This window comes from Erpetoichthys calabaricus, chromosome 18 (assembly GCF_900747795.2).
Source record: "Erpetoichthys calabaricus chromosome 18, fErpCal1.3, whole genome shotgun sequence".
In the NCBI taxonomy this organism is placed as follows: Eukaryota; Metazoa; Chordata; class Cladistia; order Polypteriformes; family Polypteridae; genus Erpetoichthys; species Erpetoichthys calabaricus.
This window is the reverse complement of record NC_041411.2, coordinates 20,895,819-21,017,714: the sequence shown is the minus strand read 5'-3', so window position 1 is coordinate 21,017,714 and position 121,896 is coordinate 20,895,819. Positions and strand designations below refer to the sequence as shown.

The following is a 121,896-nucleotide window of genomic DNA, read 5'->3' as shown; positions in this document are numbered from 1 at the left end:
ATTGTTTTTCCTGCTGCACCATTCTATCAGATGCAGTGCTCCACCAACTTTTTTTTTTTTTTTTTTTAACTAATAAACAGTGTACAGAAACTTTCGTCCAGTTCTAAAATGTAAACTATGTCTTAATTATTCACAAGTCTCCCACACCGAGTGAAAATCTTTGTTATAGTTACACATTAAACTACATTTGTAATAGAGAATAGGCAGCGTGGAGTCATTGCTAAGGCTTTACGTCAAGGTTGCTGGTTCAACTCCCACCTTTGTCTTGCTTAGTGGTCCCGAGCAGGTCACTTAACCTGCCTGTGCACATATAAAAAATATCTGCAAGCAGTTGTAAGATACCTTGAACTTATAAGCTGCTTTGGGTAAAAGGGCTAGCCAAATGTAAAATGCATTTTAAAAATGACATGCCTAGGAATTCAACTTTCATAGAAGTGTCTAAAGAATCATTTAATCTTTATTATTGTAGCATGCAGTGGAGTTGGTATGAGAAATGATTTTAGTCAGAAACTAAACTGGATTTCTAAAAGTCAGCTTAGATTTTAGTCACTTTTATGGTTTTAAATATTTAATTGGAATAGGTTTATATAATAAACAACAAGACTAACCATTGCACAATCTGTATGTTAAAACTACACTTAACAAGATTTTAAAAAAAATAGTACACTCTGTACAAACAAAAAAAAATAGTTTTTCAAATTAATTTCAGTGGACTGCACAAGTCTTGGATACTTGTGCTATTTCATTTTTATTTCTACTAACTCTTTCCTTTATGTAAACTAATATTTAGAAAACCTGCTTCCAGCTTTCTTTTATTTTTGTCACTTTGTATTCAGTCTGACATTCGTTTCTCAGAATTATTAAGCAATAAAAATGTGACATTATATTAAAGATGTAAATTTTTTCACTATACAGTGGAACCTCGGTTTGCGAGCATAATTCGTTCTGGAAACGTGCTCGTAGTCCAAAGCACTCGTATATCAAAGTGAATTCCCCATAAATAATGGAAACTCAGATGATTTGTTCCACAACCCAAAACTATTCATATAAAAATGATTAATACAAAATATAAAGTAAAAATACATAAAACAAATTAACTTGCACTTTACGAGCCCCAGGTTAACAACGACCGCCACCAGTACTGTTAGCCAACAGGGTGCTGGCAGAAATTGGGCTACTGTTGGCCAAAGAAGAAGAGGGGGGAGATGTGGCCGGAGGCAGGAGGAGAGGAGGAAAATAAAGAGAGTGGAACTGAGGGTAGGAACTTTGAATACTGGCAGTATGACTGGTAAGGGGAGAGAGTTAGTCAATATGATGGAGAGAAGGAAAGTTGATATATTGTGCGTGCAAGAGACTAAATGGAAGGGGAGTAAGGCCAGGTGGATCGGAGGTGGATTCAAATTGTTCCATCATGGTGTGGATGGGAGGAGAAATGGGATAGGGGTTAATCTGAAGGAACAGTCTTTTCATCTCCAAAACACTCTTGACATAGGGTCGGGCAGAGTAATGATTATGAAGCTGGAAATTGGAGGGTGTGATGATGAATGTCGTTAGTGCATATGCACTGCAAGTTGGGTGTGCAATGGATGAGAAAGAAGATTTTTTGGAGTGAGTTGGATGAAGCGATGAACAGTGTACCCAAGGTACAGAACGTGGTGATTGGAGCGGATTTCAATGGGCATGTTGGTGAAAGGAACAGTGGAGACAAGGAGGTGATGGGTAGGTATGGTGTGAAGGAGAGGAAAGAAGAAGGTCAGAGGATAGTGGATTTTGCCAAAAGGATGGACATGGCTGTGGTGAATATGCATTTTAAGAAGAGGGAGGAACATAGGGTTACGTACAAAAGTGGAGGAAGATGCAGACAGGTAGATTACATCCTACGCAGAAGAGTTGATCTGAAGGGAGATTGAAGACTGCAAAGTGGTGGCAGGGGAAAGTGTAGTTAAGCAGCATAGGATGGTGGTCTGTATGATGACGTTGGAGATCAAGAAGAGGAAAGAGAGTGAGGGCAGAGCCAAGGATCAAATGGTGGAAGTTGAAAAAGGAAGACTGCAAAGTTGAGTTTAGGGAGGATGTGAGACAGGCACTGGGTGGCAGTGAAGAGTTACCAGACAGTTGGGAAACTACAGCAGATGTAGTAAGGGTGACAGCAAGAAGGGTGCCTGGCATGACACCTGGAAAGAGGAAGAAGGAAAAGGAAACCTGGTGGTGGAATGAGGAAATACAGAAGAGTATATAGTGGAAGAGGATGGCAAAGAAGAAGTGGGATCGTTAGAGAGATGCAGAAAGTAGACAAAAGTACAAGGAGATAAGGCGCAAGGTGAAGAGAGAGGTGTCGAAGGCTAAGGAAAAGGCGTATGATGAGTTGTATAAGAGGTTGGACACTAAGGAGGGAGAAAAGGACCTGTACCAATTGGCTAGACAGAGGGGACCGAGCTGGGAAAGATGTGCAGCAGGTTAGGGTGATAAAGGATAAAGATGGAAACATACTCACAAGCGAGGAGAGTGTGTTGAGCAGATGGAAAGAGTACTTTGAAAGGATGATGAATGAAGAGAACGAGAGAAGAGGTTGGATTATGTGGAGATAGTGATCAGGAAATGCAACGGATTAGCGAGGAGAAAGTAAGGACAGCTATAAAGAGGATGAAAAATGGAAAGGCTGTTGGTCCAGATGACATAGCTGTGGAAGCATGGAGGTGTTTAGGAGAGATGGCAGTGGAGTTTTTAACCTGATTGTTTAATGGAATCTTGGAAAGTGAGAGGATGGCTGAGGAGCGGAGAAGAAGAGTACTGGTGCTGATATTTAAGAATAAGGGGGATGTGCAGGACTGAAGTAACTACAGGGGAATAAAATTGATGAGCCACAGCATGAAGTTATGGGAAAGAGTAGTGGAAGCTAGGTTAAGAAGTGAGGTGATGATTAGTGAGCAGCATTATGGTTTCATGCCAAGAAACAGCACCACAGATTAAGTTTAGAGAAGGCCAGAAGGAGTTGCATGGCGTCGTTGTGGACCTGGAGAAAGCATATGACAGGGTGCCTCGAGAGGAACTGTGGTATTGTATGAGGAAGTCTGGAGTGGCAGAGAAGTATGTAAGAGTTGTACAGGATATGTACGAGGGAAGTGTGACAGTGGTGAGGTCTGCGGCAGGAGCGACGGATGCATTCAACGTATAGGTGGGATTACATCAGGGATCGGCTCTGAGCCCTTTCTTATTTGGAATGGTGATGGACAGGTTGACAGATGAGATTAGACAGGAGTCCCTGTGGACTATGATGTTTGCTGATGACATTGTGATCTGTAGCGATAGTAGGGAGCAGGTTGAGGAGACCCTGGAGAGGTGGAGATATGCTCTAGAGAGGAGAGGAATGAAGGTCAGTAGGAACAAGACAGAACACATTTGTTTGAAGGAGATGGAGGTCAGTGGAATGGTGAGGATGAGAGAGTAGAGCTGGCGAAGGTGGATGAGTTTAAATACTTGGGATCAACAGTACAGAGTAATGGGGATTGTGAAAGAGAGTACAGGCAGGGTGGAGAAGAGTATCAGGAGTAATTTGTGACAGACTGATATCAGCAAGAGTGAAAGGGAAGGTCTACAGGACAGTAGTGACACCAGCTATGTTATATGGGCTGGAGACGGTGGCACTGACCAGAAAGCAGGAGACAGAGCTGGAGGTAGCAGAGTTAAAGATGCTAAGATTTGCACTGGGTGTGACGAGGATAGATAGGATTAGAGATGAATGCATTAGAGGGTCAGCTCAATTTGGGCGATTGGCAGACTGTCAGAGAGGCGAGATTGCATTGGTTTGGACATGTGCAGAAGAGAGATGCTGGGTATATTAGGAGAAGGATGCTAAGGATAGAGCTGCCAGGGAAGAGGAAAAGAGGAAGGCCTAAGTGAAGGTTTATGGATGTGGCGAGAGAGGACATGCAGGTGATGGGTGTAACAGACCAAGATGCAGAGGACAGAAAGATATGGAAGAAGATGATCCGCTGTGGCAACCCCTAATGGGAGCAGCCGAAAGAAGAAGAATTGTTACTTCTGGGTGGTAAGTGGGAAGAGATCAACAAACCAAAATTCGCAGTACTCCATGCAGGATGACATAAAAGCATGAACCACCTTCTTGGCATATTATATGAGAAAAACGACCTGAGTTTGGTGAATTAGAAATCTTACAAGCAGAAGTACGTGTGACTTAGAAAAGAAAGTGGTATCAAACTTGCCCCCTAGACTGGTGATTAAAGTGGAAATCAGCTATCCAACAGTAATATGAGATCAGGGTACCCAAGACATTGGCTACTGATGGACTACTCTTCACATGTATATGTTTTAAAAAAAAAAAATTTAATTTATACTATAGTAAGTAATTAGTCCATAGCATATATAGATTGTAGTCAATTTAATTTATCCCAAAAAAATACATGGGGATTTGCGTTGAAATCCTTTGACGTATATGTTAAGAATGAAATTGAGAAGAGATATGACTTCAACTGAAGTACAAACATGAGTCCCAAAAGGATATCAGATGTGTAAGTGTTCACCAAGAAGAGCCTGGTAAACTTTTAAGGTAATGAGAGATGTAACGCTGCGGATCTCCATTTAGAAATGTGTATACATGTTCATATACAACTTCATATCTTGGAGATGGGTCAATTTTTGTACAAAACAAATTAACCACATTACTTGTATATATAAATACCTCTTAAGATCATAATACAAGCTTTCAAAAATAACTGATTTGATATGGCACCAAATAAGCACCAGTTGCAATCCAGCTTTAGGTTTAATTCATCATAATAATTTAAAAACTTGCAAAATCTCACCTAAACATTTGCTTCTCAGACCCAAAATACACAAATAGTGCCTACCGGATGGTAAGTTAGACTGTGGCCCTATAGTGGCTATGGTAAACAACAGTTATTCAGAAGACTAATTTCAGTCCCCACCACTGTCATTTGTGACCCTTCATGAGTTGTGTAGTCCTCCAGTGTTCAGATTCCAAAATAAGAAGGAAACATTACATTGTGTCTTTAAAGTGCATTGGGATGACACTCACTGTAGAAAAGTGTGGTATAAAGATAATTTGCTTGTGGAAATGTCTTTTAGATCTTGCTCACAGTATGGAAGATGTGGCAAAAGCCAAAAGAATCAATATTTTGTGAAAGCAGAATTGAACGTTTGTTGGTTTTAAATGATGTAAATGCTAGGCATGTGTAGTTTATAAATTAGTCCATTGTGTGTGTATGTGTGTCTGTTGATAAACTGGTGTGTATCGTTTGCTGGTTCCTACATTTGTGCCCAAGACTGCCAGGATACCGTGTAGTTTACAAAGTGGACAGCTGAAAAATATCTGCATGTGTAATAGATACTATATAAAAATAGAGTAGAGAAGGACTTGGTCAGAGTACTTATGACATGTAGTTACACCAGGAACAGGGCAGGAGCCCAGATTAACAGGTTCCTGACATCAGCTACAGTTGAATGTTCTGTATAAGTACAGTATACTGAGGCCAAACGTCCTCTGGTATGTTACTGTATGTGTAGCTACCTGAAACTTAAAGTAACAATAGAATCTAGCTGCAGACCTCCACTGCTCCACTCCATTGAGGAGATTGTTGCTTTGCATTATACATCGACGATGTTCTGTCATATGCCCAGTTGCACTATGGTTAAGATTGGGGTTCTGGTAGGGTTATTGGACTCAAATAATGGCAACTGTCAAGTAAATCATGTGATATAAATGACAATCCAATAGGTTATTTAGCAGTGCTCTTGACTTTTACAGATGTGAAGGTCTGAAACTGAACCCAACCCCAAAGCAATGGGTAGTTAATCTGAGGATGTCCTGGTCCATTTAAAGAATGGAAAAAACAAACAAAAAAAAAACAAAAAAAACAGTTCAGCAGGGCAGGGGACACCTGGATCTACTGGAGGGAACGCTGTAAGAACAGCCTAGGGAGTTTAAACCTGAGCCAGTAAGTGATACTTATGGTTGTCCAGAAGTGGCCCAGGTTTGAAAGCCACCTTCACCCAAGGCAGTTGACAGCAGGCATTCTCTAGGTAGAAGAAGAGAGGCTAAATACCATGAAAGGTGAGTGGAGGTGAGTGTAAATGTTTTTATGTGTGTATGGCACCTTTTTTGGAAGAACACTGGGAACAATACTAGTTAGTAAGGGCCTTTGTGTCTCTGTTTGTGATTTTCCCATTAGTTTTGTTATTTTTTTGAGTTCTCCCTTAATCATTTCTCTTTGTATTTAATGGATAGCTAATAAATCACATTTAATTTTATCCACTGTGTTTTTCTCTTGAGCTATACAATCTCTCAAAAAGGCACCCAAAGGGTTGTATTTATATAAATTAACTATGTGTGAGAGTGTGTGTAATTTGTATTATCTAGGTATAGATCTATAGATGGGAGACCATCTTGAAAAAGCTTGGGTTGCTGCTGGAAGAGGTGTTTTCGAGGCCAGCTGGGGGCGCTTACCCTGGGTTCTGAACATGGATCCCAATGCCTCAGTGCAAAGATGGGGACACAGTGCTGTTAAAATGGCTCAGTCCTTCGGATGAAATGTAAAACCAAGGTCCTGACTCTCTGTAGTCATAAAAGATCCCTGGGCATCCTTCATAAAGAATAGGTTGTATCTAGATGTCTAGGCTAAATTACCCACCGTGGCCTAATCATTCTCACCCCCTAATCATCCCCAGTCTCTGTCTCTCTCTCTTACCACCTAACACTTAATGTGTGGTTGAGAGTACTGGCACAAAAATGGTTGCCACTGTATCATCCAGATGGCAGCTACACATTAGTGCCGGTTGAAGTGGCTCCCCGCTCACTGAAATGCTTTGAGAAGTGAGAAAAGCACTACATAAATGTAAAGAATTATTATGTATTACTATGACCTGGAAGTGGAAGCGTGCTTTATAAGAATGGACTTTTCTTCCAAGTGCTAGTAACCGAGTGCAAGATCACAGAAAAGGGACGTTCTCTGGAGCGGCACAACAGAGAATTTGAGGACTTTGAAATGTTCCTCTAAGCAAATTCCCACACTGGTTATGTTTTAGTAACTTTATCCAGGAGTTCTTTCTTTGGCTCCTTGTTTAGCACTGTTTGATCTTTGCTTCAGACTCTCCTCTCATACTCTGCTTGATCCTTTATCATGGATCAAGTAAACGGCTGTGGCTGGACTGCGGGGAGACACACTTAACTCATTGTGTGCAGTGTTAAGGCAATTTATTACATCTGAGCTTGATAGGAGCTTTCACAATCCCTACAACAACTGGTGTAATCCAGGCATTTTCCTTTTTACTCTTTGTAATTTAGTTTGATAAGACTTCAGTAGTTTTCTTTCACAATGGAAAAAATACACCTGTACAGAAAAGGGACAGAAAATTCTTCTTTAATGGGTGAAACAAGGCAAAGATTATATACATATCTGTCACTTTTTGTTCCTTTCATGTCTATTGAAAGTATCTCATATAGTGCCATGTGCTGTTCAAATTTTTCTTGACATATCTAAGATACAGTATATAGTGCATTTTATCCTTATCAAGACTCTGCCTGATACATTACCTTATTTCTATCACATACTTTTCAAGTCTCAATCATATGGTGCCTTTCAAATCCAGGGCCTATCCCAAGCTGTCAATAAATTATTCAACAATTGTTTGAATACTTGAAAAATAATATTAAAGCAACCATCCATTTCTGACTACATTTTCATCAAAGCAGAGTTATGTGGATTAATGGCAGTATTAGACACAAATGGGATACCACTCTGAACAGGATGCTACTCCACTGCAGGACACATTAAATCAAACCAAACTGCGACAACCTTTATATGAGAAGACCAAGAAAGAACATAGAAGCTCCACACAGACTCTAGAGCTAGAATTGAATCCATGACCCTGAAGCTTTAAGGCAGCTGCAGTGACCACTGTGCCACCCCTGACAAGGCATACAGTGTATATGAATCATTCACAAATCACCTGAGTAGTAAATGAATTTGTAACATTAATCAAACTGTGCAGTGTCAAAAGGGGGACACAAATTGCTCAAAGCAAAGCAGCGGGTCCAGATGGAGTATCGCCACGACTGCTGAAGGTCTGTGCGCTGGAGCTGGGGAGTCCTCTACAGCTCATCTTCAACCTGAGCTTCGAACAGGGGAGAGTCCCGAGGCTTTGGAAAACATCTTGTATCACCCCAGTCCCAAAGGTATCATGTCCTAGTGAGCTGAACGACTTCCGGCCTGTCGCTCTAATGTCACATGTTATGAAGACCATGGAGCGGCTGCTGCTTCACCACCTGAGGCCACAGGTATGCCACGCCCTCGACCCTCTGCAGTTCGCATGCCAGGAGAAGGTGGGAGCGGAGGATGCCATCTATATGCTACACTGATCCCTCTCCCACTTGGACAGAGGCAGTGGTGCTGTAAGAATTATGTTTCTAGACTTCTCTAGCGACTTCAATACCATCCAACCTCTGCTTCTTAGGGACAAGCTGACAGAGATGGGAGTAGATTCATACCTAGTGGCATGGATCGTGGACTATCTTACAAACAGACCTCAGTATGTGCGTCTCGGGAACTGCAGGTCTGACATTGTGGTCAGCAACACAGGAGCGCCGCAGGGGACTGTACCTTCTCCAGTCCTGTTCAGTCTATATACATCAGACTTCCAATACAACTCGGAGTCCTGCCACGTGCAAAAGTTCGCTGACGACACTGCTATCGTGGGCTGCATCAGGAGTGGGCAGGAGGAGGAGTATAGGAACCTCATCAAGGACTTTGTTAAATGGTGCGACTCAAACCACCTACACCTGAACACCAGCAAAACCAAGGAGCTGGTGGTGGATTTTAGGAGGCCCAGGCCCCTCCTGGACCCCGTGATCATCAGAGGTGACTGTGTGCAGAGGGTACAGACCTATAAATACCTGGGAGTGGAGCTGGATGATAAATTGGACTGGACTGCCAATACTGATTCTCTGCGCAAGAGAGGACAGAGCCGGCTATACTTCCTTAGAAGACTGCTGTCCTTCAACATCTGCAATAAGATACTGCAGATGTTCTATCAGACGGTTGTGGCGAGCGCCCTCTTCTACACAGTGGTGTGCTGGAGAGGCAGCATAAAGAAGGACGCCTCATGCCTGGACAAACTGGTGAGGAAGGCAGGCTCTATTGTAGGCATGGAGCTGGACAGTTTGACATCCATGGCACAGCAATGGGCGCTCAGCAGGCTCCTATTAATTATGGAGAATCCACTGCATCCACTAAACAGTGTCATCTCCAGACAGAGGAGCAGCTTCAGCGACAGACTGCTGTCACTGTCCTGCTCCATTGACAGACTGTGGAGATCATTCCTCCCCCATACTATGCGACTCTCCAATTCCACCTTTTGGGGGGGGGGGGGGGGGGGGGGGGGCTGGTAAACGTTAACATTATTCAAAGTTATTGTCTGTTTTTACCTGCATTTTTATTACTCTTTAATTTAATATTGTTTTTTTTTTTTTTGTATCAGTATGCTGCTGCTGGAGTATGTGAATTTCCCCTTGGGATTAATAAAGTATCTATCTATCTATCTATCTATCTATCTATCTATCTATCTATCTATCTATCTATCTATCTATCTATCTATCTATCTATCTATCTAGTTGGTAAAGCTGTGCATGCCCAGTTGCGACAAGAAGGCTCTGCTGACCTCCGTTAAGCAGGTTCAATAACGGATTACATGGAAGAAAGAACAACTTCAGGAAAGCGTGTCCTCGTGGCCGACCGAGGCGCACCTTATTGAGCAATCCTGTATGCATCAGTGGGAGCTGTACAGTACAGTCAAAGTGCTTGGTGCGTGATTGGCCGATTTTTTTTAATTTTTTTTTTTTAATTTTTGAATCAGGAGGACGAAAAAAACTCCGTTTTCTAACGTACCGGTAAATTCAGGACGTCTCTGCTTTCCTAAAACGCGTGTGCCAGTTCATTACATCGAGGCGGAGCACAAGCACAATCTTCACCCTCCACCCCCCGATCAGACAGGACACTCGGAGCCCCCTGCTGCCGGAGCAGTCGCTTTCCTCCTTCTAGGTAGAGGGCGATAAGGCGAACTTGCACCATGGAGACGCCCGAGCACCCGTGAGACAGTGAAAACTACCGAACTTTTGGGATGTTTTTATGCTCCACGCTGAGGGACCATGTTATCCTCATCGGGCTTTTGACTAGCTGTTACTTCCCGTGTGTTTTTCTGTTTCAAGTGATCGAGTTGGGAGGTGCGCGAAGGCGTCGATTAGCGAAATATGGCACTGTCTCAGCGGGGCAAGTGTCTGTTCGGCTGCGGAATACTGGCGATGATGGTGCTGCTGGTGCAGCAAGTGGAGACGGGATGTGCCCATCGGGAGTCACCCAAGTGTTGCCCAGGGCGCAATAACGATTGCTTCGAACTAAACAGAAGGATGACCATCTGCTACTGTGACACTTACTGTCAGAAAACAGGGGATTGCTGTGAGGACTACCCGACGGTGTGCCATATTTCTGGTAAGTAAACTTCTTGGTGGGCGCAAGCAGTGCGGTGGGGGCTTGTTGCGAGTGGATTTTCGTTTGGGTAGAGTGAAACGACGGCCAGTGCACGAAGAACGAGTAAAACACCTATGTTTTACTACTTGATCACCCATATAAGGACGCAAATGTACCAAATACCTTAGAATGACGGAAATGACAATAGTTTTTTGTTGATTTCAAAATAATTGCGTTCTGCAAGAAACTAGCTTACAATTAGAGCACTTGCATTTTAATTACTTTTACAGATAATGCTATCGAGTATTTACGTAATTCTTGAATTTAGTGTACCAATTTATTAAACGCGTATATTTGATATGTTCGTTAATGTAATTTTATTTATGGTACACGTATACAGAAGCGATCCGTTTCCAATAATCATGAAGAACGCACACAAATGACGATGACAGTTTCTCTAATTGAGCCAAAGTGTTTCTTCAGGTCTACATGGACCCTGAGCCTTCTCCCGTTCTCGCGTTTATTTCCCTACATCTTAAAGCATTGCGAATTTCACGGATAATTTTAAATTGCCTCAATGTGGACCCAACGATGGGTTGGTGCTCTGTCCAGGATCTCCTTGCACCCTGGCTCCACCCCCAGCGGGTCTGATTTGGGTTTAATGTGCTTGACAATATGCTTTTATTGTTTGGGCAGTTGCTTAACTACATAACTTGATTTTACCTTTTGGAGTTGCCCAATTGCCTGCCTCCGCAGCCTCGCCATTCTGTATAGCTAGGTTTGTTCTCCTCCCACTGTCTGGGAGTTCGTGTTTAAGATTTAATTTTACTTGCAAAATCTTGTTGTAGACTTTGCTGTAAAACGCAAAGAGATCCACGTTGTTATACGGACCGATGACAGTCCCTTTCATTTCCACACGCCGATATTGTTAATAACGCTATATAAACTAAAGACTAAGTAATGGACTGAACCGAGATTTTAGTGCCTTCGGTAAATTTACAGATGGATGACTTATTGGTGCCCCATGCGACTCTGAAATGCACAAGATAGATACTGTTTAATTTGGGGAAGCATTAATTCAATACATTATTTCAAATATCTCTGCTGTTTGGAGGTACTGTTTTGCGAGTATTGCTGATATGCAATTTTAATGCATCTAGTCAGGAGCTTTTGCAATTCGCTAAAACAAAAAACTTGTCAAAGTCAAAAGAGAATTATACCAGCTTTTCTCATACATGGAGGACGACGGCTGATGCTGCAGGTATTCTCCAGGCTGCAGTAGCCCTGAGTGGCCATCACTTTTTTTGGTAGCCCAACCAAGCTGTACACATCAATGTGCACATGCTGAGGTCTACAAGTTAAGTCCAAATCCTGTTGTCGAGGTTAGCACAAAGTCCACAGTTTGAGTTTGGTGGTCAGCTCTGATGGTACAACAGTGCTAATACTAAGCAGTAGTCTGCAAGCAGGACTCTGGTATTGCTATTTTTAATAACTAGTTGTTCTAGAATGACGAATGCAAGCAGCATACTGTCCACAGTGGACCAATTATGATGATTTGCAAACTATTTCTCATTATATAACGGAGGTGAGTGACACCTATTTATCTGAGACAGTCCATATTTGTTTTCTTTAACACATTGATAATTCTTGTCTTTATGAAACAGGCAAACAAATCCAAGATTTAAGAGAATATCTGGACCCCACCCCCACCTTTTGTAGTATAAGCTCCCCATATTTGTTGACATCTTCCCAAGTATTCAAGGCAGATCTGCATCCACTGGATGGAAGCCATGTTGGCTGTACAGGAAGTCTGTCTGCATGAAATACAAGCTGAGACCAAGTCTGGGCTGTGACAGCAATTTATTTTCGAAGTGCTTGTCAGGACATGAGCAGTAAGCTTGTCCTAAAACCCTTCACTGTGACTTTAGCTCTTCAAGATATTCACACCCTGGATTTAATCACAAGTCCCAGTATGAGCTGAATTCCAGAAAGATATAGGTATTGTGGCATGAAAAGGTGTTAGCCCCGTCTGTTTTACTCTATTATTGTAAACTATGGACAGCTCTATCAGCTGAAGGTGAAGATTAGTTGGATCAAGCAGCAAGACAAAGTCCAAAAACACAAAAAATAAGACCACAGCAGGCTGGCTAAAGAGGAGTAAAGTTTTGGAATGGCCCAGTCAAAGTTCAGACCTGAACCCAACAGCAAGGCCATGACAGGACCAAAAACAAGCACATAACTGCTAGAAAAGTCTTTTAGAATTAAATCAGTTTTCCAAGAAAAGGTGAGCTAAAATTTACCCCTTGTGCCATGGGAAGACAGAGACTGAGTTATGGGAAGTGTCTGGCTTTAGTCATTGTTGCTAAAGACCAGTTAAGTGTAAGGGGGGAATTAAAAGTGCCTAATGGCATTGGATACATTTTCTTAATAATTTAATTTATCTGTTGACCAAAGTGTTATTTGTTCACTTATGTGCCATTTATCTTAAATTATGTTTTTGTTGAAGACCTCACCCTTCATTATTACAAATTTGTAAATGTAAATAATAATAAAAGAAATCTGGATGAAGGAAAATGGTTTTACAGCTGACACCTTTAAGACAAATTATATGATCAGGATTATTATAATCGTTTAAAGTTTGTTTTTTTTAAGTCAGTTGGAAAACAGATAGGTTAATTGATTGGCTTAGGGCCACACAGTGTGGCAATGATGGAAATGAATTGATAGTTAAACCATATTGCCTAGAGTAGAAATCAAGTTTAGAGGATAAAAGGAGGAGGAGGATTTAGTCAAAAGACATGGCAGAACATTTACCAATAGGAAATCCAAAAAGTATATTTAAAGACAGAAACAACAAGAAAAAAAATACTGAGAAGGTGATGAGGTTTCGAGTTAAAGTGTTGACAGTGAGAGATGCACATTCTTTTAACCTGATGGATCAACAACTAATATTCCAGACACTTCTGCACAGTCCCATCCTGAATGACATCTGCAACAAACAAAACAGGGCATCAATTCTGACAGGAACAGAGGTAACTTCAGCTGAACAGGTGGTTAGTGGCAACCATGAGGTGACTTAAGGAGGCATGGTCCTGCCGTAGCCACCCTAGACTCGGGGTCGGCAACCTTTTTAAAGCAAAGAGCCATTTTATACTAAATGTTTGACCCAAGATTTACAATGGGTAGAGAAGGGGGTTTGAGATACAATTTGTTTAATAATATATTGGTATTATATGCATTTAACACAAAAACCAAACTTCAAATACTTATAGAAAATAAAGAAAAATAATTTAATGAGACTTTTGTCACTGCATTTCCACACTGAGTTGTTTCATGTTCAGTGAGTAGTTGTAAGTCTTTAATTGTAAACAAATTCTATCCTTATTTCATTAGCCAGACTTCTTAGCTTGCTTTTGATATCATTCATGTTGGAGAACGTCTGCTCACAATAATAAGTGGACCCAAAAATTGTCAAAATTCCAAACACTATTATTTTGAGTTGACAGTAATAGTCTGGAAGGCTGTTCCACATTTCAAAAATCAGATGGTGCTTTTTTTGACAGTTGGAAAGTTACTTCCATTTGTGATTCATGGCTAAAGTCACCTTTTCTCTTTCCAGGTTCCACTTGTTCAGATGTAAATTTTGAAGACCACAAATCTTTACTTTTCAAGTCTGTTAGTCGTAGGTCAAACTGAACCCTGTCAAACTGTTGTAAACTGCGAAAAAAATATTCAATTGACATTCGTCACAAGTGGTTTTGTCAAGATCAAAAGAGTGGTATTCTCATCACGGAAATCTCTGAAGAGACCAGTAAATGAATCATGCAAATGAATCAAGTCTTCTGAAAACAAAAGTAGTTGTTGTTCAGAACAAATGATGGTTTCCAGTAGTGTATTTGCAGTGTTACTTCTACCTTGTAGGTTCTGATTCAAGTGGTTTAAATGTGTCATCATATGAACAGCAAAGTAACATTTCTGTAACCATTCTTCATCACTTAATTCTGGATATTTGTGTTCCTTTTGACTTAAAGGTTTTAAGATATTTAAGGCATGAAGCGAAACTTTTCATAACTGCTCCTATGGATAATCAACAAACTTTATTGTGCAAATATTGACTGTTTACGTCTTTGAGAAGTGCACAAAACTAACATTAATTAAGTCCTTTTGCCATTATTTGGTTAATTATGTTTAGTAGTAGATCCACCACCTTTACAATTTCGAAGGGAAATGTCTGTGCGATTAATGCTTCTTGATGAATAATACAATGAAACGTAAAACCATTGTGCTCCACATTTTGTTTGAAGAGGGTAGCAAAGCCTTTATTTTTACCTGTCATACTGGGTGCTCCATCTGTAACGACAGATAACAGCTTATTGATGTAAACTTCCCAAACAGTCAAAAATTCAAAAATTGCTGCAGAGATATCTTCACCTTGAGTTTGTCCAGAGGTATCAAAGCCAGTAATTCTTTATCGGAAACATACCATCCTAGTAGGCTAATCTGTGAGATTTCTTTCATGTCACATGACTCGCCACATGCCAAAGCCAATACAGATACTGAGTTTATATCATTAATCTGTTGATCTGTCACATTCTTGCCTATCTTATTGATGCTGTCGTGAACAGTGTTTGCAGATAGTGGAGTGTCTTTACATTTTTTTAATAATATCTTCTTTATTTTTGAAGTCAGAGCAGAGATGTTTGGACAAATTTTAAAAGCTTTTTTTTTTTTTTACATATTCTCCATCTGTGAAAGGTTTTCCATGCTTTGCAGTCTCACCAGAAACAGCAAAACTTGCTGCAGTCACATTACTGGAAGATTGTATCCAGCTGCTGAATATTAACATTGATTATTGCATTTTTTGCTTTAATTTTGTTACTGCTTTTTACCTTTCTTCTCCAAATGAATATTTTTTTGCAAATGCCTCATGCTTTGTTAAAAAGTGACTTTCGAGATTTGATTTGTCTTTGGATAACTTTTCACTGCAAATTACACATGTTGGAAGACCCATAGATTTTTGCTTAAAGCATATTTTTCTTCCCATTTGGCTTTAAATTCACGGTTTTCACCTTCTACTTTTCGCTGTTATTCCTTAGTTGCCATCTTGCGGTTTGGCATCTCAGTTTTAAATCATTTGGACGCTTAACAGCGCAAAGGTGACTAACATTACAACATTGTTCAGTTCTGTAGTGATAGTCTCCCTCCCTAACTAAACATTAAAGCATATATCCAATCTCGGGTACTGAAGACAACTCTGAGGAGCACATCATTTGACCAAAGATGTAATCTCAGGCGGCCAGTGTGCACAACAGACAGCCTGATTCACATATAGCTAAAAATATCTCTCTATTATAAAAGGAAATCCTGGAAAGCAAAGCAAAAGCAAGGCTATGATACGTGATCCTCTCGGAAGACAATTTTAAAGACCCGCGAGACCAAAGAGACTTGCCACAGTGCAAGACATGCCCTACTTACAAGATAAGACCACGGGCAGAAAAAAAAATCAGTAGTGTAAATCCAGTCACGCAGCACACACAGCTCCATGACTCTCAGTGCATATAAAGTGTATAAGGTCAATACGGTAGAAATGAAATGAATAGGGTAGAAATGAAACGTTGACGACTAAACGAAGACGAAAGAAAAGCGTGGAGAAAAGAGACCCAAATGTGGTGGAGAGAAAAAAATGCTAAAAAGAAAAACAATAATCTAGGTGCAAATTTAGAAAATAAGGAAAGTGATAATCAGCCCAGAACAAGTGGAGTTGAAAACAAAGCACGTCCAATAAGGCTCAGAATTAAAAGATTAGAACTTCATAAACGGGAGCAGCGTTATACGTCCTGCAAGAAAGCGATTTAACCACGCCCGGGCCAGAAATAAAGGACAATTATTGTTTTTACAACGTCACATGAGATAAGTCAGTGAGCCATCATTTAAAACAAGTCCACAGACCTCTAACTAAGCAGTTGTTGGATTGCTTTTGGCAGACATGCATAATGTGCTCCCAGCTCTTAAAACAACGACATGCAACAAGCAGAAGAGGCAGCTTGCCAGCAGGTTGAAGCCTTTTTTGTTTTAAGTGACTGATAGGTCCGATTGAGGGGGGTGGAGTACAGCACAGAAGACTGATAGCGGAGTACTGATTGATGCGGTAAGGGGGAGACGAGACCAGGGGGAGGAGGGGTCAGAGAGGGTGCTAGACAGTTGTGTTTGGGGTTATGAAGTCGGCGATTGTTCAAGTAAAACTTTTGTGACACTTTATTACGTCAGTCGCTACAGTATCAAAAAAAAAAAAAGATAGTAAAGATCTCATTAGCGCAAACAAAAGGTGATTAATCATCAGAGCCAGGTGTAATTGAAAAAATACCAGGACAAAGCAAGGTCGTCCCACAACAGTTAAAGAAACGACAAGTTTAATTTCAAAGAATTCACAATTCGGTCAGGTGTATCTTTATGATGAGGGAGAAACAATGCAAATTTTAACAGGCGACAAGTAAGGTGATATATATATTCCACGAATAACAATAGACACCAAAGGAGATCGTGATATGCCATTCGTATTAAAATGTTTACAGTTTACCGTGAGAATAGCTTTTGCTATGACAATTAACAAATCAAAGGAACAACCATTAGAAAACATTGGATTATTTATTAGAGAAACAGAAACAATATTCACTCACGGGCGATTATACGTTGCGTTATCACAATGTATCTCCAAAAACGGATTCAAAATTCAATGCGATCTTGAAGAAAAGGTAATTCCATATATTGTTTTTAATAAACCTTTAAAGTAAAAAGTGCAACTAATGAAACTGAAACAATTCCAAAGAAGAAAAAAAAAGCTTAATTGTCCCTAGTGTGTGCGAGCCCTGCGATTGGCTAGCGCCCTGCCTGGGGTTTGTTTCCTGCCTTGCGTCCTGTGTTGGCTGGGATTGACTCCCACAGACCCCCGTGACCCTGTAGTTAGGATATAGCAGGATAGATGGATGGATGGATTAACCAAACACAGGGGTTGGCGAGCGAAGCGAGCAGGGGGGGAGCCCCCTAGTATCTAAATAAAAAAATAATAATATTAACTCATAAATAAATAATCTTTACGAAAGTACTATTAAGTAATATGTTAAGACATGAAAATGTGAATGCGTCCATCGTTCTGAGAAGAGCTGCAGCCACATGTGGCTCGCGAGCTGCAGGCTGCCATCCCCTGCCCTAGACCATAAGGAAGCCACAATAAGTCAATTCAGACCTTGAGAACACATCTGAACAGGATATGGCCTAGCATCAGGGACAGGATGGACAAGTTGGTGACCATGTATAACATTAAGAATTAAAAGTTTAACACCATGAAAATATAAGCTGTAGTTGTGCGTTTCAGCTATGGGCATAGGACCGCTGCAATCCCTTTCAGCTCTCAAATCAATACTTGCAGTATGCTCAAAAAAAACAACACAAAAAGCAGTGAGATTGACCTCCTCTGACAGAAGCCGAGAGGGAGATGCCAGTCCTGTAGCTTTGGTTGGAAGGAATGAAGAAAGAATCAAGAATAAGAGAAGAAAAAATAACTAAGAGGTTCAATGTTTGTCTCCTACCTCCACCTTGAAGTTAATTTATGGGGACATCCTGGCTTTATTTATTTTCACTTTCCCAGCAATGACTCCCTCTTGCAGAACTGTAGTACTATATAAGGCTTTAAAGACAGTCAAGTGGGCAGATTCTCTCTTGGCCTGATACCAGACTCAAGAAGAAAGACATAAGTGCACAGACCCCAAAGCCCCACCCCCCACACCCCCCAATTCTGGGAAGAGTGCCTGGGATCAGTCTGCAGGTCAAGCCTCAACTCAACTAAACAACTGTCAGTGGGGAGTGTTTTGGATGTAAGACAGGAAAGAGGAGGATGACAAGAGGTGCATTTTAAAATCTATGCCTCTAAAATTCACAGGATGCCACGACAGTACCAGCCACGCAGCTCTTTAAATGAAGCCTGGCAAGCACAAGAGAGGGAAGCCATTTGCTTTGTCAAACAAGTTGTCTCAAGTGACACTTGAAAGGGGTTTGCAGCAAGGGTGTTGCTACGGTAACCTGGCATGATGTAAACAATCTGTTCCCATGTGAGAGTGTGACTGATATGGGGGCCTGAGGAGGGGCACAGGTTGAATTTGTTGCAGTTCCCTCTGGTAACCATTTAATTTCAGAGTCAAACAACTACCCTTCCTTCAACAACTACTAACTTCAACAACAGAATTGTCAAGGTTTGAGTCTACCCTTCGGGTATTGTCCACATTGGTGCTAAAAGTCTGTTCATGCCACCTGTTTTACTTCAGTTCCCATAACTGCTTCAATCCACAAGCTTAGGTCACTTTGATGTTAAGGGCAAGTGGCTAGTAATGATGAGATGACCTCATCAAGAGTTTTCAAATCCACATCCTAGATGATGTTTTGTTATTTGAAAATCAGGCCTATGAATATCTTGGCAATAGTATATTTTCTCACTTGCCAACATAAGTTGTCTTTATCTGCCATCCATCTGTCATTCCAGCAATCAATGAGCACAAGTGGGTGACATGGAGCATAATACGATTTATCCGTCATTCAGCCACACTTATCGGGAATAATTAACTTCTAATACCAGTCCACTTGTGTGAGGATGAGCAGAATTAATTAATTACATTTACATAGCACTTTTCTACCCTACTCAAAGCGCTTTAGATAGACAGTGGTGAGCCACTTCAACCACCACCCTTGTGTTACACCCACCTGGATGATGCTGATGGCAGGCTTACTACACATTAGCTATTAGCTGGTGAAGGAATGAGAGAGAGTTTGCCAATAAGACACAGGGGATGATTAGGGGAGCAAATTGACAAGGATATGGTCGGCAGGATAGCTAGGACATTAGGAAACACCCTATTCTTTTATTAAAAAATGTACAGGAATATTTTATGACCAGAGGAGGACCTCAGATTTACATCTCATCTAAAAAACTGCACCAATTAGCAGTGCCCCCGTCACTGCACTGTAACATTGAGATCCACATACAGACCACACGGTTAAATGTCCCCTGCTGGTCTTGCCAACACTTCCACCAGCATTCCAAGCTTTTTCTAGATGGTCTCCAATTTAATACTGGCTGGACCCAGATATGCTTAGCTTCAGGTGGATTACCTTTTCTGAAGTGCAGGTCATGTGACAATGCACAATACTCCTCCATCTCTCAACTGGAATTCACAGGCTCCAGCTTCCATCCCCTTTATTGCTTGCCCCATCCCCTCCCTCCCTCCCTAAACCGCTTATTGGTTTGAAGCATTGCACGGTGTGGTGCACTGGGGATGCAGCTATGAAGAGTGATGTAGTATGATCAGAAGTTCACAGAGGACTCCCCATCTCCCATTGTCCTTCTATATGCTTGTGACTTCATGAGACCCACTATCCCCCACCTCCGCAAAGCACCAATTTCTTAAATGTTTCAGCTACTAAGACAATGACTCAAGCACCAACTATAATGCTTAACATACATTACTCAATCAACAAATTTGTTGTCAAACAAAAATTTCATCACTGACAAAAGAGGCTTCTTTTCTGCAAAGTTACTGTTTTAGACTTTCCTATCTATGGAATACCACATTTTGTTATGTTACAAATGCTATGTGTTTAACAACATAGCCAGAAAACTGTATGTCTATTTCACTGGTTGCATCAAGACAACAAGCTAGAATGTCCTCTGTACATATTAACTTCGAAGTGACCTAAACTAGGCTATCAATAATAACAGTATGAAGTTCTCTCTTATCTATTTATCCCAAAGTTAAACATTTTGATTAGAACTAAGCAAATACTGTGTGGATAGCATAAATATTAACTTACTAACAATGTTTCTTAAAGTGATTTTCATATCTACCTACCTATCGTACAGTACCCTTCATATCTACCTCACCCTCTCACATAGTTCCATTCTACGCTTATCAATCATCACTTCCCAAGGATGACTCTATGCACATTGACAGCAGTTCCTCTATTTTTGTGTAAACTTTCTACAGTTCATTTTATCCCCTTGTATTACTGACAAGTCAGATGATTCCTGTCAAGGCTGCCGGGAAGAAAGTTTTAGTGGCAACCCTTGGGTCATTCTCCAGAGTTTGCCTGCTAGTTGAAAACTTTTCATAAGTAATTTGTGACAGGATCTTAGAACATAAACTGCTCTCATCCCCCAACCCATTTTCAGTAGGTTTAAACAGAGTTGTGTGTTGTCTGTCAGAGGTGATTAATTGAATTGCATACTTCAGTTTTTTGACATCTCAGTCAAAAATGCCCAAGTTATCTTTCTGTGGCTACACTCTGTTTTCTAGATGTGATGCAGGTGATTCAAGAATCAAGGCTGCACGTATTCACCCTAGTTTTAATCTCCATGCTACTTTAACTGAGGCTTTGTTTTTTCCCCTGACTATGCACTAGTATTCTTGATGGTTTTGGTCAATAATAAGTTAAATAAGGGCAGAATATGGTAAGCCTCAAGTTGCCTGTAATTACAAATCAACTGAGTTTTTGTAAAAATGCTTGTAGACAGTCTTTGTTAGTGAACATGAGAAACGTACTGAATTTTCAATCATTCTTCATTAAAAGGTTCCATTTTAGATACTTCACTCATCTTCCTGCAAGCTCTACATTGATATGTTTGCAAATATCACCCTTTCGTCTATCCAAACAGTCTTTTGGTCCGACAATGTGATATATACTTTTTTTCTAGAGTCAAATGAAAACCAAGCAGCTAATTGCGTTTTTCAGCTACTTGAACATTCCCACCAGCATTTTTCCCACCAGAAGCAATTTTCAGTTCCAGTCACCTGACTGGCACAACTTAAATTATGTGTGGATACAGGCCTGCTTGCTGTGGTTGGGAAGGGAGAATAAGAAGTGACCTGTCAGATGGTCACCAATATACACTACACTACACTTTAACAGTAAGATCAGTCCTAGTGTGAATAACAACAAAAACAACATTTATTTCTATACCACATTTTCATACACAGGATGTAGCTCAAAGTACTTATTGGATGTCCAAAGGAAAAGTTACAAAAAAAAGAAAAACAAATTAGTAAATAAATAAATGACTAAATAAGGGCTTGCATAAAGTAAAGTCCTTATATATAGTATATATTCTAAGACTCTAAAGAGGAGTATGCTGTTCAAATCAAATTTGTACATATATACAGATCATAGTTTTGGGTGTCATGGCAGCTTATTTGTTAGCACTGCTGCCTCAATGTCAGGCTGTGTGTAGAGGTTGCATGTTTTCCAGCTCAAAGTGGTTTTTACACCAGTACCCACCCCAACGTGTCAAAGACATGCAAGTTAGCTTACTTAGTATGTCTAAGTGGCATTAATGTGACATACCCAGGTGTCCAGTTCAATTCTGTCTACCCTGTAATGGAATAAGAAGATCCACAAGATTGTCAAATATATATACAGCTCATATCAAGCATAAAACAATGAACAATGTGCCTAATTCAGCTGCAAGTTGGGTTGCACTAAAGTGAATTAGCAATGTCAGTTAATTAGGGATAGACTAAAGTGGGAAAAGCCTGCAAAGAATGTAAGCAAGTGACAGTAGGAGTTACGAGTCATTAAGTGTCTTCCTTGCTAGAGCAGATTAGTAGCAGGGACAATCCAAAAGGGAATTTGATAGTTTCAAAGACTTGAGTGCTTATTTTCAGAAAGGGCAGGAACAACACTGCTAGTGTGTTTTGAATTTTTTTTTTTTTTTTGCTACACCTTGAACTAAATTAAATGAGACAGTAACCTTCATTCCACATAAAGACACATATAAAAATCAATCTGTCTGATACAGGTTCATAAGGAACCAAACCCAACAGGAACAAGTAGAAGGTGAGAGAGCTTGTCTCAGGGCACAAATACTAACAATAGAAAATGTCTGAAAGAAAGGTAAAAATCTCCAGATGAATCCTACACAAACACTCTGCAAAGGGATCCCTAGGCTCTAAATGTTGGCTGCTTAACCTTCTAGCATGTTTTCTCTCTCAGCCATTAGGACAGACATCAAGGTTCAGATAAACATTGACTACTAAGTCAAACAGAAGAATGGGATGAAAGTGCAGTCAGTAAAATTCATACTAATTGGCTAACAACTTGTATAGCACATCAAGATGTTTTCGAAAACCAAGCAAAATATTCTAAATACTAATATTCTCAAAATCTGAGCAAATTAAGGGACAACAACTGATTGTAGAGAAAAAGGGTGGTGGCTGCTGACTAAAAGAAGAATTTCTTATTAGGATAAAAAAATGTAAAAGTCAAGTGGAGCCTTGTGTATTGGCAAGTGAATCTCATGTTTCATGAAAGAAGTTAAAACTTTTCTGAGGAAGCAGTTTGCCATCTTTGAGTAGTAAAGCTCTTCAGAGAGGATCAATATGTTTAATCCTGGGTGTGCAATAGGAGGAGTCCTTGAAAAGAAATAATATAAATAAACATAAACAGAAGGAGCATCAAGCTAAACAAAAGAATGTGATTGGTGCTATTTTTAATTATGATAATTCATGAAACAATCTGTTGGGTGTTAAGTGTTTGCATTTACAGCCTATGTGGTGCTGTCTTGTTGGAAATGTTGGACAAAAGTGAACAGTCTCAAGTTGGCTCGCACAGTTGATCTATTTTTCATCACCAGTTAAAAACTAGGCACCAGCTTCTCTCATGTTGTGCTATCTTGGAAGCATTGGATCCATTACACTGAGAACCTAGAGATGGCTCCCTCCTTACTCATTTCCTGGTTACAGTATTTACTGAAGCCCACCCCATTTTTCATCTGAAGCACGTAAAACTCATTGAGCAAAATTATTTTTTTAATTTACCCAGGTGAAGGACTCCAAATGAACAGTGCTACTTTGTTGACTTGGCTAAGATGCCAAAGTTACTCAAGCATGTGCATGTTCTGCATGATCCAAGCAAATCACATATATACCAACAAACAAAGCCTTCGTATTACATCAGAGAGAAAGGAGGGGGAGAGGACAGTTTTTCTGTTGATTCACCACCTCTGTAAACTTGACTATGACCTATGAACCCTGCAGGATCAACCAAGTAAGCCATGCATAATAATGTTGATGGTATCTGTCTGGTTTTTCATTCATATCCCTCGGGAATTATCTTGTCAGCAGGAACGTGCAGGAAGGACGCTCAGAACACTGTGCCTTCCTGGTGTGTAAACTATAGTTAGAGGTTGGACCTACTTGTCAAGATGGAAAACACCATACTTAGTTGGAGTCTATGAAGATAATCAACTTCCATGGGTAATGAAAGAGTTGAAACCTTTTACTTTATCTTTCTACCTTATAGTAACTGCAGACAGAGTAGACTCAGATTTAACGTAGAATTCTTTTTGACACCTTGGAGGCAATGGGACCAACAGTGGGCAGTAGATTACTTTTTTACACAGAGTAATCTCTTCAATGCTTGCTTGATCAGCAGTAATGATAATCATCCATCTATCTCTAATGTTCTTTCTCTTGTAAGGATCTCAATATTTATTTATTTACTTTTTAAAATTAAATTTCAACTCTATTATGAGATCACCGCTTGTGTTTGAAATGGTTTGATTATTACACAGCTTTGGATAATAGTACTGGGGGATCTGACATTTTTTGTTTTGAGCTTTATTTAGTCTCATTTCTTCTTAGCACTTTGGAAAATAATTTCTAGTAGTACTAGGGTGTACTATTATGAATGTAGTGAGAAGTCAAGCAAAATGACACCTTTAATTGGCTAACTAAAAAGATCACAGTGAGCCACAGCCTTTCCAGACTAGTTTAAGTGCACTCCAGGAATCATCTTTGGATGGGATTCCAGTTTATTGCAATGCAGTTACTTAGCTTAAACTGTGTGTCTTTAGGATATGGAAATAAACAAGTACCTCTGAAGAAAACCCACACAGACCATGGGAAACCATACAAATTCTCACCTCAGTGTCCAACCAGTTTATTAAAAAAAAAAAAAAAAAAAAAAAGTATTCTTCGTTTTATTTTTATTCCTTTACTCTTATATAATGGCTTATGAACATGGGATGCCTACAAGGTCTCTCACAGGAAAACCACTGAGGTGTCTGACAGCTTGATGATCATATGGTCAAGAAATAATGGTAGCTCTACTTAGGTTAATTTCAGATGATATAATCGTACTCATACCGCTCATGATATTCCCAGAATTTATCCAATAAAATAGACAACTAAAGCACTGCAGTACCATGCCTAGTTCTCAGACATGTCCATTAACCTACCCACCCCCACCATGTCCACCAGCTTATCTAAGGCAGTCTTCTAAAGATCTTCTGTCCTAATTTCTAGTTTATTTAAATCAACTCTTCACCATAAATCTTTCAAGTACTGAGTTTCTTCTTCTTTATGTATATATTTATGTACAGTATATATTTTGAGAATTTGTGCATTTTCACCTGTTGCCTCTATTTAATTCTCCCTGTCCATACATGTCAATTAATAGAACTTTTTTGTGCAATTCTGACTTTTTTTATATAAATCTAGACAGAGTGACAGATACTAGATAGATAAGGTATTATATAACAGATAGAGAAAAGGCACTATATAACAGATAACTGCACTGACTCCAAAATGGAAAATCACTCCAGCAGTTAAAAAAAGTATTTTTTAAAATAGAAAACTATTGCGCAAGTGCAAGATTTACAACCGTACAAATAAACAGTAACAACATATACAGTAAATAAATATTGTCCCTATTCTCTACTACAAGTATAACTGGCTAGAGTAAATGTGGGCATGATAGGTGAGAGTACCATATAGTCTGAAGGTTAACAAAGACACCCAGCAGTTTTTAAAAACACATCATGGTGTAATGAGACAGTGGCGAAGGTTTTTCACCGAACAAAGCAACAGGAAGAGGATTAGCTGAACTAGCCTTGATGGGCAGTAATTTTGCCACTGCTTGCACTGAGTACACAGTCAGTCTTGGAATGCCACTTGACTTCTTTATCTGATAATTCAGGTTCCTTGGATACCCCAAGCTGATGTCACTTCCTCAACAGATAACATCTTGGAATAATACATCTGCTGCTAAGAACCCAGAGAACTTTCAGGTTGTCCACGTAATCCATTCTGCTGATCAGACCTCCTGACCATGTTTTTTCCCATGTTTACTTATTTGATGACTAAAAGATTCACACATTTGAATCCTCTGTTTAGTAATGATGCCAGCCATTTTCTTATGCTCAGCTGAGACCTGCCAAGGACATATCTCACCCAGGAGTGGAGAAGGGGTAAAGATCCATTTGGAGCTACGCTGAGTGAGCCAGTGAGGGCACATGCAGTTACATTCTTTTCCATGATTTTTTTTTATTTAAATAACAAGTCAGTTTTATTAATATTTTCCTTTTTATTTATCTATGTGATATAATTGTTTGTTATGAAAAAATAAGCAGAAAGTAGGTTATAGTTTGAAAAGTAAGAAATGTGTCTTTACTATGGATTCTCATATACATCGTAGTTAAAATCAATAATTGTAGACACATTTATGTATATTTAAAATGATTACAAAGGCATGGGTGTTTTTGTTTGGCATTGGAATTCATAGATATTTATTTTGTCCAGCATCTTTCCCAACTGGAGTTTTTGGTTTCCTCTCCTCCCTGGCCATTTGACAATAGCATCTGTTTATGAAGCTGGACCTGTACTTTCTCATTTTTACAGTCTTAAAAAAACTTTTATAAATAATAATTCTTTTATTTTTAACTTATATTTCCAATTCCCTTGATTTACCTATCATTGTAAAATACTTTGAGCTAGTTTCATGTATGACATTTGCTATACAAATAAATGTTGTTACTTGAATAGCACCACTTGTACTATTATTTTGCTGACAACTGTCCATTTACTGAAACTGCTCAAAGTAATATCAGCATTGGAGGGCTAGAAACCATCTTAGTGGCATCAAGTAAAAGGCATGAATCAACTCTGGACACGAGGAATGTCATTCAAAAGGCACACTCACATAGCAATTTCAAGTTCACAATCAACTGAAGCTTAACATATTTTGGATGTGAGAGAAAACGCCTTGTAAACACATGTAAATTCCACCGTGTCAGTGAATAGATCCTGGCCTTTATCTGGTAACTACTATATTACTGTCATTTTAATTAGTTATTATATTCCACTCTTATCATACTCTAATATTGCATAAAGTAGTGCTAACCTTAGAATGCATTAACCTGGCCTGTTCAAAGGCACTGTTTGGGTAATTCTCTTGAAACCTCTTTTCTGAATTGTATGTATAAACATCTTTGCTACTCAAAATTGCCAATTACTTTTGAAAATATGTGCACTTCATGCTAAGAAATCACATCGGACAGATGAACGACAGTCAGACATTTCCACTCTTTAGGTATAACTCCCATTTCTGTGAACTTGTTGAAACTGTAAAGATATTCCATGGCAGTTCATTTCATATTGTGCTTTGTGGCCCCTCAGCTAGGGTTCTGCTTCTTTTTTTTTTTTTCTTTGTTTAAATTCTTCGGACCATTGTTGATGAAGGTAGTCCCAGGACATGAGCTGAAGTGGAAACGGCAATCCAATAAGCTCCTACAGTGGTGGGACACTGCAAGCCTGCCCATTTCTTTCCCTCATTTTACATAAGGCAGAACAAAATACTAATATTTTTACCTCAGGCTTACTAAGGACAAGAGTTTTTTAATTTTATTTGAGGGTACAACTATGCTGTCTCTCTTATAATTACATTATAGCTTTCTTCACAGCAGCTGAAACTCCTTAAAACAAAACATTTTATTTTGTTGCTGCTGAACGCACTGTTACCTTTAAATGAAAGCTTTGCCCCACCTTAAAGGTATGATTGAAAAATAAAATAAATCAAACTCGTCCTTATTTTATCCACTTGGAGGCAAAGTGGTTGCCTAAGTTTTAAATCCAACAATCTGACCCACAGTAAGTCCTTTCGCTGTCCTCCACTTCTACTGAAAGTTCTATGCACTCACTGATTTTCTGAACTCGCAGGGAAACTAAGAATGATTCAAAGTACTCTGCTAATGGCAAATCTTAAGGTAATAGTTCTGACATCATTATGGCAAGGGACTCCAGCCTCTTTGTTCAAAAGCAGGGTCCAATTGTCATAAAGGTTCATGCAACTTGGCTACCCTATGTGCCCATCTTTCTAGGGGAGTATGAGGAGCTCTTGGTTGCATTGAAATGGGTTGGGATGGACAGTCTCCTAGTTAAATGTCAAGCAGTTTGCAATTTTTTAATGTGTTTCTTATATTTTATGTTCTAATATAAAAACTCCATTTACTGCTATGCATTCCAGCTAGTTGGCTTACTGGGGGTGCACTTGCTCTGAACACTTTCTTTAACTGTTTTTCCTACTTCAGATATTTTGTTATTTTGACGAAATGTGGCTTATCACATCAGATTTCTTCTTCCAATAACTTCTTTCTGTGCTTTAAACCTTACCCCTAGTTTAGAGTTTTAACATAGGCAAGTGACAGCAGGACATGCAGGAACCTCTGGGGCTAGTACTCTTACCTTCAGAGGCTTCATGGGATTGACATTTTTCTCACCAGACACACAATAGGCTTACTTTGACTTTCACACCTCCTAACAGTATGCTGCCATGCAGGCGTTAAAAAAGAATCTGAGGGCTGTCAGCCATAGCAACATGCATGCAGAGCGGGTGCTGATTACAGGCCTGCTAAAATGGACTTAGTTGAGCTACTGGAATGTGCGTGTGTGGTCTTTGCTTCAAAGTCGAGGCACTAGAAAGAAAACAAAGTTAGACTTCCTTGTTGATATGTTGCTCAAGGTTGCCATACTTTACTTTGTAGTACATGAAGTCTTGTAAGGCTCCTAAGAGACATTATGTCGTGCAGAGTGGCTAAGGCAAGCAGCTGCTAAAGGGGATTAACAGAGGAAGTGATCTGGGGAAGTTTACTGCAGTCACCAAGAGGAAAATCTTTCTTTTCTTTCTTTTAAAAATATTGCATACTGTATATTACTTTTTTCTTCATTTCACACCATCAAAGAGTACATTTTTCTGAATGTTTATATATATGTAATTACACACAGAAGCACAAAATACAAAACCAGACACATATGCATACAAAAACATTGTGTGTGTGTGTATACAGTATGAATGTATTATATAAATAAATAAATACACGCACTCACACACAAACCAGTAATAATTAGGACTTGAATTCTATATATTACGGAATACGCAACTATCATGATAGTAAATATACTAAAGATCTTTGAAGCAGAGTGACAGTTTTAAACTACAAACGTAATAACTGTGCAAACACCAATTCAGACATGTAAGCTCATAAAAGAAAAAAATGCAGGACAGACAGAGACAGTGGCAATGTAATCAGTTTAAATTACAGAATAAAGAAAACGGTAAAGAAAAATGCAAGGAAATCAGATGATGTTATTATGCCTCTAGTCAATAAAATAATCATCATAATAGGCAAGAAACTAATTATTGTGCACATGGTATGAAACATTAAGTATTATATAGTTAAAAAAGTTCTAATGAGTTGGACACAGTTCACTGTCCTTTATATATAAAATAATATTGAAGCCAGTTTATTTACAAATGTAATACATAGTTCAATTAATATTGATGGAAATTCCTAAAACTTAAATTTTCTAAATGTTAGCTGCATGTATACAATTCATTTTCATTTACATTATTTGGCTAACGCCTTTACCCAAGGCAACTTACAGCATTTATGATACAATTGGTTACATTTCTTTGGGTTTTCCAATTGGAACACAGACAAGTCAAGTGACTTGCTCATGGTTACACAGTGTCAGTAGCGGGATTGGAACCCACAACCTCTTAACCACTACACCACACTGTCAATATGTACTGTAGTTAATTAAACTTGTATATGTATTACATACAAAAATACATGCAGAAGTTCATGTAACATAAAAAAGCAGGTGGGACTTGAAGTGATACAGTTAGAAGTCTAATCACAATGACACGTTAGTGGCAGTCAGGCATGTTACCATCAACACTATTTTGTAATCGCTGTAGAACTGTGCTAGGATCTAACTAAAAAATATGAAGCTTAAATCATAATTTTCTTTCTCCACTATTACATTTTTGGTGAGATTACATTTTCTATGCCTCAGGGCCCTATGATTGATTCTTTAGTGAAAAACATGTTTTCCTGCAAATAGCCATGACTTTTTTGTCAATCAGTAATTGAATCAAAAAAATTTATACAAATGTTATTTACATTCATGTGTATGCACCATCAAAACATATGGATGGAATAGGAATTTAAGCTCTTAATACATTGGTATATTATAGGTGTGTTACAATAAATTTGCTATTAGAATATAAGAAAATGTTTCTCCTCACCATGCTTTAGTATGCCTGTTGGGAGTGTTGATGAGCATTACTAGTTCCTTTCTTCACGTTATATGTTATTCCCCTAAAGTAAGGCCACTTCACACTGAAAATTCCTGTTTTCCCTGCAAAACATTGAAAGCCAAAGGACTGCCACCCAAGAATAATTGGGAAGACAACAGAACAAGCAATACCTGTGTTTATGGAACTACTAAGCATGCTCATATAGAAAGACGTACAAACATGTTGTTATTGTTTCATATATATTAAGCAGTATCAAAACATTGCTAGAGCTACTTTTTTTCTAAATCCAGGCCCTGTCACTATTTGACAATAACTTGTTTTCCCCGTAAAATTTATAATAAACATTTTCAATAGATACATCACAGAAGAATATGAAAACAAATTTTGATCTTATTAACATATCACAGGGATAAGAAAACGCTTAATACACACCCCCCCCCCCCTTAAGAAGTGATGAATGTTAATTAAAGAAAGCAAAAAAAAACAAAACAAAAAGGAACAGTCCAAGAGTCAGCCAGCACAGAGAGGAAGGAGACTGAAGCACAATGAAAACAGCTAGAAAGCCACACCACAAGGCTACCCCCACCCAACCCCTGATCAAATTAATTTCAGTAAGGCATCACTGAATTTAAGAGTTTGAGAAGTTGTTGATGTGCAATGCAGAAAGTTCCCAGAGAAGGCTGCCTGCTTGTGAGACAAAGTAATTCAGTCCGGTGATCTCCAGCAGGAGGCCAGCAATAATAGCTAAAGTGATTTCCCTCTATTATAGTACAGACAGTGGAGAAATCCTTAAAAAGAAGAACCTGAGGTGACCTGAAAAAAGATGCACACAAAGAATTGCCAGGGGCATTAAAGGGACAGAGATGACAAAGTGGGGCTGGAGCCAAGCTCATTAAATGGCACTGGGGGCGTGTTTTGATTTAATCTATAATTTTGAACTGAATGTTTTGGTGATTTCATATGTACATTAATTTTTAACACTTCTGAATACACAAGTCCAGTGCAATGTGGTATGAGACTGAAAATCATGAGACCTTACAGTGGAAAGCAACTGGGGCTTATAGGAAGCTTTCCGCAGCAAGATGTAGAGTTAGGGTACAGGCTTGGATTTAGAGATTGCAGAAACTGCTAAAGTGTACAATGGGTGACAGGGGAGGTGACAGAAATTCTACAAGTTATAAGCACATACCTCAGCAGGAGATAAAAGAAAATAGATTACAGGAATTACTAGCCTATCAAGGCTGGAGACTTAATCCTCAGTGAGACTCAAGAAGAGAAGGTCCTTTAGGCAGGAGTCAATTACTGGAGAAGAAGGGGTTGAATATGATGCATATAAATCTGAATAAAATTGAAAGAAATATTTGTTTATTATTAGTAGAGGGTGGGCAATATGGGTGGGGGTTATTAGTAGGGGTGGGTAATATAAGCAAAATTATAATTCATGATATTTATAATAATTTAATTGATGATAATTATAACATTTTGGACAGAATAATACAGTATACTGGTATAGACCTAAAAATTTCTAAAATAAAGTTCTTCTGACTTCATTTATATCAAACAATTACTGGAGTCTTTTTTTAAAAAAAAAAAAAAAAACTTTAACTCAAACAATATTTACTGTATTATATTTTAACAGTCATGGAAAATGCAATTAAATCAAACTGAGAATAAATTTACCAAATAATAAAGTTTTAGAATAAATTGTGTCTGCAAAAATCTCTTGGGGGGGGTGGGGGGAGAGTCCACAATGTTCCATCTCGTGTGTAATGTTTTTACACAACTTGAAATAAAATGTATGCAGCCAGCATCAAAGTGAACAGAACACGTAGTGTTTGATGAGTGTTGCGCTGAAAGCACAGCATGTCAAACCATGTGAGTGTGTGTGATTCAATATGTGCAAGTGTGTATGTGATTCAGCACTTGTGCCAACATTTCAATTCAACTGTACTCAAAATTTTTTCTTTTTTAAAAAGGCACCTCATTCAGGCCATGTACCATGTTCCACTGGTCCTTCCATATTAACAACAAAAACCCACTGTTTATTCTTACACTTCCAAATATTGTTGGGTCTGCAGTGTATGTGAAAGCATTGCAAGTGAGCCATCTCCATGCTCATAAAATGTTCAATCTGGCATGTTCTCCTTTGCCCATGTCAGACTGATGCTGGTGTACTTTGTATTGCAAGTATACAAAAACATTTCAAAGCAATCTTAGGTGAGTTTATATTTCAGTTATCTAAAAAAAGTTTAACTGAAGCACTGATAGTGCAAGATCTATTTCATTACATGTACTGAAAAAATATGAGAGACTAAAAGTGATTTTTTTCTGTGATTATTATATAGTTGTCTGGAAGAGAGTGAGACAACAATTCACGTTTGAGCAGCAACAAACAATACATGCTAGTGTGTATGTTATTCAGTACATACACCAGCCTTTCAGTATAGCTGCACTCAATTTTCTTTTTTAAATTGCACCTAATTCATGGTCAAATACCACATTCCATTTGTCCTTCCATTTTCATAAACAGTTCACCATTCATTCTTTATCCATCTATACAGTTGTGCTGCCATATACTACACTGCATCATCTCACTCCCAATCACATTACTACAACAAATGTGTCACTTTTGCAACAAGATGGTTTCCTGATGTGCTAATATAAAAATATGAAAATTTCTCCTGGATAACAGAATTGTATTGTTTCTACCAGTGTACTGCACATCACTAGTTATTACTAAGAAGTCCCATCCCGGTTTTGATAATAGAAATTAAAGAGAAAGTGACACAATTTTTCAGTTTAAGGGCTAAAAAATACAATAACGAGCCTGGGTTAGATTGACCATAAGGCCTGTACAGAGAAAAAACAAAGAGTTCAATTCCATATTGGTAATCATGCCGCCAATTCACCACATTAGGACAAGTACTTTCTAAATCAGAAGGGTAGGTGCCTACATTCAAAATCAGTTGACAGGACTTATGTGCCAAGATACCAACAAAAACAATTGTTGCATCACAAAGGGAACCCTATATGAAAAGTAATACAAATGCCAGGCTCTAGGTAGTTCTAGTATTGAGATAAGCTCTTCTAATTTAGACCTCATGTATTCACAAAATGCCATCATGCTGCTCATGGTGGCATATGCCCCAAGAGTGTAGGAGATCTACCTAACAGAGGGTATAATATGGCATTAGCATCAGCAGCAATAGTTCAATCATAGCACTTAAAAGTGAAGAATTTGATTAGTCATGTCATTATAGAATGAACCCTGACATGCCATAGGGCCATAAGGTGTCACCAAAGGAGTTATTTTCCTTCCAATCTCAGCTGTTCTAACCTTAACCGTAAAGACCATCTTATAAGAATGACAACCCCACATCTCTTACCATGAGCTGAATGCAGCAACCACTGCATATCATTTGATCGAAGCACTCTGAAAATCATGGGGTTTAAGTGATTTCTTTCAGAAAGATATTGTCTAGTGTCTTTCTAAACCAAAACTCAAACTCAAACTATACTCAACTGAGATTGTTTTGTTGATTGAGAAGCAATGAGACTACTATACTCTATACAAGTACCAAAAAAAAGTCAGTGTCTGATATGCATACTTAGAATGGACTCTGGCAGTAAAAGCGCACATGGGGACTCTGGGAATCTGATCTCATTAGCATAGAGAAGGTTTCAGATTTATGCTGCTGGTGGCCCAAGGGCAGAGTGTTTCATCTCCTTCCTCATGAAAAACTTTGACCTTGGACATAACTAGTAATTTGCACATCAACTTAAGGATTCAATAGCATAAAGAATTCTCCTCAATCCAGCGTGTCACTTCTAGCTGTGCCAAAATGAGCAGTCTAGGGGCTCAAATGACTGAGCATCCTGTGCAACATTTGTAGAACTAATTTAGTGGAATTCTGAAAATTCCACGGTGGCTTTGAGCTGCGACATGCCATGTGAAATTGATGAGTGCTGGCATGGGAACTAAATGTGGCTGAACAACAGGCTTCCAAAGCATGAATCACAGCTGAATGTGCAAGACAGAATGGCTAATAGGAGATACTTGCCTGATTCTACATGTAGAGTTAGAGTAAAAAAAAAACAAAAAAAAAAACAGGCAATTTGTCTGTCTTAAAGGATTGATACAGTGAATCCTATAGTGAAAAGAAAGTATGTTTTATGTAGTGTGTTTAATAATAAGCACTATTGCAAAACATTTTACAAGACTATTTTATACAGTACTAATCAGACAGCTAAAAGTCACATGTTGTTACAGCAGCCTTTATATATAGGGGTGACATTTTTTTGTAATGATACATTGCTTTGTAAAATATATCAGGTTTTATAAGGTACATTTAGCCATGAACACTATCTCATAGTGTACCATAACTGACTCTGTAAATAGTAACTTGCATAAGATGCACCGTCTTTAAGGGCTTTACAAAATACTGTTTTAATGGCAATTTCATAGTGAATGTCATTGAAGCTGCTTTAGAAAAGCTTCTGATTTTAGTATCATCAGAGACAGCACTATAGCATCACTTCACTAAAGTAGGGTGAGAAGAAAGTTCCAACACTATATACTGTCACAATGCTTTAATCACACCCATCATAATGTGCTCTCTCAGCTTTGCAAGAGTTAAGTCAATGTAGCACCTTTCATTTCAGTGTTACAGCAAAGCACGTCACAGAAAAATCTTATCATTTGTCTTGCATATTGAACACTATCAAAAAAAGTATATAATACAGTGCTTTTATAAAATAAAAAAGTTTTTATAAAACTGACCTTTCCACAATATATGCTACGAACTCTTTTTGTAGCATTTATTATGATGTTTGTTTACATTAATAAACACAGTGAGTAGTATTGTAAAATGCCTTATATAATTTGTAGTAATTTTTTAAGGAACATGACTAAAAGTCTGCTTCTGAAAATCCCTTTTTAAAATTCCCTTTCATTGTCACTACCATAAAAGTTACAACAATAATTTACAGTATATAGAACCTAAAGTTAACACTATCAAAACATTTTATTTTAACACTTGGAGGCACTCTACTTTATACATTACATTCACAAAACACTTTTACACAAGTCCATCTCATATCCTAAAGATGGTTTGCTGGTTAGGCAAGAGGGTGCTTTGTTATGGACTGCTGTCTTATCAGGAGCTGGTCTTTGCCATGCATCTAGTACTATAACAAGAAGCTTGGTTTCACTGTAGTGGAAAATGTGGCTTCAGGAAACAGAGGACAAATAATATCACTCAAAGCTGGACATTAAAGTTTTCAGGTCTTATTGGTTATGCCAAATCTGTATTAGTTTTAGATTTCCTGACCTGTAGTCACCTGATATTGTTAGTAAAGCCAGCCTTTGAAGTAATTTTTCCAAAACTTTTTAACCTTTAAGCAACATCCAAATGATAAGAGTGCCCTGCAGGAACACATGCTGACACCTAATTCAGTATCATTTGAGGATAGCATGCTAGGGCTGCACCCATTTACAACAAGGACATTTCTCTTGAGGCCTTCGTATCTCTCATCCTACCTCTAACAATAAAACATTAAGTCTTCACCTTTGACAACTGTTATGGAAACAAAAGATTCCTGTGTCGCTTGATCCAGTAAAGCAGTCAGTAGTGAGCCCTGCAGGTACCAAAAGGAGCTGGCATTGAGTTCCATTCCAAGGTTTTAAATCTATAGCAGCCTGCCAGGTGATAAATTCAAAGACTAAAAAATCTTTTATCATACCCATATGTAATTTAAAGCTTGCACCTCCACCACTAATCCTTTAATTGCACTGCTTACTAAACCTTACACCATCTAAGAACTGGCACAACCTACAGGCTACATTATTGGACCCTACCACAAACACTTCTGTGGTTGACCTGATTGCCATATGTATGATAAATAGATAATGTTTTTTATTTTCAGGGGGAACATTTGTATGTTTCAATAATTAATAAACAAACATAATTTATAGTATGATTAACAAGAACAATTCTAAAATATACACCAGAATGACTGCTGCTGGTATAAAGGAGCCAGAGTAGCATTTCTTGACACACTTCTCCTGAATAATTTGCTTTACTTATGTATTAGTGTGTCAAAGAGATGTGCAACATTGTTCATAATGGCATTCAATCTTTAATTTCATCTTCTCCTTCGATACTATCTCCAGGGAGTTGAGATTTTGTCCTATAACTGAGCCTGCCTTTTTAAGTGGTTTACTGTGTTCTTCAATTAATATAGCCTTAGCAATGTGCAGAGGCATGAAGAAAAATTAGAGTTGCTGCATTGCCAATGCCAAAAGTTATCAAATGGAAATAATACAGTACTTTGTATCTAGAGACAAGAGCAGACCAAAGGTTCGTTGATCTGAGAATGGCCAGAGAGAGAGAGAGAGAGAGCTCTCACTCAATGAGCCCAGAACATTCTCAGGTTAATTATCTAAAGTGAGATTCACTTAATTCATACTTGCCAGAATAACTTGTCAGTTTCTCAGATCAACAATATTCACACATGACAATTTCACAAAAGCCTGGGGATTAGCAGTGGTCAAGTGTTTGAATATTATCATTTTCCACAAAAAAAACTTTTTTGTACAATATACTTAAAACACTAAGACGTTGACAAGACTTAAAAAAATCTATGTAAAAAAACAATAAAAAAGCCCCAGCAAAGTCAAAACAGGACAGCAAGACTCTAAACATAAAAACACTGCATCTTGCATGAAAAATGATTTTGACTGAATGCATCCTGGGTGTCATCTGTTACACTGACACTTGACAGTATCATTCCTAATACATACTGCTTTAACTAACAAACATGAAAGTGGCTATGAAGTGAGCTGTACGCAGCTGTGTTTTGTGGAAATGATATTCAAAAAATTAATCCTCAGCTAGGAGGACAGAGGGTAACGGTCTTACTTTGCATTCTATTTAATTTCCTGAAATCTCTCTCAAAGGTTAACTTTCTAAACCAAGTCTGCACTCATTTGTGAAATCCCTTTGCTTCAAGCTATTTGTAGACTTTAATTCACTGACTGAGTCTCTTATTTTACTTGAATTAATGTCAGTACATATTACATTAGGGAATGCTTGACCTGTCAATTTTTAAAGCTTTGTTCTCACATATTTTAAGACGGAAGATCCCAAAGACCTGAATTATATCTTAACATGGGAGATTGTCAGGTCAAGTATAGCTGTTATTCATACATGTACTCAACCTGACAATTTAACTCTAAATTCCGGAGATAGCCTGCTTTAGATAAATACACAAGAAAGAATGAAATGTGAGGGAAATTATAGAGGTAGGAAAACAGGGCTTCCACACCACCAGAAAAATTAAGAAATAAGAAAATGCACACCTAGTGGAGTAATAGGCTGTTCCTTATTTTCCTATCATTCATTTACTAGTTTGTGTTTTTCCTAATTTCATCCCTCATTAATAAATATGATATATTTGATAAACTACTGGTATCCTTGGCAATATTCTGATTTTGGATAGACGTCCGAGGACATAACTCTTTTCCAAATTAAATTATTTCATGTGAATGGTGCCTTATAAAGTGAAGCTTTTGTTAGTGCAGATAACTAACATGTAGTTTCCTTTCACTTAGTAAGGTGCCACGGAAGTTCCAACATTAATCAAAAATATTAGTTTATTATATAAAAAAACAAAACAAAACAAAACAAAAAGCAAATAATGAGCAAGGGTAAAATAAATAATTAAACTAACGGGATAGTATCGGCATTTTATTACCTTTCAGTATCACAACTCCTTTCTCACTATTTACCCCTGGCCTCCTTATTTCCCACCAGGGAGAGTTCAAAGCTCATTACAGGCCAACAAATAAATAAATAAAAGCTCATAAGCTACTAGGTTGAGACACCCGGTGGCTGTCCATGCAGTCCCTGCATATCAGGGCTCTAAGTGATCTTTTGACAGGCAGACCTGTAAGACAGCATTTGAGCTGTGTATTTACTTAGCTGAGTATTATGGTCCTAACCATTCTAGCTAGAGCTATTTGCCGCTACCTTCTGGCCTGCTATCAGCTCACCTGGTCTCACTCTTTTCTGTTAAAGGATCAAGCACTAATATTCTAGATTCCTTTCTCTGTAACACCTCCTCTCTCTGACAAAGGAGTTCTTGGACGATTTCCTTCTGAGAACCACTGTGCTCTGATTGTCCCTGACTTCCACCTACAGGGGTCTACTGTTTGTCCACACTGCCATGTACAGGAACACTTCAACATCTGACCTTCAGTTTGCGTTCATTTTTCTTAACAGGTCTATCAGCTGAACTAAGCCTTTTTTGTGCCACCTCTGCCTCTTTCCAGGAGGCTAACTACTTACAGCTTCAATAAATTTGTATTTTTGTTATATTTTTTTGGCTGAACACACCAGAAGGCAGGAGCTTTACCTGTTGAGCAGCAATAAAATTCAAAGCAAAAAGATTACAAACTGCAATGTCACTGGAAACTGCTGAATGGAACAATCTGTTGAACTCACTGCTAGCAGGCTCTCAAAAGCTATCAAAGAAATTAAGTTACACATCTTCTTACTCATTTTATGGTCAGGCATAATGCGACTCTAAAACCTTAAATGTCTCCTCTCACAAGAACATTTAAATGCAACTTAGATCTTTGCCGTTCACTTCAATGCAAATCAGAAATGGCTGTCCTGGCATATAGCTTTCTATCAACATGTAGTAACTGTTGGACTGAAACAGTCTGTTTTGTACCATGATTAATACAAAACAATTTCAGACAGAGTTGTCTAAAGTTCCAATTCAGTTCTTTAGGAATTAAACATCTTCAGAACTATTTTTTTAACCTTCATTTTTTACTCTGTGAATTACATAATTTCACATATTGAAGAAATCATCTTCCGTTTGAAGGATACTAAGCTGCCAAACAAATTGAAGAAAGCATCAGAAAAGAAAATAACCAGCCCTCTAACTGAAAGGGCCAACACAGCCAGTAACTTGGAAGTAACACATTTCCGACTTGCAGGGTGCTTCAGGCTTTCACAAACATCAATGTAAAAAAGCAAACTGCTCATTTTAGAGACGTTCCTTTCATTTCTGTCTGTTTTGAATTACTACATGCTGAGGCAAATGAAATACTGTCTCACATTGCTTATCAAAAACTATAACTAACCAATCCCCCCATTATTACCTTTGCCAGATTTTTAGCAGATGTTTCCTCTCTGGGATATTACAAAATTTGCCAGGTTACATAATTAGGCTTGATCACTTCAGAGCCCCTCCAGATTATTGGATGATATGGTAATTCCATAAAGTCCAGCTTTTAGAAATGTTTACCCACTTATCCAGAGGCAAAAGGCAAAGACAGTATGACTTTATAAAAGAAAAAATAAACAGTACATGTTGGCTTTTAAAGGTTCTTTGCTATGACTTTTAATTCTCTATTACTAAGCAGAAGTTCATAAAATAATTACTTTTTTATTGTGTAGGAAAACAACTGAATTATAAAATATATTTACAGTAACAAAAAGTAATTTGTTACAATACTTGCAAGATCTTGAAAAATTTAGTATCGGTTAAACATTGTGTATAATAGGACCATATCAATGACAGTTCTATTTTCAAGTTTCCAGATTGCAGTATTTTGCTCTTTTTATTAATGGGTTTAATGTGCCCCATCCATTCTGAAACTTTAAAATAGATGACTTGGTCCTGTTACATCATCTCTGCCATAATGAATTTAACGTGACATTCCATAAACTGCTTAATGTAGTTTACAGTTCCGCGGAAGGGGAGGTGTTGGGTGACTGGGGACAGAGAATTGGTTGAGCCTATCCCAGCAGTATGGGTGCAAGACAGGAATAGATCCTGGATGGGGAGTGCCAGTCCATCACTTATGCATACATGCCACACCCTCACTGAGTCAATCAAAAGTCACCAATTAACCAAACAGCATGTCTTTTAGATTGTGGGAGAAAACCCATGCTCACTGGGAGAAAATATTTGTTACACTTTTTGTACTTGGTGGGGTTAGTTTTGTATACCCACATTTTTTGTTAAAATTGCAACTTGCTAAGTTTTTTCCAGTAAAATTAAACATATGACTACTTCAGCATTACACACACAAGGAAAAATATATTCTTTTCATTGGAAATTCAATTAATTTCTGCTTGGCGCTTATCAGAATATTTAGCTGAAATAATAAAAATGTTGTGAGTATTATACAGTATTTTGCCTTTTCAACATTTTCTACAATTTGAATCTCTTTACCATGTCTACTAGATTTTAAAATTATGATGTTTCCAAGCGGATCATAATTCAGACATAATTTGATTTACAGACTTCATTTTGTCTGTAAATGACAAATATATTTTGAGATTTTCATGTAAGGGAGACAGATGTTTTAGGTAAAGGTCATTATACTCACTAATCAAGGTACCAGAGAGTGGCAACATATGACAATAATGACCCTATACACTATATTGGTTTGTACACAGTGTTGATTTACATACCAGCAATACCAGCAACTTGTAACTATATAAAAGTTAGTTTGTGCAGGAAAGAGAACAGGTTTTCAATGAACTGCGTTGCTTAGATTATATGCTTATACTGGTGTATTATGTTTCCAAAGTAATAGAAAAATAAAACCAAAAATTTGGAACATTGGAAATTTATAACTATCACTACAAAAATGCAAAATGCAGTGGGTTATAATTCTAAGTAGTTCAAGGTTTATACAAAGTTAATATGTTAGTTTGACAATGGTCATTTTTCCAGAATCTGTACAAACTGATATTTTGCCTCCTCTCCTACACTGTCAGCTGACCTTAGTTTAATACAAAGCATATTATATTTATAACACGTTATCACTATTTACCCTAATTAAGAAGAATGCAGTCCACATATATATTTTTGTACATACACTGTGGATTTATTTATTTAGTTATCATTTTCTAAACTTTCCTTATCCATTACAAAGTCACATGGAGAGGAGAGGTAGCCTGCTATTGTAGTGTCAGATGCAAGGCACGAACCTATCCTAGATAGCACGAGAGTCCATTGTAAGACATACTAACACAGGGGCAACTTAAAGCTACCAATCAACTGTAGGCAAACAGGGAAGCTGTGCAAGCTCCACAAACACACACACACCTTGGCTGAGACAATGTTTCACCCCAGGGCTCTGTAGCTATGAGACAGTGCTAATTACTGCATCAAAGACAGCTTTTTGTAAAAAGGTTTCTAAGCACATATCTGTATTTAAAAAATGACTGTAATGTGCTAGCTTTTAAAATATAAGCAGGTGCTTAGGATGAATATATGTGTTTCATATACAACATAAAGTGCAGGTGGGATGGAAAAATGTGACTGATTAAACATGCTTGTATATTCCTTCAGAATTGCTTACTGTCTGATATTTGACTTTAAGAAATTTACAGAGATCTGTCCTATTTTGTTTTAATTTTGAACTTATGTTTTGCATGAATCAATAGTAAACAAATCCAAGTCGTTATAGCCACTAAATATGCCACACTTCTTTCAATTTACTCTTTAATTGCAAAGTTTCTCAGTATTTAAAAACTCTTTGGTACAAAGTAGTAAATGCATCATCATTTCACCCAGCATTTGTGAAAGTTTTGGCTATCATTCACTTCTCAGCAAGTACAAGTATGCTTTTTATGAAAATATTATCTAAAAAAATCCTTGATGAATAAGTGATCTCCACAGATTGCTTAAAAATCGAAGTTTTGTGATTTAATGGCATTTTTCATTAATCTCTCCCTCTCTTTAAACTGTAAAGCTGTTAAAATCCTTTAAGCCTGTTGCCTATTTTATGGCTTTTTTTTTGCTTCCTCCAAAGTCACCACAGTTCAGCCAAAGAAATAATAATACAGTAATATAGAAAATCAGCTCCAGAAACCTCCAAACTGAACACTTCCCAACGTTTCCCACATGAAACAGAATTTTTTGATGCAAAATGAAATACAAAAGTCCTGCACTAATTTTACGTGATTACATTATTTTGTTTTTTTTATATAAAAAGTGCCACATTATCACCCAGATTACAAAAACATTCATATATACTGTATTATAAGAAAATACAGTACATGATTTTGCATTGACATATAACTACAGGTAGTAGACGACACAGTGGTGCAGTGATTAGTGCTGCAGGCTACTCTATCCAAAGTGACCCCACAAAGGAATTAAAACAAATACCACAATACAAAGCAAAGAAATAATTACAATGACATGCCTAGGGCTATTTCCTGTCTTGTGCTCAGTGCTGCTAGGACAAGCTCCAGTTCTTCTACATATTTGTACTTGATAAAAGTAATTTTGACAATGTTGCAAGTACAATGCCATACAGAGTAAATGTATACATGTACAGCACTGTATCATGCAATGTGGTTGCCTAGTAGTTAAAGCAATAGGCTACATAGTACATACAGCTGATACAGACTTGTTATGTGATTCTGATCATGAAACATTATCTAGGAAAGTGGCAAGTAATACGTGTTAGCAAATAAAAAGAAATTTACCAAAAACAACTAAATAAATACATATCAGTTTATTTTAGCTCTTAAAAATGCTTTCACGGTATAAAAAAAATTGAACAAAAGACTCTTTACAATTGTTTTACTTGTTTTATGACAATTTTTAAAACTAATTAGAAAAGCCATTTCCAAAAACTATAGTCAGTTGGAAAATGTACTTATTACATTGTGTATGCTGTAAAGAACAGTTCTTCTAAATAAAAAATAAAAGATTAAATGGATGAAAACTGAAAAAAGCCTCTTTTTATTTTTATTTTTTCTATACCAGTAAGAACTTACAATTATATTGACAAAATGCTGCATTTTTTTCTATGGCCTGTAAAATATAGTGTAGGTTTTATTTATTAATGAGTAAAACAATATTTAATGTCTACTATTTTTCCATCTATTGTTTCACTTATTCAAACATTGCCTCTGAAGCTGGAGGACAGTAGTTCTAAACATGAATCCAAATTACCAGTCTCATCTCTCTCCCATTACTCTTATATAGTATATATCATTGAGAGAAAAGTGAGAAGCATATTACAATTTGTGATTTTTTTCAGCAAGGGAAATAAATGTCTGGAAAACCTATGCTCAGAGTCCCTATCTCTCTCTCTCTTTACATATATGTAACCAGCAGCAATTGACTGTGTAGTCAGCTCATGGGGTTCCTGGTCAGAGTGCAGTCAACTGTGTGGAGCTGGCAGCAAAGAACGGACCCGTCAAGTAACCACACCTCCCCGCAATGGTGGTATGCCTTGCCCAGATCTGAAGCAGAGGCGCGGCTGTTTTGGGCAGAGCCCAGTCTGCAGCACAGCCAAGGGTAAGTTTGAATTAGTAAACAGCATGTCCATATCTAGTGGGCATTTCTTCAATTAATGGAGTCTACAGAGGAAAGGAATCCTTTGATTGCATTATGTGATAGATACAGCATAAGGCAGATTCTCTTTTTTAACAGTCCACCACCTCCCCACTCCTAGTCTCTGTTTGATAAAAACTTTCCAGCTGTGGCATGTCAGCAACTGGGCTTTTGATTTGATTAATTAGTTCAAGTACAGTATGTTGTTTTTATGCCAAACTAGGTCAACTTACATTAATTACAGGCTTCTTCATTCTCCAGATCGCATCAGTTAGAGATCATACCACAGAATTTTTCGTAGCTACATTCTTAATGCACAAACCCTTGGAGACATGCACCTTAGATTGACTGTCAAGACTAAATTAGCCAATTGCCAGTGTAGATGTTTGTGTGTGTAAATTGGCTCTGTGACAGACTGTTGCACTGCCCAGAGCCGTTTCTGCCTGTGCTGCTGGAATAGGCTCCTGCCTCCAAACAACACTGAACCAGATCAACTGTGTCTGGCAATGTTATGTGGCTACTTTCTAAAGTGAAATTTTTGGCAACATACTAGAACCTAATAAACTGGGTTGGATTTTATATAATGTCTTTAACAGTAAGTTTTATTACAAGCACAAATCAAGTTTAAATTTTACAGCATGTAAAATAGAGAAGCCCAAGCCTATCCCAGCAAGCATCTGACACAAGACAGAAATAACTTCTGGACAATATGCCATCTCATCAAACAGTGAATAAACACACACATATATAGTAAGTGCCAATTTAACATTGGAAATCCACCTAACCTATACGACTTTGGACTGTGCCAGGAAACGAACACCTGGGTAAACCCATACAGTCACAGGGAAAAAATGCAGACTCCACATATAGAGAACTCTGAACTTGAATGCTGGTCTTCTCATTGCAAGCCAGATGTACTACTTTTTTATAAAGTGTTCCTCATAATATGCATTAGAACAAGCAACAATCAAGAACACAAGATGATGTCTAAATTTTACCTAAGTCTCAAGAGTTCTTCCTCTTATTCTGTTTACAGAAGTGGCCAAGATATTACCTCATTCCTTCAAAAGAAATTTTAAGGACCCTTGGAGAAGACCACATATGTTGATGAAAGAAGAAAAGCCCAGGTAAACCTCAGTATTGCTACTGTGTGTTGTCACTCTTATCTGGGTACTTTTAGTAGGTTGAAGCTGAGAAGGCGCATGGTTGGGAGTTAACTATATACACGACAAACTTGATTGCTTCACTGACAAAATTCTCCTCAAAACATTCTTCGTTACACAAAGAGGAAAAGCATACTTCTGTTGTGAGACGGGAATAAAACAACATTTAGTAACAAATTGATGGCATGTGCCTGCTATCAGACACAGTGAAATTTTGCATTTTACTTCACAGTGGAAATAGTATTGTAGTATGGAAGAATCTAAAAAAACAATGACAACTAGTGTAGACGGGGAAAGGACCAAAGACAGGTTTAAGACTTCTGGCTTCAGATCGCTTTTTGTCTGTGAAGTAGACAGTTACTGTATATTTTGGTTTTGGCGAACGGTTTGGCAGGTATTTGCTTAATTTGGTGCCAGTAATTTAGCTTTGAGAGACAGAAGAAAATGACCGTTAACTAACATTTGACTCACACACAATAAGTCCAGTCAATAGTGCAGGTACTACCACAGTAAACATTTTATTTGTTTGCTAATATTGAAGTCATTTTCCAAGCTTTGATCATTTACCATTTGGATTACTACCACTCTCTTCATTTCTACAATAATGGTAAAAATACATTTTATTTACAGTATATAGCACTTTTCCCATTCTCAAAGTGTTTCAAAAATATTCAGAGAAAACCAATAGAAATAAAGCCAAAGATGATATTAATAACACAGGATACAAATTAATATCAAACACCAAATAATTGAGTGAAATTCAAAATTCTGACTGGATTAAGATACAATAATCTGAAAGAAGTATTAAACAAATAACAAAATGTGTGTACACTTAGAAGTAGAAATAGAAATGTAGATATTACAATCATCCATTAAGATAAGGAAAGTTACCAGTTTTAAAGGCAAACATTGCAAAAACACTGGCCATTCAGTGCCTATACGTTTGATGTTATTAACATACTAGGGGGCTTCGCTCGGCAAACCCTCCAGCCACTTTGCGTCTCTGCTGCTCACGTATGTGGATTTCACTTTCAGCAAACAACAAATCTTTCAATTCTCACGGATATGCCTCTTCATTGGAAAGAAACACTACTTTTCCCTGATGGCAACATGAATTAGATGATCTACAATTTTCTGTCTTAATTTTAAATCCGAACAATATATTCGATTGCTTTTCGCTGTTCCGTTATTTCACTGAGTGATAATTTTGGTTTGTTTGCGCAAATGCGATCTTTACTATCATTTTTTTGGGACTTTCGAATTTTAGTACTTTCATTATCTCTAACCTGCTCTGCATGTGTATCGCACCAACGTTTTTTAATTCTTTACGATGTTCTACTTTGTCATCTACTCTTTGTCTTTTATTTACGGCCCCGAGTATGGTTAAATCTCTTGATACAAAGTCCTGTGGGACGTGAAAGTGTCTCTCTGAAAAAGTCATGTCTCATCCCAGGGTTTTTATATTATAATAGAGAGATTAGAAGATGAAAATTCAGCCAATTGAGTTAAAACCTAGAGATCATAAGACAGCTCAGTTGGTTTACTTATACTAGCTTTTGTCAAATATGGAATTACCTTTAAAATTGTGCAGTTTAACTTATAAAGCTGATGCCACGAACACTGCTGAACAATTTCCAACAGTCCTAAAATAGGTCAGCTTATCATGAAATGGTTAATTCTGTAGGCAAACAACAATTTCATGTCACTGGAAAATGTCTGAAAATAAGTCCATTATATGCAAAAATGGATTAATTCCCAGGCACATCAAGTACCACAGACAGCAAGAAAATGTAAAAGAATAATAATCCATCCATCCATCCATTTTCCAACCCGCTGAATCCGAACACAGGGTCACGGGGGTCTGCTGGAGCCAATCCCAGCCAACACAGGGCACAAGGCAGGAAACAATCCTGGGCAGGGTGCCAACCCACCGCAGGACACACACAAACACACCCACACACCAAGCACACACTAGGGCCAATTTAGAATCGCCAATCCACCTAACCTGCATGTCTTTGGACTGTGGGAGGAAACCGGAGCGCCCGGAGGAAACCCACGCAGACACGGGGAGAACATGCAAACTCCACGCAGGGAGGACCCGGGAAGCGAACCCAGGTCCCCAGATCACCCAACTGCGAGGCAGCAGCGCTACCCACTGCGCCACCGTGCCGCCCTTAAGAATAATAATGAAAAACCTAATACAATTACCAGAGATAATTAAAAGGCAACCTAATAGATCAATATTAATCAATCACTCTCAGTAGTACCTCTAACAAGAGCAAGTTAAATCATTTAGATGTTTGTCTTCCTGCTCCACAGCTTCACTATATCAAAGTTGGTAAACGTTTACTTTTTTTTCTTTCCTTAATAATTTTCTAAACACTATTATGTGCCTTACCACAACTATATATGCTGCCTTTTGCTTTAACCTATTCTCTGTTTCTACAAGGATTTTGGTCATTACTACTAGTCATTTAGAGCTGATTTCTTGAATTTTTCTTTGTCTTTTATTATTTTTGCTTGTTTATCATTTCTCCTTGGTAATAATGTCATTGCCTTATGCTTGCGTGTGCATTGTCTTGTGTTCCAATTTGCTTCTAAGGATGTTTTCTTGTTGCTGGGGCATCACTGTACAAGTGTCAATTGATAATCTACCTGATTCTCTGCTACTTAAGAATTACAGTAATTTTTTGACAAAATCTTTACCTAAAAACTTCAATTTTTTGGAAATACAGATACATAACAAATTACTCCAGATTGTGAGTTTGTTTTTTTGCCCAAATATGAAAGTTGCCAAACTTTTTTGATTGCAACTTTTTTTGTGCCCAAACTTTCAAGTAAATAATTAAAGAAAACTACCAGATATGTGCTAATATTTAGATGATGTTTTTGCCGGTCACAGTTTATTCTGTTCTTTATATTCTGTGATTTCTTAGATCTGCCTGAGATCCATCAGTACTTACATTTATCTTATTCAAGGGTTTCAGACTGATACAGTACGATAATCTTGTCTGTTGTGCAAATCATCTTAGAATGGTGGACATTGTTATTATCACTGTATTCATACTGATTAACTGAACTCAAAAAAAAAAATACAATACAACAACAAAATAATTCTTAAGCATTAATGATATTATGAAAGTCAAGCAAATGCATATGTTTGCATGCATGTTTCTATAGTCTGATGGGGAAAAAAAAACAGTAGTTATAAACTGATGGTTTGCATCGACCTAGGCTGTATGAAAGTGCACCGACTTCCCACAAATACATGAAAATACTAGATTCAAAGGAAAAACAAATGAAAATAATTTATAGTAAGAAAATAGCCAATATCATTTTCTACCCACACCTATTTCACTGTCTTTCATAATGTTTCTCCTCATTATTATGATTTCCAAAAACACACAATTACAATGTGATGGTCTGAAAAAAGAGCATAATGAATTTACTAAAAAGAACAATAGTTACATGGATCAAGACATGAAACTGTCGTAAAAAAGAATAAAAAAAGAGAATCGGAGAGAGGGTCAAAGATAATACCAAGTATTCTGAATATCACAATAATCCCCATATATGGCTTTCCTACTACCAGACAACCAGTTCTGCCCACTTTTAACAGTGAATCATTCAGGTGAACAACCAGTCAAAAAATGGCCTTTGACTGGACTGGCAGCTCCATCCCTCAGTTCCAGTCTGCAGAAAGGCTTCTCACTGAAACACCGGCTCAGAGATGAGGATGATTATTTCTGATTTTTAATTTGTTTTCTTTTCCCTTGATGTTTGTAACCCTGTCTCCAACGGAAGCTTTGTTGTCTCACTTGCAGACAAAGAGATGCTTATATTAATATATGGCACAGGAGCCAAGCTTCTGATTCAAGATTAACATTGTCTGCAGTCCTTCAGAATACAAGAAAGCTGATGAAAGATGAAAGAGTTGCGGTGCTCTTGGTAAATCCATCCTGTTTCAGGAGGTTAAGAAAATGATGTCAATTTCAATATACAGCGTTTGTTACTGGCCATTCCAAAAGCATACATTCGATGACAAATTTAAAGATATAGTGACTATACTGTCAAAAGAGATTAATTCTGAGGACAAGAAGCTAATTCTTAATGATGTGATGATTCAAAGCACAGACACATCTGCAAATTTCAGGCATGGTCAATGCCTTTTGTATCTAAAGCATGGACGCCTTCCCCCATTTCAATCAAATACAATTTCTTTATATGGCTCAGATAATTTGGACCACACATTTCAGACCTTATTTCTGGTTGCTCGTGAGTTACATGTCTCCAATTTTGGATCATCTTTAAATAACTCTACAGGCATCTTTTGCAATCCAAGCATAAAATTAATGTGCATTGAATCCATGTCCCTAGAGCTGTAATGCATTAGTACCAACCACTATACCAAAGTGTCAACCTTGTAAAGAGACATCTAAATTAATTACTTCTAAAATAAATACAAATCGCATCCTCTAGAAGTTCCACTTGTATGCAATGAAAGAGTTTCTTAGGATTTTAGTTGTCTTCAGGAAGCCACAAGGTGGATTGGTACGCCTTCTCAGAAAAGCTAAATACAAAAGAACATTCAACGCAGAACAAGGAAGGGAGGATACAGAAAAGTACCAATCAGTAAAATGTTAAGAGAGATTTTCAAGGTATTAAAAAAGCCCTAAAAGTACTTGCACAACCATTATTCAAAAAAGTGTAGGATATAAGAATGGCTAACTAAAAGGTAGTAGATAAGCATTTAGGTAGGTACATGAACATAGCATAATAAACTATATTTCAGATTTCACTTTAATATTATAATAAAAACACATTACATATTTCATTTGTCTACCTAAAGGTTCCTGCCATAACACTTACACTCTTCACATTTTATTTATACAAGCTAGTAACATGACAATAACACATTAAATACAGTAGTAGCTGTATCATCTACCCTTGCTCTGCTACACAACCAGGTAACTCAGGAGATTAAAACAACCAGAACTGATATCTGTTCCCTTTTGATGAACGCTTAGGGAACACCTAAAACTTTTCCAAAAGAAATAATCTGACAGAGAGAAATGCAAGTATGTAGAACACTACCAATGGATGTTCCTACATACTGTTTTTTTATAATTATAAACACATACACATATAAATATACACTGTAACTATAGTGAGGAAAACATTTAAGAAATAAAAGACTATTCACCAGTTTGACATATAGTTTCTGAGCTGTCCTCCTGGCTACAACAGACCCGGCATGCAAAGATTTCCCCTGTTTGCATGCAAATCACAAATGAAAATGAACCATTAGTATAAAGCAACAAAATGTGTCCAGTATTTGAGGAACATCTGTAAAAGGAGCAGTTAAAGCTGCAGAATCTATTTTCTTAAGACTGTCTCTAAACCACCCATTTGAATGAACCATGAGCAATCTACTATCTATACATATAAAATTCTTTTCGTGTTTGAAACGGAAATTACGTATGACCACGCGATATGGAAATTACGTATGAAACGGAAATTACGTATGACCACAGAACATATTATAATACAGGAACTAATCACTTTGTTTGTGGACGCCATTTTTATATCATCTTTACGAATTGTTATTATTTGTGTGAGAGTTATTTTACTGATATTGAAAAGAAGTAAACACAAACACGCCAATCTATCCCATAGAAGTGCGCCCCGTGTCGCTCTCTCCCAGCCCTCCACTCTGCTACAGCGCTGAGCTGTCCGCCGCTAGGCACGTTCTGACAGAGAAGTTTTATTTATTCGTCCATGTGACTGTTGTGGAAACTGCCACATTAAAACTTTCTTTTAGTTAGCAGTACTTGATAGTAGAAGATAGATAGATAGATAGATAGATAGAGATGAGGAAAACAGCTTTGCGACTTTCTACTTTTTAACTGCGCCGAGCTGTAAACAATGTGAAGACGAGACCGCCTTCGGCAGCCAGGGGTCATGAGAACAAAAGCTGTTAGTACTACTTACCTGTTGTGTTATAGCGCCTTTAAAATGTAGTTTACCCGAAACCACTCCAGTAGTGCTCAATGTATCTTTACTTCTTAAATGTTAGTGTTTTACTGTTTAATAACTTACAGACTACATTTTATTTTTTTCCCTTGCACTCAGTGAGCGAAGCCACTGGGTAATCAGCTAGTATATATTATATATATATATATATATATATATATATATATATATATATATATATATCCATATTACTAACCGAGAATGCTAAATCCATATTACTAACCGAGAATGCTAAACCGGATGATGGACGCAGGCACATCCGGCAATGGGCCGTAGCTGCAAAAAGACGTACTGCGCAGGCGCAAAAAGAGTCCGCGAGGGTCGGCTGAGGAGCCGAGAAAGGCGGATAGAAGAGGGCGAGAGAGGCGGACAAGACCACAGAAAAAAGGAGTGAGCACAGGAAAAATTGAGAAATGAGGCGCAAAGAGCACCGAAAAAAGGAAACGGCACATAAAAAAGTATTCAAACGCAAGCAAAGCACGAAACACATTGCACACGAAACTAGACCCAAAAAAAAAAAAAAAAGAGGCTCGCACACAACAGCAAGGCACCCCCCCCCACAGGCACCGGACGGGACACACACCAAGAGGGGGATTCAACAAGCCCATGGAACACAAAAAAAAGAACACAAAACCACCCCACAGACCCTACAAGCAAGGGACGGGACACACACAAAGAGGGGGATTCAACAAGACACAGGAACACAAAAAGAAAGAAGACGCTCGAGCGACAACAATCCTCAACCCCCCCCCCACACACACACACATCCATAAGAAGTGACACCCAAAGCCACATATTCTAAAGTGAACATCAACACCTTCACACTAGACAGCATAGGTGTCAGCATTGGTGGATCTCCTTACAATAAAGCACTATTAACCGTTCAACTGCAGAAAAGGAAACATATTAACAGTGACTGCGATCCTTCTTATTACTTAAACCATATTTCGCATGCTGAGAAAGAAACAAGTCATGAATACACGGTCACGGGTACAAAACGAAAAGGAAAGGATAACAGGAACAAACACACGAAAACGAAAGAAACAACAAAATAGACGGCTATGCAGCATAGGTGGATCTTATTACAATAAGGCACTATTAACCGTTCAACCGCAGAAAAGGCTCCATATTAACAGTGAGTGCAATTCTCCTTATTACTTATCCATATTTCTAAAAGAAAAAATGTCTCGACTCCAAAAACGCAAAGCTCAACTAAAGCTTCTAACTAACGATGTACCTAAAAGTAAAAACTTTATGAACTGCATTAGATCCTACAATAGTTCATTTGCTTTTGCATCTAACGGAGTAAATATCAGGCCACCAAAAGGCAATGGCCCATACTACTTTCGCATATGTGCACAAATACTGCATCGCATTGGAACAGTGCACCCTGAAACAAATCAACAACGCAAATATGCACAAATCTACATCCTAGATCCACATGACGCAAACTATCAATCAAAGTGCTGCATCGCAACAGGCACGGATTCAAAACGAAACACCTCCCGTCTCAGACATACGTTAACGGCAAGGAAGGCTACAACGGGCTTCTCACACAGCACAGGCAAATCGATTACAGCTCCAAAACAACACGTCCCAAATACTACACATGCAACAACGCGCCTCTCAAACGGCACAAGAAAAACATACACCAGTAAAATTCATTCGGATTAATGAATGTCATTTGTAATCATTGTCATTCAGTTCACTTCCCTGAAGAAACAACTGGAAATACAAGTTATACATTTACACGTTGTTGTCAAAAGGGTCAAATTAGACTGCCTTCTTTACATTCATATACTGAATATCTACAGAGGCTTATAACTGACGATGTACCTGAAAGTGAAATCTTTATCAACTACATTAGATCCTACAAATCGGTATCCACTATGAACATTAACGGTGGCACTGCACGTGACATCCGTCTTGAAAAAATGTTGTTTATTGATGAATGTTCAATGGCATGAAGTCACTTACTCAACACCGTTCATAAACTTCTACAAACGTTTATGAATAATAATATTCAATTTGAAGGAAAGGTACTTTTATGAGGAGGAGATTTTAGACAGTGATTAGCTATTCTTCCAGATGCCATGCACTCAGCTATTGTTCAGTGCACCTTAAAATACGCAGACAATTGGCATTGCTTTCAAAACATACAGTTAGTAAAAAAGATACGATGTCCAGAACCAGATCATAACAATTGCTTATTACAACTGAGAGATGGTACACTCACCAATACAGCTGGACTTCAGGCACATATTATTACAATTCCTCAAGCCTTTATCTGCGACAACTTAGTTACACAGACATTTCGAACAGCAATCTCATTAGACCAAATGCCCCTTTTAACACAACGCACTATATTATGTCCAAAAAATATTAATATGGAAAACATTAATACCCAAGTCATTCCATTACTTCCTGGAGAGACACAACTCTTTCTAAGCTCTGACAAACTTGACTCTGATCACAACAATAACCATCTTAAATGACCTTACAAGTTCTGAGCTGGAATTACCTTTTACACTTAAACGGCGTGTACAAAGAAATTTTCAAATAAACCTTTACACTGTGCCACACACTTTATTGTTTGCTTTCTATTTGCATCATCTACACCGTCACACTATTCTATATCTCATTCATACATCACGCTCTTTGTCATTCCCAACACCAGGGGTTGGCGAGCGAAGCGAGCAGGGGGCGGAGCCCCCTAGTATATATATATATATAAAATCCTAAGCCTAAAAGTGCAATGATTTTAAATCGGGCTTATTTTAAAACCTACATATATATGTTTGGTATCATTCTTTACAGAGCTTATTGAACTTTAATGTGATGTTGTTAGATTTTCAGATTCTTATTATGTTTTTAAATTATACACTAAAAAATATCAAGAACTCACGTCCCACGAGACAAGACTTTGTGCCAAGAGATTTAACTATGCCCGGGCCAGAAACAAAAGTCAAAGAGTAGATGACAAAGACAGCTGCTATACAGGCTTTTAAATGTTCGAAGTGTAGCGTGAGATGCAGATCACACGGCACGGCAGCAGCAAGCCAGCAGCTGATCGAGCAAAGGAGAGAGAAAAAAAAACTGTTTCCCATTGTATCATCATTTAAGAGGGGGTTTCGGAGGACCAACCACGTCTCCTTGGGGTGCGTTCAGCCCCCCTCTTCACAACGCGAGCAGCAGAGACGCGAAGTGGCTGGCACATAGCCAGGGGTGCGGAAATCCAACGCCCGACTCGTCCGACACAGGTAAATTGACCGTCGGACAAGCGTGTTTTTCTGTTTCAGTTGTCCGCGGACAAGTGCAATTTTCTGGAGAAAAATATATGTGCTGTGCAGGGCACATTTTACCACTACTTTCACATTTTAAACATTTGGGTACGTACTTTGTGCGGAAACAGTCTACTTAGGCATGTTCTTCATGTCTCAAATTGGTCTTCAATATTGTTTACAAAATGATGGCTGATTTTTCAAAGGGGAAGCACTCTTACGGTCTTACATAAGTATTTTACCCTAATACGTACACGCTTGGAGATGCGGTCATTTTTTTCATGCCGACATTACGATGTAATCTGATGATTTTTCATTATAATCAATAACTTTTATATATTACCAGTAATGGTGTACTGCACGATAACATGCAGTGAATAAATACACTTGACTTGAGCATTCCTAGTTTTCATCCTCTTTCTCTGTACGTTTAGCATTCATTTGCTCAGAGGTTGATGCGCTTGCTGCTTCCTGAGCAGCTCTTCTTTTCTCCACCATAGCGGCCCGCTGCTTCTCTTCTTTCGTTGGCATCTTTTCGCGTTAAAACTGATTAAGTTAGTTTTTGTGTTGCAATTACTTAGTACGTTTTCTTTAATTTTTCACTTAAACTGGCACTTAAGTCTTCAATCTGCCTCAAGAATGATTAGCGAAGGTGGTGGGGAATGAGAACGGCTCCCATACGCATGCACCGCCCTGCGGCGCACTGCCGAGAGTTGATTCAACAATAAAATAAAATAAAAATAAAGAGTAATACAAATCATCACCCCGAAAGCAGATAGTAGACGTCACGTAGTATACTGTATGTGTACCAAATTTCAAATCAAAAGGTGAAATGGTTTGCGAGCTACAGGTGATTTAAAATCCTAGACAGACAAATGAACAGCCATGGTAGCGTATTATAGATGAAGATTGATAAAATTCATTGTTTCTACATAAAAATGCAGTCATTTTACTTACAATACAATTGTTTTCACCACATAACAAAGCTTGTTAGGCAGTTAATCTTTCCTGAAATTTGCGATTTCGTGTAGGTTATGATATATTGAGGAGTTAAGAAATTCATTGCGTGACTACATCAATTTTGATGAGCTGTCAATAGATCGTTTTTGATTAGCGAATATTTCATATAAAACAAGTTAGTTTCGGTCAGTTTATTAAAAATAAAGAAGAAAACATTCTAACTGTTTCCAAAGGTTATGAAATATCTATAAAAATCTTCACTGTAACTGTAGTATGTGAAACAGAACTAGTGTAGCTATAATGAAGGCATTGTTTATTAGTGAGTTAAAATGATAAGGGAATCTTTTATAAAATGTTCTAGAGCAAGATGGCAAAATACTACTCCCTGAAAGAACTTTTTTCAGTTTTAAAATGGAAGGCAGTTTTGGTATCAATAAAAGAGATCAGAAAAAATAAATTATTTTTCACTTTTGTTATTTGTTTATGGACAAGTGAATTTAACTGGCGGACAAGTGGATTTTCTAAGTTTACTTGTCCGTGGACAAGTAGAAAAAAATTTGATTTCCACACCCCTGCATATAGCACAGAAAAGGGGGGTTGGCAAGCGAAGTGAGCAGGGGGTAAGCCCCCTTGTCTGGCCATAAAATATCTAGGTTTCAATATGAAAGTATAAATTAATAAAACAAAACAGGGGAAGCACAAACCAGTGTGCTTCTTCGTGCCGGTCCCAAGTCCAGGTTAAATGGGAAGGGTTATGTCAGGAAGGGCATCCAGTGTAAAATTTTGCCCAATCAATATGTGGACAACAATTTTGGATGATCTGCTGTGGCAACCCCGAACGGGAGCAGCCGAAAGAAGAAGAAAAAGATATAAACGGGTAATAAAAAAGAATGTGATTAAATGCAGGGATACATTTTATTAAGTTTATTTTAACATTACTAGTTCTCCATGTAGAGTGGGCTACAGCAGCACAGCTGTCGTAAACCCATAAATATGTATGTTAAATTTAAATTCCCAGTTTATTGGAAACTAGCAAAGATAGGAATCTGCGACAGTAGTTGTAGGTTAGTAAAAATAAAGTCTGGAAATTGCATTATGCCAATATGTGTACAATACTGCTCTCTGTGACAGGTGCTAAAAAACACTGACTGATTGATTAGACAGTTTTTTTTATTCTGAAGCTCCACTCATATGTTTGTATTTGTTAAATCTGCACAAAATGTCATCCTTTTACCCTTGAGTTGTAGAAGTCAGACTAACTCTTTCAGAGCTGGGTAAACAGGAAACTTGGGATAAAAATAGCACTTTGCAAGGCTAACAAAAGAACAGCTGTTCACATCTGTAATTTGTCACCAGAGTCTGAAGAGTTCAGATGACTAGATCAAGGCGATGTAATATACTCTTGGGATTTTCTTGGTCTCAAGGCTAACCTAAACAAAGATATTATTTGCTTTTAAGCCTGATTGAAATTTAATTATAGTAATTGAGGTTTGTGAATCATTAAAATATGTTTATTTAATGCAGGGCAGCCATGAGATTTGAGAATTTTGAGACGAGATATTTAGCTCTATATGCTACATACATTTTGCTATATAAAGCAATGCTAGTGCTATGAAGATGTCAGAAGGTTACTTGCTGGCAAGGACATACATAGATCTTGATTTCAGGTTGGACCTACAAACTGCAATGTGTAAATTGTTGACTGGATCTCCCCAAAAGCGTTGTTGTGGCTTTTTGATAATTTAATTTTGATAGATGAACTGTGTAATGAGATGGATCAGCATACATCACCCAGCCCCATTTTCTTTACTGGCATAATTTTAGGGGGTTGCCTTAACTAGTAAGCTCACATCGTAGCTATACTGCAACATCATAGCCCTTGAATTCAGCTGTAATTTCCAGATGGGATGCAAAGTTTACATGTTCTCTCCTTAGTTTACTGTATTCAATGAAATATAAGTTTCTATCAGACTCCAAAGACATGCATTTAGGATGCGGAACACTCTAGATGAAGTGTGAAGCATTCAGTGTACAATATATAAGAATGTACTCATTGAAAGAACAGACACACCTCTTCATTTTAAAGTCATCAGAAAAGCACACAATGAATTATTTTTTGTAGCTGCTGTTTTACTGTCTCTCTCAATACATCAAAAGATTTATTTATTAATATCTGTCCATTCATTTTCTTATTTACCTCTTTTTTATTACATTTACATTTATTTGCTTGGCAGACACTTTTATCCAAAGCTACTTACAAAACAGGTAAACATAATTGAATATCATTAGGCTAGAGCTTGTTTGTTCAGCAAGTGTAATAGTAAAGTTGATTGCAATAAATGAAGAGATGTAATATTTAATAATTTACAATCAATACAACAATTAAACAGCCAACAGTATAAAATACCACCGAACAAAGCCTGCCCACCCCCCCACAACAGACAGATATTTACAGAACAGATGGGTCTTCATTTGCTTCTTAAATAGATCGAGAGAGTCAGCATTACAGATGGAGGTGGGCAGCTCATTCCACCAATTAGGAACTACACAGGAAGAGAGTCTAGATTGAGACTTGATACCACGTAGAGGTTACATCACCAGACGTTGTTCCCTAGCAGACCTGAGTGGGCGAGAAGAAGTATAACACCTCACCAGTGTCTCCATATATGCAGGTACTGATCCACTGACTACTCTGTAGGCAAGCATCGGGGATTTGAACTTAATGCATGCTGCTACAGTGAGCCAAGGTAGCATACTGAACAGAGGAGTGATGTGTGTCCATCTTGGCTGGTTAAATAAAATACAGAGCGCTGCATTCTGGATCATCCACAACAGTTTGATAGCACATGCGGATATTTATTATATGGAGACAGTACCTACCCCTGCAACATTTATTCCAAGACAGGAACCAATCTAAGAGAGATGGCAGTTCATCAAACAGCACATTCACATACTAAAACCAATTTCAGAGTCACTGATTAACCTAGCATTATTGATTGCGAGATGTGGACTGAAACTGAAGTACAACTCCAAATTATACAAACAGGAAGTACTTGGAAACTCCAGAAAGACTATGTTTGGACCACCAGCCAATTAATTTTCCCTTCTCTATTTAGTTAGGAAAATGACTGACCTTTCTGGTCATATTTTTAAGCCTTTTCCAGATAATTTCATACTTGCATATAAAAACAAATTAAGTACTTCAACAATGACATTTCATTTACTCTTGGGCCCCGACAGTTACTGTGCATACTTCCGGCTGAAGCAGGTTAGTGCAGCCTGTCGCATGAACCTGTGGAGCAGTCACATGACCAGAGAGCAGCCTGTGTGTGTAGAATGCCAAGGAGATGCAATGGGCAGGACCAACCGCTGTGAAGGAGATGGGTTACAAACAACACGGTGAGTATAGCAGCCTGTTCAGATAAAATGTCACATAAAGCACATCTCTTGCAGCATGAACAGATATATACGCCTCTCACAAATAGGTCTGAAATCTATGACTAACAAAATAATAGTTAAGCAGATATTGGCAGTGGCTAAGGAACAAAAGTGAACACTGTCTCCTCAAGAATAGTAACCAGTGCACTGCCAGGAATCAAAAGTGGCCAGCCCTGAAGTGGATAACATTTCATTTTACACTGAAAGAGAAAGGAAGTGATCAGATAAAGGAAGTGATATTTGCTACATCTAGCCTGAATTCTGCAAGACAATGGACTTTGTGTTGGCTTGAAGAACAAAGACATTAAGTAACTAATCTGATGGAGTTACAATCTCGGTTGGACTTAAATATGTACACACAGCGCCACAGACCTTAAATTGTGATTATGCTGAACAACTGTGGTCACATCAGGCACCTCTAGGTGAGTCAAGTCTCCAGAAGATCAGACTAGGAGCACTTTCTTTCAAGAAGAAAGCTACTGAGACTCTGCTAGCACAGGTACTCAAGCACATGATAAGTCCTAGCCTTAGTCCCTTTTAAAAAACAATAGAAATAAGACGTACATAAACAAAAATGACAACTACAGAGCACTGGGATCTGGTAAGCCCATTGTTGTAAAGTTCTGACCATAAAGTTTAAGATGAATGTTAACAGAGATACAATCAAAGAATGGCACGGCTAACAGAGCCAAAGAACAGACACATGAAAGGAAATGGGGAGTGAAACGGTACACATCTCCATTAGAACTGTAAAGCTCCTGACCTATGCAGATTCATACAGGGCTAAAAGGTGTTTTTATTGTTTGGATGTCCATCCCCCAGTCACCATTACACAGAAGGACAATGGCAGAATAAGGCTCAATAATAATAACACCTAACATAATAAAAATGTCTATTTGTTTGCTTTACATTTTACTGTAAAGTTGACAATTTCATGCATTGATAATGCAGGAAATTTCCAAATTATACAAAGTGAATTTACTAAAATATCCTTAATACTAGTTCTTGTCTACATTAGTGTTTAACTATAATAAGACTCGCTGACTAGACTAGACTCTAGACTCTAGCTCTGCCTTCAACACAATCATCCCTCCAAAGCTGGTTGTAAAACTGAGCAGGTTGGGCCTGAACACCACCCTCTGCAATTGGATCCTGGACTTCTTGACAGAGAGGCCCCAGTCAGTTCAGATGGGCTGCAACACTTCCAGCATCATCACACTGAGCACTGGAGCACCGCAGGGCTGCGTGCTTAGTCCACTGCTGTTCACCCTGCTGACTCACGACTGCACAGCCACGCACAACAACAACATTCATTTATATAGCACATTTTCATACAAATAATGTAGCTCAAAGTGCTTTACATGATGAAGAAAAGAAAAATAAAAGACAAAGTAAGAAAAATAAGACAACATTAATTAACATAGAGTAAGAGTAAGGTCCGATGGCCAGGGGGGACCAACCACATCATCAAGTTAGCGGATGATACGACGGTGTTGGGACTGATAAGCAGGGATGATGAAACAGCATACAGAGATGAGGTGGAATGGTTGTCTGCATGGTGTAAAGACAACAATCTATTTCTCAATGTCGACAAGACAAAAGAGATAATCGTGGACATCCTGCCCACATCCCACTCAGCATCAACGGTTCAGATGTGGAGACTGTTAGGAGTACCAAGTTCCTCGGTGTGCACATAACTGAGGAACTTACGTGAACACATAACACCTCATCACTAATCAAAAAAGCCCAGCAGAGACTACACTTCCAGAGGAAGCTGAAGCGAGCAAATCTTCCCCCTTCCATCCTCACCATGTTCTACAGAGGCACTATTGAGAGTGTTCTGACCAGCTGCATCACTGTCTGGTATGGCAACTGCAACATATCTGACTGCAAGCGCCTGCAAAGGATAGTGAAGACAGCAGAGAACATTATTGGGGTGCCTCTCCCTTCACTACAGGACATATTTTATAAACGCAGTGTCCGCAAGGCCTGCAGCATTGTACAGGACCCCTTACACCCCTCACATGGACTTTTCACATTTCTGCCATCCAAGAGAAGATACTGCAGCATCAAAGCCAGATCTGCCAGGCTGCAGGAGAGTTTTTACCCCCAAGCTGTTAGACTCCTTAACACCAGGCTGCCCCCTGGGACCTTCCACACTGCCTCAACCACCTCTAAAAACAGAACCTTTTTACATGCAAGCCACTTTCCTGCAAAGACGAGTGAGCATGTAAAGAAGAACTGAAAATCTCATACTGACTTTTAAGTATTTTGACACTCTTGAAATCCTTCTGCTGTGAAATATTCTGACCTGTCATTGTTTACATATGTCTTAAACAACTATTATCATACACTGATAATTTCTGTATTATCTATATCTATTATTTATTTATTATATTACATATCTTACACATCAATATTTCTGCTACTTCTTTGTCTTGTCTTTGCACAATGTCTTGTCTTGCTTGTGTTTTAATTTTAAATTTAAATTTTAATTCTATTTTTAATTTATTATTTGCACGTCAAGTTGTTACACTGTGGACCCTGAGCTTCGCAATTCCGTCTATCTGTATACTTGATGACAATAAAGTTCACTTTGACTTTGACTATATCTGGCTTTTACCATTTTCTGCATGAAATGTTAATATAATAATATAATGTTAATATATAATTGTGTATTCATTACACATTTCAATGTTCTTTTACAATGCAGAAAATTTCAGTAACATGTATTTTACAGTAACATTTATATACAATTTGCATAATTTATAAATATTCTAAAATGTTTTTGTTATCTTAAATGTGAAATGTGTATTAGGGAAATATAAACTGCAAAATGTAAGCAAGTTCAACATATATTTTATATAGCACACTTCCTATTTACCAGCAGTACGTACATATAAATTCCAAAGAAGATGCATATATTGAAATTGCATACACACAAATATATAGATAATTTTGTATGTCTGTGCACATCTATACATGTACTATGAAAACAATTAAGTAAACCTACCTTATGACGACTTGTTTTCACATTTGCCCTTAAAGCAGCCTAAAGTTGTTCGGGCTAGGGCTTAACAAGTTTCTTAAAATGCAGCACATAGATTTTGGAAGTGAAGGGCATGAGTGTCTAATAAATGTCCACCCAATACATGTGTTTATGTATTTCTAACATCTGTGCATGTGTTGTGTACATAAATGGTATGTCTGCCTATGAGAAAATGCAAGTCCTTACAACTTCTGTTTTTTTAACATTATTTTCTTCTAATGAGGGATTACGACAGCAACAAGCCAAGACGGGCTGACTTTGCCTCCCTTCTAGCAACTTATTATATATGTCTTAGACACAATTGTGCAAAAACATTTTAAGTTATTTAACAGAGTTTTTTTTTAAAGTTACACACACAATAACAAACATACAGTGATATTCTATGTCTAAAATATTGTTTTTGTGAAACTTCTGGACTAGTTTTATTAAAATGCTGCATATTTCTGGAGTACCAAAGTTAACACTGTTTTATCTGTAATTTATTGCTCTGTTTTCAGAACATTTTGGACTGCGGCATCTGTACCAGGCTGCCAGGGTTCCTGGGTTCGAGAAAGACTGCAGGAGGACTGCAGATGCCCAGAGCACTCGTTTATTTTTGTGTAAGTCTGTCTGGTCCCTCTGGACAGGTTCGTAATGGAAAAGTGAAACCGGCCAATCACTATGGACTATGATCACATGACTTCAATGAAGATCTTTTTCCTGACACATGCATTTTGTAAAGCTCCTATTAATTTCTTCCTAAACACAAAAATGTGTATTCCACCACATAAATATGTATTTGTATTCAAAGCACAAACGTTTCTATAAGCCTGTATACCTCTGAAAACTTTGCTATCTACCTCCATAAATGCAGCTGCATTTTACTGATATTTGCTTCATAACATTTCTACTTTTTTGTCTTTATGGTTTTGTATAAACTGTACCATTTAAAAGAACCTTCTCAATTCCATGGCATCTCTTTTTCAGTGTATGAGAATCCTGCAAAGGTATCAGCAAAGGAGAGAATAGGGAACTGTGGCAGATACCACACTTTTTAGACATGAAGATGTAATCAAAAGTAAAATGGGTACTGCCACTGCACTGGGACAGATGGAGGATTTGAAAATGATCTCATAGCTTGTGTAAATAAAGCAAAGATAAAACCAACCAGTGCTCAGAGAAAGAAATAGAAAAAGTATGATCTTGATTTTGACATTTTTAGCATGAACACTGACCCATTTCTCAGTTTTTTTGTTGTCGGTGTTCAATTTAGAAGATTCAGTTGCTGCTAACAGATATTTTTGACTCCTCCACCAGGCTGACCAGCTCAGCAAGCAGATGAAACAACAAAGGTAACTTTTTTTAAAATCACTCTTAATTTTCATCCAGACTCAATTAAAATAATATAATAAATTCCAAAGGAAAACAACTGAGTTGTACCTTGACCAGCTATGGAGCCAAAAACCATTAATTTGCACTAAAAGCTTGACTGATCAGCTTGACTGTATGAGGAAACAAATAAAAACCTTTCAGTTATTCACAGCTATTTAAAAAAAAAATCACAACTTACTATCACATCTTGGCCAAACTGATAAGCTCAGCAGTCAGACAGACAGAACAGGTAACTCATTGTAGTAATTTCTTAGCCTGACCAACCAACTCTAGTGTAGGCAGAAAACCTTACAGGAAAAATGTGCTGCTTGCAACATAGAATAAACAGGGCTAATCAACTATATACTTGAGTTATGCCTCAGGCAGCTCTGCTTTAAGTGAAAAAAAAATATATAACTTTTTTTTTTTAAGTAATACAATTTTATTTAGTTATAAATGCACTAAAAAGCAAAAAAAATGTATCTTTAACCACAATTTTCGTGATTATATGATTAATCTTCTTTAAAATAATATGTCTTCTTTGCAGCATTTATTGAATACTATAAAGAATAATATTTTGGCAATACTTCCTCACCGTGCTCATCAAGGCTACTCCTTCACAAGAGTAAGCAAAGTCGGCACGCATATTTACCAACTCTATTCACTAGACGAGGCAAGTGGGGGTAATCCGATGCGTCTCTCGCTTGTATGCTCTTATATCGCACTATATTCTCTCTCCATCATTGTTGTGTGTGTGTTAATTGGAATTGCATAACCATTAATTACTGCAAAATTTGCTACGTAATTGCATTGGTTTTGACGGATTATTGTATTGCCATCAGGTGGCACGGTGGTGCAGTGGGTAGCGCTGCTGCCTTGCAGTTAGGAGACCCGGGTTTGCTTCCCATGTCTGCGTGGGTTTCCTCCCACAGTCCAAAGACATGCAAGTTAGGTGCATTGGCGATTCTAAATTGTCCCTAGTGTGCGCTTGGTGTGTGTGTGCGTGCCCTGCGGTGGGCTGGTGCCCTGCCCGGGGTTTGTTTCCTGCCTTGCGCCCTGTGTTGGCTGGGATTGGCTCCAGCAGACTCCTGTGACCCTGTAGTTAGGATATAGCAGGTTGGATAATGGATGGATGTATTGCCATCTATACTGAACACGTATGCAAAATTTGAAGAAATTTGCTTTGCCAAAAGTGCATTTAATATCAGTTGCAAGATTTGACCCAAACAGACAGAGGAGTCAAGTTAAATAAAATTGATTAATAAAATAAATATGGAAGGGATGAGTAGACAAGATGATTACTTATGCCAGATATACCAGGTACCAAACTGACCAGTTTATAATAGCTAAGTTGTTGCAGGATCAACAGTTTAATCTATAACCAACATGGCCAAGCCAGCAAAATCAGATTAACTGAAAATAAAATACATATCATAATGCAAATTCAGTTTTCTCATGTAAAGGTAAAGGTTCTGTTTGGTATTTGGATATACACTTTGCCCATTTACTATTAACTAACTTTGGAGTTAGTTCTAAGTTTAGTTACGATGTAGGCATTCTGAATTTTTAAAGCATTTGCTACATTAATTTATACATACAATAGAAATATGTCCATTACATGCTCCTGTCTAAATTATGTTACGCCATCCTTTACAAAATTCCTTGATCATTATGTCAGTGGGTTCCCAAAGTGATCCTGGCCAAAGACCATGTTGTCAAACTAAAAGATACAGTGGACCTCCTGAGGTTAAATGCCACTCTTTGGTGAAAATTCCAGGTTACATTTATCACATTTATTACATGTGTTGTAATTGAAAAATTCTAACATTCAATTCTGACGGTGCTACGTTTTCCTATCAAAACCCCAAGATTTCAGTCCATAACACAAACCAACTATTAAGCCTTGAAGACAACATAACAACAAGCAGACTGACAACGCTGATGCATTAGAAGCAATGTGTTTCACTGACCATATGAAATTACAAGTAAGTGATTTGCCTTACCAGAGGGTGACACTCCAGATTGACATCAAGATGCATTTATAAAAGTGAGAAACCCATGCAGTGGCAAGAGATTTGCTGGACTGGAATGAGACTGCAAATCTCAAAGAATGTGATCACTAAATGCAAACCTTTCTAATATATGTCAAGATGCTCACAAAAGGCATGTCACTGCAATGTGGCATATTAAGTCATTTTTACTTACATTTGAAAGTGTGGGTTGTAGTCCATTAGTGGCATCAAGTTTACATCCTAGCTTAGCTAGGTTCTTGCATCCTTTGCAACGCTGCTGCCCCATAATCAAAAAAAAAATTGAAATCTAGAAGAATTCTTTTAGTTCCTAATTTACATTCCTAGCTCAGCCCCAACCATGATACAAAACTCATCTATTCCCTGTGCCTTTTGGATGTTATTATCCAACTGTGAAGGTAAAGGGATGATGTGTTGGGAAATTTTTCCTTTTACAACTGGTAGCCAATCAAGGAATAGCCACTACAATATGCACAGATTTAATACTGCAGAATTAAGTGCTTCAAATTCACATTATTATGTAAAATTAATTCTAACATCATAGTTTAATGAATATTTCTCTATAATATTAACTGAGACACATGTTTGTATGAAAGTACAGCTGTCTGCTTTGTGCATACATATAAGTGTGTGCCCACTCCATATCTGCTAAAAATTGTCAAAGTCTTAATACCACAAAGTCTTCAGCGGTTTCTCCTAAATCAGGGGTCCTCAATCACGGTCCTGGAGGACTGCAGGTTTTTATTCCAACTACTTTCCTAATTAGAAAGCAGTCCATGCTGATAATGAAACTTGGTATTGAACTGTTTGACTTGTTAATGCTTGCTGCTGGTTTATTGGTTATCTGTATCTCATTATTAACTAATATCTGATTAAGAAAACTGGCAATAATTAAAACTTAAATGGAGCTGCTAAAATCTAAAATAGGCCATTAAGGGTTCTGAATGGTAGCGGGCAAGATAAATAAAATTAAGTCCAAAAAACTTATTGCTTTAATAGTAAATAAAAGGGTTCTAATTAAGAAATTGGTTAAAGTTAAAATCTGCAACCATAGCAGACCTCCAGGACTGTAATTGAAGACCTCTGATCTACAAAGTAACAAAAATTTGTCTTTGATGAATAAAGGCACTAACAAGGCATAGAGTTAAACACCAACTTTCATTATCAGCAAGGACTGAGTTCTAATTAGGACACTGGCTAGAATGAAAACCTGTAGCCACTGCGGCCCTTCAGGATCGTGATTGAGGACCCCCGTCCTAAATGTACAAGTGGGTGTGTCACTTACAACACATACGCATTCAATGCGGTCAAGTTTGCAATGTCTGTCAATATCAACATTAAAGAAAAAAAAAAACAAAAAAACACCCATTTGCCAGTGTGCACAAATGTGGGTTGGTGTACAATGGTGTGTGACTGCACAGCTTTATCACAGCAGCCTGTTTGTAATAAGCTCTGTGATGTAATGAAGCAGATTGTTCAATTTCACAAACTGTGTCTAGGCTACCAAGCTATTTTGGTTGTTTTCAAGTTCACATTCTCTTTCCAATGTGTTATTATAAACTGGATAATAATTCATGTCGTGTATGCCAGATGAAAGTCAGTCCTCGGATGGTTCTCCCTGAAAATCTTCTGGTGACTTCACCCTCACATTTTTGATGCTCCCCACACTCCTGTTTACTTGTTTTTGACTTAAAAGTATAACTTCCAAGATAATTTGTTCTCCTATGGAATACTTGGCAGTACCAGAATGGGTCGCTCGCTATCATTCAAAAAAGTATGACCCTACCATACGTAACATGTGTGCAAGCTTTTTCTCCGGTTTAGTCAATACTGGGGAGCTCATGTTAATTTCTTTTAACTTTTTTAAAGACATATTGCGTACATTCCAAAACCAGCGTAATCCAATTTCTTGGCCGCGCGAGGCAGAAAAAGCCGTGGACAATATGTCAGTTACTCCTTACTTAATGTGGTCATGAGTTACCAGTTATACACCCCGTTCTACTGGTTATCTCACTGAAAGACCCTGCCGTTCTTCTGTTTGCACTATAAAGAGGCACCCATTTCGCAACGTCGATCAAATCGAAGAAGTCAATGCTGGCTAGATGAGGAGACTGGGTTTGTTATTTAAACTGTCTCCAAGGCTCTCTTTCTGAATTTAATCATTGGGGTGCTTTCTTTTCCTTTTCAGGTTGACTTCATCGGACGCTGGAAAGGGCCACTGTAAAAGCAGAAAACGGGTGTTTGATAAAAAGAGACTGCGTCTCCGTTTTCTTCCCTGCCGGATAACTGTTTCTGTCATCCGTCTATAATTACAGCGAACAGCTCAGCCTTCTTTTCTAGTTAACTATTTGCCACGCGGTGTATTTGAGAGTTCTGAGGAATGCTGACTGACTTCTTGATTTGCACCTATGCCCCTTACACTAAAATACCTTACTTACACCCGTTTACATTAATTTCGTTGTATAACTTAACACTTTGAACACTAAGGACTGGTTAAGAGTTTAGGCGGGCTAAACTGGCGTGACGGACTTAACCGCTGTTGAGAACCAAGCGAGATATGCAAAATATGTCAGCGTTTAACGACCCGTTAATGAGCTCAGCTTTAAAGGTTAAAGCTTTTATTTAATTGTTTTCTAAGCGAGGCATTCGAAATAACATTCCAAGACAGACTGCAACTACAAACAATGTGAAAATGTCAACCTACCGTTCCAGCATGCACAGCTTGCGAAAAAGAGTCAGACCGCGAAAAGCATCGTTGGTGCTGTTAAGTGGTCACGTGCCGTGCGGCTAGCGCGCTTAACTTCAGGCCAAAGGTAACTTTAGTGTTATGGTAGCTGCGGTTCGTCAAAATCCCAACCCAGGTACAGCCAGTGCACAGAGCAAAGAGACTAAGAGACTGCGGTGAACGTTTGTTTAAAACTTTGTGTTCTTTAGTGGCTGTGCAGTTGCCAAATTGGCACGTTTTCCTGACAATGGTTAGCTTGACACCAGCAGCACACTCGATTTGGGCCGGAGGTGGACACTTCACCTCGTCTAGAGTGGTAAGCTGTACAGTTATAGGACATGAATAACTGCATGGTAAAAATACAAAGATGTAATACATTTAGCAGTGGTCCCGGTTTATACAAATAAGAGAATACATAGTTAATCATAATTCTTTACATTTATATAGCGCTTTTCTCACTGCTCAAAGTGCTGCAGTGAAACGGGTAGCCACCACTAGTTTGTAGCATCCACCTGGATGATGTGACAGTAGCCATGTTTGCACGAGTACGCACACCACACATGTATTAGGTAGTGAAGTTGTGATCGAGACAGTTAGAGAAAGGAGGTGATTGGGAGGGGAGAGGGGGCAGAATGACTAGGCTGTGGAGGACAATTTAGCCAGGACATTAGGATAAACCCTAGTCTTTTCGAAAAATGCCCAGGGATTTTTTATGACCTCAGAGAGTAAGGACCTCAGTTTTATGTTTTATCTGAAGGATGGAACAATTTTTACAGCACAGCGTCCTTATCACTGCACTGGAGTATTGGTATCAATGTTCACACCACAGTGTAAGTGCCCACTGCTGGTGTGGCAAAACCTCTTCCAGCAGCAACCCAGGGTTATCCTAGATGGTCTCCCATCTAAGTACTTAATGGGACAAATATGCTTAGCTTCATGTGGATGACCTGTTCTGAAGTGCATGTGTTATGGATCTGTCTGCCTGCAGAGAAATAAAGATGCAAAATAAGAATGACTAATATTGACAAATCAACAAGGGATTTTAGGGGAATTTTCTGCAGTTTATAAACTGATACGTTTGGTGTTTTTCAAGTCAAAGTTATTTCTTCACAATCATGCTATGTACTAATATTCCACATGAAACAGCACTCTGAGGTGAAGCATATTTTATAGATTTAAAAAAATTACTGTTCCATTTCTGCAAAGGAGCTTATGGGTGTCAGGGTCCCATTCTGAAGAAAAATCCTTAAAACTTGAAGAATACATCTATTTTCAAACCAAAAATGTTAGAGCATTGATCCATGTCTTGAGATTTCACACATATTACAGCATTTTACACATATACACAGGGTATCCATAACATTTTAAGAAGGAAAAAAACAAATCTCAAAGCTAAACATTGTTATGAAATTCGGTCATTTTTAAAGAGAGACTCATATTCATCTGTGGCAGCCTTCAGTTCCAGGGCAGGGTCACAGTACAGCTGCAGCCAGCATCGGGCTTTATACTGTAGAAAGAACATGTAATTTTTTCTTATTAAAACTACTTTGCACATAGTTTTTAAATTTTAGGAATATTGTTTTGAACATAGTTCTGTTCTGTGTTTATTTGCTCATTGGCCTGCAGTTCTCTGGACCTTGGACTTGGGAGAAAATAGTAAGTGGACCTTTAAGATTTATGTTTGAGTAGCGCTGCACTGGACTGAATGAGAAACCATTAAACAGGAATAGATTGACCAGTTTTGTACAATAGTCATAGTCATGATTAAGCCAAGTTGTAAATCTGAAATTCCAAAAAATATATTGATTTAATTAGTAAAGAAAAGTTTTTTTTCTTGAATTATATTTAAAAGAAACACAGGGAATCATTCACAACATCTCACTATTAAATAAGGTGGTAACTACACATAAATAGCAACAATGTCACTGTAGGAAAACAACTGTGGAAACCAGCAAGTACTGTAATTATGGAGGAGAAAATGTAGAAGTGGGAGCATTTTCACACACAAAGCCTAACATGAAAATATTGTAACATTCCTTCACAAGTAAAGATTACATTACCTCTTCTTTTAAAAAATCTTAATACTTTTTAAAAAATAAATTTGACCTTTTGAACTTCTGCATTAAAGCTTTAGGGTAATGGGTATAAAATAAAATAAAAATCCTTTATGTGGAACTTTTAAGGAGGATGCAATTCCCTGAGGGCCAGAACTCGTATTTAAAAGGTTCAGATTAAGTTGAGTTCAGATCCCAGGCATGCTGCCAATAGGCACACAACCATGATTCCATTTGCTTTTTACTCAAAGCACTATGAGGGCGGTTTATATTAGAGCCTGGATCTACGGACAAACTTTTAGAGTAAATTCAGGAACCACATATTGCAATCTTCGTAGATTCTTTTGTTCAGAGATAAAAATAGAATTTTAAAGTCTGGTACTGGTGGTCACTACCCTTGAAGCTCTCATGTTATTTATTTACTTATTTTTGAAATTGAGGCAAATACAAAGGGATGAAATTATTACTATATTAGATGACACTTAAAAGAGCTTGTATCAATCAGTCTGTTTTATACATTGCTCCTTTTATATAGCATACCATTACAATGACAGGACTGTTTATAATTATATAGCATAGCACCACTTATAAAAACAGCCAAAACTGGTTTTAATTAAAATAATTAAACAAGCTGCAATAAAGAGACAACTGCATAAGAGGCTTAGAAGGGGAGTGAGAGAAATCACTGCTCAGTGAAGACAGGGTTATTGTTCCCCCCTACCCTTTTAATACAAAAATTCTGACATTTGGGTGCAGTCAGCCTTCCACATCGGCGAGTACCACATCCGTGAATTTAAAAAAAACACAGATCAAAAATTTTCAGGAAGAAAAAAATTCCAGAAAGTTCTAAAAATCCAAACTTAAATTTGCTGCACACTGAGCACTATGCTGAATCCAGGCAAATGAGGTGATGTCTGTGGAATACCATGCTGTAGTCTCCAGTCATTTCACAGATCCCCAGTCTCCATTCAGCACTTGTTGTTTGCCTTACGTCTTGTTTATCTGCTACAGTGTTGTGTGCACTGAAGTGGGCCATAAGATTGGTAAGAATGAATCAAACATATGTAAATAAAGTAGAAAGTAGCTGAAAGTCATGAAGTGTTAGTGCTACCTGTCTCATTGGTTTTATATAAGGGACATGAGCATTCACAGGGAGAGGGATAGTCCTGGAACCAACTCCTTACAGATACCAAGGGACAACTGTAGTTGATACTTTTTTCAAATATAACATTTTTCTATAGTTTGTTTTACATGCATTTAGTGCCACAGCATAGCCTCTATGGAAAGACAATGAAATGTATGTCATCAGTCATTTTCTAAACCTCTTTGTCCTGAACAGGGTCACAGAGGGTGTTGGAGGCTGTCTCAGCTAACATAGGGCACAAGGCAGGAACAAACCCTGGAAAGGGCGCCAGTCCATCACAGGGCAAACACACACACATACACACGCACACCCCATCCACACACTAGGGCCAATTTAGCATCACCAATCCACCTAACTTGCATGTCTTTGGACTGTGGGAGGACACACATGCAGAGATAGAGAGTACATGCAAACTCCACGCAGGGAGGACCGGGGACACAAACCCAGGTCTCCTTTTTGCACCTCCTTGCTGTCCACAATGACGTGTATGCCATGAGGTTCTTGGTTCCTATCCTGTCAGTCAGCAGATTGTAAAAAAAATACTAACCAAGACAAAAAATACAATTTGCATGAAAAGGTCCCAAAAGAAGTGGGACACAAGGGAAAGAAATTAAGCAGCATTTTTTCAGTACAGAACACTGGTACAGAGGGTGTTTACTAATATAATCACAGTATATCCCTAATGTTTGCCAATGCAACCATGAGGTTCTACATACCTTTAGATTTATTTGTTCATCATTTTTGTATATCCTAATAGATGTTTTCAAAGCATTTTATTTGTTTTTTTATATTTTGTGTTTTTGCCATTAGTTGTTGCTAGACACAAGAGTTAAATTTCTACTGATTTATCATTCTTTAAGTGAATATTTTTTAAAGACACCTTTTGTCTATGAATTTTGTTTTTCTATTTCAATGCACTAGTTTGGTTAGTTTCAGAAAAATACCAGATCTCATAAAAATTAAAGTCTGGCATTTTGGCTTCCTTTCTTTGTCACTCAAATAAAACTGAAAATCTTCCAAATGATCCAGTAATATATCGACAGTTTCATTTGGCATCTGACCAAAACAATGTATGCATTGTGGCATGGAATGGCACATGATTTGGGGTATGTCCAACCAAGGGGCATGTGGCTACTTCACCCATGAGGCAGTGGACCATGGAAGATTTTATGTTAATTATAGTTGGCATCCCAGAATGTCCCATTATTTTGAAAGCATTAATATCCCAATTGATATTTTGGAGAAAGCTGTAATTTTACGCACCAGTCATCATTGTGTAAACCCCCTGCATGAACAGGGGAACCATAGAGCAGAGGCCATCAGAGGTAAAATACAAATATTTTGCAGGTTTGGCATTTCTGAGCTTACAACTAATGTTATCAATGTAGTAGGATCAACATGTAATTAAACTACAATAGAAAAACAAAGAAAAGTAAAAAAGTTAAAAGACCCAATGTTTAGGCTATGCTAAACTGCCATTTTCAGCATGGAAATAAGCTTTAATTATTTTATTACCTACGTGAATGTTAGCGCTGTGGCATAGTTTTTAACCCAAATGCCTCACAGCTGTGGAGTCCTGGATTGGAATTTCAACCCAGTCACTGTGTGGAGTTGGCATGTTTTTATAGTGCTGACATGTGCTGTTCTTTCACATCCCAGAATATGTGTGTTCAATTATGTCTTTTCTAAATCAGCATGAGCAAACTCTCACTATTCCTATATTCTCATCATTTTATGGGTCTGGCACTTTACAAAAAAAAAAAATCCCAATTATGAGGTATGTTTGCCAATATAGAATTGTCCAGTTTCATTATTATATGCGAGATTAATAAATACTCAGTTTATTCATAAATTATATGGACTTCCTTGTGAAGCTTTCATTTTGGACACGAACAGAACTGATTAACAATTTGTTGAGTAGGTTTCTTTCTTGCATGCAGTGCTGCTGGGATTTGTTCTATCCACTGCAAACCCAAATCTTGGCCCTTGTAAGTGGCAACATGCTGCATGTTCAACCACCATGCAAGTACATGTGAAAAACCTGAGCACAAATTGCCACAGTACGAGCAGGTGTGCCCAGCAACAGAGTGGCACTAGGTTAGTTCCCTCCTTGTGCATGATGCAAGGATAAGCACTGACTCCTGTCAACCATGAACTGGTAAAGGTAGTTTGCAAAGAATGAATGAGTGAGTGGCATCAGATTATTAAAGTATACAGCATATATTTTAATGAGAGACTGTTCTTTGCCATGATATAGTAACTTGTAAACTTGGCACTTTGCTTGTATTAAAGGATAGTTTACAGAACTTTAGTAAGGCATGGTAAGTGTATGATAAATCCTTTTGAAGGATCTGAGAGTCAGGAGCTAACAAAGTCAAACCATCAGCTTACCAAAATCATGGAAGCAGTAACAAATACAGCAAATGTAAAAACAATGAAAGCTAAAACAACAGGATTTTCACTCCACTCAAACTGTCACTCTTGACCTACTAAACCTATTTTTGAGTTCTGTTTCATGCTTTGGAATGGGTTGTCGCCAAGAATGTGTCAGGGAAAGATGCCAGGTCAAGGTAAACACCATAATATCACAATAAAATGGTATAAAATATATATTTTAGACTAATCAATCCAGAACTGATTACTTCTTGTCATAGACTTTGTCAATGCAAAAAACTTGTATTCTAATATGGGTAGTTTTTCATAGACTCATATCAGTTAAGAATGAACAGTACTATTTTCATGAGAGAGTACATATTCCAGCCAAATTTTTTCATGTTTATTGAAAGTTAAATTTTTGCAGATCAGCAGATATAAGGATTCCTGTCTGTGTTCTTGTGTAATTTTTTGAGTGTTACTGCCTGTCAAATAATGAAGTAGAAAATGACTACTGCAGTTACTTTATTATTACATACAATTCCAGTCTCCTCCTAATACATGTAAAAATGTGTTCTGTATAACAAAATTTGAAAGGCAAAGTGGTAGTGCTAGTGGGAATTTTGCTGCCTTGCAGTATTATTGTGGAGGCTAAATATTTTCCCATTGGCCAAGCTCCCTCTCATAGCCAGAGGACATTCTCTTAGAGCTGTGGACAAGTCAAGATCACCCCAGAATAAGTGAATTAAAATGGGTGTGTCAAGGGACTAGTCTTGCAACGAACACCACTAAAAAAAACATTTTTATTTATTTCATTTTTGTAATGTTTATATGACTCGCAAATTACCAGTACTAAGTGCACTATATAATGTATACATACACAGAACCTAATATACACATCCATACATCCTCTAACATGTAGCCTTTGCCTACCTGTACATATATACCCTTATTTTCTAAGTCTCCTAAAAAGTGGATTTTCCTCAGAATAATCTATAAAATGTCAGGTGACTCCCTGCACAGCTAAATAGTCTGCACTAACCATAACCATGAGTAAGTGCTCAGTCTCTGCTACAGGCTTTGAAGTTAGGTAAGAAGCAAGAAAAATCCACCCAAACACTTTACTGCAAAACCTTCTTTTTTCTTTTCATGTGTACCAAGTCAGCGCAACTCTTTATTCCTGTGGTGTAAAACAGAGCAGAATGATTTGCATCAGCCGGTGCCCCAGAACCCAGCTTAACCTTTGCTCGCTTTAACTCAGGCTGCGAAAAGCCAGGAAAGGCCTGTCTTTGGCACTGTGCCTGATTGGCACTGACAGCAGTGATTTTTGGGATTATCAGCTCTGAAAGGCAGGACATTCCAGCCAGTCAAGGGCATTGTCACCAATGAGGCACTGTTTGGTTTCATGAAGACAGCTGTTCAAAGCAGTCCTCCACAGGCATCCAAAAACCAACAGCATGACTTCCGATTGTAGTCTGTCTCATTTCTAAAACTCCTGTCAGAGAGGGACATTTAAGAAGGAAAATGGATATGCAACACTGTTCTCCAGACAACAACAGATTTTTCAGATTTAGTACAACTTTAAAATTTCAATTAGTCTGCCCTTTTTAAGATGACGAAGTGCTAGAACATATCTGAAGCAATATGACTGAGACACATGCTGTTGGAGTTAAAGCTATTTAGTTACAGTAAAAGTAGTGAAACTCTGCTCCCTTCATGTTGTGTAAAGAAGACTTCCTCACAGAAAGAAGCCAAACTATATGTGAAAACGTGTCAGATGGACCTGGAAGAAACAATTCGGCTGTATCAGATTACAAAAATACATAAATATTGTAACTGTAGATGCAAAACTTTAATGATAACACTACACAAATATAATTCAACATATATACATTCTACATGTTTTTTTATTAAATGCAAGGATCTGACAAAAGAGGTTAGAGAAAGCAACTTCCAGTAAAGGGATGTGGCCAGGGACAAGTTTCTCAGTATCAGAAAAGATTAGAACAACTGAATTTGGATATGTTGGGGAGTCTGAAGTAAACAGGATGCCTCACTGAAGACAAATGTAGCATAGCAGTAGTGCAAAAATTAAAATAATGAATGCAACAACATTATTGAATGCAATTATTTATTATCTTCTTATTTGAGTTTGTTTACTAATTATCCCCACCCAAAGGTTTCAGGCAATATGAGCATAGAAACAGGTGTAAAGAATGCACCATGTAACCCAATGTACATTTTCTATTAATTAAAATTAACATATCTGTTTAGATTCCTGTCCTGCCAGTGAGTGGTGACATTTTGCATGTATTGTAAATAAGTATTTCAGTATACTCTGTACACATGAAAATAGTATACACAGACACACACACACGCACACACACACACACACACACACATATATATATATAAATATATATATAAAAAGTACATTCTTGCGTATGAATCTTCTGGGACTAGTCACAGAGCTGTAGATGCAAAGCGTTAATGATAAAACAGCAAAATTCAACATATACATTTACAATACAATACAGTTTATTTTTGTATAGCCCAAAATCACACAGGAAGTGCCGCAATGGGCTTTAACATGCCCTGCCTCTTGACAGCCCCCCAGCCTTGACTCTCTAAGAAGACAAGGAAAAACCCCCAAAAAAACCTAGTAGGGAAAAATGGAAGAAATCTTGGGAAAGGCAGTTCAAAGAGAGACCCCTTTCCAGGTAGGTTGGGCATGCAGTGGGTGTCAAAAGAAGGGGGTCAATACAATACAATACAATACACAGAACAGAACAGAACAAATCCTCAATAAAAAATTAAAATTTTTTTAGAAGTACGGAGCAGAATTTAACAGTTGATGATATCACATAATAAGATTTGGCTAATTTTAGACTCCTGGAGACCTCATCCATCAAGCTGCCTCCTCTATTTGGCCATTCCACGGCTGAAACACTGTTGGGCCAGCCAATCCGATGAAAGGACCCCTCTTTCTCACGATTCCTGCGATCCTCCATCAGGGATGACTTTACCTTAGGCAGGCAAAACAACTTGGCAGGTGGGCCATGGCACCAAGTGCCACATTTGAGTACTGAGAAGAGAAACAGAATAGGTGAGGGTTTGTATCCAATTCTAACTATCATGTTACTTATGTTTTAGTGCTAATGACTAACAACAGAGATGCAGTATGTACAGTTAATCAGCAGCTCTAGTCAGGATATCCTAAACTGAAGTAGTGAGTCTTCAGCCGGGATTTAAAAGCGGAGACCGAAGGGGCATCTCTTACAGTAGCAGGCAGACCATTCCACAGTTTAGGGGCCCTGTAACTAAAAGCTCGACCTCCCATTGTTATTTTATTAATCCTTGGAACCATAAGCAGACCAGCATCTTGAGATCTTAATGTGCGCTCTGGTTTGTAAGTCATGATAAGTTCAGACAAGTAAGCCGGACCTCGGCCATTTAATGCTTTATATGTTAAAAGAAGGATTTTGAAATCTGCCCTAAACTTAACCGGGAGCCAGTGTAAGGATTTAAGAACTGGAGTTATGTGTTCGTATTTTCTTGTTCTTTTAATAATTCTTGCAGCCGCATTTTGTATTAACTGGAGGCTGTATAAAGAACAGTTTGAACATCCAGTGAACACTGCATTGCAGTAGTCTATCCTACTAGAAATAAATGCATGAATTAATTTCTCAGAATCCTGTTTATTTAGAAAGCGTCTTAATTTCCTAACATTTTTAAGATGGAAGAAACATGTTTTGGATAACTTTGTAATATGCGCTTGAAATGACATGCTAGAGTCAAAGATAACTCCTAGATTGCGGACTGATTCAGTAAAATTAATTGGGATTCCAACTGAGTTAAATGATGACAAAATATTGTTATGATCAGCGTCATTCCCTCCAACAATTAACATCTCTGTTTTATCTGTACTTAAAGACAAGTAATTCTCATTCATCCACTCCTTTAATTCGCTAACACAACTAAGTAAAGACAACATCAGAGAAACTTTATCTGATTTAAATGAAAGGTATAACTGGGTGTCATCTGCATACGAGTGAAAATTAACATTATGTTTCCTAATGATAGATCCTAGTGGAAGCATGTAAAGTGACAACAGTAAAGGTCCCAGTACTGAGCCCTGCGGGACACCATATTGAACTTCTGTGTATAATGATGGAGTACTGTCAGCACATTTCTGTACATATTGGAATCGATTTGATAAATAAGAACTAAACCAAGCGAGCACGGTGCCTGTAAGCCCAACATCATTTTCTAGCCTGTGTAGTAAAATAGAATGGTTGATGGTGTCAAATGCTGCACTTAAGTGCAACAACATAATTACAGTGGAGTTTCCTTCATCGGAGGATATCAGAATGTTGTTTACAACCTGCGTTAGTGCCGTTTCTGTACTATGACCAGTGCGAAAACCAGACTGGAATTTCTCAAATAAATTGTAATGCGTAAGGTGTGACTGAAGCTGATTGGCGACTACTTTTTCTAGTATTTTAGAGAGAAACAGTAGATTTGAAATAGGCCTATAATTATTTAGTATGTGTGGGTCTAAGTCTGACTTTTTAAGTAATGGTTTAATGACTGACACGTTTAGTGTATCAGGTACTGTGCCATGCAATAATGAACTACTGATAATGTTTAGAATATTTGCTGCAAGAACATTCATTGCACTTTTTACTAGTTTTGTTGGCACTGGATCTAGGGAACAAATAGTGGGCTTCATTTTAGAAATTAAAGTTAAGACTTCCTGCTCAGTTACAGGATTAAAATTACTAAAGTGCTGAATGCAATGTGAAACAGGGTCTGCTATGCTAGTATTTGGTTTGTAGTGTGATGCAGAGATCTGGGATCTTATATTTTTAATTTTCTAATTGAAGAAGTTCATAAAGTCTGTACTGTTAATATCTGTTGGTATTTTGCACTGTTGATCTGAATTTCCATTTGTTAATTTAGCCACTGTTCTAAACAGTACCCGAGGATTTTTATTATTGTTATCTATTAATGTAGAATAGTATTCTGAGCGAGCTTTAAAGAGGGCTTTTTTATATTTATTAACACTCTCTGTCCATGCAATTTGAAAGACATGTAGCTTTGTTGTTCTCCATCTGCGCTCCAGTTTTCGACACTCTAATTTAAGAGCTTGAATGTTGTCATTAAACCAGGGAGAGCTTCTATGTGCTTTGATCACTTTTGTTTTAAGGAGAGCCACTGTGTCCAGAGCATCTCTCAAGGTCACATTATAATGTGATGTTAGCTGATCTAAATTGTTTTCCACGTTTACACTTGATGTTAACTGATCTAAATGGTTTTCCGCAGTTACACTCAACTTACTCAAAGTATCTATAAATTTTGAAGCAGAATTACAATCTAGATGTCGCACTGTCTTTGTTTTAATCTGGGAGTGTGTTGACAAGGGCAGGACTAAATCAAATGTAATTAAGTAGTGATCGGAAATAAAATCATTTAATGGAGTGATATTTAAATTTTGAATTTCAACTTTGTAAGTTATAATTAAATCTAATGTGTGGTTATGATTATGAGTTGGACCTTTGACAATCTGACAAAATCCTACTGAATTTAACATATAAGTAAAACATTTGCTAAAAGTGTCAGTTTCCACATTAATGTGTACATTAAAATCCCCCATCAGTACTACATGATCATAATTTATAGCCAAATCAGATAGAAGGTTGCTAAATTCAGTCATGAACAATGAATATGGCCCTGGTGGTCTGTAGACTAGCACTATAATTGTGTTGGAATCTGTTTTAATATTTAAAATGAATGCCTCAAAGCATGTAAAGTTGCCTAAATTTTTAGAAGTGATTTGCATTTTGTTACAATGAATTATTCCAAGGCCTCCTCCTCGACATACTGTGACAGATAGGGGGCGCTATCGCTCCCTTGAACTCTTGGACAATACGTCAGACACCAGATAAAAGTCCAAAATGACTTTATTAATAATAATAATGTGCACAAAGCACCCTCCGCTCCACAATTCTCAATAAACAGTACTCAATAATAACAATCCTTCACTCCTAGACGCTTAGCTACCCTGCCTCCCAAATCAGCTCGGTCTTCTGGTGTTTCCCATAATCCTTATATAGTCCATGACCCGGAAGTGTTTCTGTCCCTCAGTCCATGTGACTTTCTATTACTTCCGGGTCAGATCAAAAACTCTTCTTTTTCATCCCGGAAGTACGTAATTTCTTCTGTCCATGTGATGGGGATGTACTTCCAGGGTGTAGGGAAAATAGTCCTTAATCCTCCCTGCAGCGTCCTCTGGCGGCCCCCATGGTATCCAGCAGGGCTGTGAATAAACACTCCATTGTCCATGATTCCCTGCTGGCATTCAGGGCACTTCCACGCTACAGGGAGGGCTCCATCTGGCAGCCCTTGGCCGGGATGAATGGCCGGCCATATCTCACAATACACATTCTGAATTTTTAAAATTTACTAAACCATACTAAATTTTAATGCACAATTACTAGATATTAAACCAATATAAAGAAGGGTATAGCAAAGCAAGTCAGCACTAGAAGAAATAAAACAAAACTCTAGGTAATGTAGATTCTGAAGGAAATAAAGTCTGTGCGGACACATGGTCCTTATATATAGACCAGCAGGCTCCCTACCTTGAGGACTATGCAATGCAATACGATGGCTCAAGGTGGGGTCTGCCATTGTCATGATTATTGTCACCCCACACCGTTCCAAGGCTAGGAACAGTAACCTGATCAAGGAAGTAGTAAGGTTAAGCACTACAGCAAAATACGGAGAAGGAAAATGATTAGTTAAAAGGCGGTCAAGATGTTTGCATAATTTCAGTCGAGACAAATGAATAGCTACACTAGCGACTCAAACAGGAGTATGTATTGTTAAATTAAAATTGCCTTTTGACTTGATTTAAAAGATAAAGATTAATGGGAAATCTCCAACATTGGAACATTATTGAAGAATTTGGGATCCCTGTAGCAAAAAAAAAAAAAACTGTTCTGCCTGCTATAATTTTATTTATCCATGAAATTGTATGAAGGCCTTCATTTTGTGATTATGTTGTACATGCTGAAGCATACTAATTAAGATTTTCTGTGAGAGAAAGTGTTGGGACGAGGCTGTAAAGACATCTTTAAACATCTTTTACCAGCAGCCAGTTCAGTGATGTAAATACTGGATTTATTTTTATAGTAGCAGAGTTGATCTTTGAATGTTTTAATTACCTGTAAGGTGGCGAAAAAAAGGAATCAGAGTAAACTTTCAAGCATTGCTGTTGTTTGCTATTGGAAAGAAATAAAGGAAAATACTCTAACTTTGCTTATTGAGAATGCATCTCAGTTTTGCTATTTTATAAAAAATAAACAGATCTTTTGTAGTGCAAGAATATGAAAAATAACATCTTAATTCCAACTGGATTCTGCACAGCTGAAGTTTAAGCCCTACAAATGTAAAATAGGTATTTTGTTACTGTTCAATCTACTACTACTAGGGGGCTCCGCCCCCTGCTCGCTTCGCTCGCCAACCCCTGCTGTTGGCAATTGTCCGCGTATTTTAAGGTGGACTGAACAATATCTGAGCGCACCGCAAGTGGAGCAATAGTTAAGCACTGTCTAAAATATCCTCTTAATAAAAGTACCTTTCCTGCAAAGGGAATATTATTATTCATCAACGTTTGTAGAAGTTTATCAATGGTGTTGAGTAAGTGACTGGATGCCATTGTACATTCATCTATAATTAATAGTGTGGCAAGACGGATGTCACGTGCATTGTTACTGTTCATTTTCATAGTGGATACCGATGTTTCTGTGATTGGGACCGGTATTTTGAATAAGGAGTGACATGTGTTTTTGGAGCTGAGACATTTTTTCTTCCGCGGTTTTAGAAGCGCGTTGTAGGTGGCGACGCGATTTGTGTATATTTGCGTTCTTGATTTGTTTCAGGGTGCACTGTTCCAATGCGATGTAATATTTGTCCACATACCCGAAAGCAGTATGGGCCATTGCCTTTTGTTGACCTGATATTTACTCCGGTAGATGCAAAATCAAATCAACTATTGTAGGATGTAATGTAGTTCATAAAGTTTTTACTTTCAGGTACTTCGTTAGTTAGAAGCTTCTGTCTTTTGGTTGGGACATTTTTTCTCCCTGAGTTTCAGAAGCGTGTTGTATGCGCCACCGTGTATTTTGTTTTTTCATGCGGGTTCGTGTATTTGGTCCCGTTATCCGAGCCGAATCGTTTTGTACCTGTGAGCGTGTATTCATGACTGTTGTTCTTCAGCGTGAGAAATATGGATAAGTAATAAGGAGGATCGCACTCACTGTTAAGATGGAGCCTTTTCTGCAGTTGAACGGTTAATAGTGCTTTATTGTAAGGAGATCCACCTATGCTGCATAGTGTGAAGGTGTTGAGATGACGTATGTTTAATATGGACGGTTCCTTTAGAAATGGGGCCTTGGGTGTCACTTCATATTGATGTTAGTGTGTTTGTGGGTCTGATTGGTCGTTGTTGTGAACGTTTCGTGTGCCATGTCCGTAGTCTGTCCTGTTTCGTCTCTAAGGGGCTTGGTGTGGCGGTCACGGCTTCTTTTTTTTGGTGTGGTAGGAGCTTGTTGAATCCTCCTCTTTGTCTGTGTCCCGTTTCGTGTGCAATGGGATTCGTGCGGCGCCGCTGTGTGCTTTGCCGGCGTCTGGGGGGGGGGGGGGGTGGATGTTGCTGGGGGGGGGTGGTGGGATTGGTGGGGCACGAGCGTCTTCTTTCTTTTTGTGTGCCAGGGGCTTGTTGAATCCTCCTCTTTGTGTGTGTCCCGTCCGTTGCTTGTAGCGGGGGGGGGGGTGGGGTTGCGGGTTCATTTTTTTTGTGTGCCAGGGGCTTGTTGAATCGTCCTCTTTGTGTGTGTCCCGTCTGTTGCTTGTGGGGGGGGGGGGGGGGGGTGCTTGGGGGTGGGTGTGGGATTTGTGGTGCGCGAGCGGTTTTTTTTGTTTTTGTGTGCTAGTTTCGTGTGCAATGGGTTTCGTGTGGCGCTGTGTGCGTCGCCTGCGTTTGACTCCTTTTTTCTGCGCTGACTCCTTTTTTCTGTGGTCGCGGCGCCTCATTTCTTTGACTCCTTTTTTCTGTGCTCACTCCTTTTTTCTTTGACTCCTTTTTTCTGTGCTCACTCCTTTTTTCTGTGGTCGCGTCCGCCTCTCGCGGCGCCTCATTTCTTGGGGCGCCTGCGCAATACGTCTTTTTGCGGCTACGGCCCATGGCCGGATGTCCCTGCGTCCATCCGGTTTAGCATTCTCGGTTAGTAATGTGGATTACATCCATTTTTACCAATATTAAAAAGACTATCTCATCAATTATTTAGCTTCACTGAAAGTTATGGCACATCCGCTTATTTATACATCCTCATAATGCAATTTTACTGAACAATTTAGCTCAATATCATAAGCTTAGTTATGAAAATCAATGGTATATTTCCTTTAGTTGGCAGCATATACAAAGAAATCAGTTTTGCTGATGGCGCTGAACCCGGACATATCTAACTGCAGGTGGGAATAGATTCATTAGGTATGTGTCCAAATCTACAACAAATTGCAGAGATGGAGGTATATACCTCCTAGGAACTGTCCCCAAAATCCAAACTTTATACGTATATCTAATGCTACAGCCAATCTTACCAAGAATAGCATGTCAAAACACACAAAGCCTGGAGTATTTCCTACATCAGGTGAGGGTTAGTCAAGTCATTCATGAAGCTTGTGTTAAGCTCTAGACACAGCACAGAAACAGTGTTAAAGCCAGATTGCACTGCATCAAATAAACTGCAGTGTTTAAAATGAGACTGGGATTGTCACCTATTTTGAAAAGAGAAGAAATGATTAAAATTGATTTGAATATTCAGGTCTACATATTTTGTTTTTAATGGAGGGATGTCAATAACCACTTTAGATGGCAGTATTGTACATGTTTATGTGAGTTTCCTCAGAGGATTGTAGTTGCTTTTCACATAATTTATTGGTGAACAGAAATTAGACCAGAGTGAATCAGTGAGTGTGGGTACAAGTGTAATTTCAATAACTGGCTCCTGCCTGCTTCCGATGACAGTATTATATGTATGTATTATACATACCGTACATATATACTGTATGTGTGCGAGAATATTCACACACAGACAACAGAAGGAAGTATTTCAGGGTGTGTAGAGGCCAGGTCATTCTAGTAAATAGAACACTGTGACACTCATCTGAAAAAAAGCCTTTTTGAATAACTAGTACATTTTAGAAGTAATTGCTCTTTTGAGATTTGTGCACCTGACATGAATTATATCTCATAGGATGTAAAAAATTATTTGGGAGATCGTATCATATCACTCAGCAGGAAGAAATGTATATATTTAGAATGCAGGAAGAGTGGAAAGGGGCTAATATTTTCCTGCTGTTTTTATTTTCCTCCTAATAGCCTTCCTCCTGTTTTTTTAGGCAAGTAGTCAATCAGTCTGATAAGAAAATGTCTAAAAATGTCTAAAAACTAATTCATCATAAGGCACTATGGCCAAGCCACATGCTTTTATCCCATGATGTTCTCACAGTGTGACTTTAAGTAAACAGATACAAACAGAAGAGTAAGGAGTAGTAAACTTTATATTTACATATATGACTAGGTTATAATCGTATATGTACTCATATTTCTCAATGTTTTCTCAATGTTAGATAGTACAGTTACGTGTTTAGAGCTTCTGTAGCACTGTCATTATGTCTGGCATAAACTTCATTTTATTTTCCACTAATCTCCTTTATTTGCTCCATCTGGGGTTAGTGGCCACTCCTGCAAACACGGGCACTGGAACCCATGAACCTGGATTTGATTAAGCAGGTTTGATAATAGCTGTATGCAGATATATTACTCAATAATTATTCTGACTTGGATTCAATGATAAAGTAATGTTTCAGAGTAAAAATTGCTAATCTTTGATAATCGACACAATCAACATAAGATGCTGCTTCATATTGATATCATTCAAAGATAGTAGTGTCTCAGGGACATTTGGGCAAGTGGATGAACTACCCCAACTGCGTAGACAGGGTTTCAAGACTTGCTTAGGTTAGGGGTCTGTTCCAGAAAGATAGATTAGATAATCCTGGGTCTCAGAACAAATTCCGGCTTGCTATACTGCAATTCTGCACCAGCAGATTAGCCAGTTCCAGTACACTGGATTTCAATCGGTTCACACAATCCCAAATAGGATGATTGGGATTAATAGGCACTCACTGCAAAATCGGTGGAAAAAAGCACATGCAGTGTATGTCAAGATTTATAATTTGTAACATCTGAATCCCCCAATAAGAACTAATTTTATGATCATTTAGGACATTAATCAGTAAGAAACTTTTGTTCAACATTTCGGAAACAACGCATATATAGTATATTTAAATAAAATAAGGATTGCATATGAGCTCTTTTTTTTATGGCGACATAAGTTAATTGGCTGTGGTGGGCTGGCGGCCTGCCCGGGGTTTGTTTCCTGCCTTGCGCCCTGTGTTGGCTGGGATTGGCTCCAGCAGACCCCCGTGACCCTGTAGTTAGGATATAGCAGGTTGGATAATGGATGGATGGATGGATGGAAGTTCATTGGATGCTAAAGACCATCTCTGCAGTATCATAGAAAAGACATGAACCAGCCCAGTATGAATTATCGGAACACAGCAAGACTTTTACTGGGCCTTCTGAGAGTTGTTAGTTAACCCAAATTCAGATGTGGGAGGATAATAATGTTTGTCTAAACTAATGCTGCTTTGAAATTAAATGACCTGTTCCCGTCACCCACACAATTGTGACTTATTTGATCTGGAGTGCTACTGTAAACATGTCCAATAAAGAGAGCACTGGAAATGTGAGTTAACCAGAATAGTCAAGGCTTTTGAACTGCTATCAGTCCTTCTGTAAACATGACTTATGGGTAACCATTACTGCAAGGACATATTAACAGAATGCACAAATCAAACAGACTGTTAGTGCATGACTGGCAAGCAGATAACTGAGGGTTAGCTAATTGTATTGCTTTGGACTGTTGCTTAACTTGCTGTTAATGATGGCAAAAGAATTTTGTTCGGCTGAGGTGAGAAGTCAAGCAAAATGACACCTTTTATTGGATAACTAAAAAGATTACAATATGCAAACTTTTGAGGCAAATCAGGCCCTTTTATTTTGAATGTCAGAGTGAAGAAAAGAAATGGACTCCCTCCCAACTGCCATAGGCAATTAATGTCTTTGGGATGTGGTAGTAAACCAGAACAGCTGCAGAAGACCACTAGTGCAAAAGCCACTACGGTAGACGACTGAACCCAGGTTCCTGGATTTATGAGCCAACACTCTAACCACCACACCACCATATACCTCAAGTAAACAATAGCATTCTCAAGCCCACTGTATCCAGATCAGTTAGCCTAGCTGCATGTTTCCCACCAAAGACGTGTATATCTCCTCACATACAATGACCAGTTATTAGATTTCAACCCATTGCTGTGGATCTGTCAGACTGTAGAGCTAAGCACTGTTGTTTTTGTAGTACTTCTGAGCACAAAAGGAGCACTTAAATCTTAGTTTATAAAGGATTTCTAGTGTGTCTTTCTGTGATGAGCTTGGTGCCTAGCAACTAGGACACGCTAACTGCATTGATCACAGTAATGATATTTGAACAGCTGGTACCAATTCTTCCTCCTTAATTAAGTCCATTAAGAAAAAAAAACATTCCAGTTAGCAGTCTTTAGAATTAAGTTCTTCATTAACCAAGAGGGAAAGCAAACGGCACTGACAAATACCCATGTGTGCCACACATTAACTCATACCCAACACTAGATTGAAAACCCTCATTTTTTCCCCCACTTCATAGAATTAACACTACACAAAAAATAAGACATTTAATAACAAATGAATAACATTCTCAGGCTTACTGAATCCATTTTAAGTTTACATTTAAGTGTGCCCATGGGCACAAGGTAGAACCAACTCTGGACAGAGTGCCAGTCTATTATAGTTCCAAAACATACAAATTAGAATTGATCAATAAACCTGAACTTCACTTCTTTAGGCATATGAGAGAAAAATCCATTTCAAACATGCAGATACTACACAGGTAGCAGCCAGTCATGGGATTTAAACAGATGAATCTGTGAGGGAATAGCGCTACCCACCTCACCACCAACTAAGTCTAGTCTCTGAGGGTTTACTGAATCTGCACAATACCATGGCCAGTGTTAATTTTGACCACACCCTTTTTGTTTGAAGGATGGAAATAATTTAACATTATTCAGATTTTTTCTTTAATGTGGCAAAATGGGGTTTTGATTCATAAGAAACCATCCAACTGTGCCTCACAGTTGTGGGCAGAAAACAATGAGCTATTCTTCAAGTGTCCTCAGGCTTCAGGGATGGCAGTTCACATGGATTGATTCTCAATCCCAAACCTCCCTCCACCAAAACCGTTTCCATAGAGGGAATGCTAAAGACCTACCAGGTGTAGGCCCACAGGATCAGAAGAACATGAGGTGGTTGTTGTTTCAGGAAGTCATAAGATATGCATATTCTCCTGTAATTCAAAGGCTTAGTTTTACTTTTTTTTTAAACATGACATGTTCATGGAAAATTAAAAAAAAAAACAAAAAACCCGCACATACACAGAGCAGCCGCACTGTTTCACACTGTGAAGTGTTGACCTTGACTTTCAGATTTGCAGCTATATTCAGTTTAGTTTATTATTTTAGTACTTCTGACAGCTGCTTGACACTCTTTTCATCCCCACCCATCACTCCCCTTAACAGCTGTCCAATAATCAATGCCTAATAGCTTACATCAAAGCGATATGTCATAACAGTCTCCTCATCTTTACCACCTGCTGTCCAGACACAAAGGCGAGTGGGAAAGCACTGTTGGTCCATCTACCGGTTTTTGTTCAGTGTCATACAATGGTCATCACCTTGGCGTGTTTTATTCCATGCAAGGATTTTTGCAAGAAAACAAAAACTGTTGCTCTTTTAACAGTTGCCTAGTGCCCCCTTGAGGTGCTTGAAGAGAGTACAGGTGTCTACAAGTATAGGCATAAAGCAGGTTTCAATACTGGTGCACTTCCCCACATAACTGGATGCAACATCCTCACACCTACTCCATATGTACATTGGCAAAACATACAAATTCCACTTGAGCATGTCTTTGCATGACATTTTTTTTTCTATGCATGACTCCAAATTACACAATAATTTCTGCAAGCTGAGAATTATATATATAAAAAGACTTCAGCGTGGGCGGTGAGATATAGACTATTATCTGCACTTATGTTTATCAAAAGTGAAAACAATTATTGAACTCACTGCATACAACAATTTAATGGACTTGAAAAACAGTAACCTTTAATAGATCCTCAGGGATCAAAAGCAGATACAGATGCTTGCATACCTCGTATCATTCGTAAGCAATTTCTTACCAAAAATATGAATGTTGCACAAAAGCACTGCAAATCTGAGCCAGTAATTCTGATATTAATATGGCGATAATGGCCATCATTCACAAGGATGCAGGTTCTGCAGTTTTTCATGCAGTTCAATCTGGCTTTAATTGTGAGGTTCTACACAAAAATATGTAATTTTATAATACTCAATTTTAACTTTTGTCCAAACGTTCCATTATTTGTCCATAACAGGCACAGCAGCTGGTGATCGTTGGCCTCACTGACAAGTTTCAATAGTGCCCTCCTAACTTACCTTTCATATCTCGCTACACACCTAGGATTTTCAAGCCCTCATTTAAATTAGGTGAAGTAAAAAGCATTTAGATCAGCCACTCGCATTATAAAAATTAAAGTAATATAAAGCTAGAATCTATCTTAGGCAAAAAGGATGCTGTAAGTTTAGAAATTGATGCCAAATGGCCCATTCTGAGTTTTTTTTTTAACAAGGTAAATGTATCGTAAAATAAATGGCTGTTACTTGCAGTTGTGATGCAGTTATGTGTGAAGAATTCACAATCAATGCTTCAGCCCCACCCCAACTCCTCCCAGAAGTTTGCATATTTGAATACGCACATCAATATAAATAGCCCCTTCTGTTCAGTGTTTTGTTAAAAGAGAATGGTAAAAGCATGTGTAAAAAGAGAAGAATTTCACCAAATGCAAAGTGGAGGTCCTACTCAGTAAATTGGAGGCAAGGAAAAATGTACTATTTGGTGACTTAGGCAGTGGTATGGGCAACAAAATGAAACTGATGGAGTGCACTCAAAAAGTTCAAGTTCATAAACATTGCACATTACCAAAAATATAAAAGAAGTGGTCAGATGTCAAAGTTGACATGAAAAGGAAATGTCCATGTGTCACACAGAAGCATATTAAGGGCCACAGAGAAGAAAAAAAATAGGAGCACAGTGAAGAAAAAGGTACATGTTGAGATTAAAGTCAAAATGTTTACTTTAATCTTGAAATCTCCACTTTAATCTCATTGTTTATTTTGTTATTAAAATAGAACATTGTAAACTTAATCAAAGAAATCAATGTTTAATTTACTAGAGCTTCTTAAATCCCCTCGTAACTAAAGCAGCACTTTAAATGCTTCGTATTCTGTGTGTTCCCTGACGCAGTCATTAATTCCTTTACGTGCTTCTTAAACAGGCTTTCTCTTACGTCAACAGCAGCGGGCAGGCAGTGATCACCACACAGAATGCATTACATTCATGATATAGAATACTAAGATGTATACTTGATATCATTTTCATGATGAGCTGCATTAAGAATGCATTAAACATGTGGGAGCATGGTGGCGCAGTGATAGTGATGAGCTGGCACCCCGTCCAGAGATTGCTTGCGGGGATGTGCTTGACCCTGGATGGAACAATTTATTGCAGCAGTACTGTCTCTGTCAATTCCTGTCCTTCCATTTTTTTTCTCCACATAACCAATAACCACACAATATGCATCTGTAATAAAAAGGAGCATTGAAAAATCTTCATTATACATGTTTAATTATTCCATTCATCCATCCAGGGACACGGCACTCCCAGCAAACATAGGACGCGAGGCAGGAACAATTTCTGGACTGGGTGCCAGCTCATTGCTACCGCTGCACCACTGTGCCCCCACATATTTAATTATCAACAGTATACATTATTTAAATGAAGTTAACAATTTATCTGTAAAATGTAATATATGTACCTTAATGCATTTCATCATAAAAATGGTGTGACGTATAATCCAAGTATTCTAACAGCACATAGCTCCAAGAGGATATATCTTGGAAATCTAAATTGATTTAGAAGCCAGTCATTATCACCTGTAAATACCTGTCTTCTATTTAATTGAATTCCTTTTATTGTCATTGTATGGTACAGTGAGATTCAATATGCAACTCCTCCATAAACTAATTTTCCTATCAAAATGATAATTCTTCTTCTTCCTTTTTCGGCTGCTCCCGTTAGGGGTTGCCACAATGGATCATCTTCTTCCATATCTTTCTGTCCTCTGCATCTTACTCTGTTACAACCATTACCTGCATGTCCTCTCTCACCACATTCATAAACCTTCGCTTAGTTTTTCCTCTTTTCCTCTTCCCTGGCAGCTCTATCCTTAGCATCCTTCTCCCAATATACTCAGCATCTCTCCTCTGCACATGTCCAAACCAACACAATCTTGTCTCTCTGACTTTGTCTCCCAACCGTCCAACTTGAGCTGACCCTCTAATGTACTCATTTCTAATCCTATCCATCCTCGTCACACCCAGTGCAAATCTTAGCATCTTTAACTCTGCTACCTCCAGCTCTGTCTCATGCTTTCTGGTCAGTGCCACTGTCTCCAGCCCATATAACATAGCTGGTGTCACTACTGTCCTGTAGACCTTCCCTTTCACTCTTGCTGATACCCATCTGTCACAAATTACTCCCAACACTCTTCTCCACCCATTCCACCCTGCCTGCACTCTTTTTCACCTCTCTTCCACAATCCACTCTGTACTGTTGATCCCAAGTATTTAAACTCCTCCACCTTTGCCAACTCTACTCCCTGCATCCTCACCATTCCACCGACCACCCTCTCATTTACACACATGTATTCTGTCTTGTTCCTACTGACCTTCATTCCTCTCCTCTCTAGAGCATATCTCCACCTCTCCAGGGTCTCCTCAACCTGCTCCCTACTATCGCTACTGATCACAATGTCATCAACAAACATCATAGTCCACGGGGACACCTATCTAATCTTGTCTGTCAACCTGTCCATCACCATTGCAAATAAGAAAGGGGTCAGAGCCGATCCCTGATGTAATCTCACCTCCAACTTGAATGCATCCGTCACTCCTACCGCAGACCTCACCACGGTCACACTTCCCTCGTACATATCCTGTACAACTCTTACGTACTTCTCTGCCACTCCCGACTTCCTCATACAATACCACAGCTCCTCTCGAGGCACCCTGTCATATGCTTTCTCCAGGTCCACAAAGATGCAATGCAACTACTCCTGGCCTTCTCTAAATTTCTCCATCAACATCCTCAGAGCAAACATTGCATCTGTGGTGCTCTTTCTTGGCATGAAACCATACTGCTGCTCACTAATCATCACCTCACTTCTTAATCTAGCTTCCATTACTCTTTCCCATAACTTCATGCTGTGGCTCATCAATTTTATTCCCCTGTAGTTACTGCAGTCCTGCACATCCCCCTTATTCTTAAATATTGGCACCAGTACACTTCTTCTCCACTCACTTTCCAAGATTCCATTAAACAATCTGGTTAAAAACTCCACTGCCATCTCTCCTAAACACTTCCATGTTTCCATAGGTATGTCATCTGGACCAACAGCCTTTCCATTTTTCATCCTCTTCACAGCTGTCCTTACTTCCTCCTTGCTAATCCGTTGCACTAACTGATTCACTATCTCCACATCATCCAACCTCTTGTCTCTCTCGTTCTCTTCATTCATCAGCCTCTCAAAGTATTCTTTCCATCTGCTCAACACACTCTCCTCGCTTGTGTACATTTCCATCTTTATCCTTTATCACCCTAACCTGCTGCACATCTTTTCCAGCTCGGTCTCTCTGTCTAGCCAATCGGTACAGGTCCTTTTCTCCCTCAAGTGTCCAACCTCTCATACAACTCATCATACGCCTTTTCTTTAGCCTTTGCCACCTCTCTCTTCACCTTGTGCCTTATCTCCTTGTACTCTTGTCTACTTTCTGCATCTCTCTGACTATCCCACTTCTTCTTTGCCATCCTCTTCCTCTGTATACTCTCCTGTATTTCCTCATTCCACCACCAGGTTTCCTTTTCCTCCTTCCACTTTCCAGATGTCACACCAAGCACCCTTCTTGCTGTCACCTTTACTACATCTGCTGTAGTTTCCCAGCTGTCTGGTAGCTCTTCACTGCCACCCAGTGCCTGTCTCACCTCCTCCCTAAACTCAACCTTGTACTCTTCCTTTTTTAACTTCCACCATTTGATCCTTGGTTCTGCCTTCACTCTCTTCCTCTTCTTGATCTCTAACATCATCCTACAGACCACCATCCTATACTGCTTAACTACACTTTCCCCTGCCACCACTTTGCAGTCTTCAATCTCCTTCAGATCGACTCTTCTACATTGGATGTAATCTACCTGTGTGCTTCTTCCTCCACTCTTGTACATAACCCTATGTTCCTCCCTCTTCTTAAAATACATATTCACCTCAGCCATGTCCATCCTTTTGGCAAAATCCACTATCCTCTGACCTTCTTCATTCCTCTCTTTGACACCATACCTACCCATCACCTCCTTGACTCCACTGTTCCCTTCACCAACATACCCATTGAAATCCGCTCCAATCACCACTTTCTGTCCCTTGGGTACACTGTTCATCACTTCATCCAACTCACTCCAAAAATCTTCTTTCTTACATTCTTTCTTTCTTTGTTAGTGCATACAACATTCATCATCACCCCTCCAATTTCCAGCTTCATAATCATTACTCTGCCTGACACTCTTTTCACCTCCAAAACACTCTTGACATACTGTTCCTTCAGAATAACTCCTACCCCATTTCTCCTCCCATCCACACCATGATAGAACAATTTGAATCCACCTCCGATCCACCTGGCCTTACTCCCCTTCCATTTACTGAGTGGAAGCCATTCCAGCAGCTCCGTGTATGACTTTATCTTTCTATCTTTTTTCTCTATTTTTCCTTTATTTCACTGTTCACTCCTACCACATTCTTTTATGTGGACTCGTTCCCTGGACACTATTTACTACTTTTTACTACTTGGACATGGATTTTTACACGCCAAGACTCGTTTATTCAAGTAGTCAACTTCAAGCGCTGAGAACAAATGCCTGCGCCGGTGTGGTTCCCTATTTACCTGACGAGGTAAGAAGACGGTATCATGGCAGCAGAGCTGGCGCTAAGATAAAAGCCAAGCGTCTAATGAGAAAGTGGCGCTACAAACCTTTGTTGCCTTCTGTGATCCTGGGAAATGTGAACTCACTACCAAATATGATCGACGAACTGGCTGCGCTGGTGAAAAATGTTAGGACCTACAGAGAATGCAGTTTGTTGTCTAACAACTAACATCCCAGATGCTAACGTGGAGCTACCCGGGTTTAGCACAGTTAGAGTGGACAGAGATGCAAGTACCTGCGGGAAGCAGAAAGGAGGAGGACTCGCACTCTATGTCAATACAAGATGGTGCAACTCTGGACATGTAAACGTTAAAATCTCCACTTGCTGCAGGGATATTGAACTGTTGGCCATAAGTCTGCATCCCTATTACTTGCCCAGAGAGTTTGGACACGTCATTGTTGTTATTGTTTACATCCCTCCTCGGGAGGACGTGGAGATAGCGAGTGACATCATCCATTCTGCTGTTGCTAAGTTACAAATGCAGAACCCTGGGGCGCTTGTGCTAATTGCTGGAGATTTTAACCATGTGACGCTGGACAAAACATTACCTGCCTTCTCCCAGTATGTGGATTGTAACACCCGGGGAAATAAGACTATTGACCTACTGTATGCAAACGTTAAAGACGCATACAGCGCCACCCTGCTGCCTGCGCTTGGGAAAGCAGATCATAACCTGGTTCTGCGTCAGCCTCACTACAAACCAAGAGTGAGGGAGCTACCTACAACCACACGCTCATTCAGGAAGTGGTCAACTGAAGCAGAGCAGGCTCTGAGAGACTGCTTTGGAACTACGGACTGGGATATCCTGCAGGGATCTTATAGTGAGAACATTGAGGAGGTTGTTGATTGCACTGCTGACTACATCAACTTCTGTATGGACATTGTAGTTCCAGTAAGAACAGTACGCTACTATGCTAACAATAAGCCATGGATTACAAGGGCCTTTTGAACCAGAAGAAAAGGGCTTTTAAAGGCAGTGATCAGCATGAGCTCAAGCGCGTGCAGAAGGGACTCTGAGTCCATCTCAAGACAGCAAAGGAGCAGTACAGGAGAAAGCTGAAGCAGAAGTTGCAGGATAACAGCATGAAGGAAGTGTGGGATGGGGTGAAGATCATCACTGGCTGCAGCTCGAAGCGGGGTGCCACCATCGAGAGAGACGTGGAGAGAGCAAACCAGATGAACATCTTCTTTAACAGGTCTGACCACCCTAATCCACTCTCACCTCGGAGTACTAAACCCTCCACCCATTCTTCTACTGATACCAGCATAGGAGAGAGTTTCCCCCCACCGACAATTACAGCAGCCCAGGTAAGCAGAGAGCTGAGGAGACCGTGCCAGCAAAGCAGCGGGTCCAAATGGAGTATCGCCACGACTGCTGAAGGCCTGTGCGTTGGAGCTGGGGAGTCCTCTACAGCGTATCTTCAACCTGAGCCTGGAACAGGGGAGAGTCCCGAGGCTTTGGAAAACATCTTGCATCACCCCAGTCCCAAAGGCATCACATCCTAGCGAGCTGAATGACTTCCAGCCTGTCGCTCTGACGTCGCATGTGATGAAGACCATGGAGCGGCGGCTGCTTCACCACCTGAGGCCACATGTCCGCCATGCACTCAACCCTCTGCAGTTCGCATACCAGGAGAAGGTGGGAGCGGAGGATGCCATCATCTAGCTACACCGATCCCACACTATGCGACTCTTCAATTCCACCCAGGGGGGTAAAGGTTAACATTATACAAAGATATTGTCTGTCTGTTATACCTGCATTGTTATCACTCTTTAATTTAATATTGTTCTTTATCAGTATGTTGCTGCTGGAGTATGTGAATTTCCCCTTGGGATTAATAAAGTATAGATCTATCCAGATAAATAGATAGATAGATCTATACTTTATTAATCCCAAGAGGAAATTCACAAAAAAACACGGAGCTGCTGAAAAGGCTGCCACTCTCTGTGGCGCCGGAACTAACACAATCTATCTACTGTAGTCTCTTGCCCGCACAATATATCAACCTTCCTTCTCTCCATCATATCTGCTAACTCTCTCCCCTTACCAGTCATACTACCAACATTCAAAGTTCCTACCCTCAGTTCCACTCTTTGCTTTCCTCCTCACCTCCTGCCTCCAGACATGTCCCCCCCTCCCCCCCCCGTTCTTCTTTGGCTAACAGTAGCCCAATTTCTGCCAGTACCCTGTTGGCTAACAGTACTGGTGGTGGTCGTTGTTAACCCGGGGCTCGACCGATCCGGTATGGAAATTTGTATTGTTGTCTGCATATTGATTTGGCAAAATTTTACACCGGGTTCTGACGTAACCCTCCCCATTTATCCAGGCTTGGGACCGGCGCAAAGAAAATGATAATACAATAAAAAAAACAATAAAATATACAATACGAAAGCATAAGTACAATATACACTGCACTTCATGACAGGCAAGAATAAAACTGTGTTCCTTAACTTCGAGTGTCATGTGTGATGACTCTTCAACTTACACTGGTATAGCCACCTTTCCCCTTTTTTCCAAATCCACATATTTTTACTAGCGCTTAAAACAGGGCAGTTGACCTGCAGTACTCAATCAGATCAAAGTATTATTCATGACTGACTGCAGGGTAAACATTGCAAGATAGCTTTACCTGAGAAAGGCAAGCACCTAACCAAATACTGTAAGTAAAAGAGATAAACATGCACTATGCAGTGTTTAAATAAATGAGAAATGGTAAGGTGCATCTACTGCAGGCCCTGCCTTTTACAAACACCACTCAGTTCCCCAATACATTTGCATTACACAATTATTAGGGTTGGAAAGTCAATTAATTAGCCAAGATGGACCTTTTATCTACGGAGCCTCCACACTGTGACAGGGCCAAACAAGTTAAATATTTGTAACTGTGTATGTATCCTGCATAACTTAATTCAGAAAACTTTATTGAACAAGGTTGTGGTGAAAGAATACAACTTCGATGTAGCAACATAACACAAAGTTTACATACACACTACTGGATAGAGTGTACACATCCAGCTGGGCTTTGACTCTTCTGTAGCATATGACTGCTATATAACCTATGTCAGGCCAAAACTTAAAAGGACTGTGATTGTAAGATGACCCATTACAATACAAATGTCTTCATAATCTGAAGTATAGTATATACATTTTACTCAAGAAAAAATAAATAAATGCACATCCTTAAATTTGTAGTGACTATGTGCAAACAAAATCAGGTTCTCATTTTATAAGCTTTTTAAAAGTATAATTAAAAACAACAAAATAAATCTTCTAGGCTGCATGTACATTTGTTATGCTAGCTATGTACGTTTTCCATATTTAGAAAAAAAGTATTATTTATCTCAAATAATATTGGCACCACTCACATTTCAATTAAAATGCATACTATACAATAAAAACAGCCATCAATGAGCAATACTGTGAAACAAATCATTATGCCTTTAGACATCACCCTGAACAAATATCCAAAAAGCTTTTAGAAACAATGGGATTATTTTTGAAATGTAGGCAAAGGGTATGAATTATCACACAATGACTTGGAATAGCTATACCTGCATTATAACCAATTTGCACAGTTGTCCATTTTGGATTGTAAATTGTGTTCAGTAAGATGGAGTAATAAAAGTGCTTTATATTCACTTTTTATTACCACTGACAGGTTAAAAAAAGTTAACTTCATATTAACAAACCAATGACACAGTAATGTCTGTTAAAGCTTTTTTAGTTGTCGGTTTGTAGATGTGATTCTGCAATCTAAGTGATCTGCTTTTCCTGTTATTCTGTCAATTATGAGGTCCTGATCATCTATTTCATTCTCCAGTCCTAGGCCAAGATTCTTCAAGCGGGACAAACCAGCAGACATGTCATCTGTAAAAAAGAAAATAGTATTAAATAAAATTTTTAAAAAAAGTAAATAATTCTGAACTGTTCCAAAGTACCAATATGAAAGTTTGTTACATTTCCTGCTGCAGGGATTAGGCAAACTCCAATTAAACAAAAACCTGTACATATAACTTTTCATCCCACATACATAGAGTGGTTTACTTCTGGCATATCTGATGCTTAAACACTACAGGACAGAATATTCCTCCTAAATTAAGATGTAGAGGAGGGTACAGGATGGCAAGGAAGCATACCACAATATTTATTAATGATCTATTTACCTAAGTTTCTGTCAAGTTGCTTGTGAACATCAGACAGTTGCTTATTTTTGGAATATCCATTCCTTTCTTGAGAGGCTTCAATGTCTCCAGCACCAAAGCCTACAAAAATATAAACATACCTGATAAATTGTAATATACACTGCAGTACTAGAACAACTACTCATATTGTATGCCAATGAACAGACGAATGTGTTTTAAAGATGTAGATATTTGCAATTAAGTTGTTAGATTTACAAGTAGCTAATGTTCTGAGAAATATCACATGGCTTGAATATACTACTCTGATTCTCTGTAGTGGTCAAAGGAAGTACACAAGTCTTTTAACAATTTATACTGCAGGTTCTACCAGCGCAGCAACTTTTGACAAGGCATCAAATCACCACCGAGCACACTCACACTGAGCTAACACAGAGTTAGTTACCTTTCAACTCAGTGTGGGTTTAACGTAGGAAGATTCTAGAAGAGTCACAAGGCAGGGAATGCATACATAGGGAAAACTTGCAATACCTAGGCCAGGACTTGAGTTGCGGGCTCTGCAGCTGTAAAGCAGTAGCGGTAGCAATTGCACCAATGTGCCACAAGACTTGCATCCTCTTTACACAAGGATTTAACTTAGTCCCTCATTATAGGTTTTGGACCAAATTAACTGAGTTACAATTAAAGTAGATTAAGTTATCATTTGGGCTCTCTGTGCCCCGTTGCTACATTTTGCAGCATGCTTCATGCGTTTTCCTTTTGGCACTCATCTCATTTTTTCTTCATATTACTGGATACTAATCCCATGTTTTACAATTACTTCTTTTGGCACTATCAACATTCAAAATAAATAGGACATATATAAAACACTCTCACTCTTAAAGAGTGTGGCTATGGTGATTAATACCCTTACCATGTATCAGTTATTCATTAATATTTAATTTTTTATAAGTCTGTGTTACCTTTTTAAATTATCATTTTCTTTTAAATAATTTAGCATCTGTTCAAGGACAATTTAAATGAAGTTATTTTAGGATGGAAAGAGCTACTTTAAAGTAGGTGGGGAAAATACCTTGATTCAGTTGAAGTTGTTTATTGTACAATCTAAATTCCTATTGTTACCTTTAATGACAAGGTTTGTGTAAAATTGAAGAGAATTAGATTGTGACTATAAGTGCCTGAAATCAGGTTACTCTGCAGGATTGTTGGTTTCACTATTCTTGACAGAATTTGGAGTCAATGTAGAAGGATGTCCGGTTACAACTGCTTCCGCTGCAAATCGAGAGTTACCAAATGAGGTTGTTTGAATCATGCAGTTAGAATGCTCTCTGGAGGTAGAGAAGCCAATGTTTACTGGAATAAAACCAAGGCATAGACCCAAAATATCCAGGAAGAAATATTACCTATTAATAATCCTGTAATGGTATTGGTATTCTCCACAACAGGGTTTGGAGAAACTTGAATAGTCAGTACAATTCAGAATGCCAATAGCATAAACTCAGCAGAAAAAGCAAAAAGAAGATGCCAATTAATGATTACAACTTCTTCTTTAGCTCCTGTACTATATTGTAAACATACACCAAAAAGTGACAGAGCTATAAATAAAATGAATCACACTTTTCTGATTTAGCATGGTTATATTTTGTGCATGTGATCAGAAGAGTCCTACTATCTGCTGCAGACAGACATGAAAAATACATTTTCCATATCGCCTAATCTGCCTGATTTATTTTTTTTTGCTTTTATACACTGGATGTGGTGATTAGTGCTGGGCGGTATGACCAAAATTCTATATCACGGTATTTTTCAAAATTATACCGGTTTCACGGTATTCAATGGTATTTTTTTCCCATGCATGAGTGGATGTTAACCATATTTTCCACTGCAATTACTGCAGTAGACTCGCTAAGAATAACCTATTTTACTGTCATGAGAACTGTACATTGTAAAAAAAAATATTTTAATATGCACACAAGTATTAATACAGGCTTGCATGGCCCCATAAAGTGATAATTTTCAAGGGGGTGGCACTAATGAAGAGAAGGAATCACATTGCATGACAGTTGCAGTCAAAATATTAAACCTTTTTATTGAAAAAACCTTGCAAACAACTTAAACTAAAATTTTGACAACATATTTTCATCCATCCAAAGAGGCATTTAGACTTAGTAAAATATCCAGAGGTGCTTTTCAAAAGTTGTATTACACTGAACATGTCTTAGAAAAAAATAAGTAGTAAATATTTTTTGTAAACCAACTACACTTTCTGTTAATGTTAACAATCTCTGTCCACTGACACATTAAAGTGACTTTTTAAACAACTTTACCATCATTAAACTGCATAATATTCAAGTAATAAGACTCAGAAACAGTTAGCAAATGTTTCAGACTAAACAACAAATGATAGACACCGTTCTGTAATTTAACTCATGTCTATGTAAGCCAGAATTTGTTGTCATTTTTTCAGTTAATAACAGACCATCTTTATTTTCATAATAATGACTTCAACTTTTTATTGACTTAATGAGAATCTATTACATATACATTTCATAAAACACACCTGTTGTACTGCTTAAATGCCTAATTGTCCTTTTCATCAAGACAATATTGAAATGTTAAATTTTGAAAATTTAGACTTCAAAGTGACATTTTGGATTTGGAATTCTATCGTGAAATTATAAGGAATCAACCTTAGATTCATGCTTAATCGACATTATACTAAATATTTCAATTAAAAGTAACTTTAGAACTATAGTGAGATGCACCTTTTGCTGCTACAAGATGCTTTTACACACAAGGTGATAAAATAAGATATAAGTACAATTTCTATTACATACAGTATATTACATTACAAAACCAAAAAACTATACAACTGTGATGGCAAAGGAAAAAATATACATTTTCCAGAAAAATGTTTAATTAAAACCTCTTTCTCAACAGCCACACAAGTCAATAGAGAATGAGTATAACATACCCGATGTGTCAATTTTTCTCAGATTTGGGTGGCTTGCTTGATATCTTTCTTCTTGACCTTTACTCTGGGAAAATGCTTCTTCAAGTCTCGGTAAATAAAACACAAAGGAAAAAAACATCATGATCAGATCTTTTATATAAAAAAAGTTATAATTTCAGTCAGTAATGTTGTTAGAATCCATACATGGACCAGAAATTGTGCTGTATACTCAGTCAGATAAGGTTCGACTTTGTGGATATTATACAGAGTAAACCAACAAGAATGACAGACAGGTGAAATGTGGTCAGGGAAAGATAACTGCTCGTCAGTCACCACTCCAAGCCAGTGGACTGACTTGGCAGATGTTAAGAGACTATGAGGGAAGCTGTACAGAGATGGGGAGTTAGAAAGACTGGCCAGCCAATATAGCAAGAAATTCTGTCTTTGCCAGGTTGAGCTGAAGACGGTGGTCCTTCATCCAGACTGAAATAACAGTTAAGACTTTGAAGAGACTCTAGCCGATACCATGTTGTCCCCGAGAGGGAAAGACAGGTACAGCTGTGTATCATCAGCATAGCACTGATATGAGAAACAATGGGATGGATGATGGGGCCCAGTGAGATGGTGTACATAGAGAAGAGTCAACAACCAGCACTGATCCTTGGGCCACCCCTCTGTATGTCTGATGCACCCTTGACATCTCTCTGTTTTCTGTGATACATAGTGGGATTTGCCCAAGATAAAGGTTTCAAACCATCTGAGAGCAGTCCTGGTTATACCAAGGTCAAAGAGGGTTACAGGAAGTATATCCTGTTGCATATTAACTTTGCCAAGTTGAGCGGGGATCCAAACCAAGAAAAAAGTTACACGAGGTGTCAGTTGTATGGTGTCAAAATGAGGTGAAACGTAGGACAATGCAAAATTTATTAACTTATTCTGCCGCACAAGAAATTCAAATGCTAAAAAATATACAAAACATCAAATAAACACAAAAATTTAAGCAGAAAAGGGTCTTTTCATTCAGTGAAAATTTGTCAAGCAAAAACACATCTAAGTATATATGTAAACAAATTAAGACTCACTTTCTATCCTATCCAAAACTAATATAAATATATCATTATCGAAAATATTGTTCTATAGCCTGAGCCATACTTTCAAGTTAATGTCTACTTGATAGCAGCTTTTTCCTAGGCAGAAGCTTTTAAAATTTAGAGTAGTCTCTCTTTAAAAGCAAAAACAAAAGAGGGACAAAGTGAGGTTTACACCATTTAACTAGATCTAGATGCATAATTTTCATATTGTTGCATTTTTGCATAAATTCTAATTTTAAATAACTGTTCATACCAAAGTTGAGAATGTCCTGTTTAAGATTATTGTTAGTAATCTCATACACGTGTGCTACAGATATTAGATAGGAATGAGATAGATACCTTTTATTTTTATAATTTTATTTACAGAGTAGGCGCTCTCAAACTTACTTTTTTGTTTTTTTAAAACATTTCATTTAGAATTTATCTGGATGAAAATGCAGTTACATTTTAATATTCCTTTACAATAATAACTGCCACTTAAAAAAGTTAATGGATCATCCCGGACCTGTTTACTGTAGAGCCTACATTGTCTCCATTACTCTGTGTATTTCTCATGACCTTTGGAGGTCAATTTCCCCTTGGGGATTAGCAAAGTAAATCAAATCAAAATAAACACTATGTTACCCCCCCCATTATCAGGTGTAAACCACTCTTTTCTCATAACACAGACCAGTAATTATATCTGAAACACACATTACCCGAGCTGCTATCCTAATATCAAGGTACCATTTATTTCACACTTTTGCACTCTTTTTTGCTTTTCTACACTCTATGTATATCATTTTTACTGTTTTCATTTTTTACCTTTCAAACAGAAAAGAAACATGAATATGAATTCTAAAGTACCTGTGACACATGGCAAGCAAGTAAATTTATTTGACTATTATTATTGTAATGTCTTGTGTTCATTACTATTTAGCATGATATCATGCTGTACGTGTTAGATTTTATAAATGTGTACTGGTTGTCCTGAAATAGTATGATAGTTATGAATGAATAAAAATAAAATAGGATATAAAGGCAGTGCTCCTAGTTCACACCATCCTGGTATGTAAGCAAGTACCTAAACCCTGACATTTATTGTAAGCATTTAATGAATACATTTTTTAGCAGAACTATATAAATGCTGTTTTAATTATTGTCGCTATTTGGAAACAATAAATTTCACCCTTTTTATTTGATCCTCCTTAAACACCTTAGAATTTCCTCTGACAAAGAAAATCCACCTACATTTACAAAAACAACCTGTAAAATGCCATACTCACTTCGGATTTGCTTTGTATTGTTGTGATTGTGCTGGTTCAGGTTTAGGTTCTGGTTTACTTTTAAAATAATTTACAATTCCTCCAAACACACTTTTTATATTGTTCATGTGCCTCTGGCTAACGTTCAGGCTTTGGTCCATATTGTCCAGCATCTTTTCTGTTCGTTTCAGGGCCTCACCTTGACGCATCAGCTCCTACAAAGGAGATTTAAGGAACATGGCTTATTTATATTAATATGTATATTGTTTTCTTTGTAATGTTTAAATTTTGATACTTTGACTTTTATATGATGATTCCCATAGAGATTTCCAAACATGGGCAAGTTAAGCTAATTGGCGATTCCAAATTGGCCCTCGTGTTAGTGAGCCTTGTGAAGCACTAGTATCATTTTCAGAGCTGTCCCTGCCTTGTGCCAAGTTCTTCCATAACAGACTCTGGCACCCGAAGACCCTGAATTAGGGAGGTTTAAAAATATAGATTTCTGTAAACTTACTACTCTGTTTCTTGTATGTTACTGCTTTAACTCAATGCACCCTAATAAGCTTTCATATGACACTCAGACGGTGGGCTACGACTTGCCTTTTCACGTCGACTTTGATATGTGATTTCTTTTTTATTTCGGGCACTGTGCGACTTTGTGAACTTGAGCTTTCGAGTTTCTCCGACACTCTGTCACTCGATCAACTTCCTTTTGTTGATTATACCACTGTTTAAACCAACAAATAGTATGTTTTTCCTTTGCCTCCATTTGGTATTCGCTGAAATTCTTATATTTTCCCCTGTGCTTTTCTTTTTACAGAAGGCTGAGCTTAAGGGCTATTTAAATTGATTTGCATATTCAAAGAGGAGTAATTCTGGGAAGAGTTGGGGCGGGACAGAAGGCGCGTGCACGTGCGTTACTTTTCACGCTGATCGGAATTTATGTAGTGGAAGAACGTGGAAGTTTGCGTACGTACAGATTCCTGCATCTGGATTTTTCTGTGCGTACGCACATTCCTGCTTTTGTGCTTACGCCATGTTATAGTGTGAGTTCTACGCACGGCGTTATGCATGAGGCCCCTGATCTGTGTGTTTTTTCCCCCTTGTTTTCTAACATGTTTATGACATTTTACTTTTTCTTTGTACCCATTTTTTTCTCTCTCCATCGCTTTTGGGTCTCTTTTCCCCGCGCTTTTCTTTCTTCTTCGTTTAATCGTCGACGTTTCATTTCTACCGTATTGACCTTATACACTTTATATGCACTGAGAGCCCTGGATCTGTGTGTGCTGCATGACTGCCTTTACACTACTGATTTGTTTTTTTTTTTATATTGCTTGTAAGTAGGGTGTGTCATGTAAGACTCTTGTTCTATGTTCCCGTGAGACGCACCGTGGCAGGTCTCTTTCGTCTCACAGGTCTTTAAATTATCTTCCGAGAGGATCACGTATCGTAGACTATCAGGAAAGGGGGCAGGATTTCTTTTTATAATAGATATTATATATATATATATATATATATATATATATATATATAAAATAAACAGTCATGTTAGAATTGTGTGTACTTATTTTCAAACAAATATTTAAGGTTTGTTTCTAACTAAGCAGAAAAATGTCTAGTGTCAACTGGAGAATTTAACAGGAAGTTCACAGTAAACAGGAAAAAGCTGTTAAGATATCACTGAAGGAGAGAATCAAGTCAATTTCTAGCTAACTAAATATAACTTCAATAAATGAAATAGAGTTGTCATATTTATCAACTTTTTTGTGATGAAATGTGTCACATTCTGTGCAAGAATACACATCTATTCCAATTTAAGCATGATACAGTTTTAAGATGATTAACCTCAAATGCTTATAACAACATAACCTAGAAAAATACAATTAAAAATTAGGCTTTGAGGCCATATTGTTAGTATAAGAACAACACCGTTCTCGTAGTGGTTAGTGTTGTCACCTTGCAACTCTATAAAATCCTGATCTGTCATTCTAAATGCAGAGATTCTCCTCAGGTACTTAAGTTCTTAAAAATATCTAAGAGATGTATATTACATTGGTTGCCATTAAAACTGAAGCCTATTCCAAATGCTCTGGGCTCAAGAGAAAAAACAACCCTGAACTGAAAGGTAACCTACTGCAGTGCAAACTAACAACAATGTACAGTCACCAATTACTGAAATCTACATGTTTTGGAATATTAAAGAAAAAAATATACTATCCACAAAGGTAAAAATGTAAACACAGAAAGAATATGCAACCCTGAAACAGGCAGTAACTGGGCCAGCATTCAAACCCAGTCTTCATTTTGTACTTTACCATTGTTCTGCCATGACATTGAGACATATTTTAAACTAAGACTACATAGTATAAACTAATGAAATCAACTTTGTTGAAATTTAATACAGATAAATAAAGATAGTTTAAAACGGAAATATGATCTACATTTGTATGAAATATTCCTAGATCATCTAAATGTAAGAAATTTAAACATTTCCATACTAATCATAGTGCACTGGAATAAGAACTTCTAGATCAATTCAGTTTATTGTACATATCTCTAAAAAGTGCAAATACTGTTTCGTGGAGGGGGAACTTTTTTCCTGATAAGCAAATATGTTTTTATAACCCACAGTAGTTGCTCAAGGGCAGATTTAGACATACTTCCTCAGTTTCAAAAAGCAGACTAACTGGCTAAGGACCTTACAAAACCCCACAGGTCTGCATTTGAAATCATATAAGTTACAAATTTTTAAATTAAGTGTCTATATATTTCACTGTAGTGTCAAAGTGACATTAGGTTGAAATAGATTATAACAAATGTCTGGTATATTTAATCCTCCCCTTTTTTTAATAGTAAAATATGCTGAAGGGTGGATAAATGGATAGGTTTTAAAGCAATTGTATGGGAGATAGTTATACAGATTGATCTACCTAACAGTTGGTCAGAAAGGAAGTAGTACTTTATTAACCTCTGAAGGAAGCTTTTTAAATAATGTATTCATTATTACATGAACCAGATTTAACATTTCTTGGGACATCAGTTACACATCTTACTGCAAGCTGTGATGCAAAGTATAAATATCAAATGCACCTCTGCTGTCTCAGCACCCGTCTTCTCAGAGTCATAAATGAGAGAAACTGATCGGTTAGAGCTGTCAAGGGCTGACTGTGCTGTATGCATCACTTCTTGGTGCAGGCGTCTCTGACGCTCTTCTGCCTCCGAGCGTCTTTCCTCTGATGGGTCATTCCAGCCAGAACTTTTCCCAAAACCTGCAACATCTGGTACATCATCATCATCTGCAAAGGGGTTGTAATTTTTAGGATAGGCTGACATTGCTCTGTTGGGAATTAGAGAGAACAGTGAGATTTAAAGATTTGTGAAGAATATATTACACAAATTTATCCAAGTAAAAAATGAGTATTTCTGCTAAGCATAAAATATTTTTCATGGTTATCCTATTTCAATACAAGTACAATTAGCCTACCTACATCTTTTTAATTAAGAAAGAAGACCAAAAGACATTATTTATTTGTGGAGAGCAAACAATCCTTATTTTACAAGGTGCACATTAAAGATGCTAAAATCACTGGGTGTTTTACATAGTACACAAGGTAAACTGTAGTAATAGGTCATAAATTTAAAAAATATTTTCAATATAACTTGAAATACAGGGAAATTGTGAAATCCATGACAATTTCTGCAGATGGCATTAATACATGTGATACAGTAGAGTCAACTTAACAGGGCTACAGTTAAGAATTTTATAGTCTGCAATTGTCTGTTGTACTCTGTTCACCTGCTTAGCTTTAAACACATTTTCAGAAGATGTGGGTAGAAGCGTCCACAAGTTCCTGAAGGAAATGCTCGGACAATCTTATTATTCCTGCTCCTGGTTGAAATAATTTGTCTCAGTATTTCAGAAATTGCTAAATGTATGTTGATGAGTTGAACGTGCAGTGCTAAGCTTAGCGGCACAATCTCGGGGTAACACAAGTTCAATAGTCCAATTACTTTTTAAAGTAATGAGTAATTTAAGTTAAAAAACTTGCATATTTATTATCCCAGCAGTAATGGGTGAAAGGCAAGGAACACACGTATCAGTTTGAGGCTCCTTTCTAATATTTAATCACACAGTCAAGCAGAAAAGTGTAGGCAGCATGCAATCTGGCAACAGAAACTTATTTATAAAGTGTCAGTTTAGCTTTCATCCAGCTTTGCTATTAATATAATGGAGCAGTGTGATTGTGTGACACAGTGGCCAGGGCTTATACCACAACTCATCTGTGACTCAGGTTGGAGATGTAAAAAGGGGATGAATGAGATTTACTTCACAACCCATGAAAGGCTAAACGTATTAATAAAACACAGGTCAATTATCACATTTGGCTGTGTTTCTGGACAGTTTCATGAAGGTTCATAAATAGTCTTAGGATTTAAAAACAAATGCTGGCCAGTAAAAATTGCCTTTTTACATACAAAAGAAGAAAAAGTAACACTGTTTTCAGCATTACATTTTATAGTAACTATATTACATATTTATTTACTTTTTTTTTTTTTTTTTTTTAAGTAATGAGAACTGGTAACTTTTAAAAGTAACATTCCTCTGCTTGGGAGATATAGGCTCCAAGTTTGTTTTTGGATTCACAGTGGCCGAACAGGTCGTTCAACACTTTTTTTGCGTGGCTTAATGTCATCAGAGTGCTCTTCCAAGGGAGAGCTCCATAAGAGGACTTGTGCACAGAAACGTGGGTTTTTAAGAAAACGGGTTACTCACCTTATCTCGGTTTTGTATGTGCATGGGAAAATATATAGCATCTCAATGCTTTACAGTAAAATAAGGGCACAATTACTCTGTGTTTAATTGCTTTGTAAAACAACAGAGTAAATAACCTGTAATGTAAAATTGTTTGAGCTGTTGGAAGTTATTGTGCTGTAGTATATTATTCAGGAAAAGCATGCCAAGAAATGCTACTGGGGTTCCTTTACACCAACAACAATACTGCATAATCTGAAGTTTTCTTTCTTTTTAATTGTTTTTGCTTTTTAGTCATTCTGTGTGTGTGTTCAGACCATAGTGTGTGTATGTATCTATTTATTTTTCTCTGTGTTTATGCATTTATTCATTTAAAAAGCTTCTGTAAAAAAACAATTTCCCCCTGTGGACAAATAAAGTTAATCTATCTAAAGTATGTTGGGAATAATTTAGAGTGGATTTCTAAAACATTTTTTCATACCAAAATTTCTCATATCTGTAAATAGAGAGATTGCTCTACAGGAAGGGGCAGAGGTGGCTCTTTTTCCTCAGAAGACTTAGACCATTCAGTGTATGTAGCAAAATGCTGCCTTTGTTCCAATAGAGAGTTGTTGCCAATGTCCTCTTCTTTGCTGCGGTTTGTCGAGGAGGTAATATGACAGGAACACTAAGACGCTGGACAAGCTGTTGGAGAAGGCTGGCTCGGCACTGGGCAGGACTGTGGACTCACTGGGAATTGTCTTGGAAAGGTGTAAGGGTGGGAAGGTGCAGGCCATCTTTGACAATAGCTGTCGCCCTCTCCAACACGTTTTGGTGGTTCAGAGGAGTAAACGTAGCAGTCGTCTTCTATCACAGCACTATAGAACAGAAATCTTCAAGTCACTTGTTCCTACTGCCGTGACATTATATAATGCTGTTTTCAATACAAGCGATTCCTGACCTAGTCACCACTGTAACTTTCAACACTATAACAAGTTACCATTTGTAATTTATTTATCTATGTTTGTTCTCCTTCCTTATTTTTACTGATGCGTTTGAGCTATTGGGCGTCGGAATTTCCCTGGGGGTATTAATAAAGTATCTATCTATCTAACTGTCAAGGATTTTAGAAAAGGAAGCTTGAAGATCTCCAGGAAGGAAGAGGATTAGTTTGTGGGGTATGTCAATAGTGCCTTCAGAAGGTGCTCAACCATTAGTCCACGTACTCTGATATACATACATATATCTACAAACGATCTGATCCCGAGTAGTGTTTAGACTTTAGAACACTCGATCAATACTTAACTGCAAATGCGTATATTTTGCTTCATCCTTATTATAATAACAAACTATCATCATGTAAATCACAGAGTGGTGGCACTGCGTTACTTTTCATTAAGACATCCTGTTTCATCCAACTAATGTATTTTACTTTCGCGTGCTTATTATTAAATCGTCGCACGATGTTGCAGTGTCATAAAAAGTGCTTTGTCACAGATCAGAAGTTGCTAAATCCCTACTGACTTAAAATCTAAGTTCGCGAGGGAAGACGCACCCAAACCCATGTAAATCACCGCAAACGTGTATGACTTCGTTAACTCACAAGCGAACAAACTTCTGCTATCGTTAACGATACCTTAACGGCTTTAACTAAAGATGAAAAAATACCACGACACCTACCGTTTAGATGAAGCAGAAGAGAAGAAAAAACTCGACTTCAACCTAATTGTGCAAAATAATTGTAACGTAACCAACTCTCTTCACCACCAATTAGAGCGTGAGGCCTGTGGTGTCACGTGACTAGGGTGTGTTCAATCAGGTGACATAAACGCTTGTCATGACCACGTGATTAGGGGTTTCACTTCCGGAACCTTTTTTAATCTATATATAACGTTGTTTATATAAAATGTTATTTATGTGTATATATACACACTTGCTTACTCTTAATAAAAGAATGAAAAAGTATAAATACATTGTTTGTTTTTCTCTCTCTATATATATGTATATGTATATGTGTGTATATATGTATATATATGTATGTATGTGTATATGTATGTATATATATGTATGTATGTGTATATATATGACATCTGGACCAACAGAGGCTGATAAAACTTGTTCAAAGTAGCCCAGGGTCGACATTTAGTCAGGTTACATCTGGGTAGAACAGTGAGGTGCACTAGGCACTTCACAATATGCATCTTGTTTTATTTTGTAATGTATGGTGTATTAGTGATCCCAAACTTTTTCTGCCTGTCATTGAAAAGTAATTTCCCCATTTGCTTTGGTGTAGGTGTATGTAATGAAGTAGCAAAAGACATGTATGTTAGTATTTTTGTGCCTCCAAATTGACTCATTTTGAATGCTTGTACCCTGCAACAGACTGGCATCCCGTCCTTCCTCATAGATATTGCTGGTATAATATATCTCAGAAATTGTTTGGTGACTCAGAAATTGAATTAAGCATAATCAATAAATCATAGACGGATTGAAATTAATTTGGGAATGTAACTTAAAAATGAATGGTTTGCTTGGTTAGTGTTTCAAAATTTTGAATATACTGTATTTCAGTAAATTTATTAAAGTGTCTTTTATACCTATTTTCATTCTGGGGACAGTAAAAAAATAGTTATCCGATGCAGTACAATATGTATTCACTGTTCATTAATTATTCAATATTTTTATTAATAAAATAAAAAAATTTATAAAATAACTAATTATGAAATATTTACTAGTTACTTTTTTAGGAAAACAACTTTTTATTATTTACAAAAATAAGTCGTATAACATTTTAAAATGATGAGTTACGGTTGTTTTACAAATGAAGAAGACTGACAACATTAGCTTGTCATGTATGTTCATATATGAAATAGTTATTTATATGCATCCTCTAATAAAAAGATTTTAAAAAATAAAGCTTAAATAAAAATACTGCTGACTAAGCAGGACTCATAAAATCAACCACAAAAATATCAGTGTAACTATAAAAATTTTAGTATGTGTGATCCAATGACAGAGAGTTCAAAAGTCCGACACTTAACATGTAAATATATCCTGTTTATGCTTCGCCTTTTTGCTCCTTTGTACAGCTGTCGTAATTTTTGTCCTCACCCGCTCGCCGTTCTGAACACGGCTTTCCGGCTGTTTGTATTTGTGTGTGTATCGAATGGGGAAGTAAAGATGTCGTTGAAAGGTGGTGGAGGAGGAGGCGTCAATGGTGGTGCAAATGGAGGTGGAAGAGGGTTTTATTTTAATACTGTGCTGTCGCTGGCACGGTCCTTGGCTGCGCATCGACCTGCCCCGCTGGAAAAGGTGAGTCGCGGTTTGGTGGGGTATGAATTGTAAGAGAATTCGTTGACGTGGCCTCCATTCCGGCTCAGATCGTAGCACTGGTTGCCGGAATATCACCATGATGTGTATTAGTGAATTGCGGCCGAGTAAGAGTGTTGAGAGTGAATGTCTGAATCAATAGAACATGCGAGACAGGAGAGTGAATTGAGAGGGACGTCACTGTCAGCCACAGTGGTTCTCAAAAATCCGTCCTGACTGGTAACTGCTACTGCAGTTTTCGTCGTTTTGCCGTCCCGTTACTTAATCAGGTGCCTTTTATTTAGTTCATTAAGTTAATTGGGTGTCAGTCAGGAAATAAAAGTTTGTGTCTGTTGTTTCATTGTACTTCATCAGTTGTATTGTCGCTGTATGTATCAGCGCCATTTGGACTGATGATAAACACTTTTCGTTGAATTCTGAGGTTAAAGTGACAGTAGATTGAAGAGTGTACTTCATCAGTTGTATTGTCGCTGTATGTATCAGCGCCATTTGGACTGATGATAAACACTTTTCGTTGAATTCTGAGGTTAAAGTGACAGTAGATTGAAGAGTGTACTTCATCAGTTGTATTGTCGCTGTATGTATCAGCGCCATTTGGACTGATGATAAACACTTTTCGTTGAATTCTGAGGTTAAAGTGACAGTAGATTGAAGAGTGTACATCATCCCAGTGGTGTTTACAGGACTGTTATAGCACAACTGCTTACATATGTATGTTTTTAAAATAAATGTCGCTGTCATTTTAGGTTATTTGCTCAGATTTGCAAACAAGCTTGACACTGAATTTGATTAGTAAGCTTATTGCGTTCAATACCTGTCAACTAAAATTAAACTATGGAACAATTTTCTTTTCAAGTACTGTACTGAAGTTTAATGACACATCTTACCGTAGATAGCATAGACCTGTATAAATCAGTAGCTACCTTAATTTTTTCTTTCTTCAGTGAGTTAGCGGTGTGGCAAAGTTACAGTGTTCAGTGTGTTTTATTTTTATGTGTATCATAATTTATTTGAAATTCTTAAATCATTCCTTCTTATTTAGGTAGGTAATGAAAAGGATTGAAGAACAGCTTAAATATATAAATTGCAAGCACCAAATTGGCACATTAGGAACAGTTGTGGGTGCCCTGCAATGGACACTGGTCCAGGGTTGGTTCTTGCCTTGATCTTGATGGTGCTGAGAACAGCGTCCAGCCCACTTCAACCGTGAATTGGATAAGTGATGGCGGAGAACAAATTGATTTAGAGGAATCCTGTTTTCAGGCCAATAAGGGACAGTTTTGTGCATTTCACTATAATTTTGGATAGTAATAGAGGAACAGTGTCTGTTGGCAATTTTGACATGTTTTTCATGAGCTTAAAAACATTTTGATCCAAAGGCATATGTTTAGATGCTTGCAATGCCCCTGTAAAGAAGTAACTTCCATTTGGAAGTTTATTGAAAAGTAGATTTGAAAAAATATTATGTGTATTAATTACACTTGAATTTAATTGTGGTATTTATTTCCTTGTTAATACGTTTCAGTGAATTTGTTGTTGTGACAGGTAGTATGGCTATACAGTAAATTATCCTATTTGATAGAAATCCATTATTTCTGGTCGTAGCAATCCATAATTTGCCAAAAATAGTCTAATGTAGCAAGGAGAATTAACAGTCCATCATTAATTTACCTTAAGAAAGGAAGATCGGTTAATCTGGAAAATTTCAAGAATTTTGAAAGTGTCTTTGAGTATAGTCACAAAAACTATCATACGTTATGAAGAAACCAGGTCTAATGAGGACCACCACAGGAAAGACAAAAGATTTACCCCTGCTGAAGAAGATATGTTTATTATAATCACTGACTTCAGAAATCGCAAATTAATTGCCCCTAAGATTACAACCTAAATAAATGCTTGATGGAGTTCAAGCAGCAGCCACATAAACTATCAGAATCAACTGTTCAGGGGTGACCTTGTGAATCAGGCCTTCATGGTAGAATTGCTGCAAAGAAACCACTACTGGAGAAGACAAATAAGAAGAAGAGCCTTACTTGGGCCAACAGATGCAAGCAGTGGACATCGGACCAATGGAAACCTAGCCTTTGGTCTGATGTATCTGCATGTGAGGTTTTTTGTTCCAACTACTGTACCTTTGTAAGATGCATAAAAGGTGAACAGATGTGAAGCATAGGGGAGGAAGTGTGATGACATCGGAGTGCTTTGCTGATGGCATTGTCTTCAGTTTATTTACAATATTAAGGTACTTTTAATCAGCACAAATACCACAGCATTCTGCCGAGAAATACTATCCCTTCTGATTTGTGCTTAGTTGTGTCGTTATTTGGTTTTCAACAGGACCCTGACCCAAAACACATCAATTTGGCAAAGAAGGGTGGTGGAGTGACACAGTAGATGACCTAATCTACACAGTCACTCAACCTAAAGTCAATAATGATGGTCTGGGGAGAGTGAAGGAAAAGCTGCCAACAAGTGCTCAACATATGTCGAAACTCATTCAATACTGTTGTAGAAACATCCCAGGTGGATGTTTGCATAATTACATATTTCCATATTTGTTATTTCACTGCCTTCAAAATTATTCTAAAATGAACAAAATTAGAAAAAGAAAACAACTATGAATAGGTTTGTGTCCTAAACCTTGAACCATATCGTATGAGTCCATATATTTTTCATTGCAAGAGTTGGTTGTTCTTAGGCTAGAAACTGAATGCTTTGAACACTTAGTATATTGCTAAAACAGCTACAGAGAACATACTCTATATTTGATACTTCTGTTGTGAAGGGAGCATCTGTGCTTTACTAGAGTGGTCTTGATAATTCACAGGACATCCACTCTCTCTCTCTTTAAGTATAAGATGTCAGTTTATTCTCTGCTGTTTTTCGTTTTACTCCCTATTGTTTAGATTTTGTTCATGTAATCATTCATAAATAAATTTTGTTTTCAAGAACATTGTGCCCTGCAATTGGAGAGGTGTCTCATCAGTCTTTTACTTTTGTATGTGCTCTCTTTGGTTGTTTTAAACAAATTTTTGATTTAATTCAAGAGTGCTTTGGCACTTTTGATGTAATGTCATCCTATAAAGTAATACACTATATACTGCAACTTATAATTTTTAATTCAGTATCATCTGTTATGTAATTTAAATCATATCAGTCCATTTTATAACCCACGTGTTCAGGTGTAGGCTATGGAACAGTAGAAAGCAGTCTGTGCACACTGAGCAGAAGTATTGACAAACCCTTGGATGAGCTGCCAATCCATAGCAAGACCCGTTCACACATGCACCCAAAGTTCTATCCATATTACTAACCGAGAATGCTAAACCGGATGGACGCAGGGACATCCGGCCATGGGCCGTAGCCGCAAAAAGACGTACAGCGCAGGCGCAAAAAGAGTCCGCGAGAGGCGGAGGCGCAAAAAGAGGCCGCGAGAGGCGGATGAGGGGCCGCGAGAGGCGGACAAGACCACAGAAAAAAGGAGTGAGCACATAAAAAAGAGAAAAAATGAGTCAAAGTAATGAAGCGCAACGAGCACCGAAAAAAGGAAAAGGCACATAAAAAAGTAGTCAAACGCAGGCAAGGCACGAAACACATTACACACGAAACTAGACCCAAAAAAAAAAAAAAAAAAGAGGCTCGCGCACAACATCAAGGCACCCCCCACCCCCCCCCCACAGGCACCGGACGGGACACACACCAAGAGGGGGATTCAACAAGCACATGGAACACAAAAAAAAAGAACACAAAGCCACCCCACAGACCCTACAAGCAAGGGACGGGACACACACAAAGAGGGGGATTCAACAAGACACAGGAACACAAAAAGAAAGCAGACGCTCGCGCAACAACAATCCTCACCCCCCCCCCCCCCACACATCCATAAGAAGTGACACCCAAAGCCACATATTCTAAAGTGAACGTCAACACCTTCACACTAGACAGCATAGGTGACAGCATAGGTGGATCTCCTTACAATAAAGCACTATTAACCGTTCAACTGCAGAAAAGGAAACATATTAACAGTGAGTGCGATCCTCCTTATTACTTATCCATATTTCGCATGCTGAGAAAGAAACAAGTCATGAATACACGGTCACGGGTACAAAACGAAAAGGAAAGGATAACAGGAACAAACACACGAACACGAAAGAAACAACAAAATAGACGGCTATGCAACATAGGTGGATCTCATTACAATAAGGCACTATTAACTGTTCAACCGCAGAAAAGGCTCCATATTAACAGTAAGTGCAATACTCCTTATTACTTATCCATATTACTAACCGAGAATGCTAAACCGGATGATGGACGCAGGCACATCCGGCAATGGGCCGTAGCTGCAAAAAGACGTACTGCGTAGGCGCAAAAAGAGTCCGCGAGAGTCGGCTGAGGAGCCGAGAAAGGCGGACAAAAGAGGGCGAGAGAGGCAGATGAGGGGCCGCGAGAGGCGGACAAGACCACAGAAAAAAGGAGTGAGCACAGGAAAAATGTAGAAATGAGGCGCAACGAGCACCGAAAAAAGGAAAAGGCACATAAAAAAGTAGTCAAACGCAGGCAAACCACGAAACACATTGCACACGAAACTAGACCCCAAAAAAAAAAAAAAAAAGAGGCTCGTGCACAACAGCAAGGCACCCCCCCCCCCCCACAGGCACCGGACGGGACACACACCAAGAGGGGGATTCAACAAGCCCATGGAACACAAAAAAAAGAACACAAAACCACCCCACAGACCCTACAAGCAAGGGACGGGACACACACAAAGAGGGGGATTCAACAAGACACAGGAACACAAAAAGAAAGCAGACGCTCGCGCGACAACAATCCTCAACCCCCCCCCCCCCCCACATCCATAAGAAGTGACACCCAAAGCCACATATTCTAAAGTGAACGTCAACACCTTCACACTAGACAGCATAGGTGTCAGCATTGGTGGATCTCCTTACAATAAAGCACTATTAACCGTTAAACTGCAGAAAAGGAAACATATTAACAGTGACTGCGATCCTCCTTATTACTTATCCATATTTCGCATGCTGAGAAAGAAACAAGTCATGAATACACGGTCACGGGTACAAAACGAAAAGGAAAGGATAACAGGAACAAACACACGAACACGAAAGAAACAACAAAATAGACGGCTATGCAGCGTAGGTGGATCTCATTACAATAAGGCACTATTAACCGTTCAACCGCAGAAAAGGCTCCATATTAACAGTGAGTGCAATACTCCTTATTCCTTATCCATATTTCTAAAAGAAAAAATGTCTCGACTCCAAAAACGCAAAGCTCAACTAAAGCTTCTAACTAACGATGTACCTAAAAGTAAAAACTTTATGAACTGCATTAGATCCTACAATAGTTCATTTGCTTTTGCATCTACCGGAGTAAATATCAGGCCACCAAAAGGCAATGGCCCATACTGCTTTCGCATATGTGCACAAATACTGCATCGCATTGGAACAGTGCACCCTGAAACAAATCAACAACGCAAATATGCACAAATCTACATCCTAGATCCACATGACGCAAACTATCAATCAAAGTGCTGCATTCGCAACAGGCACGGATTCAAAACGAAACACCTCCCGTCTCAGACATACGTTAATGGCAGCGAAGGCTACAACGGGCTTCTCACACAGCACAGGCAAATCGATTACAGCTCCAAAACAACACGTCCCAAATACTACACATGCAACAACGCGCCTCTCAAACGGCACAAGCAAAACATACACCAGGAAAATTCATTCGGATTAATGAATGTCATTTGCAATCATTGTCATTCAGTTCACTTCCCTGAAGAAACAACTGGCAATACAAGTTATACATTTACACGTTGTTGTCAAAAGGGTAAAATTAGACTGCCTTCTTTACATTCATATACTGAATATCTACAGAAGCTAATAACTGACGATGTACCTGAAAGTGAAATCTTTATCAACTACATTAGATCCTAAAAATCGGTATCCACTATGAACATTAACGGTGGCACTGCACGTGACATCCATCTTGAAAAAATGTTGTTTATTGATGAATGTTCAATGGCATGAAGTCACTTACTCAACACCATTCATAAACTTCTACAAACGTTTATGAATAATAATATTCGATTTGGAGGAAAGGTACTTTTATGAGGAGGAGATTTTAGACAGTGATTAGCTATTCTTCCAGATGCCATGCACTCAGCTATTGTTCAGTGCACCTTAAAATACGCAGACAATTGGCATTGCTTTCAAAAGATACAGTTAGTAAAAAAGATACGATGTCCAGAACCAGATCATAACAATTGCTTATTACAACTGAGAGATGGTACACTCACCAATACAGATGGACTACAGCCACATATTATTACAATTCCTCAAGCCTTTATCTGCAACGACTTAGTTACAGAGAGATTTGGAACAGCAATCTCATTAGACCAAATGCCCCTTTTAACACAACGCACTATATTATGTCCAAAAAATATTAATGTGGAAAACATAAATACCCAAGTCATTCCATTACTTCCTGGAGAGACACAACTCTTTCTAAGCTCTGACAAACTTGACTCTGATCACAACAATAACCATCTTAAATGACCTTACAAGTTCTGAGCTGGAATTACCTTTTACACTTAAACGGCGTGTACAAAGAAATTTTCAAATAAACCTTTACACTGTGCCACACACTTTATTGTTTGCTTTCTATTTGCATCATCTACACCGTCACACTATTCTATATCTCATTCATACATCACGCTCTTTGTCATTCCCAACACCAGGGGTAGGCGAGCGAAGCGAGCAGGGGGCGGAGCCCCCTAGTCCATATTTCTAAAAGAAAAAATGTCTCGACTCCAAAAACGCAAAGCTCAACTAAAGCTTCTAACTAACGATGTACCTAAAAGTAAAAACTTTATGAACTGCATTAGATCCTACAATAGTTCATTTGCTTTTGCATCTACCGGAGTAAATATCAGGCCACCAAAAGGCAATGGCCCATACTGCTTTTGCATATGTGCACAAATACTGCATCGCATTGGAACAGTGCACCCTGAAACAAATCAACAACGCAAATATGCACAAATCTACATCCTAGATCCACATGACGCAATCTATCAATCAAAGTGCTGCATCGCAACAGGCACGGATTCAAAACGAAACACCTCCCGTCTCAGACATACGTTAACGGCAAGGAAGGCTACAACGGGCTTCTCACATAGCACAGGCAAATCGATTACAGCTCCAAAACAACACGTCCCAAATACTACACATGCAACAACGCGCCTCTCAAATGGCACAAGCAAAACATACACCAGGAAAATTCATTCGGATTAATGAATGTCATTTGCAATCACTGTCATTCAGTTCACTTCCCTGAAGAAACAACTGGCAATACAAGTAATACATTTACACGTTGTTGTCAAAAGGGTCAAATTAGACTGCCTTCTTTACATTCATATACTGAATATCTACAGGAGCTTCTAACTAACGATGTACCTGAAAGTGAAATCTTTATCAACTGCATTAGATCCTACAAATCGGTATCCACTATGAACATTAACGGTGGCACTGCACGTGACATCCGTCTTGAAAAAATGTTAATTATTGATGAATGTACAATGGCATGAAGTCACTTACTCAACACCATTCATAAACTTCTACAAACGTTTATGAATAATAATATTCGCTTTGGAGGAAAGGTACTTTTATGAGGAGGAGATTTAAGACAGTGATTAGCTATTCTTCCAGATGCCATGCGCTCAGCTATTGTTCAGTGCACCTTAAAATACGCAGACAATTGGCATTGCTTTCAAAAGATACAGTTAGTAAAAAAGATACGATGTCCAGAACCAGATCATAACAATTGCTTATTACAACTGAGAGATGGTACACTCACCAATACAGATGGACTTCAGCCACATATTATTACAATTCCTCAAGCCTTTATCTGCGACGACTTAGTTACAGAGAGATTTGGAACAGCAATCTCATTAGACCAAATGCCCCTTTTAACACAACGCACTATATTATGTCCAAAAAATATTAATGTGGAAAACATAAATACCCAAGTCATTCCATTACTTCCTGGAGAGACACAACTCTTTCGAAGCTCTGACAAACTTGACTCTGATCACAACAATAACCATCTTCATTGACCTTACAAGTTCTGACCTGGAATTACCTTTTACACTTAAACGGCGTGTACAAAGAAATTTACAAATAAACCTTTACACTGTGCCACACACTTTATTGTTTGCTTTCTATTTGCATCATCTACACCGTCACACTATTCTATATCTCATTCATACATCACGCTCTTTGTCATTCCCAACACCAGGGGTTGGCGAGCGAAGCGAGCAGGGGGCGGAGCCCCCTAGTATATACTGAGCCATGTTAAAGTTGCCAGTTAATATAGCAAATGTGTTATTGGGATGCACAATAAGAAAAAAGCTACACAGACACAGTGAAACCATGCTGTAATTACTGCAGGTGAAAGAAAAGATGTGACTAAACCAACAAAATGTAAAAACTATTACATTTTTAGCTTTTGCTTAGTGTGAAAAAGATTAAAAGACTTTAATTTGTTACAGGTGAGCTGACTGTCCATAGGACTCACAGGTCAGTCTGGAAGTTCCAGTCTGAGCTGCATGGTTTGTGATAGTATTTCAAAAAAGCTGTTGTTCTAGATATCACCTTTTTATAGCTTTTATTTGTGATGTTGAGTTAATATGCATTTGTTATATCTGTTATATTGTATTCTAATTATTGTTTCTTCTGTGTAGGTTCAGAAATTGCTTTGTATGAGTCCTGTTGATTTCCATGGGATTTTCCAACTAGATGAAAGAAGAAGAGATGCTGTTATTGCTTTGGGCATTTTTTTGGTGGAATCTGACCTACAGGTACAAAACAATATATATATCTATCAACTTTCGATTGTCATTGAATTTATAACTGTTGACATATACAGAGCCATGTAATAAAACTAAAATAAGGCCTTTGTATTAAGGAGCAGTCTCTTGGCTTTGATCTTGCACTGTTCCACCTTTAATTCCAACATTACTCTTAGCTGAAGTTTTGATGGAATTGGGGCTACAGCAAAAGTGCAAAATTTTAATTGTATATAGTGTGAAAGAGACTTGCTAGATTGATAACAGTTAAAAGCAACAGGTGACAGGTCTGGATGATAATGTGACAAGCAGAGCCACACAGTGTGACATTTTGACTTATTTATAGACATACAGTACTGTGCAAAAGTTTTAGGCAGGTGTGAAAAAATGCTGTAAACAAAGAATGCTTTCAGAAATATAAATAATGATTGTTTATTGTTATCAGTTTACAAAATGCAAAGTAAGCGAACAAAAGAAAAATCTAAATCAAATCAATATTTGGTGTTACTACCTTTTGCCTTCAAACCAGCATCAGTTCTTATAGGTACACTTGCACAAAGTCAGGGATTTTGTGGGATTATAGTCAGGTGTATGATCAACCAATTATACCAAACAGGTGCTAATGATCATCAATGTCACATGTAGGTTGAAACACAGTCATTAACTGAAACCGAAACAGCTGTGTAGGAGGCTTAAAACTGGGTGAGGAACAGCCAAACTCTGCTACCAAGGTGAGGTTGTGGAAGACAGTTTTATGTCATGGCAATATTGAGCACAGCAACAAGACACAAGGTAGTCATACGGCATCAGCAAGGTCTCTCCTAGACAATGACTTCAAAGCAGACTGGGGTTTCAAGATGTGCTGTTCAAGCTCTTTTAAAGAAGCAAAAAGAAACGGGCAACGCTGAGGATCGTAGACGCAGTGGTCGGCCAAGGAAACTTAATGCAGCAGATGAAAGACACATCAAGCTTATTACCCTTCGAAATCGGAAGATGTCCAGCAGTGCCATCAGCTCAGAACTGGCAGAAACCAGTGGGACCCAGGTATACCCATCTACTCTCTGGAGAAGTCTGGCCAGAAGTGGTCTTCATGGAAGAGCTGCAGCCAAAAAGCCATACCTCCGACATGGAAACAAGGCCAAGCGACTCAAGTATGCATGAAAACATAGGAACTGGGGTGCAGAAAAATGGCAGCAGGTGCTCTGGACTGATGAGTCAAAATTTGAAATATTTGGCTGTAGCAGAAGGCAGTTTCTTCGTCGAAGGGCTGGAGAGCGGTACAATGAGTGTCTGCAGGCAACAGTGAAGCATGGTGGAGGTTCCTTGAACGTTTGGGGTTGCATTTCTGCAAATGGAGTTGGAGATTTGGTCAGGATTAATGGTGTTCTCAATGCTGAGAAATACAGGCAGATACTTATCCATCATGCAATACCATCAGGGAGGCGTATGATTGGCCCCAAATTTATTCTGCAGCAGGACAATGACCCCAAACATACAGCCAAAGTCATTAAGAACTATCTTCAGCGTAAAAAAGAACAAGAAGTCCTGGAAGTGATGGTATGGCCCCCACAGAGCCCTGATCTTAACATCATCGAGTTTGTCTGGGATTACATGAAGAGACTGAAGGATGTGAGGAAGCCTACATCCACAGAAGATCTGTGGTTAGTTCTCCAAGATGTTTGGAACAACCTACCAGCTGTGTTCCTTCAAAAACTGTGTGCAAGTGTACCTAGAAGAATTGATGCTGTTTTGAAGGCAAAGGGTGGTCACACCAAATATTGATTTCATTTAGATTTCTCTTTTGTTCATTCATTGCATTTTGTTGATTGATGGAAATAAATGATTAACACTTCCATTTTTGAAAGCATTCTTTGTTTACAGCATTTTTTCACACCTGCCTAAAACTTTTGCACAGTACTGTATGTATTGCAGCCACATGGGATTTTTTAAATGTGTGTTTTTTTTGTCCATGTTGTTAAACAAGGAGTAACATACTTATGAAAATATTTCCTCTTTCTGGGAAAATAAAAGATGTAAAGTGGTTCACTGTGGTGCTCTTGCAGGGTGAATTTTGCCTATGGTTCTTATAAGAACAGAAGCTACACAAATCTCAGGGTTCTATCCAGTCCATCAACCTAAATTGTACTTCTGTCTTACCTGCATAAAGGTCAACAGGTCTTCTACTTCACCCAGATTGCTTAGTAGTTTGATCCAGATTCTACAAGACTTTTTTCTTTTTTCCCTCTGAAGAAGTGCTTTCCTGTTTCTATTTAAATGCATTTCCCCGGTGTCCTTGATTGAGTTAAACTACTACTGTAAGTGCAGCACTATATATGTGAATGATAACAATAACTCTAAGGTTGAACATAAGTAATGATACACTAAAAAATCTCTTTGAAGTTCAGTAAGATACTTACTGTTGTACCCGGTAATGGACTGGTGCCTGTCCAGGGGTTGTTCTTGCCTTGCGCCAGTGCTTGCTGGGATAGGCTCTAGCTCCCCAGTTATCCTGCTTAGGATAATGCAGGTATAGAAAATGGATAGATGGACTTACTGTTTCCATGACTGTTAGTAATATGTGTGATCTGATCTTCTGAAGTCTATTTGGTTGATTTTTCTGGAAAAGTAAAAGTACTGCATTGCCTGGAAGAAATTTCTGACACAGCAGAAAGATTAGTGGTATGTTAAATAAACCAAAAGAATTGTTTTCTTATTCTGAAATTAAATGTCACAAAGGCCTGCTGCCACTGAGAGACTGTTTGGGGCCTGGGTTGCCTATCCATGTCAGTTTGTTAGTAATTCCAATTTAAGCCACCAGATGTCAGAGTTTAAAAAAATACAGATGCTAGAAATCTTTAGTTTTTTTATTATTGTTTTTATTTTAAGTATACATGTGCAATGTATTAGTTTTGTACTCTCTGTTGTCCAATAATTTCTTTAATTTCAGTATTGGACATTGGGAGGCCTTACTTTTGTATAGCCAATGTTTTAAAAATGGAGGATTGAGATTTTTTTTGAAGTTGAATATTTCATACAGTCACTAACTTTAGCAGGTCTAGATGATGCAGGATATTACATTTTTAAATTAAAAGCTTTCATAGTTAGTACACTTTAACTTTGCATGAATGAAATAGTTAACTTCAAATTTGTATTATTCCTAGGCCTAGGTTTCCTATTAATTCCATACTCATTTCCTAGGTTCACCATTCTTTATTATAGTGCTGCTTACTTGATGCATTTTCTGG

At 38.2% G+C, this 121,896-nt stretch overlaps 3 protein-coding genes across 4 annotated transcripts in view; 2 read left to right on the top strand and 1 right to left on the bottom strand.

Annotated features, from left to right (window-relative positions):
* Window positions 1-9,871: 9,871 nt before the first annotated feature.
* Window positions 9,872-62,157, top strand: si:dkey-178e17.3 (somatomedin-B and thrombospondin type-1 domain-containing protein). Of its 2 annotated transcripts, none has more exons than XM_028825270.2 (5): window positions 9,872-10,520; window positions 43,077-43,262; window positions 44,335-44,425; window positions 57,976-58,134; window positions 61,720-62,157. In XM_028825270.2, exons 1-5 carry the CDS (start codon window positions 10,283-10,285, stop codon window positions 61,823-61,825), a joined length of 780 nt encoding a protein of 259 aa, XP_028681103.1. In that variant the 5' UTR covers window positions 9,872-10,282; the 3' UTR covers window positions 61,826-62,157. The 2 variants fall into 2 exon arrangements, with proteins under 2 accessions (XP_028681103.1, XP_028681104.1); XM_028825271.2 differs by having other exon boundaries at window positions 9,875-10,520; window positions 43,080-43,262.
* A 33,009-nt stretch (window positions 62,158-95,166) lies between these two features.
* Window positions 95,167-108,284, bottom strand: snap29 (synaptosome associated protein 29). Its single transcript, XM_028824217.2, has 7 exons — window positions 108,133-108,284; window positions 104,811-105,057; window positions 101,742-101,935; window positions 99,407-99,492; window positions 96,457-96,555; window positions 95,377-96,160; window positions 95,167-95,319 (listed from the first exon to the last, which is right to left on the bottom strand). Exons 2-6 carry the CDS (start codon window positions 105,051-105,053, stop codon window positions 96,003-96,005), a joined length of 780 nt encoding a protein of 259 aa, XP_028680050.1. The 5' UTR covers window positions 105,054-105,057; window positions 108,133-108,284; the 3' UTR covers window positions 95,167-95,319; window positions 95,377-96,002.
* Window positions 108,285-109,603: 1,319 nt separating this feature from the next.
* Window positions 109,604-121,896, top strand: part of pi4kab (phosphatidylinositol 4-kinase, catalytic, alpha b) — a 106,702-nt gene continuing 94,409 nt past the window's right edge. Inside the window, exons 1-2 of the mRNA XM_028824254.2 lie at window positions 109,604-109,764; window positions 118,547-118,663. Coding sequence (XP_028680087.1) covers window positions 109,633-109,764; window positions 118,547-118,663 — 249 coding nt within the window. The 5' untranslated portion in view covers window positions 109,604-109,632. The remainder of the gene's footprint in view (window positions 109,765-118,546; window positions 118,664-121,896) is intronic.

Bases quoted from the DNA above. Each gene is read 5' to 3' on its own strand.
- si:dkey-178e17.3 (XM_028825270.2), top strand. From the start codon at position 10,283: ATGGCACTGTCTCAGCGGGGCAAGTGTCTGTTCGGCTGCGGAATACTG. The intron at 10,521-43,076 runs GTAAGTAAACTT...ATATGTAACCAG, and splicing joins GACGGTGTGCCATATTTCTG to CAGCAATTGACTGTGTAGTC. The intron at 43,263-44,334 runs GTAAGTTTGAAT...TTCTGTTTACAG, and splicing joins AGTCTGCAGCACAGCCAAGG to AAGTGGCCAAGATATTACCT.
- snap29 (XM_028824217.2), bottom strand. From the start codon at position 105,053: ATGTCAGCCTATCCTAAAAATTACAACCCCTTTGCAGATGATGATGAT. The intron at 101,936-104,810 runs GTGCATTTGATA...TCTCCTTTGTAG, and splicing joins CGGGTGCTGAGACAGCAGAG to GAGCTGATGCGTCAAGGTGA. The intron at 96,556-99,406 runs GTATGTTATACT...ATATTTTTGTAG, and splicing joins GAGAAAAATTGACACATCGG to GCTTTGGTGCTGGAGACATT.